Here is a 107010-nt window from a genome sequence, read left to right on the forward strand (position 1 = left end):
ACATTTTGGCTCAGAGGCAAGGAGAATGTCACTTATTTTCCTTGTTGGCCCCTGTAGCTCTAGTTCAGGTGGAGCTTTCTGGAAGGAAGAGAGAATGTGCTTCCTTGGAGAAGAGCTGAGAGAAGGTTCTGGAGTTTCCTAGGCTGGGGACTGGTGTCTCTGGGAGGAGATTTCAGAGGAGAAAATATTTCTATGGATCTTAAGGGGTTTTATAAAGCTACTGCACCTCAAAATCCCCACACGGTGAATTCTTAGACTGAAAACAAGAGTGTAGGAAGGGAAGGGTATGTGATGAACAGGGGAGGGACTGACTAGCACTTTGATTTTTAGTTTCGTTTATCCTGCAGGACAGCTTTTTCCCTCTTTCAGTATTATGTTGCAGTAAAGCAGAGCTTTTATTCAGTGTCTTTTTGATTCTCTTGAGGAGAAGGTAGTGGAAGTTCTGATCAAAAGGGGTACAGTCTCTGAGAAGCTCTAATGGCCACATAAAATGTAAATTCTTAAATCACTATATGGTTGCGTTGTTTTTTTTCAGTGTAAGAAGGAAGGAGTTACCCTCTCATCAAATATTTCAAGTGTAGGAAATGTCTCAGCAGGCTGCAGGTGAATATTTCATTAGGAGATTAGCTACTGTGTTGTGGCTATTGCCTGTGTCCAACTATGCTACATAGGCCACTCATTCTTGTCTCCATTGCTGACTCCTGACTATCACTTGTAGAAATGCAAAAATCCTGCTACTTTAAAGGGTCAAATCCTCTAAAGCCAATGGTAGAACTTCAACTGACTTGAATGGAGTCAGAATGTCACCTTGTTTCAAGGAGTTAAGCTTGGCTCTGTGGATATAAAAGGACAGCTGTGTGGTATTTGGTAAAAGCTGGGGGGGGGAGAGAGAGTATTATTAAATTTTTAAAATGTGTGATCTGTGGTGAATATTTCATGCTGTCCTTTTTTGTTGCTGCCTATATTGCCAGACACCCATGTTTATCGTGGTGTCTTATAAACACTCTTTGAAAAATATACTTAATACTTTTGTTAGAATAGTCCTGGTTATAGCTCTTTTCTATTGGAATTGTGCTGTGTGTTTGATGTTTTGACATTCTCTCTATGTGGTTTGGCTATTACTTTCTTTTTCTGTTGACATTCATGATGCAAGATGGAAGAATTTCTGCAAAGCAGAAGGAAGAAATTGCAGTTTGACCTACTGTTTAAGCGAAGCAAATCAGTGAGAGAAAAATGTTGGAAAATAGTGTGAATTCATGCTGTTTTCCTCACGCATTTTTTTTATCAGCATTTTGTGGCAGCCAAAATTTCTGACCGGGAACTAGACTCTGTGTGTCCCTATTGGCATCAAACTGCATGCAATTATTCAGAGAATGTTGTTTCTCCTTGTAGGAAGTCTTACTACCCACAGGCAAATGTAATCTATCATCTTTTCCTTCAACAATTCCCCTTTTCCCTGTACCCCAAAAGAAATCAGAAAAGATTTATAAGGTTCTGCAGCCCATAAAACCTGCTTGATTATCCTTAAATCAGATATAGCTGATTGCAAAGCTTCTATATTTTAAGAATTTGGGGAACAGAATATTTTGCAGTTTTTGGTGTGCTTTTACTAAAGCTGAAAAAAATGCATTGTTTTAAAACTAATTCTTTTGAGACTTATTGCTGCAAAGTAAAAGCTCTTTTTGTCAGAAGAAAAATACTGGATCTACCTTAGAGATGTCCACAGAGAATCAAGTATTCAAGCTGAAAAGATACCATAAATTCAAATGGTGTTGTCTTGGTATATGTTTTGTGTGATAATCTGTCCTTCTGATGCAACATAACATCTTATTCACCTGTTTTAACTGCTGTGGCAGATGAAGACAGCTTCTTGAATCCAGATGTCATTGTATTCACTCCCCTTCCCCAGGGGATTAAATCTGCTTTGGCACCAATCGATACGAATCAGCACCTTCATTTGTACCTTCCCATTTTCATTGCTTCCTGTTTACTTTCTTGTCTTAATCTCTTACCGTAATGACCAGTGACATGGTTTTGTCATATTTTGAATACATATTTGAATATTTTGAATATATTTGAATCATCTTGGTCTTCCTTTTATGTCTGCTTCTCTTAATGTTTTCTCTCCTTTCTTTCTCCATTTTACACATCTACCCCTTCTCCTGTACAGATAGAATTTTTTTATTTTTTTTCCTAGTTGGATGTATTTCCTAAAGTTTGTGACCTGAGAGAAGATGTTTTTCAGTGAAATGCTGATTCATTTTTGGACAACTGCGATGGAGATACTGGCTTTGCATGAGAAATAACTGTAAGGCTCTCAAGAGTTGTTACTGGTAGTTAGCACATCTCACTCATTCTTAATTGCTGGTTTGCTTTTTCATCTCTTCAGCCAGACAGGATATTTATAAAGCAACTCATACAATATATATGTTAAAGACTTGTAACACTTGCTTACTTTTTAAATTATTTTCCAAGGTTCCCTTTATAACTGAGTGTCTTTAAAACTGTGGTGTTAATGGAAAAATATACCATCAAGGCACAGCAGACCTCTGCTTTAAATAGACAGCATTGTATGTCTGTATGTCCTCATTGCCACACGTAATTGAAATAATTTTCATATGAGCAATATTTTGGTGTCCTTACTTTTTTAATGTATATGTTTTTAAAATAATTCTGTCTTTGATTTACTTTTCCACTTCTTCTAGTTTCATTAAAGTCTTCTTGGGTGAAACAGGTCATTAGCAGTGTTATTTTTAACATAAAAGCACTTGATTGAGGCTCTAATGTAAAGTTATTTATTTGTCTCCCAGAGCAGTTAGAGAATGGAGATGTAAATGTTTGCATCTGTGGATCTTGTCATCTTTTTCTTGTGGTTGGTTATTCCTTTTAGTTCATGTATTTAGGGCCAGTTTTTTTATCTCTCCTAGTGATTTACGTTTGGATACTGTTTTACTGTTTACTGTGATATACAGAAGATACTGAGTGCTAGAGAAAATTGAAAGAAAATGACAAAAAGCCTTTTTTTCATTATCAGGTTGTTTGCCTGTGTGTATCCAGTCCAGGCTCAAATTTAATCCTTCTCATCTCCTGTTTTATTTAGTACCTTATTAGCCTGTACCTTCTTTTAAACCCCAGCCTGAAATATCTTGTATTCTAGCTCCATATAATTTTTGAGAATATATTTTTTTGTTCCTGCAGCATAATTTAGTTGCATCTATGATGTTTATATCCCCTTTATTTACATGCTCTCTCAGGACTAGCACTGAATTAACTCTGCATTTAAATCACTTCAAGTTTTAGCCAGCAATGTGAGTGTTTTATTTCAGTAACTGGTGTCTTTTTGTAGTATTAGCAATATTCCTGCATGAATTTCCTCCCCTCCTCTGAGTTTTGAAAAAGAAAATCTTAAGCACAAAGTTTTACAATAGGCTGTTAATACTTATTTCTGGAAGCACAAATTAATTTATTCTTTTTCTTAGAATAATTTTGGTTTTTAGTAAGATACATGCATATTATGTGAAGAAATATTAGAATATAATTTAGCAGTATAAACGATCTGGAATCAGTTATTTATTTCAGTGGTTTTCTTAATGTCTTTGCTAAAAAAAAAAGAGATAGAACTTCAAAAATCCTGAGGCAAAATGCATGCAGGTGGGGAAGAAAATAATGGCCAAGTGCCAAAGCTTGACTGGCAGCAATTTACATTTGATTTGTCATTTTACATTTAAACCATGAGACTGATCCTGCAGTGCAGAACAGAGGCAGATCTTTATGCCTGTTTGGGATCCAGGTATCGTCAGTGAGATTCTTTGTAGATTCAAGGAGTTATTCAAACAATGGAAGAAAGTGTCAGGAAAACATTGCATAGAAATGACTATATTTAAGCCAGACAGTAGATAAGATTGTAAATCTTGTCTTTCAAATGTTATGAGTTGCAACATATTAAAACTGGAAATAGAAATTTAACCAATAGTGCTTATTCCCAATCAGGTTCCCTTAATTCCATTCCTATCTAAATATATATTTTTAAAAAGTTTTGTGTTGTGGTGGTTTTTTTAATGTACTGGCCATCTCCAGAAGCAGTGCGTCTGTCTTTCTGAGAGCTCAATTTTTGGAAAATATCTCACTTTCCTCTCTTAACATATCATGAGGCTTTCAGTCAGTAGTGACCTGGATGGCGTTTTTCACAGTGACCATGGTAGATCCAGGTGCAGAGCTCCAGTGGCTGCAAGCAGCAGGTAGGTTAGGCATAAGGAAAAATATTCTAATAGCAAGAATAGTTAAGCATGAATGCAGATTAATGTAGATACTGTGTTCCCCAGAGACCGAATGTTTTTGAAGAAGTTAGAGAAGCATCTATCATAGTAAAGTTGATTTTGCTTTGAGATGGGGAGGACATCATGTTCACACCTTCCAGGTCCACTTTTAAAGTTTGTGTTGTATTATAATCCCTTGACAAATGCGGAGTTATGACAGTTTATACAGACATCTATTAATCATACATATTCAAGGCTTTAAGATGCAAAGAGATAAAAAAAAAAAAAGAAAGCCCAACACTAACCTTGTGTAGTGGTAGAAAAAAAAAAAAAAGGTTTATTTTTATCAGTATATTATAGCATTGGCATATTTTTGCATTTATATTTGCAAGATCTAGTGGTGAAGTAAAAGGCACTTGAGTCAGACAAGCTTTGCTGTGTGCTCGCGGGGCAGCAAACCTGTTCAGCTCTGGAGGTGGGCACCTGAAAGGCTTTCACACTGTTCTTTTGCCCTCCAGTAACTCGGCCCGAATAGTCTTTTTATATGTCTGGCATTTTCAGTTTTGAGAGTTAGAACATGGAGGAAGAGGCAGGCTGCAGAAGGGTAAGGAGAAGAGACATGAACTGTCTAGATAATGCTAAAGCAGAAGGCAAGAAAAAAAAAATCTTCTTCAAGAATCTTATCTGCATATTCAGATATACCATTGATAGCTGTATTTTTTCACTTCCTGAAAAGGAGAATAAGGCTTTTGGATAGTGAAGTCTAGACTAATTGTGTGACTTTACGGGTTCTTTAAAAATAAACTTACCAACAGTAAGATGTAAAAGGCAGGTGCATCATCATTACTAGAAAAATAAATCAGTTTTGTTATTTCTTTTGAAAAAATAAATGACAACAAAATATATTCAATATGAATGGTACAGCTAATGGCTTTCCATGCCTCATTTATGACACACTCTTGTATAAAACTAATGAAATTGTTGAAGTGCACAGTGCTGGAGGGACCAATAGTTTTCTTTTAGTGAGTATTCTTATCCCTGGTTGATGAGTTTTTGTTCTCTAAGCAGCACAGAATTAGTATGTACAATATTTAAATTGACTTCAAAATATATTTCATTGGTGCAATCACTTTATGATTAGATTGTAGATTGAACTACTACTGAATTGCATGCACCCAAAAAATCTGTTTCTTATGAAACACAGAGTGGAAGGTACTCTCTATGAAAGCTGGAATATAACTGAACATTTCTAATTCCTTAATGGTTTACTACAATAACATCCATCCTATTTATGTCAGTTGACCCAAGGCAATTAATAAGGCAATAATCAAACATTAAAGTTAATTCAAAAAAATTCCATACTAATGCAACATTGAAGTGTCCATTACTATGAAAGTATCAGAGCTTTAATGTGACAGGACTGGGTATAATGAATTCCATGTTGCAGGCTCGTTTGCTGTTACACAGCAGGCGCTGTGAGCCACTTTTAAGAATGAGTTATTTACATACAAAATTGATGTTGATAAAGTAGAATATAAGCTCTGTGCCGTGTGGGATTTTCACAGTTGTACACACTGCACATCAGCTTGCATAAAAATTCTTGGCAAGGTTTTAGTGGCAAAATGTTAATTCCTTAGGTGTTCATTAAAATAACGTTAATCATGAACTCTGATATTCACGTTGATTTATTCTGAAACTTTATAATTAAAATTAATCAGATGCTATAATTAGGTAGAGCAGGAAAATGGAATTTGGCCTTGTTACTTTATTATAGAACTATTAATTCACTTAAATGTTAGAGGGTTTTTTTGAGGAATTTAATGAACATCTGCTTTTAAATATGGATCACACAGTTAAACTAGTACCTAATAAGAGGTTCATGTGTATTTTTCTACATTGAAAAGTGTTTTGCAATGCTTTGTGAGAAACAAGCTTCTTTTTTGTTTACTGTTGTGATGGACTTAAGAAAGCTGAAAAAATATACTGCTTTCTACTGAGCTGAATCTTGATTTTATAATAATAACGTCCCCAAGGGAAATTTGATAATTAAATCTACAGGGTTTCAGGCAATGTCTGTGCTTTAGATGACTGGATGGATGTTATTCAAGCTCCCTGGAACTCATCAGTCTGTCATTATTAATTAGATGATAATCATATTTCTGTGTCAAGAATAGAAGTGAAGAGTGTTATTATTACACTATTCTATCATGCATTTCTACTAGAACAAAGAAAAGGGGCAGCTTTTCTTCTCAAAGTTACTTTCTGCAAGACTTGTGAATGTTACAGATTTTAATGGCTTCACAGAAGCTGTGTGTGCACATTCAGAGTGGAACTATTAAGACACCACATTTAGCTCAGTAAGTCCCGAGCTATAGATTGTTGGGGCCTGTTGGGGTGTTCTGTGGAAATGCTACTGTGTACTCACCTCGTTCTTTAGTTCTTCTGTGGATTTCATCTTTCAGCTGCTGTTCAAGACAGGTTATTGAGTCTAGATGTACCTGTAATCTGACCTAATAAAGCCATTATTATATCAATTTACACATATATGTGCCTTTACTGGTAAGATTTGCCTTTAGGAAGCCCAGACCCCTCAAACCCATGCAAAATCTTGAGCAAAAAGATCTTTCCCTCAAGAGAGGAGGATCAAGCTGAGGAACGTGAGTTGAACTGTTCTTTCTCCCCTGTTCAGCCGACTGTTTCTGCGGGAGCAGCCGGGAACTGAGTACAGCTGCCAGCATTTGACACTACACGTCATCCTGGCATTTGTTCACCTTGGAGTAGCACCATTGCTAATAAAGCGATTTCCAGAATTTCTTACAGTTCCATTGGTACTGGAATCCTGGGTTTATTTTTCTAGTCAGTGGTGTTGCCCTTGCATATTTATTTCCATTTATTTTACCATTCACATTGTGGTTTTGGCGCAATTTCTGTTCTCTTGTCCGATCTGAGGATTAAAAATAACAGTAAGAGATAAAAAATGACTTGCGAGAGAAGGGGAGAAATGGAGTGACTGTCAGTAAAGCAAGCTAGTGCACAGCTTCTGAGGCTGGTACACTTTCTGTTTGCTGTATGTTGCCAAAAGAAGTCTGATATCTGCAGTGTACCTCTGAAACTGCCTATGTATTTTTTTGTTAGTGGTAGCTCTCAGTTCCCTTGATTTAAGACAATGTAAAATGCCTTCTACTGCAAATTTTGATCAATTTTAAATTGGAGCAGTCGTTCTGGTGTTTATTTTTTTATATACTGTCTTGAGACATGCAGTAATTTGTCAGATTAATCATAAATCCTCTGATACACCTTTAGATAGGACCTCCATTCTGATACTTGAACTCAATTTCCTAACGGGTGTTTCAGCCCTGTAAATTGCTGTACAAGCATGATCCATTGATGGATGGTGTGGATTGTTGCTCATAGCGAGATTTATTTTTAATATTGTGTGGGGTTTTTTATTGATAGAGGTTATGCTCTCTATCAGTTTGTATTTTGCAAGCATAATGAATTTGCCTGGCTTTTTCTTGATCGTGTTACTTAACTGTGAGACTGAGACTGATTCTGTTGGCTTCCTCTGTTTCTGGTTTATGGATCTTATTGCAAAGGGAAATGATAAATGAAAGTGACCCTCTGTAAGTAAATATTTGAACCCATAGGCTCAGCCTACTTTCTTGCTAACTTGTAGCTTAGAAGACTGGGGCTTGATTATGTGATACTTTTCTGGTTTGTCCATAACTAAAGCATTTACTCTTTATTTCTGGACACTCCAAGTCAGTATATAGCTGGCAGTAATCTCTTGGAAAGCAACTATATACACACTGACACAGGACAGTAGGAGTGAGTCCTTGCTTGGCTTGACCTCGATTTGTTTCATGAAACAGATTTTTTAGGGAAGGTACCTACCTGCCACCTACTTTTCTTGAAGACATCCATCTCGTTGAGGATGGCAGATGTTTGGGTTGATGTAGTCCATTAAAAAAATGCTATCCAGTTATATGTATGGCAAGGTATGTTTTGACACTCTGGATTTGGGGTGGGGATGTATTAATATTCCACTGCCACTTTGGGCCCTGGGCTGTTGTGTCTGAGCTCAGAGCCCTGGAGGGGCCAGGGGGGTTCCAGGCAACCTGGCACCCCCAGGGACACCTGCCATGGGGGGACAGCAGAGCAGACGGTGCGGAGCTCCCGCTGCCCAGGCCGTGCTCTGCCACCCCTGCGCTGTTGAGATGTTGGTCTGGCAGGAGAGGTCCAAGACAAACTAGGTTCCTTCAGGTATGCTTCATTATTGAGGAAAAGGAACAAAAGGAGGAATGTTTGCATGTACATGAATACATACCCAGTTGTGCTTGTTTGACCAGATGTTTCAAAAAGATTTTGTGTCTCTTGGCTTAAGAAAATATTTTGTCATGTTCCAAATTCATTAGAGTGTCTAACACTAGAAATATTAATGTCAGACAGTTCTCTCCAAATTAGTGGTGCATGGAGCCTTTGAACATTTGTGCATTTTGAGTAACTGCATCAGTGCCAGGACCGCGTTCATGCACCATAAGTATCTGAGGGTGGTGGGTCAAGGTAAAGAATAGGAAAGGTAGCGTAAGAATAACTGAAATAATGGTGATATTTCATCCTAACAGCTCAGTCCTCCTACTAGACCCAGAATGCCTAAACATTAAGCCTTAAAAACAACTTTGAAACAAAGCAGTTAACTTCTTCCTGCAGTACAAAAGTCACTCAAGTCCAGAATGACACCTGCATTTTTGTTTTCATTTTATAATTAGCAAAATGTATTTTCAAACTGTGCATAGTAAAATTCCAGCACTGTAGAAGATGACCAGAAATTCAGGAACCCATGAAGTAAGGAAATAAGAAACTGAAGTGTAGATGTTTTAAGATGAGTCTTAAAAAGACAAGTAATCTTTTGAATAGCAAATAATTTATGCAAAATATGTTACAAAATCTAAGATGCTAAATAAATAACCAATACAATGTATTTGTTTTGACACTTTGTTTCCACTTAAGAGATAGTGAATGCAGATTCATTTGTTAACAATATTTTGAAGCTACTTTTCATTATATTTGCTTTATGTTTTGTACAAACAGTTAACTGTAATTTTAAATTTCAGTTTTCTACTTTGAAGCTACAGGAAAATATGGTGGGGTAAACATTCAGAAAAATAGATTTGTGGTTATATAATTTCTCTTTATTATAAAAAGTTTGCTTCACCATATGAAACTTTTTTCTCCTATATTTTGGAAGGCTTGTGTTCCTTTGTATGTTTTACTGAGTCAGCATGATATAATGTGTTTCTAATTTCTGTAATCTTTTATGATTACAACATGAGGGTAGTATTATGAAAGTTATTCTCATACAGTATTGAGAAGTCTCAAAGATTTAAAACCAAAGAATGGGATATACGAATGCTTCAATCCAGATATTAAATTGTAGACAAATAAGCAACTTAGTAATTGTTAGAGAATTAATACTACTAGGTTTTTTTTTTTTATTTAGAGGTCTTTTTTTTTTTATTTAGAGGTTTGTTTTTTTTTTTTTTCTTAGCTCAATGTATCATAATGTTAAAGGACTGTTTTACCATTTGGTCTGAATTACTGTATTTTTCTGCAAAGTAGAGGTTTCTTACTTTTGAGTAACATTTTACATTCTAAAAGTAGTTTAACTCAAAGTGCTTGTTTGTGTTGCCACTTCTGTCAGCAGCTTTGACAGAAGTAGGTTTGGGGCCCATTTGTCTTTCAGTAGAAATACAGATGCCTGATTTGGCAGGTTATCACTTCATGGCCGCTCTTGTAAAGACAGCTGCCCGGGGAAGTCTCCTGCCCACATTGTCTTGCAGAACAGCTCGACTTTACAAAACATCAGCAGCGTTGGCTAACAGTTGCACACGTTAACTTTGTCGTTAAAATATATCTGTTTATCATTACATTTTCTCTGATTTAGAAATCAGGCTGTATTTCGAGGCAACATGTAAGTTTGAGGAGAACTGTTACATTTGTTTAGATTTACATTTACAAGAAAACTTGGCTAGGTATTTCAAGATTTTCTTAGAAGTCTGAATAGTTAAACCCTCCTTTTGATTAATGCATTACTTCTGGAACCAGTAGATAAAATTCTACACATTAAACATGGTAAAAACAGTGCTTATTCTGCAAAGGACAGAATTTTAGATTAAAGTTTTCTGGGCACAAAAGCAGTAACAAAATGATCCCTACAAAACAGAGTAACTTAATAACACAAGAGAGAACTTTTGTTAATTTGAAACTTGTAAAGTAAGATGTAATTAAATTATGGTACTGTACATACCAGCTGTTCTTGGTAATTGAAACTTTACAATATGAAAAATACATTACATCTGTACAGTTTATACAGGTAGGTAGGATGAGTTTTGAAAAAGATTCACTTTAAGGGTCATACTCTGAAGTCAAAAAAATACTGCACAACTTAACTAATTACAAATTGTAGACTTGAAACAATTAATCTTTGTGATTCATTTTTAATTTGAACAGGGATCCTAGAATGCATAATATTATGTCTTCTCACTTCTCTCCACAATGTTACATAGAATTTGGTTGCAGCCTCTGCTACAGGAAAACAAACAAACAAACAAAAACCAAGAGAAAGCCCCAAGAGTTAAGCCAGCTGCTGACTGTGTTCCTTGATTCGTGCTACTGTTGTGATTGTGCTCAGATCCAGATCGGTCTCTAGGTGTGTTTCCACTGTTTCTTCCTGGGTTTTGGAATCATAGGGCTTGTGAGCAAGCAGTTCATGATGTACTCCACAGTAACTTATCGTGGGCTGATCATAGGCAAGAAATGTGGACACATTCATAGACAATGGGATCTGGGGGAAAAACAAAAATGAAAACCAGCCAGTTACTAAAAGACATAATAAAATTGTACTTGCCTGAATTTGATGTTGAAGAAACAGATTGTCTAAAAACATTGCCTAATGCCAAATATAGTGCTGCATTTAAAAAAAAAATCTCTTCCTTCTTTCTATCCCTCTATCCCCTCCACCCAAAGCCTGGTCTTTACTTCAGGGTGTTTTCAACCTGACCACTAGCACCTTTGGTCTCGCGGCCCAGGGCTAGATGTGTGCTTGAATGTGTTTGTGAGGATTAAGATGTGATTGAACTCAAATTATCTTCAGAATGTCATTAGCCTCTGCTAAAATTAGTCATTGGGGAGGAGAAAGACAAATGACTCAATTGAAGATATATGGAATATTTAAAATGAAATCTAAATGGCTTTTCAAGCTAAAGAGTGGTTAGTGGATCTTGCTTGAATATATCAGTAGGTGTGATACCTTTGGTCTGCTGGGAAATACCCATGAAGCATTTCCTATTACTTATAGTGTAAACATCAATTTGAATCTAGCGACTTTCAGTAAATACTGGACCATGGTAGATGACAGCTTCAGCCACTCTTACGCTGTGGTAGCTTGGGAAGCTTCACTATTGCAGGTTTAATTGAAATGCTTTAGGATGAAAAGTTATTAATTTTTAAAAATTATTTTCTTGGGGATTTTGAACACACTTCAGCACAGAATTGTTTACAATACACTGTAGAATCAGAGATGAAATTAATACAGATTTTGAATTGTATGTATTTATACTACTAGATTTATTTTTATATATAAGAGAATCAAAGGGTGAAAAGGGTGACTCTGTTGTAATGGCTGTGAGTCACTCATTAAAATATTTAAAATTCAAATTTCCAGTCCATTGTAAAACTGAAGAGAACAACTTTTACTTGTGACTTTTATTGTTCTCTTGCTGTTATTTTGAAGACTGAAATGTAGTAAAATCAAGTAGGAAGACATATGAAATAATACAAAACTGTTTCTCATTAGCACAACTGGTTGATGCATTTGGATGTCCCACCTGTCCCTCTACACACTCACAACAGCATGTTGGAAGTCCCATTATAAACACTGCTCACATGCCATGCAAATTATGGAAACAGACTGAAAAATAGAAGGAAATGGATGTCCTTCTTTTCCTATATATGAGACATCAATAGCTCACAAAGAGCTAAATAATATTCAGCTTAGGAGATGGACGTATGTAGCATATCATCTGATCACACTGTCTGAGTCAGAAGAATGTCAGTTAAACCTGTGACAAAACTGGATCTTCACAGGATAGAATCAGAAAACCAGTGGGATGTCCTGCCTCTGGTATTTTAAAGATCTAAGGTTAAAGACACCATACTGTATCATAGATGTCTGGAGATCTGTATCTCTTCATTTACATACATTCATGAACTCCCTCTGCATTTCATGTAGCCACCTTGGATATTTGGTTAGTGTGGTGGTTTGTGTGTGTTGTATGTTTTTTTGTTTGTTTGTTTTGTTTTGTTTTGTTTTTCCACTCCTCATCATGAAACATTGGATGAACACCTCAGGCTTTCTTGAAACAATGAAAAGCCTTTACCCAGGGAAGATCTCTATAATTTTAACTACATGCAATAAGAAGAAATGCTCAACATTTTTCCCCCTTAGTACACACTTACAGTTTCTTTTTTTAAATTATTGAACATTTGATGGTGTCACTGTGGGCATGGATTATTCTTGGAGGCTGCAAAGCAATGAACGTGTCCTGTCTCCTGCAGCTTTGCTCTCGTGACAGAGGAAAGGCTGCAGTGCTGTGCTATGTCCTCATCTTTCCTGTGATCACACCCAGAACCCTGCCCCCAAGTGATCTCCTCTAGTCGCAATTTCAATACAGCCAACACAATCCTGTACACAGGACTGATACCCTGCTTCCCAGGTTGATTGTGCCTTCAGTTCCTGTGGTACCATAGGGTAAAACCAGCTCTGGTCCTCTTTGTACCTAACCTAAAGACTGCCATGAATTCTGGAGATGGATGTAAGCAAAACTACTTCATCTCCGTTCATGTTCTGTTGACCAGACGTAAGTGCCTGAGATATATAGAGAATTTCTTGCTGAATGAACTATCTTTCTTAGGCATGAGATGTCCCAAAGAGCGTACAAGAAGTGGTGGAAAGGCTCTGGCTGTACAGGGAGTCATGTAGATGTGCTGGTACTTATTTTTTCTCTGCCCACTCTGTTAATTTAGTTGTTTGCAGTGCCCTTTTTTACAGGGGCAAAGGGTGGTGAATGGCCTAGAATCACTCATGCCTATCCACAATTCCATGGAAACCAGACAAGATGTTATGCAGTCTAGCTTCAAATGGGCTGTTGCCCACATTTGGGTTGAAATAGTCAATGAGGAGAAGTTTGGTACTGCATCTATCAAAATAGAAGATGTGAGTTGACATGCTTCACAAAAATTGAAATCTGTCTCTGTGTGTGTGTCATAAGAGCTGAGGCTTGCACACATCTTGGAAAAAGGTTTGTTATAACTTCGTTGGACTGGAAAAAGTGTGTTATGAACTTAATACCTGGTCATATTCTCAGTAGCCTTTTTTTCATATATTTTTCATGTAATGTGTGTGAATTTCTGACATTTCGTCATATTCTGTTTTTAGCAACAACAGGATAGAAAGCAAAAGCAAGGAAAGAAACACTTCATTTCAGAACTATAGTCAGAAACAAGCTGATAGTTTCTTCTGACCTACTCCTTTTTATTATTGCATCTTTTTTCCTTCCTTAAGTGTCCCTTTCTGTGTCTCTTTCCTAGAATGGTCAAGATGTGACCACCTGCCATATTTCTTTTTAGTGTGAGTATTGGGGGAAGGAGCCTTCTTGGTCACTGCTGTTCATACTGCAGCTCATTTGTAACCCTCAGGTGAAGCTGCTGCCACCCGCTGCATTATTGCTGTCTGGGTGTGCTGGGTCATTAAGGGCTCCTCTGATATAGCCCTGGAACAGAGATGGTAATTAGACAAGGAACATCCCTGTTTGTATTTCCTAATTTGCATTTTTCCTTCTGATAGTGGGATGTGTCTCAGTAGAAGTTCTATCCTGTTCTTTGTACTTTAAAAAAGTTCCAGTAAGTAGTACCACAGCGTTGGTAATGATAGCTCTCATGTCTTTTGACACAATTCTGGAGTAAAAACCACTGCATTGTTTAATTACAAGTCATGTGAACTTCAGATTGTTTGGAGTTTGGTTTCAGATAAGCATCCGAAAAGCCTCAGCTTATATCAGATTTGCAGTTCAGAAGCTTTAAAATTGTAATTACTATTCAAGGAAGCATCTGTCCTGCAAGCTGAATTTCATTGCATAGCATTAAATTTCTGTACAGTGTGTACGGGGTGGAGAGAAGTTCCAGCAACCCCGTATCTTTTTAGTATGGAAGTCTAAACCACGAGAAATGTTTTACATAGAAAATTTAGTTAAAAGGTTATATTCACAAAGATGTAAAGCAGACCAGGATTTTTTAAAAAATAATTCTGTTCTGTCATGACAAGAATTTAATCAATGTTTGAGATGTTGATGTTTTCACATTTCTGTTTTGATCCTCACTGGCTTTTGAAAAGTTTCCACAGATTAAAAATGGAGGTTTTCTTTACCAAAAAAAAAAAAAGACTGAGAATTTGGTTCTGGCTTCTCTCTAGCAATTACAGAGGTCTGTAGGAAATAGGTTATTTTATCCAGACTGCAGAAGTATATTGACTACTAAACAGATGTGAACTGGTTGCGGGGGGAGCTCAACTTGCTACAGATGAATATTCCGGCATTCTGTGAAGACAGGAAAGGTTCTAGCAAAGAGTATGGCATTTCTTAAGCTTCTGGTGGTGTGGCTTTGTTCTTATCTGATTGCCTGTTCATGGGTTGGCTTTCAGAAGAAACAGAATTGCATTTTTTTTTCTGAATTTATTGTATTTAGAATTAGAGGCAATATTTTCAGCCTAAGGATTTTGGTGTTTTGTTAAATTTAATGGACATGGGGTGGGCAAACCTCCTGGGGGGGGATTCAAGAATCCTGGAGATGAAAACTTGGAACGTAAAGGTATAGCCACAGATTTGCGGTGGCTTCAGAATGTAGGCATGGGAAAATATGATGGGACAAAAGTATATTATCCATGGAGACAGCAGAGATAAGGAGCTGAAAAACAGAATATTGTGAACAGCAGGGATGAAAATAAGTATATCGGGTTGAACACTGAAACAGGAGAATGAAATGGGCTGAAGGATGGAAGCGATAGAATAGATGGAGTTGTGATGTATCATTCTGAAAATGTACAGAAAATGCATAATATAACATAATAAGAATGTCATTACAACACACGCATGGGAATATAATATATCAGCATATGGTTAACATATGAGAATTAAATCTATTTTATAGAGAAGTCAGTGGGATTTTGCTATTGGCTTCAATAAAAAAGAAAAAAGGATCAAGCCCTTGTCATATATACCAGGGAAAGGTTTTATTGGTAGGAATCAAAATTAAATGCTTTATTCATGACCACTGTAAAGAATCATGTTATTTCGAATGAACTTCAAAACAAACCTGATACTTCAACATCCATTATTTCATCTTTGTGATGTGTTTGCCATATTATTTAAATTTATTGGAGGTTAAATTTTGAATAGTACTATTTTTGAATCCTTATGCATGTAAAACAGAAAAAGGCTTAGAAGGAATAGAATACCTTGGTTTTATTAGGTAGAGAATACATTAGAATAAATTATAATTAATGTATTTAAGAAATCTTATCTAAATTGTCTCTTTCATGAATCTTAATAACCTGATTTAGAGTTTGAATTACATGTGAAGGCAGTTTCTGTCTTCATTTGTGAACACTCTGAATTTCTAGTTTCTTTTCTGTTTCCTATACCTGTGAACCTCACCACTGAGTATTGTTCCTCCATAGTTGCCCTTTTGTTTACAGATGCAACATCGCGGGGCATTGTAATGCCTGTCCCAAATTCTACCACAAACCTTTCAGAACATTTGACCCTGTTTTCTATGTCCTGGTTTTCTCTCAAGAGGAACTGATTTTCCCTAACAGGGCTATATTAACTTGGTTATCTCTTTGTCCTCTGTTGCTGTAAGATGCAGAGAAAATGCTATGTAAGAGTGTAATCCAAATAGTCTCGTTCCAGTGCTGCTGGACTACAGCAGTTCTGTGAATTTTTGGACTTGTGTTAGAAATGACTTCTTGTGCTGAATGGAAAAAAACAGTTGAATATACACCCCAGGCACAGTGTAGTACCCTGGCAGATACTCTGCTCCTTAGGGGTTCCTGTTTGCTTCCAGTAACCTAGGTAGGCCTTACAATATTTGAAGTTCTTTGCAGGGCTCTGGCTTTTTGATGAAGTTGCACAAGAATTACCCGGACACTCATTTAAGCTTCTTAACTGGTTTCTTCTTGAAGCTAAGTCCCTGTTCCTCATGGAGTCTGAGGATAGGACTGCAGCAACATGGTTTGTACCTTCGCCTACATCTCCTGTCCCTGCACCCCTATGTTTAAACCCTTTCTGTGGTTTAGACAGGTCTTGCCTGTAACAAGCCCCTTATTTTCTCTCTTAAGTAACATGTCCAATGGCTTTCTGTGAAAGCCCTAGAGCTGTTTGGTAGGTACAGTTGTGAAAAGAAAGTACCTATCTGGTTATTATCTGCTTCGAGCATGTGTTTACTTAAAAGTGCTGTGCCATAAGATAAGGGAGAAAATTAAACTCAAGCTTCTGTTAAAGGAATAGATAAACCTGTTATAGCTAATTTGTGGCAGTCATGGATTTACAGTTCAGATCCTCCTGGCTCCTCTACCAAAATTTAACTCAGCCGTGGAACTAAGATTACCAGAAGTTACTTCTTGGTGGTGGTGGTATTGGCATACCCTGTCAGGTGGCCATACTGTAAGGCAATGAGTACCTCAGATTAAATTGTGATGCCTTTAAAGTACTGAAAATGGATGACTGCAAAAACTGCTAGTCACTTGTAAAGATCTTATTTTTCTGTTAAACATCTGAATTTTTAGGTGGTTGTTCTTAAAAAACTTGTTTCTGTGTATTTCAGCCTTTTGAAGTCCAAATTCTAAAGGCCTGGGAAAGGGCAGTATGTTATTAGATCAGGTGGTGAGAACTTTGCAATGAAATGTCGCAAGGCATTGGTATAACATCACCCGGCTTTCCTGGCGAGCGGCAGGGAGGAGTTGTGCAAGTGAAGCAATGCAAAGGGAAGGATGTTTTCAAGCTTTTTCTGCTTCTCTCAAAATTCATTTCTACTCCCTTCAGGCTGTAATTAAAAGCCTACCAAAAGCATAAGCTGTAGCAATAGCTTTCATTAAATAGCAAAATTTTTCTTCACGCAAATGCTAAGTTAATGCCTCTTGGTGAGGGAGAGTTGTGTTTCGTGTTCAAAGGGTGCAACTGTGCAGATGCTGTACATGATTTGAACAAGAAAATTTCTGTTGCTCAAGAACGCTTGCTTTTCTTCTGCTCTGATTTTCCTTCTCTGCAATAAATCTGGGCAATAAATTACAGCAGTGATATGTTTCATGTGCTCTGTTTGGGTTTGGTAATTTTGCTACTTTAACATGTTCGTCTCTGGTTACCTAAATTGGGCTCTCACCCTGTGAGAAATAATGCAACTGAAATCAAACATATATTACTCTGCTTCTATTTGGTGCCCGATCTCTGCTGTGTTAGACTAAATGTGTCATTAACTACGTTCCTATCAGAGAAAGACAACAGTGAGGAAGCAAAGGACAGATGAGAGGTCTGCATCACATCCATATTTTGAGCTTTTTAAACCATCAATTCAGTTGCACTGAACGTTAGGACCAGTTGTCTCCATGGCAATGCAAGAAACGTAACTTCAAAGCTTCTATTGAAGTAGCTGCTGCTTCGAGACTTTACTTGTTCTAGTGGCTGAATACTCTGTGTTTATATTGATACCAAAAAATAAAAAGCTTTAGTAAGTGCATTATCAGAATTACAGTCCATCAGTTAAAGTATTCTTATCTGTTCGGTATTTAACGTGTATTTTAAGTAATTTATGATACAGCGTATTCCCTCGGAGAGGAAAGTAGTATTAAAAAGTAAAAATCACCTTTAAAAACAAAGGCAAGTGCTTTTGAACCTTTGTGCTGAGTGTTGGACTTATAAACAGTATAAGCTGATTTTTTCTGAGGGATGGGAGATGAGAGAGAATTCAACCACTATTGGGTTCCTCAAGGAACCCAAGCTGCATCACTATAGGTTTGCTATCTTAATTTTACAGTAGAAGGATTTGTTAAAAAAATTTCAGTAATTGAATATGCAGTTGAATATACTAATTGAGACAGCGGCCTTTACCCTTATTTGAAATGCCAGAGTGTACAGCTGCTAACAGCTGCTACAAGAATATCACCCCTTTCTTTTTATTTTTTAAAAAGTAGAAGATGAAGAAGAGGAGGAAGTGGAACTAAAGAGGTTTTATTTTTCATTCCGATTCAGTTCATTTGGGTTCAGACTAAGGAACAGTGAGCTGTGATTTCCTAGTTGCTGGACATTTTGTCTTGCATGTTATTAGTTTTCTCAGAATTCGAACAGGTTGACATTCGCTTAACATCTTTCCTTCCTGCAAAGGACGTAACATTTGTGGAATGAGAACAACTTGTGACTTGATAAGCTTTAATTGCTTGCTTGGTTTTGAAAGCAGTATGTGTTGCAATTTATTTTAGACATTCATGTTGGCTATTAATGTTAAAAAATGAGTAAGTTATACTTTTCTGCCTGACAAGGTAGATATCTGCCCTGCCCTTTTTGACCTTCTGATTTTCGGGGGTGAAGGGGGGGATTTTTTTTTTTTTAATTTACTTTTTTATTTAACAGCCTGGAGTTTTTGATTTTTATTTTAAATATCAGTCCTTCAAGTTCTAATGTAGTCAATTGAATTAGGGAAGTAGGTATGAGAGTATATAATTCTGAGTAAAAATTTGTCCTTTCAGTTGATGCATTGTATGAAATCTGCTTTACAATATTTAAAAATGAAGTGTATATAGCCCTTAAGTATTTCTAAAAATGTAATTACAATTAGATCCCTGTCTCTTGAGCACTAACCTATATTTTTCATTTGTATACCAAACTTGGTGTTTATTGAGATGCTCTGAAGGAGTAATTACTGAAATATCATTTTAAAAAGACAGCGCTGAACTTTGCGGAACTAAAAGTAAATCAACACAGATAGAGCTTTGATTTTAGATGCTGGATAAATGATGGATTCAATTCAAAGTATTAGGTAGCAAGCATTTGTTGAATATATACAAAAATGGCTATTTTTGTCTTAGTAAAGTTTGTTGCAGCTTGGAGAACCTGACTGCATCTTAGTTATATTTCATTGTTTAACATCAATAGATAATCTTATCATATGAAAAATTTGCATGAAGCAAAAGCACATGCAAAAAGACACCTTTGAGAAGTAAACTATGTGTTTGTAGAGGTGCCTCAGAGAGAAAATATTAATAAGTCACACATATGTAGGTAGGGGTGTGTGTGTTGTGTGGACACACTTGTGAGTCATGTGGACAGACCCTGCCCCAGGTCAGTGCAGCTCCTGCCCTTCTCCTCTGAAGGTTTTCCAGTACTGACAAGGAAACTAGACTTTATTTGGTATGTCAAAGGAAACGGAGCTGAATGAAAGGGACCAGTGAGATTAGTTTGATTTCTATTATAAATTTGTTTCATATTTAAGGGAGGTCTATTTCCCTTAAAAAACCAAAACAACAAAACACACAAAACAAACAAAAAACTCACGATGAACAAACAAGAACAACAAAGACAACCCCACAAACTATTGTATCATTAAGTTGAGGAAACAATGTATTGCAGTTAAGTTTAGAAAACCTTGTCCAAGCCAGGCCTAGCTAAACACTCAAGTGCCTTGTTTAGTTAAATCCCCGAGGGCCTGGTCATGCAGGATGTCTTGCAGAAACCAAAGGGAAGACTTTTTGTATAGGAGAGCTCTGTGGAAGGTAAGGTCTGTGTCTGGGATGCTGCGGTATTCCTGTTAATGAGCAAAAATCACTGAAGAGTGGCTGTATCCAATATCGAATCAGTTACACCACAGACTGCCGTTATTTTTACAGATTTTCATTAAGCATGATTGTTTTGGTTGATTGTTTTGAACTTTTTAGCCTATCATAGGGCCATAAGTAGGTTTTTTTGAGGACTCTATTCCTCAAAGGTTAGATTCTGTTATATTGGATAGGCTTGTGTAGAGTGTGATTAATATGATCTTATTTTCTTTATCCTTCTGTAATTATTTTAATGTAACAAGCAATGTTAATATCCCCCAAGTGCTATAACAGGCAATCTCATTACTTTTCATCAGGCTTGTTTACAGAGAAATAAACCAGCAGGAAATAAATAACACTGAATAAACGAGAAGTTGAAGTATTACCTACTCTGAGTATTCAGAACCATGAGTCAGACTCTGAAGAAGTCATGAGCCTACTTTAAGGAAAGGAGGGTGGTTTTGTTGAAATAATATTTAATTTCTTGTTTACTTTTTGATGTCTGAGCAGTTGGGCAATATGACACAGCTTTTTTATCTATGATGATTAGGTTCTAACTGTAGTAACAGCTGAAGTTCTTAAAGCTCCACTTGATAATATGGTTGATATAGATGGCTTCCTTTTTCCACTTTGCCCTTTCTCTCACTGTTATCTCCCAAATGTTAACTTGTTAACTTGTTAACTTTCTAACTTGTCTTGTTCTATTTTTTTCCCTCTATTTCTGTCTTTAAGAAGAAGCATCCTTCTAATTCTTAACCCTGTTGATCACTTGTATAGCCTTTCCATCTTCCAGTTATGTTTTAATTGTCTGCCATTAGTCTGTTATCTCATTCACCTTTGCTTTTCTTTGTACTATACTGTATCTCTTTGACTATTTTTTGGTAGGGTGCCCTAATGCTCTCTTTCCTCAAGTGTCACATCCCCAAATAAGCTTTCTTGACTCCAGGAAAGGGGACAGGAATGCCTGGTGATGCTGAGCCAAACAGTGAAACCACCCACGGCAGTTTTACATTTTGAGCATTACCTTTCAAAGAGCTCTGCTGCTGAATGGGCTGTGATTGTGGGTTTCTGAGTGTCCAAAGTCCCATCCTGCCAACCATTGTGTGCAGTTGTGACTAACCTACTAGAATGAGCTGGTGAGACATCCATGTCGTTAACCTAGTGTGTGTATGAATTGGAGTTGTATGGGCCAACAGATGCCAGGGCTAAAAGATTTATAGATCTGAATGGAAAAGAACTTGATCTCTGAGAGCAAGGAGGTGGCCTTATTTACTCTACTAGTTTGACTTTTCTCTCTCAAAATTTTGTGTGTATAAAACTGAGTTGAAGACAAACTTTCTGTGTTCCATTTGAATTCTACATTACTGGGAGCTTGAGATTAAACTGGGGTACCCATCTAGAAAATGCAAAACCCAACAGCTGAAACCTGATGCTTTCTGTGCTCCCGACATTTCTGAAGAAGAGGTTTTCCAGACACATCTATAGCTGACAGAATCCTGCCCACAGTGTTCTTGCAACTGAAAAGTCATCACATACTCAGTGCCACGGATGTGCTGGTAGATCCCTTCGTGCAGGTGCCACCATACTTAGCTTTATTAACTTAGCTTGTGTTGCTCCAGGTGTTCTTCAGCTGGGGGAGGTCTGCACTTAGATAGTTCGGAGGAGTGTGATTGCTGTTGCAGCACTCTCAGATGTCTGTCAGTAATGTTGAGGCATTCGATGGTCAGTGATATGTTATGACATCAGGAATATTCCTGTGTAATGAAATCTCAAGTCCCAGGATCCTTATGAAGTGGTAAGAAAGGTTAAAAAAAACACCAATAAATCCCCCCACCTCAACCTCACCTAACCCTTCTCTGATACCTCCTTGTGCTGCTGCATTATTTTCTGCAGCAATGCTGCTCAATGCCAGAGGCTGGCCAAAGCTTACCTGGTTATATATGGGGTGTGTGGATTCATTTAAATGTGTATCATGAAAATGGGTTAAGTGTGTGGAGTTTTTTATTTCGTTCTCAAATGTGTTGCAGTATAAATTCCTCTTTTTAAATTTAAACCAGTTTCCATGGAGTGGTGTCCTCTTGTGCATAGTGTTCTATAACAAATTAATAAGTAAAATTAAAAATCTAACATTCATAGCTTGCATCAGCTTATAATATGAATAATATTATTTCAGCAACTAATCCAGACATACCTGTCAGAGATGTAATACCTATACTAAGACTTCTTTAATCCATTTGCTGATTTTTATGGTCCCAAAGTCCCTTGAAGTACCTGACTCAAATCCAAATGTGCTCCACATGCTGAGCTTTGCATGTAGATCTTTAAATTAGTTGGAAGGTGTGGATAGATTCCCTTGTGGCTCAGTCATTTGTTGAAGCTTAAATGGTTTGTATATTGTAGGAAGCGGTTTATTTTTAAAATTTATTTTGCTCTGTGAAATGCATGTGTTCTCTTTGAAAACTTAGTACATGCCACATGGAATTTCAGGTATTCTGCTCCTATCCTTCCTTTCTTGTTCCCTCTTCCCACCAAGCTGATAAAAGGCTGGGTTTTGTTTCTGTTGTCGTTGCTCTGCAGTTGGCTTCACTGGCTGAAGGAGCCAGAGCTGGAAGGTCCCAGCTTGGCTGGAGGCCACTTGGTGCTGTCAGGGTTAACGGGCAGCTCTATGTCCTACTGGTGTGGGATGGGGGAACCCAGGTTGGGGGGTAGCTTGGGGGTACAGCCACAAAACAAGAAGGGGGGACTAGGAGTCCTTGTTCTGTGAGGTGGGTTTGTGTTGCTCGAAGATTACAACTGAGGAGTGGAAAGAATTGGATCATCATTTATCTATTCAAAGAATAAATAAAATAGACAAAATATCAAATCTTCATATAGTTACGATTGCACTTTAGTTAAAAACTAGCATATTCCTCTTTTTGAATTATTTGAACAAGGGCATTTTCACATATCTTAAAAAACACCTTTTGAATGAGGCCAAAATACTAGTGCAGTTTTGGCAGAGGCTCCTCTGGAATGAAGTTCTCTTGCTTTATTAGTGGTATGAGAATTGACATGTTCACCCAGAGAGAAGGGACTTCCTAAAGTATATTAGGAGAAAAAACTGAAAACATAGAAGAATTTAAACAAAAGATCAATTTTCTAACTAGAAACTTAAAAATTAATAGAGATTAATGCATCTAAAAAAAAAAAAAGTTTAATGTTCAAATAAAATACTGCTTTAACAGGCCCAGTTCTTGGAATTTACCATGCAATGGCAGTGTTTTGTTTATTTCTACAAAATAATGTAATTTCATAAAACTCATCTGAGTGAATTATTTCTGATTACATTAGTGAATAAGCACTGTGTACTTATTTAAGTAAATCAAAGAAAGATCTTTGTTTAAAATGGAATTAAATTATAACAGAAGGCTAATACCAGATGCAGCTTGGAAAGCAAGAATAGGGGTTAATATAATTTACATATCTCATGGATGGGGAACATGGGACATATGGTTCTTTCAGTTCTCAGAAAAGGTTCTTAGTAAGTTTGCATGTTCTGAAGAGAACATGAAGAGACAGGCAAACGATGGTTCTCTTCAGAACATGCAAACTGAGATGTTAAATGGTATTTTTAAAAGCCCACAAATGTGGCAGGAGTCCAGCATGAGTTTAAAGGAACACACCAAATAGGTGATAGATAAGCAGTGCTTCTACCAGGTCTGGCCTGGAGAAAAAGAATGGAGCCTGAATATTTTTGAAACAAGTGAAAATATTGCAGAAAATGTCATTAACATATTCAATTTATGTAATTCTGTATGGAAACTTCCATAGAATTTACAAGAGAAGATGTGTTTCTGTTTGGATGGCTTACTTGCTGTTAGAACAAGTGAGAAAAAAGTGTGGAAAACAAAACAAGAGGGCGGTGGCTGCGCTGGTAGTGAAGGAAATTACCCTCTATATTTGACAAATACGAAGATGACATGTGAGCCATCCATATTAATTGGTGTGTCCCTGCTAGAGATAATAAAATAGTGCAGCTTTTCCAAATGTTGAGAAATGTCCATTCTGAAGCTCTGTCTGCACTGGCTTTACGGAGCTCCTGCTGAACTTCCACTTAGATGGAAATTCAAGAAGAGGAGAGATTTTGGATACACATTGAATTAGGATGAAAAATCATTAAGGACTTTTGAAGTTTTTCACAGCACTGAAGCATTTTCATTTTGAATATGAGTATTTTTTTCTAACTGGTTTTGTTGCACGCTGTATTAATAAATAATGTTGCAGCAATATGAATTGTCAAAATTTATTTTTTTGAAGTTAAAAAATGAAAAAACACTGTATTAAAATAATAATGAGAACATTTTGGTCTAAACCAAATGTTCTGGAAAATTTAGTGAAATATTTTGGATAGCTGTTTTTTTTTTTTTTAAAAATATTATTTTAAACACATTACATTAACAAGAATTTTCTGACGGAAAAATCGATCCATCCATGTGTTTTTGATGATTTCTGAGTATCTTGAGACTAATTCCAAGGGTTAGTTCATTTGCTGAGGCCAGATCATGCCATTAGCATGATGGTGTTTGCAAAGTACTATCATATCTCATCTGAGACATCAGATTCAGATAAAAAAGGCAATCTAGCAACAATAGGTTGAGTTACTAATAGTAGTAATGCAATGTTTAGTGGCTGTAAACTAATTAAAGGATTTAATTAAGTTGTCATGAAATAATATAATCACTATGTCCGTTCTTCTTTGTCATCTGACTGCTTGAGCAAACCATCGTCTGGTGTATGTTATGCACCAATATGTGCCATGGATCCACTTTTTGTTCCTTAGGCACCTCTGGGTTCTCTCTTTTCGAGTATAGCGATAAAAATAGATGCGGACTTTGACTCGTCTCATATTAATGGCTCTGATGCCACCTATTCTATGTAGTATTAGGAGTTTTAACACAATAGGTGTTATGAGTAATGTGGCTTTATATAATCAGAAATTTCTGTTTAATATTTATTAGCCATAAAGAAACAAAAAGGTCAATTAGTATTTGTCACTTTTTTGGAGTGGTGTTCTCTTGCATGGGTTTGCTGACATCAGAACAGTAACAGCTTACTTGGATTTGCTTGGCTTTGATTCACAGCTCAGGTAGCGTTTTGTCAGCGAAGGAAGGATTTTCCTCCATTTGGTTAGTCACTGTGGAGTGCTTTTGTGGTTCTACAGTCTCAGGCAATACGAGATCACCTCTGAAAAACTGCTTTTGAGTTAGAGGATGCTGGCATGCACTTGAAACTTTTCCTGTGAAAGTACTGCGTGTTCAAAGTCGTGTTTATGGGTCTGGTTTTATAAGTCACGTGGCAGATTCAAGGCCTCATTAAGAGAAGGATGTACAAGCTTAAATGGCACTTCAGTGGATGCTAATACTTGTGAACCAGAGACGGCAACCCCAAGTTGTGTTCCTTAGTTTTTTGACCTGTTAGTTCCTGGGGTGCTGCAGTTCAGGGTTATTTGTGGACTTGGAACCGTCCAAATTTGCCCACCAGGGAATCCATCAGCTGTGCTAATTGATTCCATCCAAAGAATCCAAATAGACCTGGGGGAGGGCCAGCATTGGTGCTTGATGAGCCTATATGCTTTGAGAGGCCACTGTGTGATTCTGCAGAAAACTGTCTTGGCTGGCTACCTCTTGGAAAACCTCCTCTAAATTCCTCTCTGAAAAACTTTTGTGTAAAACTTTCTTTACAAGACTTTGCATGAGAATGACCAAAACATAATTAATTTTTAGTACAACTTTTTCAAAATCTGGATTTGCATGCTTTAATATGCACACCAGATGGACTGAAAATCTGATCAAATTTCACGATCAGATGTCACAGGTAACATCTAATTAAAAACCATTTTTAAAATATTTGGGCAGAATTTCCTAGGGTGATTTTAGAATAAAAGAGAAATACTTTATATAACTTCATACGACAGAGATGCTTTCTGCCTTTTTAAAGAATAGTTTACTATTTATGGTTTTGTTCCTTTTGGTAATGTGCTTTACACATGCAAAATAGATGAAGAGAGAACAACTCAGCTGAGCTACCCAAAGACACAGATGGCTAGTACAGAAATCTGCCTGTCTCTCAGCTCTATATTGGAAAATTCCTTATGAAAGACTTCTTACCTTGAAGCTAGTGAAGTTCGCTGGAATGAACTGCCTGTTAAAACAGTAGCTTGCATTTTCTGTATCAATGTTTTCAGCATTCCCTAAGGTATCAAAGACATGTCATATCTGAAGATGGTATCCTTGGCAGTACAGTGAAATGCACTGGTGAGACTTCTGGATATCTGAAAATCCTGAGCAGAGTTGCTCTACTCAAGGAAGTAAATCTCTGAGCCTACAGCCCGATGAAAATGCTCTTAAGGGAGTTTCTGCATTACACACTGTGGTGCAGAGCTGCCAACTCAAATCCCAGGAACAATCTAGTCACATTAGGTCTGTATATCTCAGTAACGCTGCCACCCCGTCACCTTGTGCTTGTAAACAAGCTCTGTCAGGGTTGGATTTCTTCTTCCCTCCTTTCCTCTGCCTTCTATGGTGCAGACTTACATGCAGTGTCTTCTAAATCTTGTAACAGTGATGGCTTAAAATCGGCTTCTATGAAAATAACTTGTGGTTTGAAAGTAAGAGGGCAAAATGATAAAGAACACTGTATTCAGTGTTACTGTTGTCTGGATGGTACTGAGAGGAAGGATGGAAAAAATCTGTTGCAACCTGCTGCAGAGATAAGGAAGCAACTTGGAAAGAGTGCAACAAGGAAAGGAGGAACAATTCATTTTAGACTGGGGTTGCATCTGTAAGATATGCCACTCGGCATTCTAGATATCCAGCTTTTTCAGTACATGCCGTCATTTAGTTTATGGAGTAAATGTGAAAATCTCAGAGCTTTCAAAACACTCTTATGAATTGACTTTCTGAAAAGTAGTTATGCACTTTGAATAAATGATACACTATCTTTTTCTCATTTTGTTTTGGAAGAAAAACTTTAACAAGCAAAAATGAGAAGGGTAACAATTGTTGTTTGTCATTCAGAGGAGTTATTGTTTTGCTGTGCTGATAATTTGCATTAAATTGTGGATATGTTCGTTTGTTCTTCATGACATGGTCTATTTTAATCCAGAAGAAAAATACCTACAGCCTAATGGGATTTTCAGTCTCTGAGATTCTTTATGTTCTGTTCTTATTTGATTAGAATCTGGTGCTTTCACACATGATGTTTGACTAGAAGAAAATGAGGAGACACACACACACGAAATATCCTTAAAGCATTCTAGTCTCTATGCTTATGTGCTACTGGTTTATCTCACCTCTCTGCTTCCCTGCAGCAAATACAGTCTCTACCCTACAGCATCTCTACTGCATGTGAGAAACCAGATTGTTATTCTTGCTGCATTGACTGTACTTCTTTCACTGGTACTGCTCAGCTGCCCCCAAGGTCTGAATGACATTGATCTGATGCTCACAGCCTAGAAATAAAGTTGGTGTGAGCTGTGCAGAAATCTCATGGCTAGTGCAAGGAAATCATTACCTCTTGCTAAATAAATAAGGGAAGGTAAGGAGATTGCAACTGAGCCAAAATATGAGAAGCATCATGACACTGCTTGGGCAGGATCTCCACTGAAAAGCAACACAAATGCACATGTGCTAAGAACATTTTAAAAAGCTGAGCTTGTCTGGTTGACGGATTGGGAAAAACTAGTGCAGTGAGAGCAGTAGTATTTGAGAGCGTTAATGCTACTTTTTCAGTGTTATGGGAATCTTTGCCATTCTCAAGCTGTGTATATGTTAATTTTCTTGTTGAAAACACCCTTTTGGAGAAAAACTCTCCATCAATGAAACAATTTTCCTGAGAGGTATTATGGTGTGGTGATGGTGATTGTGTGTGGATTGGGGGGATAAGGGGGGAAGGAAGGTTTGGTGTTTGTGTGTGTGGTGTTTGGTTTGGTTTGGGGTTTTTTGTTTGGTTGTTTTTTTAGTATTATTTATTGATATATCTCTCCAATGTTGTTCTCCTTGGTCGGGGTCCTTTCTTAATCTACCTGTTATGCTGTGATCACAGTGTATTGAGCTCTCTGCAACATCATGGTAGGTGTTCAGCCAGATGCTTTTTGATGTCCTTTGCTCCTTTACCTGCAGTAACAGCTTTGCTTTCTCTGTAGTTGTGCTTGTTAGTGGCTCTCTCACTGGGCATCCCTGTGTACGTGCACGGCACAGCACCTCACTTGTTTGTAAGAGCTCCATTATATGGAGACGGTAACATGAGGATTGGCAGAGCTTTTTATCTGTCATTTTATTTTGCAATCAGGAATATGCCTGATCGGTGCATTGTTCTAACATCTAAAATATATGCAACAAATGTGTTCTACTGAATTTTGTGGAATCTTCTGCTTTGATGGGTAGAACTGTATGTCCTTTATTTTTCTTCAGTGTTGGAGGAGTATTAATACTTCTCAGCTGCCTCTCTAAATGTTTTTTGTCAGTCAGGGCCAACTCTAACTTGGTGGAACAGGTGGTTGCTTAACCAGCAAATTGTTTAACATAAAGACCCAGCCAGGATGTAGCTTCTTATAATTAAAAGACTCATCCTGCTCCTGCCAGCCATCTTTTCCCTTGCTCAGCATTGCACGGTTTCAGACAGAATGCGCGACAATAAAATACAGAACATCTCCAATGTTAACCCTGTCTCATCCAAATCACCCAAATGTTGCTCATATATGTTGTGATATTAAGGTGCCATAAAACTGGGTGGCACCTGCTTTCCATGTCTCAGGAGAAAGGATTTCTTTTTATTTCTACATTTCTTTTGAAGATAGCAATCTCTTCTTGTCCTTTTAGGGAGAAAAACCCCAACCCAAGCATATGGTTCCACCTTTACATTGCAAAATGCTGCCACTCAGGGACTCCGAATCCAGGGTGTGAGGTGAATGTTTGGACCAAGTGTTACTGAAACAGCCCATGGACAGTGGGACAGGACAAGGAGTTCTCCTTACCCAGTGTCCTGACTGCCCCACAGCCAGTGCCGGGCAGGGAAGAGGTAACAGGTCAAGTGCACATATAATGTTTTGTTTGTTTGTTTGTTTGTTTTTCCTCAGTAGTTTGAGGACATACTCAAAACCTCTAGGATACTTAGTCTTGCTGAGTAGTTGTCAAAGCAAGCCAGCCAACCCCGTAGCTAATTTTTAGGAGGTTTTTAACTCATAAGGCATTATTAACTGCCTGGATGACAGAGCCAGAATTGCTTTCCAGTCAAACAAATGGACTTCTCCATCACCTCAGCAGACATTACTCCATTGCCCATATTGTTTACTAGCATGACTGTTAATTGCTTAAACATCATAACTAGGGCATTACAGAGTCTTTAAATCAACTGGACTGTATTCTATGCTGAAATCTGTACTTTTCGCTCTTTTATTTATTTGTAGAAGTATTTGCTATAATATAAGGTGGATGGTTGTACTAAGATGCATAATTGGCAAAGTGAGATTGTTACCATCTGCAATCCTCACGTTAAAATTTGACAAATGTGATATGATTCCAAGTATTTATGGTGACCTACTTAGAAAAGACACAGTACTACTATTACCATACTATTTATTTAGATATGCCAAATGTAAAAGAAGTCTGATATTGTGACATTATAAAATATTATCCCTCTGTTTTATTAGGTAAAAAGTGCTTTTCTCATGTAGCAGCTAATATTGTATGTGAAGAGTCTTTTACCAGATGTCTGAAACAGGATCCAAAAATGCTTTGTTCAAACAAATCTAATGTTGATTGCCACCAAGGGGGGGATTGGGGCCTCCAGTATAGTTCAGCCTTTGTAGTCTGAACTGCGGAACTGGCAGCTTGGTTGCACATAAATCTGCACTTTATTTATTTTTTTTTCTTTTGGCTGAAGCTTACACAGTTGCTTGTGGTGTCTATAGAATACACAAGAAGTTAAAGCTCTATACTTGATTGAAAGAGCTATTTAGACTAGTTTTGTTTAAGCAGCAAGAGAACTCTATACGTATTTATTCCTAATGTTACTAAGTGCTTATTGCCAAATTGTCCTGCTTGAAGTATAGGATAGAGATCTTTAAACTAGTCACTACTGAGTAGTCCTTCTCCTTTCATTATCAGTGTCTTACCAATTTCGTAGATGTTTCACATTTTTGTTGCATCAACTTCCATCTGATATAGTAGTATATCTCTGTGTTCAAATAAGTGATAAAGTTGGAGATTGATGTTTCATCTTGGTATTGTATCTAATCTGTTACTATCCTTTAAAGCATTATGGATTCATTGATCAATTAGTATTTTCAACTGACTACTGAATTAACAATGAGAGACAGATATATTCCCTCTCTTTGACAAATAAATTATTAGTTCTTGAATAATCCCACAAATCCACCATCTGGCCTCTTGTATATACAGGTTGAAATCACTCATTTATTAGAAATCTGCATGAGAGAATTTACTAAATCAAAATTTCAGAGGACTGAAAGAGTATGCAGTATCATTCGGTGTCCTTTCAGAAATCTCCTAGTTAGTTGTGACATCAGGGCTTAATGTATGGTAGTGGGTTATCATGTACGAAATCTCAGTTTTATACACAGCACTGAGCATCTGTTTATTGTAAGTGAATTTTTAAAAGCTGTAGTGCAATTTGAAACTGGGCCTTATTTCTAATATCCCGTGTTAAACTCTCCCACGTGTCCACCTTGCATAGTTGTGCTTGTCTACAAGTTGCAAGTTACACCTTTTCAAAATGAATATGTTAAGTAACACTGTAGTTTGGCATGTATAATAGCCTGGCTTTGAAGTGTTTGTTAATTGGTTATGATAATGTGTATTTAGTATGTGAAAGTATTACAAAGAACATCTGCTCCTGTCATAACTGATGTCACTTTTCATCAAGATCAGCACTTGAGGCTGAATAGGGCGTTAATTATTATCAGAACTGGTCCGATTGTGAAGAATTTGTTATCTGTGTACAACCGTGCTCCATTTGGCTGGTATAACAGTACTAATCCCGATTTCAGACCTGTCCAGATGAACGGTCCTTATATTTTTTCAGTTTTTCAAGGAAATCCTTGGTGTTGCTGGATCTAGCTCTCAGTCCTCTTGGGGGGTATCCTGTGTTTCCAGGGTGGAAGTGAAACAGAAATCTGTTGAATCCTGCCCTTGAAGGAATAATGTGCTGCTATACTAGTTCATCACAATTCTTATAACACTCTCCATTTGTGCATATGTGTATTTTCATTTTTTACTTCAATGCACAGATAAAATATGACAGAGTTCCAATTGCTTTGGGAACTTTAATTTCCAATTTTCTTATCTTCACTTTTAAAATCAGTGTTTTTCATTAATGCCTATTTCTTCTGCTAAGCTTTAAAAAGAGTTTTTCATTCTTAGCCTACAGCTACGACTGGATAAAGCAATTTTCACAGTAGCTATAGACAAATGCATGGTAAGTGAATTAGCAGTTGCCTCTCTTTTGTGTTTGAGTTCTGCATGTTCTTGCATGAGTTCTCAAATTTCTGTATATTAAAATTGGAGAGAGAGGATTTCCAAGCGGCATGCGTGCCTGTGTGCTCCTGAGCTGCACAGGAGCAGAGCAGAGCTGCCGTATTTCCATTTATCCACTGTGTGCAGTCGCTTCACAGCGCACATTCGGGCTGGGCAGAGCAGTGGATGTGTCTGGCTCAGGAAATCTGCTCAGGGCACGTGCCGTCACACCTCAGTACCGCGTGTTTGCAGCACTCATGGTACGCAGTGTCACAGTCACAGATTTCTACCTGATAGCTGTATGAACGACAAACACTACAGAAGAAACTGAGTGTCTGGTTTGCATATTATATGTGCTTTAACAGTGTGTTTAGAAAGTAGATTTTTAATGTATTTGTAGCATAGGCTTTCTGGTTATTTACACATAACATGGATGTTATCAAATTGAAAAAGTTGTGATAAAATAGGTACTTTAAAATAGGTACTTTAAATAGATCTGTTAGTGTATGTTAATTTAACTATGATGCTAAAGGAGAAACTTGAAAGTGAAAGAGGACATGTTAGGGAATGTGAACTGGAAGGTGAACTTACTGGCGCTGTGCTGACATGCAGGTGAGGGGATAGGAGGAGCATTCTAACAAGTGAGCTGTACAGTTTCACTCTGGGGTTGGAAGAACATAGCAAACAAAGTCCTGCCAAAGTCTTTCCTAGATATGTTGGTCATAAGGCAGCTCCTTAATGGAGTATTGAATTTGTAGGAGGAGACTATGGGTATGTTGGGGGGCAGAACTAGAACTTGGATTCACTGGCAGATGGGAGAGGCAGTTTGAAACACCAGGGTGATGAGTTCTGCCTTCATGTGGGACCCACAGGGTGAGAAACAAGTGGGGAAGTGACAGTTCAGCAAGGAAGTATCTGTGCATGGCCCAGGGCATGAGTCTGGGCTATAATGCTGTTGTGAACAAGGCACAGCATATGAGGTAGTTCAATGCCAAGGCACTCTGTCCAGCAGTGATGAGGCATTAGCTGGAGAGGAATGTTGTCCAGCATTGAGCAGTGTGGTTAAAGAAAGATAGAAAGTAATCAGAGACTGTCTGAAGGACAGCATCAGGAGAAATCAGAATCTAGAAAAGATGACTTAGGGCAGGGGTGTCAAACTCATTTTCACCAGGGTATTATCAACACCAAGGATTTCCTTGAAAAACTGAAAAAATTTAAGGACCGTTCATCTGGACAGGTCTGAAATCAGGATTAGTACTGTTATACCAGCCAAATGGAGCACGGTTGTACACAGATAACAAATTCTTCACAATCGGACCAGTTCTGATAATACCCACATCAGCCTCGTGGTTGCCTTCAAAGGGCCGAATGTCATTTTAGGAGGAGTAGGAGCTGATGTGGTCCCCGGTGAAAATGAGTTTGACACCTCTGACTTAGGGGAATGATTTGGAGTCTTTAGTTAAGAGAGGATGAAATAAGATGTGATTAAACCCTTCAGATATATAAAACACTGCTGCAAAGAAGGGAGGATCTGTTCCCCATCATGGTGGTGGGTAAAACAAGCAGCAGATCTTAAATAGGATTAAATTGGATTAAACTTCTCATGTTGGGAATAATTAAGTACTCTAACAGGTTGCCAAAGGAAGTTAGAAATAGATTAGCCAGATTTCTGCCCAGGATGACAGCACCATGGCCATTCGCAACATGGCAAGTGATGGGCAAGGTGATCTCCCCAGGTCCTTCCAGCCTTATTCTAAAATATAAGTTTTCAAAGATGTTTGAATGTGGGCAAAAACATTCCCCTTACTGTGCTTCCAAAGGCTGGTTTGATGTAAACATTTTCTCAGTAAGCTTCTAGATAGAAGACTACTTGTTGTAGTTGGAATTGGCATTCCCTGTCCCCACCAAAGAAAACAAGTCCCTTTTTAGCCTTGAAAAGTTCCTAGATAAGGAAAAGCTGATGATTTTTTCCAGAATTAGAAGGTATACATCAAAGAAATACACTTTTGAGTGAGGATAGTCCTTGTTAGGTAGAGAAATAGAGCCAACGAGTAGGATAAAAGAGAATTTGGAGAGATCTGTGTTTTGTGTGGGATCAGAGATGTTCTTGCCAAAGTCCCATCTGTTCAGCTTTTATTCAGCTCTGTTTTCTTTTCACCTCTCTGTTGTGCTGGCACTCCAACTGGAGGCATAACTGAGTGACTGAAGTTTAGTCCTGAAGTTCTGCTGGTTGTCTCTCCAAATGCTGGTATCACAAACAGTGACGGAGTTTTCACAGAGAGGTGCCAAAAGTAAAGAGTAAAGTCACCTGATTGAGAAGTGGTCTGAGCCAGGGAAGTTTAAGAAGCTGTCTGGAACAAATGGGGAGCAAGTAAAGGAATGATTATGCTATTCTGGACATAGACAGCAGCCTCAGTCCCCAAGATTTCTGTAACTGACTGAGAAACCCTGCGTTCAGGACTTTTTGTGAAGTCTGTCTATGTTAGCGTATGTGTTAATCACACCTGTGATGTTGCTCTTTAAGAGTTAAACTGTGAAACAGGAAAATCACACCTTAATTGAGAGGATGGGAGAAGATGTGCCTGAAAACTGAAGGACTGAATCCTCTGTCATGAGCATGTTGTTTACAGCGTATGGCATAGCTCTGTCATAAGGAAATCCTGGGCAGCCTGGGAATGCGTTTGGAGGCTGAGTGATTGAAGGGTTGTGCCTACAGCAGGCTTAAAACATTGGAAATTCTGCTTTTGCTTCTTATTGCACCGTCCTTGTAGGTAACCCATAGGTCTGAGGAATATTTCTTTGTAGTGATTGTTGGTGACTCATTGGAGATAAAAGAGAATATTTCCTCTTGAGAGAGGCACTTCTAGGAGAAGAGATTATTTCTATTTTATCTTGAACTGGTTTTGCTGAGGTAATATTTTGCTCAAAATGGATGGCTGCAATTTCTGTCCTCTGTAGAAGTTCTAATGGAGTCTATCTGTTCCCTATCCTGAAGAAAGAGACCTTAGGAAAAGTGGTAGCAGTAACTGGGAGAGACAGCCCTGTAGTATGGACAGCACAGAGGCTTTAATGTTTTAGTTACAAATGATTTGGGCTAAATGGAATATTTTTCCCCTCACCAAGCCACTTAGAATGGTGTATATCATAATTTATTTCTGAGAGAGTGGGATAATGAATTTAATTAGTCTTCCACTTACAGCATCATAAATTGGGACTGATTCAACTGGGTTTCTGCTAATAACACATTAGATGTAAAAGGTAAACAGGGGGTTAATCTGATGATATATTCCATTGGGCTTAATAAATTTACCACACTTGTCAAATTAACTCTTGGGTAATTTGCAAAATTAAAGGTATATATTCTATGCTACTCATTTTTTTTTTTAGAAGCTAGGCATCTTTTTGTTAATGCTTCTTTCAGAAACCTTAACTCTGGTAGTGCATTCTGGCCCAGTCCTTTTTTTGAGCTGAATCTGCCGCAGTACTGTAGCAGAATGAGTGTTGAAGCACTGGAGAGCTGGCAGAGGCTACCTACCTAAGAACAAATTCCAAAAGGATTGAAAAGTTCTCACTGTCAGATCTATTTGTAAAGAAAATCATTCAGTTGCTAGGAGGGTATCTGTAATTGCATGTAAAGTAGTAGGGGGTATCCATAATTGCTGTCTATTCCATATACTTTTTTCCTGAGAGCACAGGTCCATACAATTGCAGAAAATTAGTTTGAAGTTTGGGAGTTGTTAATTGGCCTCAAGATTTGTCTTCGTCTTTCTGCAGCAGTTTTGCCTAAGCTTTTAGAGCGCTAAGTTATTGGCAAATATAGCGAAGGTCTGTTGGAAAAGATTTGTTGGTATTTTGTAATTCAGACAATTATGTAAAGGAGATTCCCAGTTTTGGCCTCCCCAATGTGGCTAAGGTGTGCGAGAGAATCAGCGTGTAGGCAGAGCCTGTGGGCAGTACGGTTGGCTTGAGCTGCCCCTCCAGCACAAAGATGTGTGAAGCTTCCATCTCTATTTTTGTATCAGCAACATTATTAACTGAACTGATAGCAATCTGATAGCAATCCAGGTGGATACTGTGCAGAGGGCTTGAAAGCTGCTTTGGGGACTGAGATCAATAGGACAAGAAGCAACAGGCTTCATTTATTTTAATACTAAAGACAGGAAAATATTGGAGCAGTGTTGGGAAGGTGTGGGTTCTCTATTGTGGGGACATTTTCTAGATATCTTGCAGAATGTTCTAGGAAAAGCTGATGGTGTCCTGGGGCTGAGAGTGCCCTAGAGGTGACTTCTTGAACAACAGAGCAATTTGCGACAGTAAAAAGAGATTTTTACCATCTTGGCCTACAGTGGAAACAAACTGGTTTTTCTATTAGAATTACAGATATGTCAGAACACAACTCAGTAAGGTGGTTTGGTTTGGTTTTCTTACATAATATCCCACTGGAACAGCAGTTTCCCACTGTGCTTGAGTTCTGTGTGCTACGATATCCATGTGGCATCGGTATCTACAGAGTTTGCTTTGCAGTTCTTTCCTGTGTTGTACTTGGGTATTCACGCAGGTACTACATCTGCTTTTAGATCTAGCTAAATGATAGCAGTCTGGGGTTTGTTGCAAGCAATTTCCTCCCAAGATTGGCTGTCCACGCATCTCTAGCATATAACAATTTAGGATCAGTTATTTCTAAAGTGGGTGATTCTCCTACGAGATCTCGTCGAGAACTACAGTGATTGTAGTACAAAACTTATGAGGTACATTTCCAGTTTTTCACATATGACAATAATAGAATTATTTTAAATGTTGAAATCATCTTTACTGGGGCATAGACCACGGAAAGCTTTGGGAATAAATACTTTGCCAACTCCAGTCTATAACTTTCCTAGTGAAGCTGATCACTTTTGACAAGGGAAATAAGATTCCACAGGAGGTTTTATGAAATGATGAGATGATGCAAATGGAAATGTATTTTCTTGGGGGGAGGAGAGAGAACAACTTCTCTGTAATTGAGTTACAGATAAAATTTAATTTAAAGGGTCCAGCAAGCTTGTTTGAAGTTCAAAGAAGCTTTTGAATAGATTTGGCCTGCCTGGAGTTATTGCATCTTAACACGTATAGCCTGATCAAAAGAAAAGTAGAAAAGGTGTAGTTCCAGAAATCCGGAGTGATTAAGTCAATCTTTCTTGCCCAGTGATGGAATTGAGAAAAATATCATTGGGTCTTCTCAAAAGTATTATCCTACTGGATCAAAGGATTTCTCTTCCAGCCTTTCTGTACTAATCACACAGCGAAAAAAATGAACTTCTGTAGCAAAAAGATTATGTTCTTTGTGATCTATTCAAGTTAGCAGTTCATGGCGGCTGCTGTCCTCAAACATAAGCTATGGAAATGCTAAGTCAGTAAAAATATTACTTACTCCTTTAATAGCTTGAATTTACCTTTCTGACAACTTGGAGCATGAGATAGCAAAATGCAGTGTGATCTATAAAAGTATACTTATTTTGTGTTGTGATGTATCATTTTGTTTCTGGGAAATGGGGGACCTGTTACTTGAAGAAGCTCTGGCTGATTCTGCTGGCAGTGCTCTGCAGCGGGAAGAGGTCAGGAGCAATGCAGAATGTTTGTAGGGTAAGATCTGAGTATCCCAGAATACACGGAATATGGGTTCTTTGGGAGGTATGCATTTCAATTAGCTGGAATAGATGCTTTTTAATTAGCTAGACAGAAAAATCTGGGTAGAGACAAATGCCCTGGTACCATACTCAGCAGCTGTAGTTTCTGGAAGCCTTAATTTAAAGAAGCAGGACTTGAAAGTATAATTTATGCCCTAAAATGGAAGAGGGTTGGACAGGGAAGCTATAACCTTTCACATAGCAGATACTGTTCTGTGATACTGATAGTTTCCCAGTCTTTTAAAATCTAATAAAAGCCACCTTAGGAGAGATAAGTACAAAAGTTTTCTAAGTATGTATTTCCATATATAGCAGAAATACAAACAAGGAAATTATAAAATGTCCTATTTAATGAATTTTGATCTGCTAGACATAAGGCCATTGTGGAGCTCAGCTGAGTCTGCAGAGCTGCTAATGTACCAGTGTGAAGCTAATTGAGTATTAGAACCTATCATATTGTATGTATATCATAGTTTTTCTTTCTAATGTGATGGTATTCTTATCATTTCAGTGCCTTGTAAATACCCTTTGACAGCATTTAAAATAGGCCAAAGAAAACATATTTAGGTGAGGTAGTTTTAGTGTAACGAGCAATTTCTCCTCCTTTCCCAGCATGATTTGTGCAATTCTAAAGGTCCGTAAGAGCCATGGAGGCAGCTGACTTTGATGGAATGTTGAAAGCATTGTTGCTCATTTTAAGTGTGTGTCTAATATACCTACATGCCTAATAACTTAAAATCTGGCCTCTATTTGAGGTGGCACAACTCTTTAATTCTATTAGGCTGTTAAAAATAATATAAATCTGTTCAGTCACTGGCAGCAGGTTTCTTTATTGTGTGGTGATTTGGGATCGTGAGAGTTATGGGGGAAGGTGACCTTGATGCAGGTTTAAGTGCAGCACTTCTTGACACAATGCAGTAGAAAACAGCACCGGTGTTAATTATATTGTTAAATGCACTGGGGGTGAATTACTTGAAACAAATTAAACAAGTGACGTTCTTATTTCACAAACTGCATTTAATCTCATGCATGACTGTGTTTATGACAGAGTTATAGCAATACAGTAAATTAAATGTGAATAGAAGGCTTGCCAATATCCTCATAAACAGATGTTTTATGTTAGAACTAAAAGAGAAATAAGATATACCTTAAGTCATTCAGGACAAGAAGGTTGAAGTCTCATGTATATACCAAAAAAGATTAACTATTCAAAATTGCAAATTTGTATTTGCTCTCTTATTTGGTCTGAAGCATCCAGAAAGAAACTAGGCTGGTCATTACTTCATGGAGTAAAACTGCACTAAACAGAATTTTGCAAGGGAATTTTGCAAAGAAATAAGCACAGGTATAATCCAACCTCAAGGCTGCTGGTACTTATTTAGTATGCGTCTTGACATTTTTTGCCTGTTGTAAGAGTTCAATTTTTCATTGATGTTAATTAGAAAAAACCTGTATGACATATGACAAAGTCGTAAATATATTTTAAAAAAATTACTACATGTTGGTACATTTTGTGCATTATTTACTGAAATTTCACCACAACCTTTTCTCAACAATTCTAGCTAGCTGTGGGAAGAGTTGGAAAACCTAAATAAGGAGGAAAACATTGTGAGTTAAATTAGTATCCTTGATATGCCCCTATTTTTTAGTGGCCAAAACTATTTGGTGTGTTTGACCCACATTTGTCAAATAGTTTTAGGAATTAACTGGAAGGGAAATTCAGGCAGGTCTGTTCCTTAGCAATCCTGCTGCAGAAATGCATTCTTGCAATATTGCGAAACCCCTATGTACCCATTCTCATGTGGGTGGAATTTGGAATTCAATAGTTTATCTAATGGTTGCGTTCCATTTTGCAGTGAGAGTCTTCATTAAAACTACATTTATTCAGAGAAAAGCTAACCTATTAAATATAGCCTCAAGTTAAGGGATTTATCGTTGCCCTTTTTTAATATTCTACTTACTCTGAAATTGGTGTCATGTAGGGATGGCAAAATGTTGTTTGGTGTGTGTGGTGGTTTTTTTTTTTTTTTTTTGGCGTATGTGGGGTTTTTTGATTGTTTCTTTTAAATTGTGCAACATTTTTTCCAATTCTTCAATGTGTATTACTTGGATAATGTGCAGTAAGTATTTGAAAAATCACATTTATTTTCAGCTACTAAGGTAGGATCAAAATGACTATTAAAAAAAATAAAAGAATAGTTGGTCAAAGCTATAGCCACAGATTTCATTGGGACCTCCATAATCTTACCTTCTGCATAGTGTTTTTACAATTTTATTTGGGTTTTTTTCAGTGTTAAAATGAAGGTTTCCATGGAGTGGAGAATGGGGCTTTTCACATCATAAGCTTTAACACACTGTAGAAAATATTTGCTTTTATTATAAATGTTAGTATTTAGCTTAAGGTTTAAATTGTATATCCCATCCAACACAGCATATAGTCAATAAAACTGTGACTACTTTTTATACCTGAAGGTTTTGAGCTAAAATCTGATCAGTGGACTAGAACTCATAGAAAAGAAGTCATGTTGTTTGGAGTTTATTAATAAAAATGGGGACATCTGAATCTTAATTTTACTGCAATTTTTATTGCAGGGAAATGGAGAGAATTGGAAACAATCACGTAGTTTGGAAGTAGCTCTCTGTGGTTTTCAAGAGGCTTTGGGTGCTGCAGGGTGTCTGTGCAGCCGGCTTGGCCTCTGCTCAGGGACAGGCTTTGATCCAGCTCCTGCTCGGGGTTCCATTCCCATCCCCCCACAGGAACCTCTTTGAGCCTCTTAATGCTCTCAAATCTCACCTCTCATCTGTATTTGCAGATGGACACACATGTGAGGCATGAGCATTGTTACAAACAGGTAAAGACAAACATACCTGCCATGCTAGTATATCCATAGCATAATTGTTCCTTATGTTGTAACAATAGCCCCTATGATTCTGAGGTCTTCTTTTTTATGCCTAAATAATTTTTTCCTCTCATCTAATAAAGCCATCACTTATGTCACTTTTTTTTTTTCCGTAAAACTAGAGGTGTAAATTCATTGCTGTAAGTTTATTTTGAGTATGTGCACGTAAGAGCTCAGAACATGATGGCTTTTGCATTTCTCTGTTTTAAAGGAGGAAAGAATCAAGCCTCTAAAGTTTAACACGAGAATAAAGCATTAACAAAGTCTGGGAAAAAAAAAATTAAAATAATTACCAAGTGAGCTTTTAGGAGAAAAACAGGATATGACTTCTGAGGAGCAAGTGAGTTTGAAAGATGTCAGCAATATGATTTATCACACATTCCTGGATAATACATCACACCAAAATCCTATTTATCTAGTCTATAGCTCTTGGCAATTAATCTCAAACAAGGACATGAAGCGTGCTGAGAAAGGCGAAATGACAAACCAGAAAGGTGTCCGCACCTGCCATGGGATTCTCTGTAACAGCTTTGGAGGCTGAAGAATCAACCAGACAGAGATCGGGGGGAGATTTCTCCTCTGCCCACTCACTGTGTTTGTGTAACCCTGTTTGGCACTTAATGAACATCCTGGCGGTGTTGTGTTTTTCTTAATTTCACAACTGTACCAAATTATACTTTGTATCACCAGAAGAGTTAGAAAACAATTTGTGCGTTGTGTGGACAAGAGCGGGGTAAATCCTGGCTTGAAGATCGTTGTATTAGTTAATAGCATTATAAAAAAGTAAATATGGTTGCTACTTTGATTATCTATTTTTTTTCCCCTACCCCCCCTTAAAACAGGTACTTGGAACTTATGGTTTCAGGACATTTGATTGAAGGTTTATTTAAGATTAGTAGAAATAGACTTGAATTGCAATATTTACATGCAGTTCTTAATATCTTATGTCTCAGAGTTCTGGGAGACATTGTTTGTATTGTAACATTTTGGAAAAAGGCTTGGGATCTACAAATGAGCTCAGAATTCAAATGCCAACAAAATAAACACATTTTTGGGTTGTGCCTATTTGTAATGATGACGGATGCAGAATTTGTTTGTTAGGAAGGTCTCTCACAGCAGTTGCATATGAAATAATGTGCTTGTTACCTTTCTCTTCTTCTCATACCTCATCTGCTTTGAAAGTTGCTATTTATCACTTTATGGCACTGGTGAGTGCTGCTGAGTCAATGCCTGATTAGTTTCCAGATGGTCCTTTGTGAGTAATTTATTTAGATGCCAAACAATCAAATTAAATTTTCAGAGTATTATGGCTTTAATAGAACTGCAGTGTGGTGCTGTTGTCATGGTGCCATCCCCCAAGACTCTAACGGCCAGTGACTGCTCTGAAGTCATGTTCTCAGAGCAGCGGTGGCATCATCCTGCCACAGGACAACAGCCCCTCTGGGGTCTCGATACCTTTGCACAGCGTGATGTTGTAACAGTACCACTGGTGACTTCCATTAATACCACCCTGAACCTATTTTGACAAAGAACCCCATAGAGGGATTTTTGTCGAAAACAAAGGGAAAGTTTAATTTGCTGCAGAAGCAATGTTTTGCAAAGAAAACTACCAGGTTTGTTTTCATTTTGGTTTGTTGTTCTTAAACTAGTAGTTTTTCTATGCATCTAAGTTCTCTAACCATGCATATAAATGCATCTTTGATTTTGTTATTAAAAAAGCCTGAAATTGGTGTGACATGAAACAGAAAGCATTCCTTAATTTGCCAAATGAAAATTTCAGAAAGTGTGATTAGGTGATATTTGTGTACCTTCACTGGTGTTAAGACTCAGTAATTTAATTTAGTTGATTCAAATGTCAAATTTTACTTAAAATATTAATGTGGCCTCATTTCAAAGCTTGTCATACTTTGTACTCATCACACCTGCTGTGGAAAAGGAAAAAGGATTGTAAATATGCCTGTTGCTTATATCAGATGGCCATGCATGCCCATGACAGCCAGTTCAGAGCTGTTTCATAGGGAGAGCAGCTTCTGCACACCAGGACAGGCACCCCTGGGGGAAGGCAACCTCCTTTTTCTTTCTCTGCTTTAATCTTCTTCTAGGGTCTTGTCTGCTTTACAGAAGCTTTGTGATATGGTACCAGATTAAATTATTATTATTTTTCTCTTTCATTAAGGAAAAACCCCCAAATATGGCTAATTATTGACTTCACTCAGCTTCCACTGTTCCAAGAACAGTCAGGGCTAAGGGGCAACATTTCAGGACAGAATTGCTTTTGTTAGAGGAGCTTCTAGAGAAAGCCCTTGCTACAGTGAGATGAGTGAGTGCAACAGGGGCAGATGTGTAGAGTGAAACGGCTGGTGAGGAGGACCCTGAGTCTGCACTGGGGGTATTTTCTTTCAGATCATGCCTGATCTTGTGGAGGGACCACTCACAAGCAGTTGAAACATTCCTGGAACACATCCTCAGATTTAATTTCATGCAAAAGGAGGCCAGTTTGTTTGCTTTGAGACCACTACTCAATGCCAGCCCAAACATGATAAGCTCCTGAAGTGCTTCTCTAAATGCACCGAGACACACATATGTTCTAATGGGTAAGATGGAAATTCCCCCACCATTTAAACTGCGGATTTTGTCAGAGATACTAAAATTATTTTCCTTCAACTGCTACAGCAATCCACAGCTACGGTTACATGGAGACGAGGATGGCAACCTCTCAATAGGCGTAGGGTCAGCACAGCTCAAAGCTGGTAGGAACTACAAATAATACAAAATAGCTATATTGCTGGTCGTGGCTAAGCTTCATGAGCCCTCTGCCTCCTGAACTGTCATTGTTCTTTTCCAATTGGAGTACCTTAATTGTCTTAAGTACTTACTATGACCTGTCTGAAAGCTACAACACCTTCCATAAACAAGACTTTAGAACTCTGTGAATTCAGAGGAGTCATCTGTTCCCCTGCTTTCAGGCTTCTGTGTGATTCTGAAGTTCTCTGGAGAAGTGTTAGAGCATTACCGAGTATGATATTTGGCATCTGCATTGCCTCAGGAATATTTTAACAATTAAGGCTAGTCATTCATCTCCTATAATCCCTGAGAATAAAAAATACATTTTATACTAACATAATTTCTGAAACAACACAGTCAAGAAAGTAGCTGGGGCACATTTCAGCTTTATTAAGGAGGGTAAATGAATAGACTAGCACCATAAAAATCTGTGCTGACTCTTCTTTCTTAATTGAGGATTCACTGTAGAAACCATAACTGTGACCTTAAGCATTCTGTGTCCAAAAGGGAATGTATAACAAATGTATGTCAAAAGGTAGTGTCTCACTGGAGGATTATAACAAGATTCCTAGGCTCTCTAGTTACTACTTCTCCTTTTATTAATAACCTTCCCCCCCACCATGTTACAAGGGGGGATATTTTAGGGGCAAGGAAAAGGTCTCTGTATCTGCCTTTTGGTTGACCAATTAAATCTTGTTGATGGTCAAAGAACTCTGCTTACAAAGTCTTAAGTCAGATATCTTAAAAATAGCTCAGTAAGCCCTTCTCTTGTATTTCTCAAAACTACATTTGGTACAGCATCTGTCAGAGGTTTGAGATTTCCTGTAATTTGGGGCATATAACCAGATACACTGTCTTGTATGAATATGAGTTAGGCAAAACTAGGGAAGGAGGTTAGTCTAAAATGCAATTAATCTAATTGCAAGATGCTATCAAATGTAACCTGGGGAAATCATACCTCATCTAAGGGCCAAAGGCTTTGGAATGTCACTGAGCAAAATCTGGCTTTTGATTCCCATACAAAGGGCTCTAGAGCTACCTCCTAGCAACTCAGGAACCTACAGCAATAATTACTAAAGAGGTTACTTCAAAATAGCAGTGTGTTGGAATGAAATATATATTTCTGAGATGTCTTCCTCATCAATTTCCTGCTATTCCTTCATTCTTGTATGCTCAAACGTAGCAGTTGCGAACAGAAGACAACCTGCATTCTTGTCATAAACCCCCAGGCCACTGTTCAATCCCATCAAGGCTGTATTGACACAGAGCACCAGGAAACAAGTCTCAGGAAGACTTCTGTACAACACGATGGACTGGGAAAAATGAAGCACAACTCTGGAGGTTCCTTTTATGCTGCTTAAGCTCATCATTAAAACCCAGGTTTCCTCTCTTCCCTTTTCTTTTACTAACTTTGCTCTAGGACCTCATTTTCCTGCCGTAAGAAATCATTTCATTTCTGTTTACAGTGTTGTAGGGTCAATATAAACATGTTTTCACTGCCTTTCAGTTTAAGTTAGCCTTCTTTTTCTCTGGGCTTTATTTACCGATACATACCTGATTTTCTCATTTGTCCTTAATTGTTGTATACTAAAAATCTAAGATGTTAATTTCCTTTCGTTCATCCTAGTGATCGCCATACAAGTTCTTCTTTGCATCGGAGATTCCCTTTGAATCTCTTTCTCAAATATAACACCTCGCTTTTGTTACTGAAAACAACTCAATTGACATGTTTAGGATCAGCTTGACATTTTCCACAGCCATATTGCATTACTTCTTCAAAAAGGCTGGAATTGATTAATACATTAAAACCTTTTTCTCTGCTGTTATTCTTAGTGGATAAACCCATTGTTTATAGGAGCAAGAAAATCTCTTAATTAATGACTTTGTGGTATTTCCTATCAATTTAAATCTTCCTACTACTGCAGTCTTCTCTGACATCTCTCAATGTAAAACTCTAATCCTCATCTAATGATGACTCCTCATAAATTTGTGTGGCAAGCATAATTTTGCTTTTTTTATGCTGAGATAATTAGTGAAAAGAATGAGATAGTCTGTTTGTATTCTCTCACTGGCCTCTTACTTTCCCTTCAAGCTCTGATTTTTTGCGTCTCTTTTAACTAGCTCCTTATTCTCTGCAGAATTCTCATTGCTAATCTTCATCTCTTCATCAAAACTTCCAGGCAATATATCAGATGTTTTGTTACAGTCCAAATGGGAGCTGTGGCACAAAGAAGTAACATCTTTGAGGGGAAGGAGTTTCAGAGCCAAAATATAGGACTGGTGAGTAAAAGCCACACGCAGGAATGAGAGTCAAAATATAAGATGTTAATTCTGGAACCTGGCAAGGCAAAGGTGTCATTAGAGTCAGAGGGAGCTGATAACATGGTCAGTTTGATAGACTCAGATACCATTTTAGATGAAATTATAGATGCATGTGGTCTGTGTTTGGGGTGAAGGGAGTAGTACTGCCCCTGGAGAAGTTAATCAGCAAACTCCAGTGGTTTGATCAGGAGGCTGACTCACAGTGAAAGTGCTTTTCACACAAAATTGATTTCTGTTTTCTTTGATTCAGGAGCCAGTCTTGCATCTTTAGACTAGCTGATAGAGTTTGGTTATGACTACTCTTTTGCAATTCATACTTTGTTACATCCTTTACCCTTAACTGATATCTCGTGTTGTAGGAAATCGGACTGAAACTAAACTGTTTGTCCCAGAGTGACACAATTCAGCAGTAAGAACCTGCTTTTTTTCTTGAAAAATGTGACAAATTTGTTATTAGTGACTGATTTACTTATTTTTCTTGGTTTTGATGCTTTATTGTTTAAGCAGGTCTAAATGCTAGAACTATATATGACATGAAAATGTGACTCTTATTCTTTATAATCTATTTAAATACTTAGCAGTAGTTGGATTATCAGCCAATTAAGGGAGGCACAGATCATGGTCACATTATAATGCGTATAGAGGCATCCTGATGGAGTTAAGTGTGGAGAGATAATCTGGGGGAAGAAATCTGTCAGGAGGCTGTTCAAATTTATGAAGCTGTATATCTTAGAAAGCTTGTAAAATCCAGCTGCACAAGAACCTGTTTTACATCCCATGGGTGGGATTGTCATTGTTAGAGGCCATGTCTAAGCAATCTAATGTCGGGCATCTGTTCTGAAAATGTTTTGCCTCATTATTTCTTTGATTCCTTTTTTTTTTTTTTTTTCTTCCCCCGAAAGCTGTGTGGCTGCTTTAGTTCAAAAGGTTTCTCCACCCTCAGCAAATGTCACAGCTGTTGGGGGCTCCCAGAGCTTCCAGAGCCACTTTGCAGTTTTAAGAGCTACTCTTGCTTGCAGTGAATTGTTAATAGCACCTAAAAATATACTTCCAGCTGGAAGCCTTCATGCAGTCCGTCTTCTTGCTCTTTTAAAATCACCCCGGTGGGCACCGTTGTGCCAATTTCATCAGAATCTAACAACCTAATGGGCAAGAGTTTCTTTCACTAATCTGGAGGTGGTCTCTGCAGAGCAAGAGAGAGTTGCAGGAAAGAACATTTTCAGCAGGTGTCTCCTGAGACAAGGGAGCGAGTGGACATTGGATGAACGTGAATGCGCAGAATTGTAAGCAGAAGAGTTCTGGTGGGCTTTGTGTTTGAAGTGCTGCTATTATGTCACCTTTCTGAGCAAGTAATCCTTTTTAAACACAGAAACCTTGCAAGAGCTCTTACCAAGAAACTTTGTATCTATGTTTGCATGTGTGTAGGATACAGGAGGCTGGATATATTTCAGAAATATGACCAGAATATGGAATTAGCATGCTGCTTTGTGGCTTTTGCCATTCGTTTCAGAAGTTGGTATTATAAACTAAAAATCAAATGGTAATTTTAAAATGAGTCAGCATCTATAGCTTTCAGGTTTAGTCCAGATGAGCATTTACATATTTAGATATTAGTGTCTAAATTTGTGATTCTCCCTTGCTTGTCCCATCTTCATGATGTATCTGATGTAACAGTCAAAACATTAGGCCACTGAGCTGTGTTATTGAACCATTAACAGAGCATCAAGAAAGAATGCAACTTTTCACTCCGGAGGTTGGCTCAGTCTGGGAGCTCATTGCAGTCCTCAGCCACATTACACCAAGTGGACATCGACTATCCTTTCTTTTTGTCTTCTGCTCCTCCTACTCTTTACAGAGTTGGTAAGAAACTTCCATATAGGAAGTCTGAGCTTATTTTGTAACATAATTATAAAAAATGAGTGGAAGAAGCTGCAAATCTGTTTACTTTTATTAACTAGAGGCAGTACACTTCAGATGTGAATAGGATAGTAAGAATCTTAAAGAAAATTAGAAATGTTATAATTTATCCTATTAGAAGTTCACTTTTAAGTGAATTTTCATGGGAACATGAGCAAGCTGTGTAACATTATGTTGTGTCAAAAATATCTTTCCTGTATAAAAATACTTAACCATTGAAACATTAGAGAGAAATGTGACATAAGGCTGAGCTTTTAACACATAGTCATGTCTTAAATGCATCCTAGTGTTGCTGGCTGTATCCATTCCCTTGTTCCCCTGGTTTCTGTGTCTCCTGCAAATAGTATGACTTCTAACAGCTGGAGGAGAAGGCAGCATACTATGTGTGCATGAAGGGGATTAGTAAAGTTAATTTTCAAATACTCCAGATGAGTTTCTTGGCCATCAGCTACTTCCATTAGGCAGAAACCTGATGAGTTCCAATTTGTGCCTCCACAAAAATGCTGAAATGTGTCTGCTGATACATTATTAAATCTGTAGAGCCAAATTTTCTGCCAGTGTAGAAACTCCACTGATGACATTTACAGCATCTAAAGATTTGGCTTGTTATTAGCTACTTTGTTAGGATTTAATTTCTCATATTGATACTATAATTTATACAGGAGACTGTGACACTCAGTTACAGCTTTTTATTGTAAGAAAATACTGTAAGCTACTATTCAATCTCAGAATTATTTTAAAGTCAGTAAAAACTAGTGATTGCTACAGTGAAAGATGCCTGTGTTTGGGTAAAATGATAGAGGAGTGGATAGTAAAATCCACTCAGTCATCTGAAATAGGTTGTGCTCACCAAAGCTTTCAATGTCTTGTAATGCTGTTATCAGACCATGAAGTACCAGTGGTAGCATAAAGTACTAATGGACAACTGCCCTAATTAAGACAGCTTCCTAAAGATCTGAAATAGAGCAGTGCTAAAAATTGTGGCACCGTTGATAAAATTGGTTAATTTGACAATGATACTAATTAAATTGTACAGGTTAGAAAGTAATGTTTTACCTAGTATCTTCTGTAGACAGCAAAGACTTGTCTTTCTGAACTTCAGGCTTTCTGCCTCACATTTGCAGCTTGATTGCATTGGTCTTAGTCTTGAATATTTCCATTGCATTTGGTGGAGTTACATGGTACTTGTTTTGCAGCGGTTGAAAAAAGAATAAGGCTAAATGCTGGTAACTGTTTTTGGAAGAAACAAATGGCTTTGTAGAAGCTGTATTTTATTTTATGATCACCGTTAATTTTCAAATTTGCTGCAATGACTTTCTTGGCATTGGTCATAAATTGTTTACTCGGGAGCTGGTTTATAGAACTATCTGGTTGATAACACAACACCACCTTTTTATTTGTCTCTTCCTGAATTCTTAAGTCTGACACCTTGTAAAACTGTGATTATCAACAAGGCAGTGGTTGTTTGTACCGTAAACCAGGCACAGATTGAGAGATAAGACCAGTGGATCCTTCCCTGCTAGTGGCAAAGCAGCTGCAGCTCATGAAAATCCCTCCCCTTCAGAGGCTGCTTGCGAGGGAGAAAAAGCAGAACTGCCAGGTTGTCCTTCTTTGCCTAAATGGACAGGGAGGATTTAATCAGAAATAATGCTTCAGTACAGGGAACTTGCCCATCCTCCTGCTGGGCAGGAGGACCCTGTATTTAATGAAGATAAAGACAGCTAAGAAGCCTGGCAACACTCCAGGTTTTGTAATTATGTTTCCTCTAATTTTTTTCTATCTTAACTTTTCTTGATCAACAGCAGTCTTAAGAAATATCATGAATAGTAATAAGTTTTTTACTTTTTTATTCATGAGGAGTGAAACATTTAAGAACCACTGGCAAAACAGTCTTGGAAAAGGCATGCCACGACATGAGAGGTCAGGACTCCTGAGTATTCACAGAACTCCATGGAAATGTATGAACAAGACCTTCCTGACCTTGGTCATTAGGATCAATGCTTCAGTTTCATAAAGATTACCTTTTATATCCACATTTACTGTGCACCAAAGATGTGCTTCTACTAGCAATGTGTTTCTAGTACTGAGTCTTTCAAACTCTTGCTTTAAAAGTGGAAATACTGCAAATCAGCTCTTTTTGTGTGTTTAATGATTGCTACAATACAGTATGCTATGCCCATATAAACGTGAAACTTTAGCTATAAAATCTTGGCTGATCAAAGAAAGATGAAGTTCAGATGACTCTTTATATTAGTTATATTATCCTGAACAGTTAAGCAATTTTACGTGAACTGACATGTGTCCTTTTTAACGCCATTGCCTGGGTTTACATGGCATGAGTAAACTGGTGGGATTTCTGAGTTGTGTCCATCCAGCGCAGGGGGTGTGAGGTGCAGGAAAGTGGCTTCTGTCACCTGCCTCTGCCAATGGCCCTGTCACCTTTGGGCCTTCCCTTTGCGAAATGCAGTTCCCTCATCTCTCAATTACAGATCTTAACGCTGACCTTTGGACAGTGCTTTTCAATTTACTGATGAACTGAGTGTTGCTAATAGTCATTACCTATTCATACCTATCCACATCTTTATAAAACTGTTTTGGAAATTTGGGGCTGATGTATTATGGCCTGAGAAAAAAATGCACTGAGGTATCAGACCCAAGAGCTGATGTGTACAGCACATGGGGAAGGGCTGTGAATGAAATGGGAATGTTTTTGGGAAAGCAGCACTACAGAAATGTGGGACGTGCTGCAGTGGTTGTCCTGCTCCAATGAAATAGAGAGGCAGCCAGCATCAGAAAAATTAGAAATACTGCAAGTGGACGTACAAGTATCTCTAATGTGACGCAGAAAAGCAATGCTTTGAATCATGTCGTCAATGACCTGGGCTAATGCCTTGAGTATTTGAGTTACGCTGTTTCTTTTGCAACACAGAGAACACACTGACATGTCATGACATCCAGAACTCCAGAATCAGAGATATGTTAGTCTTCATATGAACAATAAAAAAGTCTCTCTTATAGCAAAACAAGCATTGTCTGTATGGGAAGAAGTGCCTATAAAGACTTTTGAGGGCTTGCATTGGATACGCTTGTGCAAATAAAAGGTGAAGAGGTGCTTTACAGTTCCTTCGACAATGTTTTGCCTTTTTTTCCTGATAGAAATTGAATTTATGCTTGTCTGTGATAGCTTGATAGTTAAGTGGTTCTTCACCTGTTTTTGCAGTCTTTTTATGCTGAGTTGTCTGTTGGCTTAAAGTATATTTGAATTTTATCACCCATGGAAACAAGCGTAACTGAAGAAAAAAGCTTGCTAGGAATAAGTTTGTACCTCTTTTTATACAATGTTAGATTAATAGAGAGGTTTTCTTAACCTCATGATCTTTAGAAGTTTTTGAGCCTTTAACTTCTATTGGCATGATTCCATGTGTCTTCTACTTTCTTACATTACTTTTCTTATGTCACCCCTGAAATTATCAAGTCAAAATCAATGTTAAATTGAAGAATTGTACCTACTGACAACAGAACTTCACGTCTTTTGTACACAATGAAAATACATATGGAAGTTGCTTTTCTCTGCCCTTAAGCCATTTTTCATTCTTAGAGATCATGTGAAAGAACTTAATTCAAATGAGATTTTCAGCTGCAGTTTTTCCAGAGTGTTCATCCCAACATCAGTCTCAATGTGAAGGGCTGAAAAACTGGTCTGGAACACTTTTTAATGAGCTATGCATGACAATACTGATTGTCCTTTGGAAACTGGAAATGCAAAGTGACGTTAAAAATCAAATTATGAAATTCATAATATGGACTGAGTTATTTGTGATTTCCATTACTCTAGTGCTGAGAGAACACCAGGTCGGTAGACGTCTTGTTATCTTAAATCTGGCAGAGAAATTAATTTTCAGGGTTGCCTTTTGCTTTTTTTCTTACATGAAGCACTGGCAATTTTTCAAAAGTCATCAACTGGACTGTCTGAAATCACAATAGAAGCTTTGGAAATGGGAGATGAGGGATGAATGCATTTTAAAGTTATTTTTATTTTTTGCCTCAATTTTAGAATCTTTACTGTCAATGTATTGTAGTCACAGCCAAGACAGCAAGACTTGAATTATTTTTGTAACATATAATTCACTTTTCTCACCACTGTATGCTGGGAAAATGCACACAGCAAAATCTTAAGAGGTGGGAGACTCAGTCAGATTTTTAGAAGGATAACAGATATTGCTGAAACATTTACAATACTTGTGTTTAAGGTAAGTGCAGTTTGGATAGTACTTAGATATGAAAAGGAAGTATATTGTTTTGGGTTTGGGCATCACTCCTAGGATGTAGACAAGCTGGAGAAACAGGAAAGAGGCTCAGAAGATAATACCTATAAGGAAAGATTGAAAGAGCTGGGCTTGCTTAGTCTAGAAATGAGAAGATCAAGAGCAGTGAAGTTTTTCAGTACATAAAATACTGTTGAACTTGTTCAATGCCTTCAGAAGAAGATACATTCCAGCAGTTTAAATTTAACTCTTGAAGTAAAAGTGCCAGACTTCAGTGCTAAAATGAAGATATGAGGCACTTTGCGACCTATGAAGTTGCCATAGGAAAAATGAATTACAGATTTAGTTGTTTTCGTTTTAGTATTCTATGTCTGAGATATGCAAGACATTATTTGAGGATGTGCATGATAAATATTTTTAACTAAAGGTCTTTGGGTGAACCCTTGATTGTGCCATGTTGGATTCCAAAATAATGATTGACTTTGGGCAGGCAACATGAGTATCAAGATAGCCTGAGTACTCAAGATAGCCTGAGTTTTCTAAACTTTCTTCAGCGTGTATGCTGTCAGTGCCATGTAGAATGTCAGTCAATATTATTTTGTTTACACACGATCAAATCCAAACAACTCGTGTGCTTATACTATGGCTGTCATAGAATTACCAGACTGAATTTGCTTCCTGCGAAGACTAATGGGTGCAGACCATCAGAAGATGAAGCTAGAAAGAATGAAATTTCAATGGAGATTCATCTTCAAATACCTCAAGTAGTGCTTTAGTTATTTCTCAGAATTTAAATACTTCTATCTTCGTCCCCTGCTAAGCAGCAGAGCTCCACTAATTTCAAGAAGACTATCTTAATTTAAACTTGCTGGTGATATGGCTGTGAATCATTTGAAAGAGACAGAAATAATTCTTATTAGAAATTTGCTTTTGATTGAAATTGTCTCCTTCTCTGGAGCCATTCAAAACCCACCTGGATGCATTCCTATGCATTCTACTCTAGCTGAACCTCCTTTAGCAGGTGGGTTGGACTAGATGATCTCCAGAGGTCCCTTCCAACCCCAGCCATTCTGTGATTCTGTGAGGTCTCTTTTGTCAGTGCAGTTCCTTAGCTGATGTGTTGGGATACCATCAACAGAAGTTGCCTTTTTTTTTTTTTTTTTTTTTTCTTCTCAGGAGGTAATTATGTGTATGGGGAAAAAAGTGATGGAGAGATGTGTGCAGCATAATGTAACAGGGCAGAATTTAGGTCTGGATCCAGCTTCACTGGTGGTGGTGTTATACATCAGCACAGCTTCACTCTGACATGATCCAAAATACATATTTTGCACTGGGAATACTGAAATACAGCCAACACTTGTACCATCATTGGGAAGTTCGCCCTGACTGCTTTCTGTACCAGCTACATGTAGTCTTCAGTAACAATTCCCCTCTTACAAACATCTCTGTAATATACTTCTGACAATATACGCTACAGTCAATACGGTCCCTCTGAGTAAGGAGCTTTAATAGTTTCAAGTGACTCATACACAGTAATTTAGAGGGTGGCTGCCTCCAATTTCCATGTGCCATCAATCTTTTTGGTAAGATGATTTCCTGCCTTCAAATATACGGAGGAGGAAAGGATGCACCATGAATTTCTGATGATAAGGGTGGTACTTAGCCTTTGTATAGTATTTTTTGCCTTCAAGGCAGTTTACAAGTATGACTTAATGTTCATCATATCCTTCAAAGTTGTTAAGTGTTAATACTCCCATTTTATAGAGGGGGAAATGAAAGAAGTTAGATAACTTTCCCAAGACTTTGGAAGGAGTCATGGGAGTAATTTTCAATCCTGTGCCTCGACTATGTATCCCTTATTTTCCTCAGATGCTTCTGTATTTATCTCACTGTTTCCTAGCTCAAAGGACTGTACCAGTATCAGACACGGCAGTGTCGGAGGGTGTGCTGACAATTAGAATAAGTAAATAATTGCTATTGGACGTTTTTTAGTAATTTGTAAGATAAGAATTTGAAAGCTTTTGAGACTGTTTTGGTTTTTTTTTCAGTATTTGTGAAACACTTTCCTACCTTTCTTTAGAGTGGTGGGCATCCTTTCAAGACAATTAACAGCTATTGTTTTTGCAAACTTAGCAACTGCTACTGCAGTATGTGCGGAAAACAGCACAGCCAGAGCTGCAGTGTTGAGGGATGTTCAGTGGAGATGGAGGGTTTCACTGCCTTGGAGGGAAGAGTTACTTCTTTTCCGTTCTGTTGCATCTAATGAGCTGAATAGTCCACTGCATCTTTCCTTCAATGGGAATATTCATACACTCTCTTATGTTCTGCTCCCAGTATTCGCATAATTTGTAGGAAATTTATATCTTTAAGAGCTCTGCCCTCTACTAAATTAGGTCAAAATAGGCAAGTTGGCTGGCTAAAGACTAGCAAGGAAAGGAGACAAATTGGCATTTGCACATTATGAGTATGGAAAAACATTATGATATCCTAAGGAAATCAGGCTTAATAGGCTAAAAGTAGCAGAAACTTTCACACCCCAAAGCCATCTCTGCCCTTCTAAAGGTTCTCCTCTTCTCCCCTCCTTTTTGAAAGCATTACGGCAGATATGACAAGTTGAGCTTCAATTGCTGTTTACTAAAGCTCTTGGGGAAAGTCTAGCAAAATATGCCTTCATAAATAAAACAGAGTTAATTAAGAACCACTTGAAAAGCTAGCAGAGGAGAAAGTTGGGAGAAAATTACCATGTAATGTGTATGTGGTTAGCAGAAGCATAATTCTAGCTGAGATGAGGCAGATACCTTACTGGGAGCTGGATTCATCCATTCTTTCTCATGTTGGGTAGTATCTTATTAAACAAATGAGGCCATTAAATTTGATTGAACTACTTGGCAGTAAGAATGGCCGCAGAATAGGCCTTCCCTAAGTAACTTGCAGCTAAAAATGTGATAAATGTCTGATAAAGTTTACAGGGAAGGGTACTGTGTAATCATAAGAATTTTAATGCATATGTTTATTTTCAAGTCAAAAGCAATGAGTTCTATAAGAAACAACAAGGGGATAGTGGTTACCTGTAAGATAGTAAGGAAAATTCAGTACATTTCCTAAATCAGGTCTTATGTGTCACAGTTAGAAAAGGAAAGCAAACCTGGTCCTTGAGAACAAGGTATCTTGAAAGTTAGTAACTAGATGTGTGCTCTGTGCCTTAGGCAAGGGTGGCAGCTCTGAATGCTGTCACCATCTGCTGTGGGATTGCCTCCGAAAAGGTGGTTTGGTTTGAATCCTTTTCCTAGTGGTCAGAGGAGAGGAACACCGATTTTACAAAGTTGAGAAATGGTCTCATTTGTCTGAATGTGGTGAAGTGAAAAGGGATGCTGTTAAGCCTCTGGATAAATATGCCTGCCACAAGAATAAGGTAGTTTTGATGTATTTTAAAATTGCATTATGGAAAAAAAGAACACCTTAGCGGGGCTTTAGAGGAGCTTTTCTTTGGGCTTCCAGTGGCTGAAGATGCTAAGGCATGTCAAACGTAGAGGAGAGGTTCTCAGGAGACTGTCTTTTAATGTACTCTGGCCATGTGTCTGCACATGTTTCATGCACATGGAACACACCTGACTGATATTGCCCGTTCTTATTAGCACTGAATGTTGGCATGTAAAATCTGTACTGTTATTTTTTCGTTCTCATCTGCTCACAAACTGGCTAATACTGCCTCAGGGCTGTAAGACAGATTATGTAATGACTGTCTCTGTCTATCTCACCTCTTGGGAAAAGACCACAAGCCCACACATTTGGCAACAAAAGCAGCAGGTACTTTGTCTCTTGCAGAAAATCTTTGTACTTGCTATGTTGTATAACTGCCTAACTCATTAGTCCCCTTTGACACACTGGCACGTATTTATTTCATCTGGTTGTACTAACAAAATCAGTCATGACAAGTATGGCTTTGCCTTCAAATAAGGATAAGTTACTTTTTCTCAGCTTATATCCTAGCAGGCTTCTAAGTAGAGAGGGGTCACAAAGTTTGCAGACATATTTCTTGGGATGACTGCTTGCTGTCCACTATTGGGACTTTCCAAAGTTTGGGATGCTGATAAGGTTTAGGATTTTGATTGGAGAGCATCTCTGACTTGTATTTAGGTTTTTTGCTGCTGCTGTTTTCTGAAATATTTTATTAATGCGTGGCCTTAGACAAGCCGAACTGCTGTATTGAATTTTGTTGTGGGTAGGCAGCCTGCACAGACACAGCACTGCTCCACAACAAGGGCACTTGCCAGTGACAGTTTCTCCTGTAGTACTTGGCAGAGCCTCAGTAGCAGCTGAGCTGGGATTAGCCAAGCCTACCCTGTTCTTCTGGTTTAGGTGCAGGAGAGAGACCTACAGGACTGATGAAGGCCAGTTTTCTACTGAAATGCATTTTCTCCTGTATTACATAAAGCAGAGTTTGGTTATAGCAAGACCTGTGGCTGTTTGCTTTGAAGGGAGAATTATATGTAAGGATCAAAACCAGAAGCTATTCAAACATTGAACAAGACAGCTGTAGCAGCTCCAGCTGCAGTAGGTGGTGTAAGGGTGTGCAGAGCTGGAGTTTTCTCTTGATACAGAAAATAAATAAATTACTGTCTCTGTTTGTCTAGTTATCTAGACAGAAGGACAGTTCTTAGGTGTTGCAGAATTTATATACATGCATGACAACAAAACCTATTCTTCTCAGAGGATTTCTGAGACTTTGGGGCTGTGGAAGAGCAGCACGGAATGTTACGTACATCCTAGGAACCATCATGCTCCCCTGAATGAGGTGGGCTGTCCTGTCACTATGTTGCTGAGCCATCCATTTAATTCAGACAAATACTTTCTACTCATATTTAATTTAATGAAATAGACTATTAAAATCTCTTAATTTGAAAAACCCATAGATATTTTCTTTTACAGTCTTGGTATTTCTAATCATATTTTGTATTCATATTCTGTGGTTTTTCAGCTCCAAAGTGGTGGCAAGTTTCATGATGACACCAAGACCCCGAGGTGGCATTTCAAATCAGGGGTGAAGAAAGTTAAACTGATTTAATCTGTTACCTTTACACAATCTGCTTGCTAAATTAATTCCCTTGACTGGCAGCAGGTGACGGGGAGGTGTGAATATAGAAAGGCTTGGCTAAATGGAAAGCCTTAACTTTATTTTTCACTGTAGTGGTCAGGTGTAAAATCTGCCCATTATGTCTGGAGCCTATACTGTATACCAAGGAGATGGGAAGCAAGTCAAATTCCATTTGCTTTAGGGATTTGGTGGAGGGTGTGGAAAACCAGGTTAGGAGCATTGGAAGTTTTAGTCCCTTCATGCAGTATTTCAGTCACACCTTAGAACTCCCTGATGTGTTAACCAGCTTTTTACATTTGGCCTTTTTTTGTTGTTGTTTTTTTCCTGAGAACAGTTTCTAACATACGGACTATCAAACTGGACTCCACAACCAAGTGCCATACATATCAGTTATCCTAAATCTTATCATTTTGTGTGTGCCAGAAGCTAAATACCTTTCAGCCATAGGTGTTTACTGATGATAAAAGGCCATAGTAATTTCTGAACAACTTTGTGTGCTTAAAACACATGCTACTGTGTTCACTCATTGCTGCCAAATTCCATAATATGTCAGGAGACTCTTAACTGAGCTGCCTTGAAATATGCTTTGGAATGTTGCCATTTCTATAGGGAAGGATGTGACTGGAAAAATTGAGATTATATGCAATTTCAGGGAGATGCAAGGAAGAACGAACGTATGTTATCCCCTCATCATTTTTTTTCATCTTGCAGGTAGTGCATAGATTTGATTTATCCTGAAAGGTGGAATGATCTTGACCTGTTATAATTGGCTTTAGGTAGATTTTAAATTAGCTTGATGACATCATAGCTGGCTGTTCTGAAGCATCGTTATTACTCGTTGTGCTGAATATGTGATTTGTAGTTTATTGGCACCATTTCTATATCTAGTGATTTAGGATCTCTCTTTACTGGAATACACAATAATTTACTCTTTGATCCAGGGGATCAAACATTTAGGACATCTTGTCTTCATTTGGTCCTGGGATTGCTTCATTCACCTCTTTGCCAACCTATTGGCAATCACCCGTCTTTGTTTATACATCTAGCTGTTTGTGTTTTAGCATGTGAGAATCTGTGGATTTTTTCAAAGCCCGATTTTCTACTGACATTGACAAATTTGTCACCTGTTCCATTGCTTTAGCCTAAGACCGCTTCATATTTTCGATAGCCTAATATAAGAAGTATTAAAGTTGCATAGAAACTCAGATAAATTGTAGTTTTTATTTGTGCTTTGTAAGAAGCTTATGTATTCTTTGCCGACATCTGGGAACTCAGAAGCATGGCTGAAACCGAATGAAAGTTGCTCTTAGCTACAAATGGTGTTTGCCTCAGTGCTAGCAGCGTGCTTTCCACAGGGCTCTGTCTCCAGGTCAGCCTTTCTTCCCTGGGCAGGGTAGGAGCAGTAAATACTCTTGCTGTGAGAGAGGGATGAAGACAAAACTGCAAATGGAGTTCGAAGGAGTATTTTCTGTTACCCACCCTAAATCCTTATTGCAAGTTACTGATTTTTTTTTCTTGGGTAGCGTTTGTTGTTTTGTGTGTGTGTGTTTGTTTGCTTTTTGTTTGTTTTTATTTCCCATTTGTTATTGATAATATTATTACTCCTTTTGCTACAAATTTTTATCGAGTGGGGGATCGTCTTCTCCTTTCCCTCAATCTCTTCCAAATTGAACCAGTTCAACACATCATAGGTAATCTTAACAATATTTCTTCTAATTTTCTTTTCTCTCTTCTAGATTATTTAATCTTTTTATTTTTTCCTTAAAATGCAAGTGGTAGTGTATCAGTTCAGGTCAATTGTAGTGAAATAATTTTGCTAGACTTCCTATTCTCTATATAAAGTATCCTGGAGCCAACATTACTTGCTTACCTGATTTGAAGGTATCTCTGGTGTCCATTCTTTCCTCCCCACCTTTCCATTTTTATATAATCATTCTTCTTGAGTACTATCTCATCCATCCAGATTTCCCATCAGCACTATTTTTAGCTTTTCTATAAAATCTTTTTTCTCCTAGATTTTAACGTGCTAGGCTAATTAGAACTGTGGGGCAGAATTTAAAAAAGATGCTCCCATTCATTTGCAGTTCTCCTGAAATGTAATTAAATAACAAATGTTGCAGTGCTTTATGCATAAAAATGTTAGTGACCCATGCCCACAGGACTTATGCACCATGAATTATTTAGTTTTGGTGTCACTAACCCTTATTCTGACCTGTATTTCTGATGTTTTAAAATTCTTCTGAGTGAATTATTATTGAGAATCATAGAGTTTCAGAAATACTTGTTGTGGGAATTGGCTTTTCAGATAGTTATTTTCTCTGGCTAATCAGAATTATTATTTCTTCCTTTCCCCACAGCCCTTTCCTGGCCCATTAAAAATCACAAAGTGAGAGGAGTAATGGTCTCTGACACTGAAACAAGCTAAGGTGCCAGCCAGTTCCCATGGTAAAACACTAGCAAATCTTTCATTCACTTCCATGAATGTTATTTTCAGAGTGAGACCAGTTTTATTCATTAAATAGCAGTAGGATTATTTCTCTAGACTTGCAGCTTGAACTAAATTTGGGTCTGATCCTGTATTTGTTTTTATCCAAGTTTCCCACTGAAGTAAATTACTTTTATTTTTAGTATATTATGGGCTTGGGGATTTTTTCTGTTTGCCAATTTTTTCTGTTTGACAGTTAATGGGTGTGTTATCAATAAATACCTCTTAATGATATGCTGTTTAATAATACTTAAAATTAGTAATATTTTAAAATTAAACAGTCATATGCCTTTTGATATGAATAAAAGGCTTGCTTGCATTGTAAATTCAAACCAGTCTTCAACGACATTTATGAGGTTTATTTTGCTTGTCTTGTGGCAGTATAAGCATTATGTGGGTGTGAACTTTGGACAGCAGAATGTGTCCCTGACTTCCAATAGCAATAGCTACCACTCCTTTCCTTCATCTTTAAAAGGGAAATATTACACTGTGAACTCATTTACTTACTAATTGAGCAAATATGACAATATAGAGTTTTAAAGCATGATAAATGAATCTGTGGCCATGTCTGCTCCTTTGGTTGTTTATTCAGCCCCAGCAGCAGCATCAGTTCAGGCTCCCCGGGTGCATTCAGGCTGCTGAGAGCTCCACAGGGGAACATCTCATTTCACAACCTGTCCAGGGTTTCTCATCCAGCCTTTTTAGAAGCTCTGGGTTTCTGTGAAGCTGAAGCTTTGTGAGGTCAATTGCAGAGGTGAATGGAATTATTGTTTTGCATTATTTTTTAAATTTGGCCCCTACACCTGTTTACATGCAAAGCTGTTCCTCAGAAAGCTCTTTCCCCACTTTCTTCTTCATTTTCCATTGAAGAAAATATGACTTTGTCCTCAGGAAGCAGGAACAAATTAATTTTTTACTCATTCCAATTATCTCTTTCAACTCAGTGACATTTAAAAAGTTGTGTTTTCTGTAAACATACTAGTAGGATATTCCACACTGCATGTTAATCTGGGCAATGAAATGTTGCAGTAAATATCTGTTCACTATGGTTGTGTTACATAAAAAAGAAATTATTGTGTCATTTGCCATAAACTGTGAAAGAGACACTCTGTGGCAAATTGAGTTTCACACTGAAAAGGCAGAAGGTTCTTATTTTAATTAACAGTTATGTAATTATGTTAAATGGGAATCAGTCAGCTTGTCCATGCTAGCCGGTTTTGAATAGAACTTGTTTGTTGTAAATCACTTCTGTCTATACTGTCTGGCAGATATTTAAGACTTCACAATGTGCACACAGAACTAGAAAACTCTAAAGTAGTTTACAAAACTTTTCCACTTAATTCTTCCAACCATATTTCAAGGATTCAGTGGTATCAGCCATCATTTCAGACCTATGGAGGTCAATATTTACAGCATTAGTTTTCTTTGAGTCACTAACTTGTCCTTTATTTTAATATGAAACAAAAAGGGGAAGAATAATTCTTGGTGGTTAAGAAACTGTTCTTATAAGAGTATTCTGATTCCACTTTCCAGTAAAGCCATTATATCAGGGACTGTATTTTGTCAACTCTCCAAAAAGCATTTCATTAAATGATTTTTCATAACTTTCTTGTTGTTCTTCATGAAGCCCAAGAACCTGTTTTTGATGAGACTGACACATGTGCTATAACTACTTTTATTAGTCACCGCGCTACCCTAAAATCTGTTGGAATTAATGAAGTGAAAAATCGTCTTTCATAAAGGTTTTGTGTATAAAGTGTTCTATGCCTACGGTATAAAGTACTTTCTCTTGCTATCAAATACAGTGTCAGAGTACTGAGGAGCCTAAACTAGGTTTGAGTGAACCTGAATGGTATTTCATATTCGAGGCAACGGTGCTCCCAGAAAATGCTGAAATATTTCAGCTATTTCTTGGGAAATATCAGTAAGGTAATATTTTTCATAGACTTATGACTTAGGAAATTAGTAGGTAATCTGTGAAAAATTGGTCTTAAGTGAGTTCCTAAACCCTCCTCTGTAAGGATGAGCTCTCCGTATTCATCTGCAGCCATTTCACTGTATGTATAGATTGGCAGTGAACATACTAAATTTCATGATTACGTACAAACAAGAGTTTTCTAAAAACTGTTCATGTTAAAGTCAAGTCAGATACAAGAGTTTCAAGGATAGGTCTGTCAAAGATGGTAGTTGTCCATTGCTATGTGCCCACTCCTGACTTCTGTGGGTCTTGCTTTGACTGCTTTGGTGCTCGTGTTCCCCTTGGATTTCATTAATATTTCTCATGTGCAGTAATAGAAGAATTTTACGGTTAGAGCCATATGCTAAGCGGCAGCTTTCATGCTAATTTTTGGCAGTAGTGACTTTGTTTCTGGATTTGTCTTTGCCTTGTAATTACTTTTGCAGTCTTGGGTCCAAGAACCCTTGATAGAATCTCTCCGTATCCTCTTCACCCTATTTCTCTCTCCTTACTCCAGATGAACTCAACTGTGATGCAGTTCTTAAAAGGTCCTAGAGCTGAACTGTGTGTGTCTGGGGCCAGGTTGTTTCAGTAGGACCTCATAATTATTGTTTTGATACCTCCGTGCTTTTCCAATTTATAATGAGAGAGACTGGAGGGTTGAATAAAACTTAACAAAAAACCCTGGAAGAAAACTTTGTCAGGTATGGAGCTAAAGATGAGCCAGAAGGTGCGATTTTAAGCAGCTAAACAAAGACAAGTGCCTCGGGAATTGCCAAAAGGATATTCTTGCATCTATTCAGTGTCATTGAAAAACACCGAAAAAGAGCTTTGAAGATGGTTTGTGTGAGCAGGTTCTGAAATAAATAAATTACTTATTTACTGACAAATATAAGTCACAATTCAGCTTATAAATAGATTCGTATTTCATTTTTGAATTATTACTGCTTGATTTGCAGAACATGAGCTGCTGCCATTTGATCCCTCTTTTGGTTTGTAACACAAATTAATTTTTTTGTCCGTTTGTATCTGTGAAGCATGTGGTCTTCTAGCCAAAAACCACAAATACAGCAACTTTTAGTCTCAGAAGTATGAAGTCTGTTCCGAACATTTCTATAAAATAATAAGATAAAGACCTGAAAATAGAAATGCGACAGATTTCTAGAACTTGAACAGCTTTCTTGCAAATTGGCTATTTAAGGAAAACTCATAGCCAAATGTTCTTCCCTACTCCTTGCTAAACTGTGTCATGTTATTGGAAGTCTAAAATCTGTCTTCCCTACACATTAGATACGTTGTAGCTGCTTGTTTGCAGTCTGGTGGGCACACAGCGGCTTTCTGTCTGGTAGCCCACTGCTGTGAATAAAAAAACCTTAGTGATTTGAGCAGAATCGAAATGTTTGTAAAGTAGCGGTGGATCTAAAGAACTGCAGGGAGATGCTACAGAGGCAGGACCATGGGCATTTTCTGTATTTCTAGGTGGAGTTGGGGCCTTTAGCTCTGGTTTCATGTCCTGGTTAATCTAAGTGTGTCCTTGGGCTGAGCTAAAGGAGAGAACAGATCCAGCCTGGAAGTAACTTGTTAAGAATTTAAAAACAGCAGAAAAAAATCACTTTTCTGCTTGAATCAGTGCCCTGTGTGAAACCCTAAATTCTGCTCAGTGTGCCCAGTACCGGGTCTAGTGCCAGCACAAAAGAGGGAGAGAAAATCCCGCCTGTCTTCCCCATCTTTTTTCACACAGTGTAATTAGGTCAGTTTAAACTAACTGTGAAGCTGCAGCCTGGTGTGGACAAGATCAGCAAATTGCCTCCTAGATAAGAGTTTCTCATTATCTAGTCTGCTAATTTTCCTGAAGGCCTTGCAGACAGTGCACAGACCTTTGATTGTCTTGTGCCAGCAGCGGAGTCGAGCTTGCGCAGTGAGAGCCGGCTGAAGGCTCCAGCTCTTTCCCCCAGCCTTGCCTGCCTGCAGCACCCAGGATGCTCTGAGCCTCCTTTTACTCCTCATCAGCACCTTTCTCATCACTTCCTCACTCCTATCAGCTACGCTGTTGCCCCTTGGGATTTATTCCTTCATCTCGCTGCTCTACAGTTTGCAGCTAGCAGTATTACTGCCCTCAGGGAGCTTGGAGGGTAGCTTTGCATCTGCAGTTGCTTTGGGAAGCTGAGGTAATCTAAGAGCAAATAAGCAAACTGCACCAAAATCACGGAGAAATGTGTTTTATTTTTTGTCATGCTGAAAATGAAATATTACGTCAGCTTGATGAATCTAACCAGACAAATGATTTAAAAAGGAGAGTGAGTAACTAGATGGTTCAGACACTGATTTGGTGATAAACTTTAAATCCAAGCTCTGACTAATTTGAAAATAACAGATTTAATTAAAAAAAGAACAACCAAAAGTATCCAATGGTTTGTCTCTCTCTAGTTACCTGTCTCAGGCAGAGCTCAGGGCTTGAGTTGATTTTCCAAGAAATGTTTTAGAACAGTGTTCCATGCACAGGTTAAATATCTAAATGGCCTGTCTTCGGCCTTCCCTAGAACTAAAATGGTGTCACAGCCTTGCCAGGGTTTTGTCAGATCTAAATACAAATTCCCTCTGGGGAAGGGAACCATTAGCATTACTCAATGGTTCGTGATGGACCTCACAGGGGTTACCTGAGGGAACCATTTTACAGCCCCAAGTCATTGTAAATCTTTCGGGGGTTCTGTTGTTTCAGCACAGTAGCCTGCTGGCTACGAGTGTTCCGCATGAAATACTGTTTGTTGTCCTGTGTTCTCTGGGAAGGGGAAGAGTCTTGAATTTGTTTATAATTAAGATTCCCCCCCCCTCCCCACCCCCCCCTTTATATTTCCAGTCTTCGGTGTTTCCAGACCTAGATAGTGGTGTTCTTAGCTCCTGTGGAGACAAGTTACTCAGACGAGTTTATGGAAACACCATTGATTAATGTTAGCCAATATAAGTAAGGGGATCACAATCTGGCCCTTTAGCTTTATTTCTTTATAACAACTTGTAACAGATTCAGAGGAGATATTAACCCTGGCTAATTTTAGACCTGGGCAAATCCTTCACAACGAATCATTTGCTCTTGACTTTGTTTTTGCTCTTGGAATGTTGGGGTGTGGATCCTAATGCCATATTAATAAAATTTTCATTTATATTATTTTTCAATATTGTTAATCAATAATATAATTTTTCTTTCTTGATGTTTGATTCTGAAAATAAAAAATGAGGCGTTGTCTTATTAGTACTAGATAGATGAGTCATGTGGGAGAACTCGAGGCTGCTGACTGCTGAAGTAGGTGGCAGTTTTTGGCTTGCATACAAACTAAAACGTTTTCAAAGGACAAGTTTGTGACTCAGGCCAGGAAAGCATAATCACTCAAATGTATGGGAAGTAGACAGAAGAAGGATTGTTAGATTGGTAATAAGGAATAAATGTTTAAAAGATTGTTCTGGAAAATCTGCACAATTTGGGCAGTCCGAGTTATTACAATGACATGCGGATTGCATCTGCATGCAGATTCATAGAGCAGCTTTGTTCAAGGATCACTGCAAGCAGGATTAATTCCTGTTGCACCATTGACAGGGTTGATCTTTAAACTATGCACCTCCTTGAAATTATGTTAGTGTAATGATGCAATATAAACCTATGAGAATGTATTTCTGAGCAGAATTCTCTCTTGTATTTTTACTTAAGTGTTTGGCTTCCTCAGATACCCTGCATGTGAGGCCTCTTTGTATAGTTGGCAGATAGGAGCTGTCATGCTGCCTTTCTGCTTCGAAGGGAACACTGCATCCTTCCTTTTTGCATTTTTAAGCTGCAAATAATTTTTAAAGCATGAAAAAAGATTAATTAGAAAGAGCCATCCCTTTATTTTGTAAATCTCTTGTTTTGACATAAGAATTGCTTAATGTGCTACCCTTGCTTGTCTGAACAGTTACGTTGAGTCACGGAAGGCTGTATGTTATTTGAAAGACCATATGCTTCTGATTAATGTGAAATGTAGTGTATTAGAGCTTTTCTGAAGCTGAAGTTTGGAGATACTTCTGTTTAATTTCATTGAAGCTGATAGGAGAATCTAGTCAAACCAAGGACATTTTTTTGCCAGGCACCAGCTGATCTGGCAACTATAACGGCATTAGAGTGTTCACTGAGTAAGAGCGCTGGTGGGCTATGGGCTATGCATTAATGCAGATACATTAAAAGTCTTCTGAAGATGTTGGCAGAATTTTCATAGTGCTAAATTAAATACAAATTAAGATTTAATTGCTAAATCCAAATATCTTCTGTATTACAAAGCTTTTCCTTTTCTCTTTCTGTTGTAAGAGAAGTATTAGCAAATCATATTAAATTAACATTTCTTCTAGAACTCACAATGGTACTATATAAGTAGAGCTGCTCAGAAAATATCTTGTAGAAGTTAATAGAAAAATACTTAAAAGCTTTGCAGCAGAAGGTTTAATTCTGAGCTGCCTGAGACGCCTGGGCAGGAAATGAATGCCCTCCAGTTCTGTCTGTCCTGAGCAGCCTCCCACCAGGGGCTGATTTCTGCCAGCACTGTGTTTAAGGCTGAGGAGTGGGCAGTGTGACTAGGACGAGGGTTGAAAGTCTCCATCTCCTTGACATGGAGCCCATGGGCAGTGGGGGGGAAACAGCTTGCCAGGCCAACAGAAGAGATACAGGCTGCAGCAATGTGTAGGTGCTGAGAGAGAGGATGCAGGTTGACTTTCTCTGACCATGCTGTACAACTTTTAGATACTTAGGCTGTAGCTTTAAAACTAGCCTAAATCAGTTGGTTTCATTCCACGTAAGACTGTTCAAGGAAATAATTATTAAACTGAAGTTGGTGGCTGTGAAGGGTTGGGTTTGGAAAGAATAAGTGTATCCCTTGTTTTCTTCACTCCTGTTTTTTTAGAACAGATTTAAAGATCCATTTGTTTTTGTTTTGGTTTTGGTTTTTCCTTTGAAGCACCCGTGTGACACACTATGCACAACTTTGGTTTAGATTTATAAAACTGCAGTGCTTTAGTGAATCTCTAAGGATTTTGTGCCTGATCTTAACACAGTGCCCTTCCAAAGGAGAAACTGCTATGAGGTAGAAGCAGAAAACAGCCACCATACCTGTGTTTCAGTGTAACGTTTAACACTGCTTTATTAAACTGCAGAGCTACAGTCATCATTTTTTTTTTTCCTTTTGATCCCTTTGTGTCTTCAAAAGTGCTTGGATCCTGTTCTTCATTATCCTACTTTCCCTCTTACTCCCCTCCTCAGCTGGCTTAACTTTACTCTTGCTCTCACTTTTACTTTAAAAGCTCATCACTAGGGACAGAAGCTCTCTTTCTCATAAAAAAAAAAAAACTTTAAAAATGTATTTGTGTTAGGTGTCTGCCATATTGTCAGCTATGAAATACTTATTGGAGTGTGATGAATAAGAGCTGGGAGAAATTTGAAGCTAGGGGAACATTGAGGGTGAAAGAAAATGTGTCTGTTTTAAACTAGCAACTTGGGATTTGGGTAATTATGGTATTCAAGCAGCAAAATAACACCACTCCAGGAATTAATTTTACATTGAAATAGCAGAAGTGAGTTGGAGGAAGTTTTTAGTGGAATGACTGGAGCTAAGTTTGTCACTGAGCCATGTCAAAAATGTTAAATTTCAGTATTTACAGAAGTACCCACTGATGCCCAATTCTGTTAACCTTGGACAACCCCAGCTGAGAGATATGGGACTGAGAGTCTAGAAAGCTGGGGTTTAGTCTGTCTGTTTGACAATTTTGATGTTATATTTTTCAAGTCTATCCAGAATTGATGTAATTTTAAGAGGTTTCTAGATTTCAAATTAAGAACTAGTTGTAAAGCTCTCCAAGCTGTTATTGGAGTCCTACATGAAGATTTAACAGCTTTATGAGGTGTAATTTTTCGTTACAAAAGTCTCCTTAACCCTTTGTCAAGACTCTGTCCATTTGCCTGTTACTTTGGTTCTCTATTACAGTTCCTACCATTTTACATTAGGCGGACACCGTGTGTGCTGGTCCCCAGTTCCTTGTGTTCAAGGTTCCTTAACAAGCGCATGTGTCACACATGCTCCCGTTTCATCTCCTGATACAGATGTGGTTTCAAAGCATTAGGTGGCATGCCACACTGATTAGTGTACTTATTTTATCCTTTAATTTCTTTTGGATTTGGGGGTGAGTTCTGACTGGTGCTGATGAGCTCTTACAGTTTACTTTTTCAATTTATTCTGCAATGAAATGTCATTTATTTTTCGGTCAGAGTTTCAGCTGCATTGTCCTTTGGGAAGGATTCATTTATGGAAACCTCCCAAAGATGTTCAGCACTAAGGGTGCAAAAAGGCTCATGTAGTTGTTCTGCAATCACTTCATCTTGTGTGGAAAGTCCACCTTGATGATCCCACAGACTTTGACAACCTCCCTGCTCTTGATGAAAGGATAAAGAAGATGTGTTATAGCTTACTGTCCTGTGGCAACTTGCTCTTTAAACTCTTTTGTGGCATGTCATACTGTGTTTTTTACAACTAAACTGCCATGATTTATATTCCTTTCTTTTGTACTGATATGCATGTGTCTGATCTTTGTTCACACTGTTGTTTCTTATACCCTCTCATAAACTGCTGTTTAAACACAATGGCTTTTTTGCTTTTTTTTGAGGTGGGTGGAAATGCTTGCTCTCGCCTTCTACTACACTACACTTACATAACCTTTGTGTACTTGCTAATATTCACCTTTTGGTAGTTTGCTTTCTTCTAATAAGCTTTCATTTTTCTTTAGCTCACCTTTTAAAAATCAGGTTGGGTTTTTGTGGGGGTTTTTTTGGCTTTTATCTACTGTAGGGATGTTGAATCTAAATATGTCAGGGTCCCTCTTACAGACAGTCTTCTTGGTAGTAATATTCTCAATGAGGTCCTCGACATTGCTGGTGACTGTGTCACAAGTTGGTTTTCGTTTAGTGGGTTCCCTGTCTAGTCTATCGATGAAGCAGATTAGGTTTGGCACTACAGATTAGGTTTGGCACTACAGATTAGATTTGGCACTATAGCATGTCTGAAATAACCGAACCCTACCATTATTGTTGTTTTTCCTGTGCTAGCAATTATTCTAATTTTTCTGGACATGACAGGGTTGCCATTGCCAAATGATAGAGATAAGATTGTCCTTAATAATATATTTTTCCTGTATTTGGACACAGACTTTCAATTTTGTAGAGATTCTATGTTAGTTATTGCTACATTTCACCAAGCTCTGATTTGATTCTAAGCTATTTGTAATTCCAAACATGATTTCTCTATTGATGCAAGTTATCTTTTCTTTTACTGTTATGCCCAGGTACTGATGTACTGATAATTGATCTCTTTCCTCCAAGTGCTTTCCATACTTCAAAACATACTCACAAGAAGGTGTTCCTAGTTTGCCTGTCTCCTTTTTAACCTTCTCAGCATTTGTATAGAAACACAAGTACATTTGGTTTGGTTTTCTTCCATCTCTTTTGGAAAATGCTCTCACTGCTTCAGGTTTGACTTTGCCCAATGTCTTTTCTATCCTTGTGCCTGTGGACAGATGGGGGAAAGGAGACATAGAGTCTCACCACACGCGAATCTTTCTCTGGGGATCCTCTGCTTCCTTTGCAGATGAGTTTTGCAGGTAGAGTGATGAGTGTCCGTGCTTTATGTTTCTGGGGGCGGGTGACTCAAATTAATAAAATTTCAGTCAGCTGCTTAAATCCATTTCTGAGTCAGCTTTAGTTAATGCATTTGTCGTGATTGATTTTGAGCACAGTTGCAGATGCTGAGGCTGAAGTCTTGCCCTGATATCTGCAGAAGGCCGTGGGACATTGTGAGGCATGCTGCTTCTTGATAAGATTCAATTTTAATTTTTTTTCATACTATTCCAGATTCACTTTAGAAATACAAGGCAAGTGATACAAGGACAAGTGGGAACTGCATTATTTTTAGTGATAAAAGAGAATGAGAGGATGTTTGTGTAATTGTGCCCACCAACTAGTGAAGAATAAGCCCCCAAATGATTAGAGTTAAATGATATTCCACACTGCTTTGCGCTAGAAATTTGACCAAATTATTTCCTAAAATAGTCTTTGAAATTATGGGCAATAATATATCACAGAGACAATCATGCAAGAAAATCTTTGGTCTTATTTTTGCAATAAGATGCATAAAGCTATGTAATGAAGTAGGATTTTGAACCACAGCAAATTTTGGACTCATGGTAATCGCGTTTGTTCCCTCCTTTCTCTTACCACCAGATACTGTTTTACAAGTATGTAATATTTTACATGTGAGCAGAGAACAGCTGACTTCTTACAGAAATGAGAGAATATTTAACCTTCTAGGGGGCTGTAAGGACAACATTAGCACAAGTACATCTGATCTTGATCTGATAATAGCAGACAGATGAACTAACAATATTCTGTATTACATAGAACTTTGTGTAACCTAGTTGCAAATGTTTTTTAATTTAGATTTTGTTTGCTTAAATTGATTACAAAAAGAAAAAATAAACCCTGCTGTGTTGGCATCTGCAAGACAGATATTCCTCTTTTTTTTTCTTTTTAACAGAAGTGCATATTATTGACTGTGTAAACTGCAACATTTCTACTTTTGCACAAGACAGCTAGTTTTCTGAAGCTTCTCTCTCAACAGGCATGATATAATGGCTTTGTCTTTTGAAAAGGTATGCCTTTTCTAAATATCTACAAATACTTGAAGTACCTTAAGAGTGAACACTATACAGAACTGTGAAGAGAAAATGTGTAAGAGCAATGTTCAAACCAGAGCTGAACTTTTAAAACTCTCTTTCAGCCACCTAAAGAGAAAGTGCCTGTGGAGACCTGAACCTTAAAAAAACCCTATTAATGTAGTCATCCAAATGTTATTTTAAGAACATGCACCACCTCTTTTAGTTTGATGGAATGAAGCAGAACTATTCATACCACTAAGATTTTCCTGTGTCTGATTTAGGTGGATGGATGGTAAGAGGCTTCATTGATAATTTAGGGATGGAGTTTGCTCCTGTGCAGCTGGGTTTGGTTGCCTGTCCTCTCCTGTCCCACAGGCCTCTGGAACAAAAGTGAGAGGGCTCGTCTTTGGATTTGGTAGCCTAGCTATTAGCACAGCGGCTTGGATCTTTTTATGTGGGTTAGCATTCAAAAGAAGAAGTTCTGTTTGGATTATAGTGCCGTGAAGACATCTGGAGATATCACTTAATGGTATTTATTGTTGTTAATAAGCAGTTGCTTCTGGTTTTATATATGCATGATGTATTAAAATGTTTACTTAGAATGTGTTTATTTATGGTATCTCTGTAGTGTAAAGAGGGCAAATTATCTTTTTGGTGAAAAATAGTTCAGAATAAACAGTATTAGTTTTTGTAAGATGGTATTTGAACAGGATAGCCGAAAATGTGACTGATCTCACGTGTGTGTTTTATAAACAAATAATTTATGCAATGTTATTTTTCTTCTCTTTTTATTCTAGTGTGGAGGCATTCATGCATGGATTGTTAGAATAACAGGCACTACTTGAAGTAAATGTGCCTTTATCTGAATACTGGCCATACTCGTAAACTTTAATGCTATTTGTATCTAATATTACATACACTTCTGTTTGCCAACCGTAAAATAAATAGATTTTAGTTTTTGTCATTTACATGCTTTTGCATTGTACGTCAGTAAGAATCTAATCAAATTTAATTCCACATCCATTACTGAGTGGTAGTTTTTAACATAATAAGTCTTGATTTTCATATTCATCTCACTGATTTCCAAAAGGAAAGTGAAAGAACTGAATTCTCCCTACAGAATGATAGCTTCGTAATAAACCTTTCTAGATTTAATCCAGTTCATATGAATGAAGATAACAGCTGTATCTTTACACTCTGTTGAGCCTTGGTGCTTTGTAGTATGTGTAGCCTAAAGTAAACACATGCTGTTGCAAACAAGCATATATAAATCAGAAAACAAATATATTAAAGAAAACGTGATGGGGTTGACCTGAGCTCACCAAAGAGAAGAATTCAGAACTACTGCTGGAAAGACCTTCTTATGTGTTTCTTGGGAGATGGTACAGTAGACACTTGAAATATGGCACATAAGCTGCTTTTTCTTAGTCTCCTAAGTGTCATGTGAAGTACATGTGGCAAATTGGGGCTGACTGCTGCTGTCTTAGGTGCTTAAAAGTACCACCAAGCCAGGCTTTGCTAGGCTTCCTCATAAGAGGCTATTTAGGGAACTAGTCTGGAGGTGACGGGGAACCTGCTCTTGTGGGGTGGGGGCTGGCTGGAGTCAGAAACAAAGACAAGGAGTGAAGTGTCGTTTTCCACGTGGCTCAGCGTTAACGGCAGGGAGCTCGCAGGTATTCACGTGAGATTCATGCAGCACAATCTGAAGTCTTTGTGAAAGGGAAAATGGCAAAATGTGCAGATAATATATATTTGTTTAGGTCTGTCAAACCTAGGAAGTACAACCAGAACATTCCAGAACTCAACAAAGGTAGATGAATGAGCACTACAATACCCAGCAAAATTAATTCACAAATGTAAAGTAATGCCTGTTGGCAATGCTAGGAATAATTTGAACAATAAACATCTGCTGTTAGTATTTAAGCAAAGTGTTAGCAGTCAAAAAAAAAAGACTATGTGGTGTCCTTCTGAACACCACATTCAAAAGGCTTGTTCAGAGGACAGCAGTGATGTAAATGGGCATATGTGTAATAGACTAGAAAATACATTGAGAATTAGTAAATGCCTCTGTCTAAATATTTTACCTTTTGTCTTGAGTCTATGTTCAGTTCTAATTATTTATTATCAAGGAAGATTAGTTGAAACAGAAATGGTTTGGAGCTTGCTGAGCAAAATGCTTGGGAGCATTGGATGCGAGGGATAGGGAATTGATTTTAAAATGGCCTATTAAAATATTTTTATTCACAGTCCATAATTCATCTGTAGAACTTGCTGCCAGAACGCAGTGATGTTAAGGTTTCAGTAGAATTTCTGTATAAAAATATTTCATTTCTAAATGTATAATGAGAACACTTACAAGTATGTTATTTAAAAGGATGCTACATGATCTGAATGCCTGAAGAGATAATACATTAAGGGCTAAGACAGAAGTATTTTTTTCTATAACTATTGTAGCTTTTTTTTTTTTTCTTCTTTTTAAATACGTGCTTCTATCTGTTTAGACACAGGTTATTCACAGATAGAAGCCTGGTAGGCAAGTCTAGTATGATATTTCCTAATGTGATTGTGATATCCTTAGCTCAGGAGAAAGCACAAATAGTTAAATGCCATGCATGTATTTTTTTCAATTTATGAGGTATTGGAATTGTCTGGGCTTCTGCAAATGCATGCCTGAATTTAAGGTACATCATTGTATTGTGTATCCTCATGATCCAAGCTTTTTAAACAGTCACAAGGGAAGTAAAGAAAACCATTTTCCTGTTGATATTTGCTTCAGTTTGATTCTGAGCTTCTCTAGAGCCATAATCTCATCAGTATTCCAACTCCTTTGTAATGCTAATGTGGTCAACGGAAGCTGGATCTGAATTTTCACTTGTAAAACACAACTGACAGCCCCTCCTCACCTGCTGGCGTGTTTTCCAGGGGAGATGCTGCTGCTGGAGAGGATGTGGGGCAGAGGCTGGGGCAGCACCTTCCTGTGGTGCTCTGGTTCCTTCGGGATAATCCCCTGTCCCTTCTGCACTGGCAAGCCTGGCTCTCTGTGCTCATGTGGCACTTTAGTATAATATTTCTTAAATTAAAAAAAAAAAAAAAAAAAAATTAAAAGGACTGTTTCTTTCAAGTTGTTTGGTTTTTGGACACATCTTTTGTTTCTGCACATAGTATTGCTGGTGAAGCTTAATACTGACGTGTGGCTGTTGTCAGGATAGACCACTGCTTGTCTTTATTTAAGCTGGATTTCATTAGTTTATCATAGATGAATGTGTTTCAATGATACTTGTTGCTACTAATGTAAATACTAGGATCAAAATGTATTTTGGAAATGATAACCACAACATCAGCATATACTTGCTAAGGCATTTTGGATAGGACAAATAGTATAAGTCAATATATAGAGTTAGCAATGAAACTGAATTTTGTCTGGCCCTATAAATACAGTTATTATTTCTCCCATTGTTAATTTCAAAGTTTATTAATACTAGAATTCTAGGTGATAAATACAAAATCTGATTTTATTGATTTTCTCAGTTTATAGAAAATATTAATCTGAATAGACATTAATAATCTTACAATAATCTGTCTGTACATGAGTCTCTAAGCAATCAGATCATGAGCCACTTGAGAAAGAACAGCCGTAATTCACAAAGTGAATTGAGTCTTTTAGGACTAAAAAACTCAAACTCTGTATTTATTATGGTGGTTGTAATTGCTGGAATAGATATTGTGGGGAGAGTCTGAGTTTGTTTATTGTATTGGAAGATATACAGTGCTTTCCAATGCAGTGTTGTTCTGTTGTCAAGCTTTATGTTTCCCTAAAGTTCTGTAGGCCACCATCATCTGGTTGATATTTGTCAGCATAGGAGGAAAGCCTGCCAAACCACAACAGGCAGACATGATTTCTGCAGTGAATATAAACTCTGGGTAATTTTATTTTGTGGGTTGACAGGCTATAGATCTTAAAGCAACACTTCTGAAAGTGTGCTGTTATGGGACTAAGGTTATGCCTTAATTTAAAAAATAAGTTCAGATGTTTTTTTTCTGGGGTTGCTTCCTTGCTGCTGCATAATCGTTCGCTCTCCCTTTGTCTGACTCATGTCAGAGCTGGGGACAGTGCAGGGCTGAGCATCAGCTCCCAGCACTGCCAGAGCCTGCAAGGAAACTGGATCAGGTGTCTTTGCTGTATAAATGGCATTATTGATGTCTTGTAAAGTGTTTCAAGACTCTCAATGTTTCAAGACTCTCTTCAATAATTTTGTTGTTAGGATTAATTTAAGGAGTGACATTTATTTCTAATTACAACTAATTAATTCTGTTATGAAGAAGTTGGGGAGGAATGTTATAATCTTTGATTTATTAATAGATAACTAACTTGATGAGCTGTTTATTTTCAGTTTGAAATTCCTGGAAAGTGGGGGTTTTATATTTAATACTAAATCTCCAAGTGAGAAGAATTTTTACTTGCCAGATTGATCGGTTTTGTTTCTGCATACACCAAAGAAAGAAACAAAACAAAACAGATGTAGTCCTGTTTTATTTTGTTGCTATGGAGGGTATAACTTAGAGGAATCCTTAGTTTCTATGTCTTTACCTACTGCCTTCCCAAAACATAAACAAATGCGAAGGAGCGCAGACAGACATCACGACAGATATTGGGCTCACTGAGGGACTGACTTGGCTTGGAAAAGTGAAAATAATTTGGTGGTTTGTGGCCTCCTTTGGTTGGGGAGGAGCTGGGGGCGGTGGGCTGCAGGCTGACTCCTCCGCAGGGCACACGGTGTCCGTTGCCAGGAAAAGATTTACAGAAGCCATTACTGAAAGCCGTTAGGCTGTAAAACTCAGAGACAGAAAACCAACCCTTTCTACGGTGCGTGGTGGCCCTAGGTTATTTTTCCTGAGGTATTATCGGCTGTTTTTTACCTACAGGCCAAGATGGCCTGAAGCCCCCCTGATCCTGATTTCTAGGCGACATGAAGAATCAGTGGTTCCATCTTTCTTTCCACTGAACAGATTGGCCTGCTTGCCCTCTCCTACAGCTTTTGGGTGTAATAGGAGCTAATGAATATTATTTAATCAATCAAGCCTTTGAAAAATAGAATGCAAAATGGGCTGTTTATGATGAAATCATCCTTTCTCTCTAGTGCTGGCTTCCCTTGCACCTTGTACAGTCATCATGAATTTTCTAAATTTTAAACCAAATTACTGTATAAGTTTAATACAGGACCATCATTTCAAGAGGAATAACATTGCATGTCACATCGGTGTAATGCATGTCTGTGAAGATCGATGTCAAGTGTAGGCCATTCGTGGTTTCTGGGTCCATCCCTCAACAACAGCAGCATCAGGTTTCAGCTTCTCCAGCCTCGTCCCCGTGTCCTACAGAAGTGTAAGGATGCTATGGAAATGGCAGGCTTCAACTGCTATACATTTTGATGAGGAGAGAAGGTGGCATATTGGGCTGCTTCTCCCTGTTTCCTTCCCCCTCTCGATGGCTGTGCTGAAAAGCTGATGCTGAGAGAGCGGATTTGTTGCAGCCATCACAGGATGCTTAGTGAAGACTTGAAAATCTCTTTCCCCCATCTATTTGAAATTAAAACTCTGTCACATTTACTCCAAGTAGGCAAAAAATATGTTAAATGCCTTGAAATAAATTCTGCATGAGGGTTGGGGGAGATGACATGCGGTCTCAGGAAAAGAGCTTTTTTAACTTGTGTCACACATTTGCTTCTTTGCTGTATTTTATTTCAGTCTCAACTCTGCAGCCTGAAGACTGCAAGCCTGAAATTAAACTCCTAAAATTATAAAAGCTTAAAATAAAGTGAAGGTTAGCAGTCACTGGCATCTTTCCCACAGGCTCTGCAAGCCTTGATTACTGGAACGTTAATAGAATAGGAAAGTGTAAGGCTATTGCTGTTATATATTGTTCTCATCGTCAGTGTTACTACTGTCAAGCAAAACAGCACTTCCTAAAAAATAACATACCTGACCTGACAGTTAACCTGTGAAAGGGAATGCTATTGTTGCAGGCCCTGGGAAGTGCACCGTTTTGTCCATTAAACAAACTCTTAAATAGAATGAAACCAGCAGAAGAGGGATATGCAGTGATTCTTCCCTCGTCTGTTGCTTCAGTGGCCTAAAAAAGAACGTAAAGGTATTTGCAAAGGTAATTGCACCACCCTGAACACCAGTTCAGTATGGTTTTGCCAATAAAGGGACCCTTTTGGAGCCTGCACTGTGGAGATCTGCTTGAATTTGCCCATTAGAAAGCAAAATATGCCTTAGAGAACAGCTGCATTTCAGTCATTTTTCTGTAGGCTCTTTGGACAGCTGGATGTAAAAGCAGATGAGACCTACTATGTAATCTGTTTCTGAAGAATACAGAAGTTTGTCAGCTTACTGAAGATTTCCAGTACTCCTTTGACAAAGATACACAGGCCAACGCTGTCAAGGTATTTGACTAGAGGTCTTGAGTTAGAGGATTGAATCAGAGGGTTGTTTTTAGAGTACAGTCACCTTAGCTCTGGGTGAATGACCAACTCGTCCAACTTGGGAAAGAACTGAGTCAAATACAGTCACAACTGAAATGGAATTGAACATGTTTCATTTTCAGGCATCCACATTTTACCATTATTGACTAAATGGTCCTTGTAATTATCACAATAATTTTTACAGTGTATACATAGAAATGGGGGGAGGGGGCAGGCTGTGATTTCAAGTGTTCTCTAGTTTTGAGTGGTTGACTTTGGGGCTTTCTTTTATTCCAGGCTGTTTTCCAAACACTTTAATGCCTACACATCGAGTGCAGCACAACTGCAGTGTGGTAGCAAATGCTACACAACAGGTGGATTTCCACATTCAATCCTGCTCCATCCTCTGTCTGGCACAGGTTTTCTATCAGGTTTTGCTGTTCTCCCTGTTACCCCCCCCTTTGAAGCTGTTAATACGTTCTCCTGAATTCATTCAACAAAATTGTACTTTGAGATTCGTGCTGGAAAGAACATGTGATAGTGTTGTTTGCTTATTCTTTGTGTTGTGGATGCAGTGGAAGTATTCAGTTGCATAAAACAAGCATTAAATTGAACGAAGGTGCAGGTAGGGGTCACAGGCTAGAGATATTCAGAAGGGATCTCTATGAAAATAAGTGTTTTATTTGAAACCTTTAAAAAGGGAAAGGCCCCTTGTTCCAGAGTATAGATTGGAAATCTTTGATTAAATCCTGAAACTGTCCTATTAAATAGACACAAAGTGTTCCCTGGTACTGAGAAAAAAGGGATCAGGGGTTATTCAGCTGCAGTTGTAAGAGAGCCCGTTATAACCATGCATTTTAATTAACCAGATCAGCTGAAGGAATGTTGTCTATATACTGCACAATAGCTGTCCACCCTGAAAACTAGGCTATCGATAAACAGACGACTTCTATTTGCAAAGACCTTTCAAAGTACATTAAAAAATGCATTTGGGAGAGATTAATAATTAAGCTAGCATGGAATTAACCTTAGGCATATCTGCTTCCTTTTTGCCTGTCATATCCATATAGCACCCCAATAAAGCATTGATAAAAAATACAGTTCTTTGTACCTAATCAGCATGCTGTTATGGCAAGGCCTATAATTTGAGATAACTTCTGTTTTCTCATGCATAACAATTTTTGAACATTACGTTAATTTTCACTTAAAATTGATAGGATAGAGTCATGCAGAAGGTACACGTTTTCAAAGCTGCTGTATTTTTTTCTTAGTATTTGAGCATGAATCACTTCACTGTATCTCATTTTACTTGTTATTTGATCAATGAGTCCTCTCTGTTGAGGGAGGCAATTTTAAACTATTGTGAAAGTGCCTCTAATGTTTCTTTGCTGCAAGTTGGCTTGGTGTGGAAATGCGATTGTTTGTAAACAAGAGTTTGCAGGGGCAGAACTTGGTAGACTGGTTAGAAATTAAAGGAAATACTTATATGTAGCCCTTGGTTTCTGTTTTTATTTCTGGCAAATAGATAATCAAAAGAGAAGAGGAGCCCAGGCTAGAGGAAAAAACAAAGGGAGTGGGAGAGAGAAATCTGAAAAAGAAATCAAAATAACAACACTTTTCTGTGACAAGTAAGCCTGGTCTAGCAGAACCTTGCAATTGGGAAATCCCCATAATAACCTTTCTTAAGATTATAAGCACATAAAGAAAATCCTGTGATCTACAACAAGGATGAAAATTAATGAATCTTGATGTTGCTAAATTGAAATGAAATCTGCAAGTTTGGGAGAACAGGGTTGTGTTCCCCTGACTCTCATGTCTCCCTCCCATCTTGCTCTAGTAGTTCACCTGTAGTTCTCTAAACCTCTTTTTATTGAATGAACTCAAATAGAAATCTATCCAAAATAATTATAAACATTTCTAACCTTAGGCATCCTGTGCAGTCTGCCATTAGTATTCGTATTACTTACTTGAAAAATTAAATGCTGGACAGTTAGCCTGAAATACCATTTTGACAGCGTCTTCTCCCCTACCTACCATATGGGTCTTATCACCCATCCAGTTTAAAAGTCAGGCTCCTTTATTTTGATTCTGTGGCAGAATTTTGGTACCTGCCAGGTGAACTTTGCTATCACTTTTGGATGGCCATGCTGCTGGATGGCGGAGGGATATGGAATACTTTTTCAAATGAGCTGCTGGGACTGTGCAAAAAAGTTCTCAAATAGTTCCGGCAAAGCTCTGCACAGAAGGTGTCTGGGAGCTGGAAGGTCACAGCTGGTTGGAGTGTCCCACCAGCTGTGTGGGGCCCTTTGGGTCAGGGAAGGAGGTCACCTCTCCTAGCAATGACTGTCAAGCCGCAATACATATACATGCACATTCACAATCAAACAAGATTATTTTGGTATCTTTTGATGTTGGGGCATTGACATAAATATGAGACACTTTCTTGAGTATATGAACTAGGTGGAAATAATGAATACTTGTAATAAATTCTCACTACAGAATCTGTATGTAGGAACATTTTCTTTCCATCATCTCATTAATGAGTTTGAGCCATTAACAGCTTGGAGTGCTGAATAAGGATTTACATTTAATTGAAGTCCCCTGTTCTTAGCTGGCAAAATGTATTTTGCACACTTGATGGATGTAATTAGTGTGAGGAGGCTTTAAAAGAAATTGGCTTTGTTAAATTTAGAATTTGCCATGTCAGTTTATACATGAAGCCAAAGCATATGTATTAGTAGTTCTGTGGCTTCACAAAACTGCATTTTATTATTTTTACTGATATGTAGGCATTTTTAATTTAGGATACTGTTACAGTCCAAATACAGCATGCTTTCATAATTGAGAATGCAATCTATTATGTTATGACTTCAATTTATTTTATACTGTTGCAAGATATTTCTTACATGTCAGAGCATACAGTTATATGCTATGGCTGCAGACAAACATTTATCCTTTGGATAGCAAGAAATTGTGCACAATTGTTTAAGTTATTGCACTTTATAAAGCTTTCATAAAAACAAACCTCTGCTGGACTTCAGTACATGCAAACTAAGGGCAACTACATGCCACACACAGTTGCTTTTTCCCCTGCAATGTTACTGCCTTCTGTTCAGCCTGATAGGCCAAAACTTGTCACTTTAAAATAGTTTAAGGTTTGTCCTGAAAAAGGTCATAGGCAAAAATTAATTAAAAAATAAGAGAATGTAGAGGTGCCATAGCTGTGTACTGGCGACTTCCTTGAGCTATAAGACAAATACTAGATATAAGTTCAGACTCGCATTGGAAAGAACTTGATTGCTGGCAATTGTGTGCAGGCTGCCTCACAAAGTTGCTTCCCCTGTGGCAAACAGCTTATTTTTGACATTCGTATTTTAAATATAGGAAGCCACTTAAGCAGTTGTTGAAGTTATAAAGAGTCAGTATTCAGGGTTTTGATTTAGAATGTTAGAAATTTTTCCCCTGTATTCTTTGTGATTGTGACTTACTCGCTAAGAAAAATGAAAAATTATTTTTGTGTTACCAGCATCATTAGGGATGAATAGAAATATGCTGTCGAGCATTGTGTATGTTTGAAGCAAATCTATTCTTTAGTGAAGGACAAGTTCCTGGCTGGCAATTGGAGCTTCTGAGCTCATAACAGCACTGCTAGTTTTTGCTGCAGGCCCACATTTTGTGTCAGTAGTGTAGCCTGGAAACCATTGTTAAGGATAAATGAAAGGAAGGAAAACTAAATATTTTGTCTCGAAAGTACAGAGGCTGTTCATGGTATGTACAATTAGCCTTAGGAAAAGTTCACACTGAAGGGTTTCCATCCCCGTCTGTTGTGATCTTTTGTTGGAAGGTGGATGGTAAGTATATTACGCTGTCAGTCACAGGTGTAGTATCACATGAAATTCATTTTTGAATTGGAAATTGCTATTACATGCAAGGCTCGTGTATTCGGGATAGCACAGTGTGATTCAGGAGAAGGTGGTATGAGACAATGCAGGATGAAGCCTGTGCTGCTCTGAGGATATGACTCATATTACAGACGGCTGGAAGCCTAATACTGTGGTATGAAGTGCTATATTACAAGCAATAGTGCACTGCTAACAAAACTCCGATGTGATGGAGTGAGTGTTTGGTGTTATTCTTCATTGAAGAGGAAAAGATGATCCCTCTCCTAAACTTCAGCTGAATATTTCTGTATGAGATTACTATGATTGCTGTTAGTGAGGAATGTGGGGTTTAAACTCATGTGGTTAAAAAACAGATTCCCAAATCTGGAGCTGTTATTTAAACTGAACCATAGGTATTTGTGTTTCTGAGGTCAGTTAATTTTAACTTTGTGCCAGGAATTAGTGGCAGTCAGTCCCTTTCATAGTAGATTAGAAGGCAATTTCCTAGTTTATACCCTTTTTCGATACGCGTCCCACGCAATGTTAATAAAATACATATGCCAGCATCTGCACATCATTGAGGTACAACTGCTTCCTTTCACTTGCAAGAAAACTTATCAAAGTCTCTGGGAAGGTCATTTTTAGACTAGTTCCATGAAGCTGGTCAGAGCACTGTGTAGACCTTACAAAGAGTCTCGTTGAAATTTCAAATTCTGAGGAGAAAGGGAAGGAGAAAATGTTCTGTCACAAAGGTTAACTGCTCAACTACTGCAAGAAGTGGGTGGGATCTGGATGTTCAACATTCCCATTTGCGGTTTTTGAAAATATTTCCTATAGTCTGTTTTAAAATAAACAGGATAATCTATAGGAAATTAAAAACTTAGGAGCAGAACACTAATTAAGCTGAAACCTAAACTGTTTTTCTGATTGACTCCAGTTTGTGTGTTGTAAACTATGTTCCCTTTTCCATACTCCTATCATTTGCATCTTTTGCACAACTTACCACAAGCCAAATAGATGCTTCTGTATATTTATTATTTTTTTTTCCTAAATGCAAAGAGGAAACAATGTGTATGCTAAAATATACATTCTAAAGTCGGTATTTTGGAATAAGGAATCCATTTATGCTGGTTGTATTTTCAGTGGCTCAGATGTTGTATGATTAATGTATTATTATTGCTATTATCTACACTCTAGCAAAACACATGTTCAGTCTTCATGTTTCCTTCATCTACAGCTACTTTAAATCTTGAAGGCAATGAAGGAAAGAATTACAAAGGCAATTAGACTGCCCAGCATCTATTGGAGATCATGTTTTGTACCTTTGAACATTTTGTGCATGTTTTCTCCCCTGAGCTACAGCTGAACCAGGAAGGGGATAGTAAACTCGTTTCATTCTTTGATTAGTGAGTTTTGCAGCCTTAAGGAAGTGGAAAATATAAGTGCCTGATTTAGTATCAGAACCATGAGTTCTACAGCAGCAATTATTATTAACACTAGTTAAAGAAACGGTATTCAAACATTCACTTAGTTGTTCCTGACCATAAAGGGCACAGGTAAGACCCAACAATACAACCCATGATTTGTCATGAAGCACAAAATTAATGCCAGGAGAATGTACTCAGCTCAAGTAATGTGCATGTTACAGGTAGCAGTATTGTATCATTCCTACAGATGTTGAAAATAATCATACAAGAAACAACAGAATAGTAAGATGAAATGTATTTTGATTATTCCCATATCAGCTCAGTCCCACAGCTTCATAAGGAGGTGTCTTACGTTATAAGAAGATATTTTCTCCCTCTCTTTAAGGAAGGAATGAAATAAAAGTTAGAGAAGTTCTTTTTTTGGTATTTAAAGATGCCCAGAACCAGACAGTAGCAATTTTTAAAAAACAGATGCTTAAAATACTTTTAAGAAATGCATAACTGTTTATTTAACATTCAGGTTTTGCTTTAGTATGTGATTTTATCTCTTTTAAAACCAGTTGTTTAACTTGTGGAAAAGCTAAGTGACCTTTCCTAATTTTTTACTAGCTCTGTAAGCCACATGGGGTCCTTTTCTTGAGTCTTTTCTGTTTTCCATCTCTCAGTGTAATTATACACATGAACAGAAGTGAACATAAAAATGCAAAGTTTTCATAGAATTAGTACTTCACACTGTGGAATATAGGGCAGGTATGATACATGACAAGTGTAGGAGGTATGGCTGGATTTCAAGTGAGAATAACTAATAAAGGCTGAGTTCATGATGACAACTTCTGCAGGTGGCTGCCAGGCTCAAGGCGTTTAGTTGTTTTTCTTTCAGCACTAAGCAGTTAGGTTCCTGAGAGACCTAGCTGGTTAATTGTTTTGTTAGTTTGAAGAAGAAAAGGATTTGCACACAGAACTGGGCAGGTGATTTTCTCAATGGTGCAGTGAAGCGATAAACCTTGTAATGCATTTATGTCCTTTTCTGAAGTGGAAGTAGATGAGTAATTAGGATGTTTTATTTTCATGCATACTTATGATGTGTTAATAGAGTCTGACTGTGCTGCCACAAAACACTTCGAGAACTTGCAAGGTTGAACTGTAATTGAAGTCCTATGTGATCTCAATGCTACTGCTAATGTTGAAGTAATAGAAATTTAACATTCAGTCAAGAGCGTAAGCTGTGACACGTAGTCAATGTATTAGTCACACAAGAATGCAGTATGTGAATGGTTTTAGGGGTTCAGAAGACACGTTTGAGGGCTTTTTTGAGAACTTTTTCAAGATTACATACATCTCCAGTAATTCAGTTTTTCCTTGGTAAGTGAGACTGTGAGGCAGAGTTTGTGAGAAACAGTGAGGAATGGTAAGTAAAGAATGAAATGTTTTGTTACAGAGTTTAGTTATTTCAGTAATGAAGAATCTTAAACTTGTGATTTTTCCTATGAATATAAAATATTTCCTGTAATAACTTCAGTAAATTTCACTAAGCTAAGTTAATACATAGGGAGTAACTGCCCTTTTGTCCGTTCTCAGTAAACAATGCTTATTCTTGCACTGGAATGTTAATTCTATGGTCATGACGGTCTAACAATACGAGCAAGATAAGAATTGTAGGGAGGTGTGATTTCTCTGATGGGTCAGTCAAATAAGAGATACTGCTTAGTACTTGCACATTTTGTTTCATTATTGCTTTTTATTATATTTGTGGTCATTCTAAATGAGATTTGCAATTTCTGTAGTAGGTAGAATGTGGCCATCAAGTCACAGCTAGCCATCCCAGAGTGTCTTGGATAAACTCCTTTTTATTACTTTCAACCTCATTGGTGATCTGTTCATAGCTGCTGAACACAGTCACTTTCTACTTCTTTGGCACCCTACTGTGTACCATGCACTGTTATGCCAAGAAATAGTTTGGCCATAACCCTGAGAAGGGTGTCAAATCCTCTTCTGTACCACTGATAAAACCCATTCTGGAAAGCCTGGCGAGGTTACTCGTCATGGACTGATAGGTGACTTCCAAACACACCTATGTACATAAAAAGTTAGAAATATGACTGTGTTTTATTCCATGTGGAATGAAATGAGTTCTTGTGTATCTTCTTAGGGGAAATGAAATCTATCTGTTATCAACAGAGCTGTAATCCTGATTTCATCAACTTATGTTGTTCACTGTGGTTTAAAATTACCGCCAGTAACACTGGCATGGGGTTACTCTGAGGCCTAAAGTAGTTGCTGCAAAACACAGCCAATATGCTGCAGATTCCTGTGTCACTGGTGAGTTCCGCATTGTTTGGTTTTATTATTGCTTGTGAATTTGATCTTTCATCATTTGCTTCCTGACTCTTTTGTACATCATGTGTTTTTGAGATGAAGCTGGTAGTTTAACTTGTTCCCAGGTGGTGAGTGCCCTTCCTTTCATGTCTAGTAATATCTTTCTGTTATTGTAAAAACAAGCTCAAAAGTTGTGGTTATTTTTGTGTCTTGTTTTTTTTTGTTTTTTTTTTTTTTTTTGCTGCTGGTGGTTTTTTAAATCTTTTGTGGTTAGGAAGTTGAATAATTTGTTTGTAGTCTGCGTTTATTTTTATAGTATCTTAAAAAGTCACCTTGTGGTGTTGTATAAGGCCTAAATCAATGTCCACAAGTTTGTTACAGCTCCTGTCCTTGCTTATTATATATACTTCTTGCCTTTTACTGACAGTACCGACTTACAAAGTGGTTAGACCATTTCTTGCTAGCATTCATCTACTCTTATTTTCTCCACTTATTCATTACATTCACTTTAGGGCTTCTATACACAGAGATGAAATTAAAATACAGTAGAACACTTAGTATGGTGAAAGGATTTGATGCTACTAGAATGTGAGACAGAAGAATACAAAGTTCAAAGGCGAACACATCTGTATGTGGATTGATGTAAACAATAGATACCTGTGATTAAGCTAACTACCCGCTGGATGTCACTATTGTTCCACAGAAATTCATCTCAGAGAATATTTATGTAGAGTCAAGTGTCCGACAGCAAAGCGCATTAGCTTGCAGCAAACTGAAAATGTCTAATTGTGTTTGCAGGAATATTGTATGTTTCTGTTCATTTTGCAATTGAATTTTATATTGAGGTTCACTATTTCTTCGTAATTGGAAAAAAAAAAAAAAAAAAGAGAGCATTGCCAAACCTTAAGCTGTGATGATTGTGAATACAGATAGTGAGTAATGAAAACCTACCCGCCAAGGGGAGAAGCTTGCATTCATTATACTCAAGCCACTTGTTCTCATTATTATTCTCTTACCCTGCTGGAGGTAACCTCAACACAGTGAATGAACATTACCAGTCTCCTTGAATTTGCTTAGCACATTAGTTATTTTCCTTTCCCAAAGATGTGCATTTTGTGTGGTTTATTATTCTGAAATACCGCTTGAATATTCCAGGAGCTGAGTCATTTATTTGGGAGCTCAAGTTTTCCACTGGCCAGGAGGATGTCTGAGGAGACTGGATTATATACCCAGTACTCAACTGGTGTGTCATCTTGAGCAAATTGCCTCAAATCTGTCATGTTTATTTACCATCTTCTGTCTGTCTTCTCAATGTCCCTCATAAACATTTAAGGTAAGAGATTGTTAGAAGACATTTGTACAGGGGCCAGCAGAGGAAGTTTTGACTTATGTTAAGAATTTTGGGGTGCTACGATAAAATGAAACAGTCTTGTTCAGTGATTCCACCTAATATTTGTATCAACATTTTAAAAATAAATGTAGACTGCAAGAAAGGCAGCAAAACCAATGAAAATGGGCATGGAAGAGTACCACACTTTGTCTGCGGCTTGAAAAGCCTTGGTGATTTAGTGGTAGTCCCAGAACACCATATATGACTTCAGAAAAGAAATGGTGATTTTTTATATAAAAACAACAACAAACAGCAACAAAACAAACCCCAGGCACCTTCAATATGCATTGTTGCTCTCATAAACTTGGAATATGTAGACAGCCTCAGATCCATTAACAGACAGCCAGGTCATGAGAGGCATTCAGTCACATCTCCATCCTCAAGCTGGTGTCTAAAATACTTGTATGAAGGCTTAGGGGTTTGTAAGAGCCATCATAGATGTTGTTCATCCTCTGAGGATTCCTCAGCATCACCCCGGCAAGATCTTAGCTGTTTTGTGAGAGACTGGCACCAAAATATCCCAAACCCAAGGCAAAATGGAATAAGAACTCTAGACACCTGCTGCTTAAACTGGAGAGAAGCAAAGGAGGAATGTCTCCTCTGAAATCTTTGAGGCTTTAGCACTTCATTTGTATGCAGGAAAGGGGCAGCTGGGACTGAAAGCTGCTCAGCTAAGACCAGGTCATTTCCTACAGGATTATTAGAATTTGTGACTCCGGCGGCCTAGCCACCCAAAACAAGCCACTGCTAGAGAGTTTGTCAGTGGTGAGACTAAGTTTAGTTTAGCTCATGTAGTCTTTGCACAGATGAAAGCATGAGTTTTGTAATGTGTGTTAACATGCTGTGGAACTGGTTTAAAACATTTCCTAAGCCATTGCCACTAGAGTGGGATTTAACAGCTCGGCTCACAGGTCTCGGGCTGTGCAAGAAGGTTCAAAAAGTTGCACTTGGCATCTTGTTTTGTGTAATCAGCCAGTGGCTTCATTGCCAATGACGACAGCAGCACTTACACATTCATCTGTCTTTGGTGTATCTTTGGAAATTCATGAAAAGTGGATTCGTAGTTTTCCAGACAATAAATGAATTAGTTGATCAGAGCACGTCTGTGCTTGAATATAAACATGCTGGATTTTCATTATTATTTTTGTTATCCATCTATGATTAAAGACATACTGGCCTTATTTTTTTTTTTCCCACACCCATAATTAAATATTTTTCCAAGGGAAGTAGTGATAATTTTACAGGTATTGCTTTCTGTAGGTAGTTATAGATTGCTTCTTTCTGAGTATTGTTATGGTTAGAACAAGACATTTTAGAAGCATAAAGGAAACATAAAGTCAAACTCATTTATATACAGCCCAATCACAGCCCATTAAAAAGTTTTAGAAGATGTATTGAATATTTTCAGGTATCAAAAATACTAAACCAATAGTATGACATTATTTTCTAATTGTAGTTAACACTCCCAAAACTAAATAGCAAAATTTTCTCATATTTTTATACATATATGAATATATATGCATATATTTATATATGCTCATACACATGTGTGTATATGTATATATGAACATATGTATATTTTGGGCCAAATCTTTCTTGTTTTGGCTGTGCCTTATATTATTGACCACTGCAGACATTAAAGCCTGTAGAAGTACTGAGATGGTTCTTAACCTGAAGTTTACAGCACACTGTAATCTTTCAGTACAGAGCTAACCAAGACCTGCTGGTGGAAAACCGAATCCCTAATAGCTAAGGTTATTCAATGTGTGTTGACTTTCAAATAGCAACTTTCAAGGTGCAAATCAGGTTAAAAGTCACAGCCTGCTCAGCGCTGCTAAAGCATCTCCAGCACTTGCATTAATTGTGTGGGATCCTCTTTGTACTCAGTAAAATGGGGTCCCTGTGCCAGAGTTCAGTATAGTCTCAGGCTTCTGCTCTCAGATATTTCCTCACTATAGTCCTTGAAAATGAGACTGTTTTCATTATGTGAAAAAACCCACAAACCCTTCAAGTGTATTAGTTCTTTTTAAGAGATGCTTTCTAGCTTTATGTTTATTGTATCTAGCATATTTCAAGGTGATGGGCTGTGATTAGGGTTTTTGCAGTAAAAATTCAGGAGAGCATTCTGCTAAGGTTTTGCTTTTTCTAATCTGCTGCAGTGAAACTGCTTTGTAGAAACATTCCTTGCCAAGTGATTGAAGACATGCAGTTTACTAAGCCAAATCAAGTTGTAAAATAGAGATAATTAAATTACTGACGTGGTTCTATATAGATGCTGCTGTATTATTTCAAGAGTGAACCACCACACCCCCACACATCCCCCCCTTCCTGATAATCAAAATAGGAGGTATGCTTTATTTGGAAATATGGGGCATGTTATATTCTTCTGCAACCAACAAAAATACGTGACTTTGGAAGAGGGAGGGCAGGAGTAGCTGGGTTAGAAATCTGTTTTCTCCAGAACCACTAGTGAATGACTACACATTAAACATGAATAGCTCTGAATTCTTGTAATGTAATTAGGGTTTGGCTAAGAGATAAAAATACTTTGTCGCTGATTTCTTTGAGAATTTTTGGATGCACTCTTCTCAGATCGGTGAATAACCAATTTCCTCTGAAAGCTCTTTGCAGTCGTAGTGTCTCTAAAATATGCACTGTTTGGCCTTGTAAGTAATGAAGCTTTATTTACTCATTAGAGGGACAGTGTGCAAAACACATCACAAAACCCTAACAAGCTCAGCCCAGCAAATAAAAAGAAATAGAAGAACATGACAGATTTAATGGTTTCCTCAGCTACGTTAATGCCTTTGACAGTCTTGAAAAGAGAATTTCTAATGAGCACTGAAACAAATGTGTGCAGGAAGTGGTCTTGCTTTTGCTGCTGCACATTCGAGTTCCTCTAATTGCATCAATCAGGAATTTCTGCGCCTCATTTAATGAATGCCTTTTGATTACTTTCTGAAAGGCAACTGGATATAAGGGGTAAACACTGGCACCTTTTATATGAAGTCACAGAAACAGGTTTCAATTAATAGTTATCAGCCCTAGAAACACTATATTGTAATGCAGTACATAAATCCCTTTGTACAGTTTTGTTCTTAAATTTTTATTAAGTCTATGTTTCCCTCTGCTTTGCTTTTGAAGTGATACCTTATGTCCTAAGACAGTGCTTTAACTCCCCACTGGCTTTTTATTCTATCTTGTGTTGGGCAGAAATCGGACATTCTTTCAGAGCTGCTCCTGCCCCATCTCTGTCCTCAGCCAACTCAAAATTCACATGGTGCCTGGGTATTCGGTTTGTTCTTGGTTCAAAGACTGAGTTTCAGAGCAAGATGGGGGTGGGGGGGAACAGGGAGAGAAGGAAGCTGAGTCAGATTTAGATTTTTGTTTCTTAATTGTTGTAATTTTTTTCTCTAAACAAAGGCACAGTCGCTGCAGGTGCAGTGGATTGCTTATGAAAGAAGTTTTCTATTTAAAAACAAGAGAGACTTTAATGAAATCAGGAGAAGGGGTTTGTACAATAGGTATTGTATTAAACCAGAGCTCAGGCTTCACATTGATTGTGGTATTTAAATTTCAATGAGTTGATTATGTATGAGAGTAAAATGACCAGTATTATGAATGTACAAGAAAGTGACATGGAAGAGCTGTGCCAGAAAAGTGAGAAAAACGTTCCCTTTATAGTCCCTAGAGTTCAATAAAGCACTACTATTTCCCAGCTTTTAAAAGCTCTTTTATCACAATGGTTCATACCTCGCATTCCCTGGAGCCTGATTTGTTATACGTGCAGGGTCCTGTTCCATTCAGCAGCATCTCGCTGGTTTCAGTGTTGGTGGGTTTGTAATCTACATAAAATTCCTGTGTGCTTGGAGTCATTTGCTTCAGTGACTGCCGTTTCTTTTTCCTGTGCCTTCGCATGAGAGAGCGCTGCTGCAGCTGCTTCATACTGGCTGGGTAACGCTTCCATGACACATAGATTACCAGCAGGATCACAAGCACAGACAAGAAAAGGGCCACGCTGCCTGCTATGATTTTATGGAAGGAGATGTGTTCTGTGTCGTGCTCGGCTTGGGAGCTCGATTCGGTGGCTCCAATAGTTGGGGGCAGAGGGGGCTTGCTGTCATGTTTAGGCCTGGTGAGTTTTGGTTTAAACGTTGGCTTTGGGAGAGCTCGTGCTAATTCAAACCTTTCTGTGGTACTTTTGCCACAGATGCTGTAGTTTTTCACTGCATCGATAACGTTCACCCCTTGCAGCTCTTTGGGGCTGGCACAAATAATTGTATTTTCCCTCAGCCCTTTAAAACTTTTAAGCCAGTTTACCAGAGAGCAAATGTTTCTGCTGCATTCCCATATATTCCCAGCAAGGCTGATGTCATTGAGGGATATCCAAGAATCCAAAATTTCTTGACCAATAAATGTGAGCTTGTTTGAATCCAGGTTGAGGCGCTGTAAATTGGGCACACACTGAAAAACACTAGGTCCACTGAAAGCTTCTATTTCATTGCCAGATAAATCAAGTCTTTGTAATGAGCTCCAGGTCCAGGACATAGTTTGTCCTATCACACTGATTTTATTCCACTGTAAATAGAGGTTTTGAAGGCTGACTAGCCTTGGAAAAAGTGCCAAGTTGAGCTTAGAAAATTGATTGTGCTCCAGATGAAGCTCTTTCAGTCTGATCATGCCTGCAAAGACATTCCTTGCTAAACTCCGGATGCGATTATAACCCAGGTCCAACAGTTCAAGGTTCCTGCAATCTTGAAATATTCGAACAGGGATGGTTCTTAGGGAATTGGACCGCAAATGTAAACTCAGCAGCTTCCTTAAGCCCCTGAACTGTTCAGATCCCAGAGACTGCAGCTGATTGTATGACAGATCCAAATTCCGAAGATTTGTCACGGGTCTGAAGGTATTATTAAGAAAATAGGAGATTCTGTTGGAACTCAAGATCAACTCTTTTAGTCTGCGTATTCCATTGAAAGCATTTTCGTCAATATTGCTGATGTGGTTATGGTCTAAATAGAGCCAGGTGAGTTGATTAAGACCTTTAAATTGATTGTATTTTAGTTTTTGGAGGCTGTTATATCGAAGGGACAAACCTAAACAACCAGCAGATATACTTGAGGGAATCTCCTGCAATTTCTGAGATTCACAATATACCATTTTGCCTTCACACCTACAGCCCTTAGGGCATCCTCGTTCAGCAGAAGAAAGCATTGTCAGTAATACAGTAGGGGCTATTACCAGAGCTACAGCTGATCCGCTCAGTAGCCTAATTACATTGAAACCTGGAAATAAAAACAACTTAGAAAAGTTATCCCCCCACACATCAGTCATTTCTTTCAATCATGCTAAAATCTTTTATTTCAACAATCATTTAAAAATCCTTAGCTCAACTCAACTACTTTTCACATTGTTTTCTTTACTCAGATTTTTTTAAAAGAAAGCCTTTATATAAATACTGAAAAACAATTGGGTAAAAGATGTAATCCCTAAGCAATTTAACTGTAATAACAAATCACATCAAGGTAAGTCTATGGAGTAATTAAAACACAGGCTATGCAGTGGCTATGAACTATACATTAAAAAAATAACATGAAAAACATACCCATCCTTTGTGTTGTTCAAAGGTCGTCCTTAGGTCTTTTGTTTTTTGCTTAGTGTGCCACAAGCATGGCAGCCCCTGTCAGCTGCACTGTAGTGAGTCAGGGCTCGCTGACACCCAGGAAGAAAAATTGGACCCCTTGGGAGATGGACCGATTTAGGAACATTATTCTTTGCCAGCCACGCAGAACATTCCAAGAATAAATCAATCCCAACACAGCATTCGCAGCAAAATATCAAATTCTTCCTAGGTAATAGGATCTTCATGGATATTACCTTTTTGCATCTTTATAGTTAAGAACCTGGCTTTTAAAATTTCTCTTTATAGGACAGCATGTTAGATTCCTCCAAGCACCGTTTAGCTATCTGAATTCACACATCTGTATTCCATAGCACAGCAGTTCCCTCACTTAGCACCCGATCCGGCCAGGAAGCTGCTTTGTAGCATCGAAGGTAGAAGCAGCCTGTAAATGAACAAGCTCTGCTCACTTCTGCATACTGTCATTCTGAAAGCTCCGTCCGACTGTTGCTTTGGTTTCGGCGAGCGCAGTCTTATGTAAAGCTGCCCCCAGTGGTGAAGAATATTATGGGCATGTGCAGAAATGTCTTCCTTTTATCTTGCAAATGAGTAAGCTCTGCTGGGAAAAGAGTGATTCTTCTGAGTGACTAAGAGAAGCGGAACGGTCAGGTTCGATGTGAACTAGTGAGGTGTGCTGAAATAGCCAAATCCTCTTAGTCTCTTTTGCTGTTTGTAAAAGCTGTTTGGCATCCTTGAACTTAATAGCGCTGTGTGTGCTGCTGAGACTTCTGTCTGAAGGGCTAATGTGACACTGTAGAACATAGATTTTCAGTCTTAAGGGGTTCTGTTTCTTACTGCATTAGACAAGCGTTCACATGACCTTTTTGCAATAACTCACTATTTTTTAGTGAAGTATCAGCCCCCTCAGTGTGTCTCTTATCAAGCGTTCAGTGGGGACACTATATTTTACAACATGAAAAATGTTTTGGAGCTGACATTTTGCCTTTTTGCTTTTTTCTTCTCTGTTAAAAGGCACGGTGCCAGGAGGTTAGGCAAGAGTATTGTGCTCATTTATTTCCCAAGTTGCTGTCACTTCGTGCCACAACACTGACACTTCAAACACAGGCTTCCGTAACCCTTACAATATACAGAATAAGCAGCTTGGTGGAGTACCTTAATCAGGTGAATTGTATTTACTGTAACTTTTGAAATGAGCAGAATTTTCTGTGAAGGTACAATATATAGAGATTTTTAGATGTATGACTCTGGGCTGTCCTTATATATCACATAAAGAGCCTTTTTCACTTTCCTTACTCTTCTGTTCCTTCCTGCGTGCTGTAGAGAAAGGACACATCTTTTTATTGGAGGAGAGCAAAGGTAAGGTGGCATCACAGTAAATGCACCACGCTGGCAGGCTTCCTTCACCAGGAAATATGTGATCAGAGGTGATGGTGGGTACGTGTAAAATCATGGCTCTTTGTCCTGCAGGAACAGGGTAGAGTTGCTCGTTAGAAGTGGGTACAGATTACAGTCCCTCAGATGCAACCAGACAGCTCTGAGAACTGCTTTTCCTTTCTGAGGCAGAATCCTTACCTCTTGGAATAATGTGCTTTGACTTTTCCCTTATTTTTCACTGCTGTGAGCATAGAAGAACTTAAAATGAGATGAAACCTGAATTTTTCCACATATTAAAATGCCAACATTGCCTAGTACTTAGTCTGTGGATGACTTCAGGCATAGAGTAATCCCACTAGTATTAATGCACCTATTTGTAGTGCCTAAATTAGGAGCCCAGTTGCTTCTGGCTAACAACAGTGAACATTTTTCATATCAGGAGTCAGAAATACATACCTGCATCAAGGCATATCCTTGAAAATTCTCCCTTCTGGGTCAGACTTGTGGAGAGGGAAAGGGTTAATTCCTCCATTAATCTCTGTCATTGTCACTGTCTCTCATACTCTACTACAGCTTGTTTCTGGCTCTTAAATCTGATCTGTAGGCTTGAGGAGCCAGCACCAAACTGCAGCCTGCACTGGGCACTGTGACAGTCTGGGGAGCTGTTGTGCTGGCAGCAGTGTCACACGCTAGGGCTGCTGTGCCTGCTAGAGGTTTTCCATCGCTGACTTGGGGTCTCCTTGAATTCGATGGGGCCGAAATGGCAGCTTCAGAAGACAATTGAGACCTTCAGAAAGCAAATTTGTCTCTTGGAACTGCCGCTCTTCCTCTGTTGACAGTAGAGGATGCCTGTGACAAGTAAACTCTGTACTGAAATGGCTCAGTCAGGTTCTTAAACTTAGATGGCATGAAATTGGGTTTGAACCTTCACCTGGTTCAAACACAGCATGTAAAGCTTCAGATATCATCCAAATTCTTTGACCTGAAGAGCTGATGCTACTTAGTATCCTGGCTCAGACTGAGCCTTCTCCCCAAACATTGCCTATTCTCTGGCTTTTCCTCTTTTGTCTTCTCCCTCTCCTCCATCTTTGTTGTGGAGTTAACCAGTAACTTCTCTGCCACCATGAGTCAGCAAAGCTTTAGCAGCTTTTCCAGGGTTTTAATAATTGCCAATATGCTGGACAAATAAGAGGGAACAGCCACTCTTTTACCATGAGTTATTTTCATTTTTCTGAAAGGGGTGAGACATCAAGAGATGAACAGAGAGCATCAAATCTATGTTAATGGACTGCCAAATTCAATTTTCTTTACTGAGATCCTTTTTGAATTACACAAGCAGGAAAAGTGCCAGTGTCTGATAAACAGTTTTTTAAAAATTACATTTCTATATCTTCATACAGCTGGATGAGTTCAAATTGTGGAAATAAAGCTGCTCCCAGTATGAAACATTTCATATGAAATTTCAGGCCAGTCTGGCCATATTCTAAACTATGAGAAATAGAGAATTCAGTTAAAGCCACATTTTAGATTAGAAGATACCTTTTGTAAGCGGTTTAAACTTTGCCTTGTATCAACTACACCTTATATATCTGTGCAACCCTGTTGCTTTACCATTTAACTCGTGTAACCAGGAAAAAAGAACTCGAGGCTAAACTGGTTAGCTACTGTTATGGATCAGTTAGTTTTCAGTAGAACTACCACAACTCCTGAGTGCCTAAAATGTAGGAATTTGTTGGAGGCTTGGTGGGTCCATGCGTGTTTGTTCCGCAGGGTAGTTGGGGGAGTCCAGGGCATTTTGGGCTTAGCTCTGCGCCATTGCCGGGCAGTTCTGCCTCCTGTCCTGGGCCAGGGAGAGACAACTGCAAGGAGCACAAGTCTCAATGACTTCATGCTGCCTGAACATTAGTGTTCAGAGACAATGGTATTCCTTCTCTTCTGCCTATCAAGTCAGAATTTCATGCAATTCTACAAAGGCATACCCTTAAGATAAATATTTCATTTATTTATGTACTCTCGGAGACAGTCTGTTTTGGAATATCAACCGTAGACATATATCGAGATGCCACAGAACCTGGAAAGCTTATTCATTTTGAGTTATATGTCTCTGTGATTTGTTTTTCTGAGGGGGAAATGGCATGCATCAGAAAATACATTGATAAATGTGTTGCTAAATATGTCTTAACATTCATACAGATGAAAAGTGATGTGTTGGGTGGAGTCTGTGATGAACACATGGTTTTCTTCATCAGCACAACAAACAAATTAAATTCAAAGTTGTTTGGAAATGATGCACTATCCCAAGGTAGTGATGGCTCAGATTTTTCTCTTGGTACTAAACTTTCAATAGGTTTTCTGCCTGAAAATTGTTCTAGATGGATTTCACTACTATCTGATTTTGCAGTAATTTGCTTTCATTTAATTTTATGTTTGATTTCAGTTTTGCTTGTGTAGTTAAATTCTAGTATTTTTTATTTTTCCATTCATTCTAGCTGTGGTCTGTGTACATAGCTGCAGCTTCCCTATGGAAAGCTTAACATGAAATGCAGCCAGAGTAGTGAAGGGGAAATGAGAAGATGACATCCACTGTGAGAAGCCTGCACAGAGCTGGTCTGGAACTGAAACATTTTGCAGAGGAAAGAGGAAACAGCAAATCTTGCATTTTTCAGGGTTATGAGAAGGCACCTCTAATGACCAGGTACCTCTGTTTGCTAAAAGCATATTTGAAAAGAGGGGATGACAGAATTCTCAGGCTCCAGTAGAATGGGGATGAGGAGTGCGTAGAAGAGATGTAAACTTCCCAAAGCATAAAGCAGCAGCAGTTACCAGGTGCTAGTGGGGTTCCATGTAAATCAGCAGTCAAAAGCCTTCCCTGGTTCTGTCACTTGCTTCTCATCAGCCTTCCTCAGGACATTTCATGTTTGCTCTTTAAAAATGCAGTTCATACTTAACAGTGGTGTTATAAAAAATATATATTTTTTTTAAGTTTCCATTTCTGTTATTCCTACAAGAAATCAATTCAGAAGAGCACTATGATCTTTTTTAGCTACAGTGCATTATATTCTTAATGCACAAACCTCAGAATTTAGGCTTCTGGATACAGCATTTTTCTGTTCACAGCTAGAGCTCCTGGGCCTAGGAGTGCCTTTATGTGTGTAATCGCATGTCCCTTTGGGGAACTGTAGTTAACAACTGCTGTACTGTGTTCTTTTTGGGTTTATGAAGTGACAAAGTATGTCTTTCCCTTGACTTTATTTCACCATAAAGAAACTAGGAGTCAGCTGGGTTAGCAATAGTAGCTTGTTCTAAATGGTACTGTAGTGTGCTATCACTGTATCATTGAGAGTAGATAAGTCTAATAAAATGTGTTTGCAATTTTTGAGCCAGTGATTAAATGAACCTGCTGTTCGATGAGGATCAGATTAGAGCCGGGGGAGTATAAATCCCAGTGTAAATATCAGAGCGTGGGAAGGCAGAGGGAAATTCAGGATGCGGGATTTGCCAAAGACAGACATCAGGAAAGGGAAGGGTGGGAAAGGCAGTTCCAGGAACATGTAGGCAAGGGAAACTGAGGCAACAGAAAATGCTCTGAAGAAACAGGGAAAGAGGACTGAGAGTAGGGACGGTGTTAGCCCAGCAGTTTGTCAGTCCTCACTAAAGGACCACGGTGGTAAGTGACAGGTGGGGGAGGCTGATAAATTAAAATATCCCCTTGCTCTCCTGCTAGGAACAGTTAGCTTTGCAAGGCCTCCTTTGGACTCTGTGAGGGTGAGAGGATCCCATTTTACAATTCTGTGATAAGCTGAAGTAACATCCAAAGCTGAATGGGAGTCATGCCCCCTTTCTAGGAGTCAGTAACCTCCGTAACATCCTATTGCTTGTACAGGACATGAGGGACACATCTGTCAGTTTGCGTATACCCAGAGGATCTCCTCGGTGCTGTGCCTCACAGGGCAGCACAGGCTATTGCTTTCCTCGTGCACAGTTATGCACTGTTGAATAACAAAGCTTTTCCAGCTGTACAGTTTTGTTTAAATGTGTGCATTGTGGATAGGTGACAGGCCTCTCAGCTGTCCCGGGGTAGATAATGCTGCATACAAGCCTACAAGCTTTGTTCATGGCATCCAGTGGCTGGATTTTCTAGGTGCTGTCATAACTCCTGTATTGAACACTCAGCTGTTCCCTGGTTGACTTTTTCTTATGGCTTTGGAGCTGTTTGAAGGCAAGCAATCTGTGCTTTGGTCTCATCCTCTGGGGACACGACTACATGAGATGCAAAGCTATTATTTTACTTACTCTGAAACTGGTAGGTGCTGCTTCTGTTTCAGAGGATTTAGTGTTGATTCATTCAGGCTTGTCCTCCAACATCTTGGTGATGGGGGGGGAGTATGAGTAGAAGCAGCAGAAGGTGAATTATCATCACGGAAAGAAAATAAATTAATTACATCTTGCACCTAATGTTAGCTCCAACCTGCAGAGCATGAAAGGTACACACCATAAGAGCCCTGGAGATGTGTAGGTGCAAAATGAAAGGTAATCTTACTGGCTTCTGCTTGTGATTCTGCCTGTAGTCTCTGTGAAAATGCCAAGGAGATTAAGTCAGAACAATCCCAGGCTTGTTGCAGCTCTTCTATGGGCCAGCATGCCATTGCTGGAAGAGTGTTTATTGTCTTATTGCCCAGGCAGCACGTATAAGGTTTATGTAGCTTGAAGTATTCAGAAGCCCTTCTGTGTCACCATGAAGTATGCTTTTCCTGTGAAGTATGATTTGTTGTCCTAGGAGTATCTGACTTCTGTCACACTATAGCAATTTGCACATGCATCGCTGGCTGACTGCAGTAGATGGCAAAGGTAAGGAACTGGCTCTATTTGATAGTCTGCCTGGAACTAGTGTGATGAGCTATTTAACTATGGGTAGGTGGAGCAAATGCATACACATAAATACTTTTTCTTCTTTGGAGAATGAATTGGAAAACTGGAGACAACCCCCAATGAAGTTTTCCTTTACATGGATGTGTTTCAATAGAAGATTTAGACAAATAAATGTTTTCTAACAGAAAGACACTTTGTTGGGGGGAGACAGGGAATAATCCTGACAGTGTCCAGTTCTGGCCAGAGGATAAGGAGGGAGCTCTGAGCATTTCCCATGTTATTGAGGAGAACAGGAATGGTAACATTTCACTGAGAACAAATGAGGTGGTGCTAGTGTCAGTAATATTTCCATTTTTACAGTGTTTTCCACCAAGTTATTCCATATCTGTTGCAATTTTATTACTTGCTATAGGTGGCATTTATTTTGATGAATTTTTTGAGCTAGAATGACCAAATAGCAAAATTCCATGTGAGGACAACGTAGTTGCCAAACATAGGAAAACAAGCTTCTTTTAAAAATGCAAAATTATCTCGAATCTTTTGTTAATAAGCTTGTCAACTTCTGTTCACTGTAGGACCTCCTCTGAGGTTACAACAGTACCATTTTGAAAACTGTTTAAAAATCTGCTGAATATTACCTTTAATTTTCCATATAGAAATTGTGACTGGAAGCTGTCATTTTTCAGCTTATTGAAACAAAAGATATGTATATAGAGCATTTCCTAGGATCAGACCTAGATTAGTAGATAAGACAATTATTCTTGTACTCTTCCTAGTCTTACTGCTTTTCAGTGCGAACAGCCATACGGGTGTAGGCAATTAAAGAGTGCAGAATACCTTGATTTCATTTGACCTGTTGAAATATTGTAAAATAATTTCCACTTTCTACTTGCACTTGCGTATGCACGAGAATCTCTACAGAGAACAAAGCATTCTATCTTACCTCTCTTAGGAGTCATGCTTGGACTCAAGTGTGGTATTCTGAGATTGTGATTTCAAATCCAAAGAGTGATGTGTTACTGTACAGCATTAGTAACATTTTGAAGAGAAAACTAAACATGACAGTTGAGCAGATTTGCAACTGAAAGAGGAAAACATGAACAAAATTAAGAAGCGTATAATTATGTTCATTCTCACTGTGACTAGCATAAAAATGATTTATTCCAAATGGTTACAGTTGCATGCTTAGTCACTTCCCTCCCTGGATTCAGCATAGTTCTGTTTTCTGGCATTTTCCTGAAAAAAATGTGTGTTCTCATTTTCGTCAAAATGTTTCAGATTTTTGTAGCTTTTAATAATTCAATCAAGTATTTTTCAATTAAGCAAGCTGCAGAAGTTTTTAGATATTCCAGATTTGGTAGCTGATGTTCCTGAGAAAGCTTGGAATCTTAATTATACTGACAGTCTTGGTTTGTTAATCAGCCTATAATTTGCTTCTACTTAGTCACACAGGTCACTTGTCCGTGTCCAGTAATGATGGCCTAGAACTTTCTGGTTTAAGTAAAAATATACAAAAGATGAATTGTTGCAGGTACGTATGGGCTATTCCATTCTGTACTTGCTGTCCTTCTTCTTTTCCCATTGGTGTGTCTGGGAAACAGAGCTTTGAAGAAACCATATGTGATTTAAATGACTTATTAGCTCATCTTTTCAGGCCATGTCTACCCAAGAAAATGGTCTTAAATTAAATGTGATTAAATAAAAAACCAAACCAAAACAAACATACAATCAAACCCCAGCTTATTTAAGTGATTTACGAAAGTGCAGCAGACTCCCATATAATTAATTTCAAAACAAAAATCTTGGTTACTGCAGACTTATTTTGGTTCCTGTTACAGTATACTCTACTGCTTATTAAAACTAAGTGTGTTCTATCCAGTGGACAGGGCAGCAAACAAACAACAAAACCAACTCAAAAAGGCTCAAATGTTATACATGGCATTTGCCTGCTGTGTCACAGTGTGAAACAATAAATATCTGTAAAATGGTAATTTCTGATTGACTAAAATGTTGAAGAGTGCTGCAGGCCCAGGGAGGAAGAGAGGAAGCCAACATGAAGAATTGAAGTTTTCCCCCTTTCTTCTCTTTCTTGCAACGACAGTGGGATAGGCATGTTGTAGTTTTTGCATTTTGTAAATCCTTCTATCCAGTATTCTGTATCCCCTAAGCAGATAAGAAGCTTAAAACCACCTTTCTCTCTTACAGCTCAGTTACATACAGAAAAGGTTAGACACCAAAAAATGCTGCCAGTTGATAACAGAGTCAAGACTCTGGGCAGCCCTTGCAGTGGAGACACAGGAGAGCTCAACCTGAGAGTTAACAGCTCCATTTCCATGTCCCTAAGTGGTAACAGGAGTTAGGAGAAAATAGTAAGGATTTATAAACATGAACTGGGTTTCAAACCCAAACACTTTGCCTCCAGACACGCAGGGAGCAGGCGCATCTCCATCCACTGGTTCTTATAAGGTACCTCATAGATATATGACAGAAAAATCTTCTGTCTGGGCAACAGGAGAATCATGTGACTTGCTGGTTTGATCTTGCAGCATATGTTTGTGTCATCATTTATTTGTCATTTGGACAAATTGACTGGATTGAAATCCAGAAGATGAATAGACACATACCAATGTAATTAACACAACAAAGATACTTCGTGTGGGGATTTTTGCTACTGTGCGTTGAGCAGTTTCCCGTGTTCCTTTGTAAGACTGTAGCTCCTAGGAAAGGAATGTACTTTTATTCTACCAATGTAAGACTAAAATAGACCCTAGTCTTTAGATAACTGTGTACAAACCTAACACACAGGAGAATCATAAATACAGTGATGTCAAAATGTTGTTTGGTTTGAAATTCATAGGAAACGTAGAAAAGAAGAACTTTTCAGAGGAAGCTAAAGATACCTTTGAATTTTATTTTTTTATTCAACTTCATCAGTATGCATGATTTCTGGCTGTATAGTTTGGTTTATACTATGATAATTGAAGCCCACAACACAATCTCTGTAGGATTCCTTCTAAGGTGGTGTGCCTTGGTGCTGTTTGCATGCATAAAGAATTCACATAGGGTAGTAAAAGCTAAGACATAAAAGTCTGATGGTCCAGTGTAAAGCCAGAAAGTAACTAATGGGTGTTAGGAAAAAAGAAGGTACTGTATGGCCATGTTATTGAATAAGAGCTGTCACCTATGAAGATCTTTGTGGGTTTCTTTAAAATACCTGGTGCTTGCTACTCTGAGGCAGAAAGCTGGAAGAGATCCAGTGCTCTTATCTGACATAGCAATTTCAATGTTCTTCTCTGTGTGATTCAAAGTGAAGTAGAAATAGGCTGTTAGAATAGAGTTATCTTTAAATGGATAAAAGTCTTGGAATTGTATTAGAACACCACTGTATGAGAGAATCTCCAAAAAGAAAACTATAAATGTCCTTGAATGCTTCTTACATAAATACCATGGTGTTTGGAATTCTGTGTCAGATACTTGCTGATCAAAAGATGAACATTTTAAAGAAGTTGGTAGTTCATGTCTTCACGTAAAGACCGGGGTTTTACATTCCACCATTATGTACAGAAACAGAACACAGAACTGAGTGTGTTAGGCTCTCTAGCAGTTCAGCTGCAAGACTAGATTTTGTAAAGCTCCTTAATTTTTATAAAACTAAGTTTTGTCCAAAGGTGGATTTAAAAAAAGGTTTCCAGTAACGGTTTCTACTCAGGTTGTTTGTGTCTGTGTATGAAGTCCAAATCCGCTTGTGCTGGTTATTGTACCTTTAGTGAGGACTGTGTTAGCCTGCTTCTGTCATTAGCCATTATGTGGTAGCAATTAACATAGTACTGATAAGCTTCCAACTTGGATCTTCTATTTAAAAAGGTTGTTCTAAGTTATAATAGATCAGGGACATTGAGAAAGAGAGAATTCCCACTCCTTGTAGCAGTTTTTTTGCAGTCAAATGTCTTAGCAGATGACAGTATTAATTATCACATAATGAATGTGGTTCATTTGCAGAATTTCACAGAGAGAGAGGACTCTCTGTTGGTATATTTTTCTCTCTCTCCTTTTGAATATTTAATCCCATGTCATATCATGAGCTAATACAAAGAGTTACATCTAAAAGATATGGGGAGGAGTTGCTAATCCCGTCAAGTCTGGCAAAATTAACCTCTTGAATGTTCAGCATATAATTTAATAGATATGCCAGTGACCTTTCTTCTGTTGCTATTCTTTTTCACAGCTACTGGAAGTACTTGATGGCTATTTTATGTCCTTTTATTTCAAAGTGTACTTGATGGCTATTTTATGTCCTTTTATTTCAAAGTGTTCTACATTTGTATTCTTTGCTTACTTTGCCACTTACCTGGCATTTTTTACTTTAGGCCACTTGCAGCAAAAATGTATGAAATCCCATATGTCCCGCTGTGCCTAGAATATATTTCAAAAAGAGTAAATCCTTTACAAGTTCGCAGCCTCTGCCACCCTTCGCTAGGATTTGTCTTTCGCTGTCTGCACAGTTTGCTTGGTACCGTATGCTGCTTCTTGTCGGAGCTGGCTGGAAGTGTCTCGTGTGTCAGTAGCGGCTTATTTTACTTGCCACGGTTCAATGCAAAAGCAGTGAGCAGCAGAAAAGGAATCTTTGTTTCAGTTCCCATTCTTTCCATTTTTGCCATTCAGGAAAGGTGGCAACCACAGATGAAACTATTTATGAAATCATTAGGGAGTTTCTCATGTTCTCAAGCAAAAAGAATTTTAAAATTATGGAGAGTTTTACTCATCATCATAGGGAATAATATACTACTTAAACACTTGCCAGGAGTGCTAGTGAACAGGTATATCAGCAACTAGGTGTGAATGTGTATGTCAGAACAGCAGTATCCATATTTTGGATATGTCTGTCAGAGGTCATTATTAGGAACTTAATGATGACTTTCATGATTTAATATAACAATTATGCGGAGTATGTTTGTCTGATTTCTCTTCCCTGTGGAATTAATGGCTGTCTCTATTTGTTTCTAATTTGTACTCTATATGATCAAAACAAGGGTCAGCTGTAAATATTTTGTGTAAAGTCACTATATAGTTTTACTTCTGATATCCAAGATGATTCATCTATCATATTTTATACTATTATTCCATTAATACATATTTAATTTCAGCATTAATAACTCTTATGTGTAAGCATGTGTTAGACATGCTTGTGTGTGCTGTAGGTGACGTTTGTAGAAGACTGATAAAATCCAAAATGGAAATATTCTGTTATCTTGGAGTCTTAAGATAATCTATAGGAGTTGTTGATGAGTTTGAAACAAAATTAGTAATTGGGAACTCACTATAAAGTGCTGCTCCCTCTCCCGAGTTTTGTCATTAGCTTTATTTAATGGAACAGATTTTGGCATTCATCAGTCAGTTGTACTGGCCTCCCATTGTCTTTACTTCAAGAAAGATCATTATTTCATGTGAAGAAAATTCAGTGTGATTCTGTCTGTTAAATGGAGACTACCTTCATAAGGTGAGAGCCATGTAAACACCACAGAGTGAAAATTTGCTTGGCTCTGGTTACCAAAGAGGTATATACCAGTTAGTCTAAACATACTGGCATGAAAAATGTTCTTCTGTTATAGGCAGCTGTCCCTCATACTGTTGAATGTCTTCATTTAGGGTTAGGCAGCTCTGCTGTAACATTGTGTCTTCAATTTGCATCTTAATTAACTTTGAACTGAAGGAGATAGCTTATTTGACATTCTAAAGGGGTGCTTTTGTGTCCAGTTATTCAGGATTAGTATTCCATGGGGAAGGAGGCTGAGATAATCAGATTCTCACCACCTTGTGAAAAGTCCCTCAGGGCCTGGTTAAAAGTCTCGTTTGCAAGGGTCATTTCTGCTAAGCAGAATGAGAATATAGGATGTCGTGTTTCACCCATCCCAGCTCCTTCTTAGATCTACAATTAAATAAGTCTTGCATATTCATCCAAATGGCACTGAAGTGAGTAGTTTCGGTGAGTCGGTGTGTGCGTCCAAGTGTATTGGTGCCAGTTTGTAAGGTGTCAGCCTTTGGGTTCATCAGAGCTTGCTGACAGTGGCGTTCTGCTGTGATGTGAGGTGAGGTGTTTTATTTCCCCCCGCTTCTCCCTTTAATCAATATAGAAATCTAAATTGAATCACTTTCTAATGCACAAAGAAGTAAATAAACATCCATTTGATATTTATATATAGGAACTTTGCTACAGCAGACAAGGGATGTGTTTTGATTTTCCTGAAGGCTGTTGCAAAATGTTATTGCGCTGGAAAAAGATTACAAAGGAAATATGATAATCCTTTTATCAAGATACTTGTCATTCCCATTTAATCATAGCTGAAACAATAACAAATGCTTCTGCAGACAGTCAGTCAGTCTGTGCTCACAGCATTTCTTCAATTGGCTCAGACACTGTATGGATAAACAGTCTTGTGGGACTTTAAAGTAGAGTTCACTGCTATTCCTGAGCTGTTCAAAACTGCAAAGCTCTTATGCACACAGCTGGAAAGGAATTGTTACTATTGTTACAGAAACATGCATCAGAGTTCAAAAAATTAACATAAAGAGTTTTTCACGATAATTTAACATTCATCAAAATTCAGTGCGCTTTTCTCTGCAATGTATTTCCTGTGACTCAGACCTCTTGTTTCAGTTGAACCAAATAGGGATTGTTACATAAACCAAAGCAAAGTATTATATTTACTGCCATATTTAATGGCTTTATCTCAGTCTATGGTATATAATTATTCTTTCAGTTCAATAGTATACTTAATAAGAAATGAATAAGAGGCTGTTAAGGAAATTTCTATTTTTAATTTAAAACTTTTAACCTCTTGAGTTTTACAGGCCAGAGGAAAAAAAATTGTGAATTCCAGATTTCTAGGAAGGTTGTTCTTAAGCATTCTTGCAGCCTCTTTGGGATCCATTTCTTGCTCAGAAAATGCAAATGAAAATAAAAATATGCTTGAAGCTCAGCAAGTAATTACAGCAGCTAGATAAAAGGTGTCAGTTTTATTAATGGATACAAACCTCTTCTAACCACAAGGAACCCTACTATTATAATTTCATCCACTAAAACCAAACAAATGAATCCACTTGATTTTCTGGTTGGCTGCTGACTGTGCAGGTTTCCATCTCCTGAGGTGAAGGTATGTTTTCAGCTTTCTTCCCATAAGGCAGTATCTTATTTTGCTGTCCAGATGATCACTTTTGTGTCCCAGAGCTCTGTACACATACAACCCGCCACAAAGCAACAGCCTTTATCACTTTAACAGTATGGTCTGATTTCGGACCAGTTTTGCCTGTCTTTTTGTGTGTGACACTGACAGACACTTGTCTTTTATGTAGGTAAAGGCTTCTGCAGCCATCCCATTGATTCTGTGGGAGCATAAGGACTCCTCGCAATTATTTTCAATAAAATATTTTATAGAGGTTGGGATTTTCTTGGGCTGTCATGCCTTGGCCCAGGATGGATGTGCCCAATACAAGGTTATTCTGAGGATCAAAGTTCCAGATTCTTGTGTTAAAGAAGGTGCTCAGAAGCAGAGTGGTAGTGGAGTTGTGGTGAGGAAAATTGCTGCTCTTCCTGGGGGGGCATTTCACCATTTATGAACACTGTTTGCAGACATTTCATTATTTCGGAAGCTAGGTGGAGGTAGGTGGGGTTAGGGAAAGATTAGGGCTCTCCATTGCGGGGTTGATCTGAACAGTACTGATGGAGTGAGGAGAGGGCAAGTGGTATTCATTGCATGGGGAAAATGTTGAATATTTCCCCTGGTCCAGTCCAAAGAAGGCTTAGTTTTATCTGTGCTGGTATTATGTCCTCTGCAGATTAAATCTGAGTGTCTATGGCCAAAGAATTTTTGTGTAATTGCCATAACTTTATTTAAAAAGGCAATAGCAGGTTAAACTGAGAAGAAGTATATGTTATTATATGCCTGTTTTCATATCTGCACTCTTCCAGAGCTTTATAATCAGCAAGCATGTTTTGAATGGGGAATAATAATAATTTTTTTAAAATGAACAGCTGTGATTTAAGGTATAGAATGGCTAATACTACTTCCCTTATTTCTTCTCTGCCAGATAAAACTCCCACCACTTCAGTGTTTCCATGCAATAAATTTCATGGTGTGTGGGGTTTGTTTTGTGGTGTGTGGTTGGTGGTGGTTTTTTTTTTTCCCTCCTCTTTTTACTGGTGATTCATTGAGATCAAGCATTTGTTAAACTGCACTTTTTAAATTTCTGTTCATTATTTTTCTGTGGTTAGGGTGCTTGAAAAAGTCCACACACTTTTCTACCAGGCTAACCTAGCTCAGATTTCCTAGGATTAATTTTTTTTAAAGAAAAAAAACAAAAAATCTTTCTAAGTTACTTTTCTTTTTTTTTTTTCTTTTCTATTTTTTCTTTTTTCCTTCCTGTGTCTTCCTTCCTGTGTCTTCCTTCCTGTGTCTTCCTTCCTGTGTCTTCTTTCCTTCCTCAGACAAAGGGGTGTATTCACTATTGAGCTTGGATGGATACTGGTGAAAATTACTTCCACTTAGTTCCAAAGCATTTTCTTGTCCCTATGCTCTCATCAGGAAAGACCTTTTTTTTGATAATTGTTGTCTTGGATGGAGTTTTTGAAAGTTGCTCTTTCACTCCTGTTCTTCCGCATGCCTTAATTTGCTTAACTGAGGTAAAGAACAGGCATATGGTGGGCTCAAAGAGCACTACTGAAAGAGAGATCGAAGGAGAGCAGGTAGCGTAAATGGAGTGTTGGATTATAGTCATTGCAGGATTAGAGTAGAAGACGACAAATCTAGAAACTGTGAGGGCAAGAAGGGTTGAGATGACAGCATGGTATAGCAGGAGAAAGAGAAAGGAGACCACTGGATCTGAAGGAGTTTTGGGAAGCAAGGAAGAACAAGACCTCTGATGATAAAAACACAAATATAAATACATAATACTCTCCTTTAGCACGAAGAGGTCATAATTGCTTTAATTGTAATCAGCTTTAATGAAAAAGCCCAGCTCTTGCAAATGAGAAACTGAGGAGGTTTAGGGCTGAAGGGATAGAACGGACTCTGTCAGACAGGATTTGGGGTAGAAGGGGAAGTTCTTTCAAGGATTAGAATTGTGATGACTCTGGAGTAGGCACCAGGCAGGAGGGGTCTGTGTAGAAGGTGTTGAACAGGTTTGGAGACTTCTTAGATATTAGAACAGGAAAGCAAGAGTTTGTAGAAAAGAAAAAGAAAAAAAAAAAAAAAAGAGCAGGTATGGGATGAGGGACAGATTGCAGAAAATAAAAGTCTGGTCATCTTTAGCCAAGCCCCTGTTTTCAGGTGGTGACACTGACACACTTCCTTAGAAGCTCAAGGGACTCCCTAATCTTTTTTGTTTTACATATGCCCACATGATCTCTGCTATTTTAATAGGAGAACTTTCCATTTATTAGACCATTGCCAGGGTCCAGGTGGTACAAAAGCTCATTTTGTCTGTTGTCCACCCTTGGCATCACCTTTCTCCTTTGGGCCTTCCCGCCTCTACAGGAGAAAGCATTTACAAGCTGATTGGGACTAATAGTAACAGTAACGTGGCTACCTCATTTTTTTAAGGTTAAAAGTGTAATTGGGGGAAGCTGTCATCTGATAGGGAGTAACTTCATGTACTGGAGTCCTTGAATGCATTTAGATTAGGAAACTTTCTGACATACTTGCTGTGATGAACTGAAGTCGTACTTTGATGCAGTCCAAATCCAGCTGTGTGTTCTGCTGCCAGACATTTAATCAAGTCCAAAAATTTGATAATTTAATATTCTGTACATAATTTCTTCTGAACAACGCTGCTAGTATGATTGTCATATAATAACTGAGGTG

The 107010-nt window shown here is 38.1% G+C and overlaps 1 protein-coding gene across 1 annotated transcript; it reads right to left on the reverse strand.

The window, feature by feature from the left end:
• Nucleotides 1–10700: 10700 nt before the first annotated feature.
• On the reverse strand, nucleotides 10701–90603 carry LRRTM3 (leucine rich repeat transmembrane neuronal 3; the record flags this gene model as incomplete). Its single annotated transcript, XM_082053862.1, has 2 exons — nucleotides 10701–11100; nucleotides 89023–90603. The coding sequence occupies 2 exons, from the start codon at nucleotides 90601–90603 to the stop codon at nucleotides 10891–10893; spliced, it is 1791 nt and encodes a 596-aa protein (XP_081909988.1). The 3' UTR covers nucleotides 10701–10890.
• Nucleotides 90604–107010: the final 16407 nt, after the last annotated feature.

The sequence above is a fragment of the Streptopelia decaocto genome (assembly GCF_964273445.1).
Source record: "Streptopelia decaocto genome assembly, chromosome: 5".
NCBI classification, from domain to species: Eukaryota; Metazoa; Chordata; class Aves; order Columbiformes; family Columbidae; genus Streptopelia; species Streptopelia decaocto.